This window comes from Peromyscus eremicus, chromosome 23, assembly GCF_949786415.1.
Source record: "Peromyscus eremicus chromosome 23, PerEre_H2_v1, whole genome shotgun sequence".
NCBI lineage: Eukaryota > Metazoa > Chordata > Mammalia > Rodentia > Cricetidae > Peromyscus > Peromyscus eremicus.
The window spans coordinates 28463098-28606448 of record NC_081438.1 but is presented as its reverse complement, the minus strand read 5'-3'; the positions used below and the strand labels follow the sequence as shown (position 1 = coordinate 28606448).

Here is a 143351-nt window from a genome sequence, read left to right as displayed (position 1 = left end):
CAGGGCCCCGGGAATTTCTGAAAACCCAAGATGACACAGACCTGGCCCTTGGGGAACCAACCGTGCCAGAAGCTGGACCAGTACCACTTCAAACTTCAGACCAGCCTCTGCCCACTGATGCACAGCCACCTCTAGAAGTGGCTGCAGATGTTCCAGATGCTGGGCGGCTCTTTCTAGTTTCTGTTGTGCAACTGGGTGCACCAGAGCCCTTTTTCCCTCTGCCTGATGTTGACATAGATTGAGATTGTTTATTACCTGCTGAGTTCCACCCAGGACCAGCTGTCCTTCCCGTCTTTAGAGAAAGTATCTCCTTTCGTTGTGTTTAAAACTTTTTATTGTTGTTTTCAAAGTTAATATTAATATTGCCTTTAATTATATTATTTTTCCTTGTTTTTTCAATATTAATATTTATTAATAAACATTAAGTATGCCTAGTTCTCTCATTGTTTTCATGTTAATATCACCTTTAATTTTGTTTATTTCTTTTTTATTAATGGTTTCATTGTTAATATTTCCTTTAATTTTCTTTAGTACTTTTTTCATTGTTTTCAATGTTAATATTGCCTTTCATTTTGTTTAATTCTTTTTATTATTCTTTTCACTGTCAATATCTCTTTAAATTTTGTCTAATTTTTTTTATTGTTGTTTTCATTTTTAGTATCTCCTTGAATTTTGTTTAACTTTTTTTAGGGCATGATCATTTATTTGTTACCCTTAAAGACTTATTTCTGACTGGACTCAGACTCACATGTAAAAGCTCTGAGAGGACAGCCTACGTCTCTTGGCGATCCTGTCCTGGCACTTTACTTGGGCGTCCTGTAACAGTAACGCCCACGTTACTGTCACCCATTCACCATGTCCGAGCGAGGGGCTGTGGATTAAAAAATAAGGGACAAGAGACAGCGGGTCATTTGCCTCAGCAGAATGCCAAATGCCAAATGCCGTTTATTGAAAGAGGGAGGAAACCTTAAATACAGGCTTACAGCACAATGGCGGATCCCTGGAGGGCAGAAGTTTGCTACTGAATGTTCTACATTCTTGCATCTAAGCTGTTAACGCCCAATATGCAGGATACACAAACAAGGAACTTCCCTAAAGCATTCAGGAGGGTGGATACCGGCAGGGAATTAGAATAGGGAGGACATCTGGTCAAGGTCAGCAAGCAGGCAACGGCTTTACTCAATATGGGAGAAGACCAGGGCCCTACAGGTCCCCCCTTTTTACTAAAAAATGAGCTTCTGACTTAGGTTGCGTGGGACGTCAGCAGGTCACCTTACCCGTCATGGAGACACCTGCCCAGGCCCCGCAAGTGCTCTGTCTTAGGTTGGTGAGCGCCCCCCAAGCATTACCCGTCTCTGAATACTCATTATCATACAGGCTCAACCACGTGAGCTGTAGAGTAAACTGTTGCCAAAGATCTCAAAGTGGCGCTGGGCTTGCAATCTGTGTGACCCAGAAAAGACCAACAGTAGTCCTAACCCACCCATAGCCAGGAGGCTAAAGGCGATTGAGCCATTCCCTTCTTAAACGAGCCTTACTGCAAATTGGAGTCCTTGTAAAGTGGTATCCCATAAACAAATGGAACTTGAGTTTAAATAATTTTTGCAACTTTCAAAGCCAATTTAAATGTATATAACTGTTGAATTAAATTTATCATGCCCAATAAAAGATTAACTAACTGTGGTAGCTACTTTTGCTGCCAGGATCTCCATTGTGCTAGCTGTAGAACCCAATTATGAAATAGCCATCCCAGAAATAGTAGCAGCAGTGGCCACCACCGCTATAACAGCAACAATGGCAACAGCGATGTCAGAGTCTTCTGGAGCATGTGAGCATCATCTGTGTCTAACTGTCACGGTCCACTGGCATGGACGCAGCTCCAGGAACACGAACCACCAAGGCCCATTTTTCTTCATCCCAGCACTACTTAGGCTGGCAGGTCTGCAAAAGAACAACTAAGAACCATAAAGAAAACAAAAACAAAAACAGCAAACAAGGAGCAGAACTAATGGTCTCATAAATGGCTACATTCAGGCTCACAAATTTTAAGGTGTCTACAAAAGAGGCTAGATGAATTTCAGGAGGCCAATAAATGTTGCACAGAGCCATTCCTGAAAAGTAGGTACTACACCAGCTTGAAGAGGGTTGCAAAATGTGAAAAGGCTTAGCTGGCATGCTACTGTTAACAAATGAAGGTCATTTACCTTCAGAGTTATTCTTAATCTCCAAGGTGTGACACATTCTCAACATTTTTTAAAAAAGTTACCATACATTACCTTCTGAAGAATCCAACCACGTGGCTACAGTTCCTAGGCTTACGTTAATGCTTGCCAAGGCTGGCCATATTGGGCTCTCAATCCCCATTGGCATCAGAAGGGGAGAGTTTTTTACGAAGGCCCAATAGGTCTCTGCCATGTCGGGATTTAGCAGCAGCCACAGGGCGCACACAGTGCTCAGGAACCCGAAGAGGAACTTCATTGTCCTGTGGAAAGACACAAACAGATCCCCGGGCCCACACCAACACCGGATCGGGTCCCCTCCAAGTGCCAGTAGAAAGGTCCTTCCATCGCACCAGAGGATGATTTGCAACAGGATCCCTCCAGTGCTTATCTGCAGCGGATACTCCAGCAGAATCCACCGATAAAAAATTTAAAATATATAAAACAAGGGAAAGAATAGAATGTGGAGAGGAGAGATGAGCCCCTAGCTCCCCCCTTTTTACTTTAGAAATATATGTTTTTAAGGTACGATGGCAGCGTTCTACTATAGCCTGTCCTTGAGGATTATAAGGAATACCAGTCTTATTAACAATAGAAAAGTCTTGGCAGAATTTTGAAAATCCCGTACTGCTGTAGGCGGGACCATTATCAGTCTTTATGCATTTTGGCACTCCCATGTAAGCAAAAGCATTAAGGCAATGATTCTTTACATCCTTAATCTTTTCCCCTGAATGAGCAGAAGCAAAAATTAGAGAAGAATATGTATCAATAGACACATGGACATATTGTAATTTTCCAAAGGAAGGTACATGTGTGACGTTCATCTGCCACACATGATTAGGTAAAAGTCCTCGGGGATTAACTCCCAAATGAGGAACAGGTAAAAATTCCACACAAATAGGACATGATTTAACTATCTGGAGGGCTTGTTCCCGGGTTATGCCTGTAGGATGACGAAGAGATCCAACATTAAGATGATAACGTTGATGCAACTGAGTAGCCTTATCAAAGGCAGAACAAACTAATGTGACAGCCACACGAGTAATGGCGTCAGCCCTCTGATTACCTTCACTTAGAGGTCCAGGCAATTGAGTGTGAGCTCTAATATGGCCCACATAAAAGTTATGTGAGCGGGACCATATAAGTCCTTGCACTTGCAATAAATATTCATGAATGGGAGAAATGGATGGTATGTAGGCTGTTGTCTCCAAAGGCATAATGGCATGTGTCACATATTGACTATCAGTATAAATATTTACACTCTCATCAGAAAACATCTGTAAAGCAAGCAACAGCGCCTGTACCTCTGCCATTTGGGCAGAAGTGCCCTGAACTTTCATTCTCTTCACTATGTTACCAGAAACTACCACAGCAAAACCATGTGAAGTGCCATCAGTAAATACCACACGGGCCTGAGGAATAGGAGTCATCTGTACTATCTTGGGAAATATAACAGGATGCAATTTAAAAAAAATGACACACATCATTGGAGGGGTAGTGAGTATCAAACCGACCCTGCATGGAGCATGTGAATATGGTCCAATCATTATCATTAGCTTGCAACCATGCTATTTGAGACTGGGTGTATGGGGTCACCACAATATCTGGCTCCTTACCGAAAGTTTGAACACTGATCTTGATTCCCTTAAATATAATCTGAGCAACAGCCTGTGGATAAGGAGTAATGGTTTTTGCTGGAGAAGCTGGGGAATGTACCCATAGAATAGGACCTGTTTGCCAAAACACTCCAGTAGGTGAATGAGTAAAACAAAATACCAAATACAATAAGGGAGAAGAAAGATCTATATACTGCACGTGAACCTGTTCCAGGGCCTCTTGCACTCGTTGTAGGGCTATACGTCCTTCAGCTGTTAATTTACGGGGAGATAAAGGGTCAGGGTTGCCCTTTAAGATGTCATACAAAGAGCGAAGCTGACCTGTTGGAATTTTTAAAGTGGACCGAAGCCATTGAATATCTCCCAGAAAGGTTTGGAAATCATTAAGCGTGCGTAGCTGATCCGTACGCAGAGTAATCTTTTGTGGACGTATGCCCATGCGTAGCAATTCATGACCTAAATAATGATAGGGATAAGATACCTGTACCTTTTCTGGGGCAATCTGTAAATTAGCCAGGCTAAGAACCTCTTGTAATTTAGAAAAGGCATCAAAAACAAGTTTTTTATCTTTAGCAGCCAATAAAATATCATCCATATGAGTCAATCACAATTAAATGCCAATGTTTAGGAATTGCCACAGGAACAGGCAAGCCAGGTTGTGTTGCTCCCATGAGAAGCATGGTTTTATTTACAGCTCTAAGATCCTGTAATAGCCGCCATTTTCCTGACTTCTTGTAGAGGCCAGTTGGGATCTCAGGATTCTTGTGAAATTATAGATATGCCCAGCACCAGAATCCAGTAATCTTTTAATCTCAATCCCATATAATTTTATTTTTAATTTAGGCTGTTTATCATTGATAACTGTTTGTCAAAACACCTTTTTCCTATACTTTCAAAGCCTCCAGTTCTACATATAGGTGCCATTTTGCAATTAAAATAGGAAAGCAATATTAATCGAGCAATTTTATCACCAGCTTCTATTTTCATGGTCCTTTTTACATATACCAATTATAAAAGCATTAAATACAGTCTCTACAGGATTAAGAGGTAACTTTAGGTAATACTTCTGAGTATTTTTATAAAATCTTAAAAAGAGGATCCTTTTTTATAGATTCCAAGTAACATTAATGTAAATTGCCAAATATTAACAATGTGGACCAAACAATTTACTTGTATTTTATTTACTGGAAAAATAATTTTGTAATCTCTTTATCAGTAAAAGATTATTATTTATGGGTTTATGTTAGCAACATTATTTAATAAGCGAACAACCCAATACATTTCAGGTGTTATATTTCTATAGAATTAAACCAAGAATTTCCAGAAAGCAACTTAAATTGCAGGGCCAAATTTTCAGTAATGATCAACAGACAAGAGCATACCTAATATATAGTTTAAAATTATGAATTCTGTTCCTTTAGTTTATCTACCATGAGAATCAAATATTCATCCAAACATTTATTAAGACAGTCAAAAGAACAGAACATCCTTTATTCAAACAGCATTGACTTAGCATTCTGTGTCCTGACCGAAACCATTTTTCACCAGAAGTTAGGCCCGTTTAAACTTTTAGGCGCTAGTCCCTCTCCCGGACTCTGCTGGCTTGGTCCATTCTGTTGGCCTTGTGGCTCCACCTCCTGCTTTGGCATACCTGCCCACCCACTGCTCCGGGCTATCTCACACACTGCTGCTGCAGCATGTGCCTTTGACCACAGCCATACTGGACATGCAACACACACACACACACACACACACACATTTCTGTTTAAACTTTTAGCGTTAGTCCCTTCCTGGGCCTCTGCTCACTTGGAGCGAGCTGAAGCTGTGGCTTAGCTTTGGCTCCGTCCAGTGCCCAGGCTCTAGTGCTGGTGCCCGCCCAGGCCGCGCTACATTGCAGCTCCACCTCCCACCGGCCTGTACCTGTCCGCCCGCCGCTCCGAGCTATCTTGAGCATGTCCACCACTGCCGCCGCTGGGCGCACGCCCCGCACACACAAACTCATGTTTAAACTTCCTACTCCCATGAAGGGACTACCTAATGAGTTATTCCCACCATAAGGGAAAAACAGAAAAACATTTCCCACGAAGGGATCCTAAATATTGAATTATTCCCACTCTGAGGGAGAAATAAAAAGCATTTGAACCAAAATAAGCAAACAGACAGCAGAACTTCTAACCTCTGGGCTCTCTTGCTATTCAGCCAGCAGCAATGAGGCCTACCTGCCGATTCTTAGTAATTCAGATGCTGCACTGCAGAAAGAGCTCAGAGTTTCAGCTATCCTGAAAATTCTACAATTGGAAAGAGCCTTTTCTTCCTCCATTACCACTGGGAAGGGGCTTTTCTCTTTTGTTCATCCTTCTTCTACAGGGCCCCAATCTTTAGGCCTAGTTTCAAAATTTTTCCCCTTTTTACCGGGAAAATCTTTTTTTCTTGATTAAGATTTTTTTTTTTTTCCCTTTTCTAACGGGAAATTTCCTTTCCTTCCCTTTTCTCTTTTGGGAAGATTTCCTTTTTTATTTAAAATCTTTAGCTGTCTTGCCCTTTCTTAACTTCGGTGCCTTCCTGCCTCAGCATTCCAATCAACTGACTGTGAGCTAGCTGCACCCATTTCAATTCACCCTCATCTTTTCTTTTTTCTTTAAATTGCTGGCCAGCCTTACCTTTCGGGTGTCCATCAGCTTGTTCCTTCTTTCTCGGATCTTGGTAACGTCTTGGTAGAATCTCGGTAGGGACCTCCATTTGTAATGGTAACGCCCGCGTTACTGTCACCCATTCACCATGTCCGAGCGAGGGGCTGTGGATTAAAAAATAAGGGACAAGAGACAGCGGGTCATTTGCCTCAGCAGAATGCCAAATGCCAAATGCCGTTTATTGAAAGAGGGAGGAAACCTTAAATACAGGCTTACAGCACAATGGCGGATCCCTGGAGGGCAGAAGTTTGCTACTGAATGTTCTACATTCTTGCATCTAAGCTGTTAACGCCCAATATGCAGGATACACAAACAAGGAACTTCCCTAAAGCATTCAGGAGGGTGGATACCGGCAGGGAATTAGAATAGGGAGGACATCTGGTCAAGGTCAGCAAGCAGGCAACGGCTTTACTCAATATGGGAGAAGACCAGGGCCCTACAGCATCCTTCATTCTCTTGCCAAAAGTTCATCACATTCTGCAGCCTTCTCCTTGTTTTCCTTTGTCTGTTGTTTCTTTAGAGCAGCAATATGACAGCCTTTGTGTTGCAGGACATGAGGAGTGACAGGATGCTGAATCTTGAGTGCTTTGGTCCTGGGCTTTTTCTTTGTTTAATGGCTTTCTGACCATGTATTTTTGGCGGACATCATCTTCCTTAAAGAGATTAAAAAGCTTTCAGATTCTGCTAGCTCTTTAAGGTCCCAAGTGACGAGGCACAGTAGTATCTGTCCATCCAGGAATATCCTCCTCTCCTTTTTTTTTTTTTTTTTTCTTCCAATAACCAAATTAGGAACACTGAAATTGGCTTCCATGATGCATCCTCAAACAGACTTGTGCTTCCTCTCTCCGTTCTCCTTGGTCTATAACAAGAATGGCCCTTACTCAACAGCAGGTGCACGCTGCCATGGGTCAAAATGCCTTGCTTCATGGGAAAACTTTTTCATTCCTGCCAATGATTCGGACCACATACCCCTTCCACTCTTCACCCAGAGCATCAGCAGCTACTTCTGTGGCCATGGGCTTCTCACAGAACATACGAAGCTTGTGTTCATCATCCACTTCAATGAGTTTCTGACAGCTGGTGGCAGGGAAGGAGACATTCAGCTTCATCTTGACACAGCCAACCGCCTAGGAGGTGCCACAAAAAAGAGCTGTTTAACTCCTTTTTATGGTGTTCTCAATGTGGGTTGTTATTTAGACTTTAATATTAATAAAAATTTGTTTACTCATGTTATGGTTCAAGGGCATCATGTCTATTCCCCATGTGCTACAATTTACTCATGTCTACCTGTGTATGGCAACTCTGAGACAAACATGTGGATCATGGAAGGAGAACCCTTGAAGGCCGTCTTAGAAGCAGGGAAAAGCAAGCAGCTCATGTGGCAGAAAAAGGGCAAATACCAACAATGGTGAGGAATATATGATTGTGAACTGGCAGTCTTCTGCTCAGCGGTCTCCCTAACACTTAGGGACATAGATTCTGAGTTCAGATAGAGTAGGGCTCAAGCTCAGAGGTCTTCACTTTCTCCATGGGCTTCTGCTCTGTCAAAATGGTCTGCAGGACCATGCAGAGAAAAATGATGTCAATTTAACTATAATGGTGCTCCCCATTCTCACCAACCCTGAGCCCAGAGCTGGCCGCATACTCAGAGATCTGCTTGCTTCTGCCTCTTAAAGGCCTGCGCCACCACTGCCCAGCCCCTTTTCTTTTCTTAATGTGAGTTTGGGTATTGAACTCATGCTTGCAAGGCAAACATTTCAGTAGCTGAGTTATCATGCCAGTCCATTTGCATTTTGTGTTATATTATTAATTCACATAGCTGCTTAATTAAAAACAAGATTTATACTCATTATCTCCCCCCCCCCCCCGTGTGTGTGTGTAGGTGTGGGTGTGTGTGTGGGTGTGTGTGTGTGTGAGAGAGAGAGAGAGAGAGAGAGAGAGAGAGAGAGAGAGAGAGAGAGCCTGTGGAATCCAAAAACCAGGAGTCAACATTTCACGAAGCTGGAGTTAGAGGCAGCTGTGAGCTACACTTTAATAAGTGCTGGGAACTGAACTTGGGTCCTCTGCAAGGGTTCTTAACTCTGACATTTGCACAGTTCAGTAGACTATTGTCCTTCCTTTCATAGACAAAGACACTGAGGCTTAGGCGGGAGACTGACTTGTTCTCAAATGCAAATGGCGTAAGCAATGGTTTTCTATTTCAAACCCCTGTGACTAAGAACTGAGAAGATGACAGGGTTGCAGCCATCTTTGAGAAGGGTCAGACTAGGAGCCAGCAGGCCCTGGGAACCCCACCAGGGATGTGCTGCCCCTCCACCCTTAGGCCCTGGGAACCCACCAGGGATGTCCTGCCCCGCCACCCTAAGCCCTGGGAACCCACCAGGGATGTCCTGCCACGCCACCCTAAGCCCTGGGAACCCACCAGGGATGTCCTGCCCCTCCACCCTAAGCCCTGGGAACCCCACCAGGGATGTGCTGCCCCTCCACCCTTAGGCCCTGGGAACCCACCAGGGATGTCTTGCTCCTAGACTCAGACAATTAAGAGCTACATAAAAAATGAGTTCCAGACATTTCCTGCCATCACCTAAAGGATATGATAGATTATATACCATAGCTGTTAGAGGGAGCAAGTTTCCTACAGATAAGAAATGGGATGTCTAATTGTCAGAGAAAATGGGTAAGAAAAAAGTAAGCACCAGTCCTGAGCTTGTAACTATACAGAGTTGGAATTCCCCCGATGCCCTCCCCTAACCATTTTAAAAACCCTGCCCCATTGCTACTCAGGGTCTCTCTGCTCAGCTGCTGCGTCAGATGGATGGAGAGACCCAGGTTTAAAATAAGAACTCTTTGCTTTTGCATTTGGATCGGTCTCTTGATGGTCTTTGGGGGACTCTGGGTACAACAGAAGGGCATTTCTTTCCTGGACCATTGAAAGCTGAGACTAGCCAGGGACTAGTCCATTGAAAATGATGTTATCTATCTATCTATCTATCTATCTATCTATCTATCTATCTATCTAATCTATCATGTACCTACCTATCATCTATTATCTATCTTTTCATCTTCTATCTATTATCAAGTATCTATCATCTATCTATCATAGATGATCTATCATCATCTATCAGTTTATAATCTAAATCTATCCTCTAGCTACATATTTATCAATTAAAGCTTTCTATCTTTGACATCTATCTATTATCTATCCTTCCCTCCTTTCTTCCGCCCACCACTCACCTATGGATCCATCTATTGTCTATTTCTCAATACTTTATTTCAGTATTAGGGGTTGAACCTAGAGCTTTACACATACTCAGTAAACACTCCATCATTGAGTGACATCCTCAGCCCGATTTTTACTTTAACTTTTTTTTTTTTTTGATAAATGGTCTCATTAATTTGTTCAGGCAAGCACTGAACTCACTCTGTAGCCCAGGCTAGACTTTAACTTGTGATTCTTCAGTTCAACCTCCTGAGGAGCCGGAATTATAAGCCTGCACTATGGAGTCTGGCTTTTTTTTTCTTTGTAAGGACTTCTCTCAAGGTGGTCAGACCCTCCACTTTTCCCGGTTATCTCCTCCCACAGGACCCATTTGTCACCTTGGAGAAGATTTTTGGAGAAAAAAAGACAACAGTTTCTACTCAGGGTGGAACTTGGCAGGGATCCTAGAATTGCTGTCACTAACTTTTCCAGGCAAGGCAACTCATAAACGTCTACATTTCTATGGCGCACAGTGGAGGCTACGTGGGGGAGGGAGGAAGAGCCAGTCTTTTTCCATTTACAGAGAAGAAGTAGTGCTGGGAGGTATGGCTGGAAGGAAAAACAAGGCCCAGAGGCCTTTGAGAAGAAACTTTTTTGCCTGGAGTCTCACTATGTAGCCCAGGTTGTCCTTGAACTCACAATCTGCGCTCCCATTATTCGGTGCCAAGGTTGCATAACTGTGCAGTGCTGGGGAAATGAACTCAGGTCCTCTTGCATGCACGGCAAGCATTTTGCCGCCTAAGCCATCTCCCCAGCCCAAGGCAGACGTTCTATAAACAGAGACAACTCTGATGGTCTCAGTGACTGAATATTTTCTGTAGGTAGAGTTTTAGCTCACATGAGTCTCGAGTATATATAAATTTATAAAATATATAAATATATAAAATATATAAATTTAAAAATCACATAGAAAGGTAATTTTGTGAGCGGGGGACCGTAACTTTTATATGCTCGAATGCCTGTGCAGCATACATGAAATCCTGCCTTCCACCCCCAGAACCACAGAAACCAGGTGTGGCATTGCATGGCTGTAATCCCAGAATTTGGGAGGTGGAGGGGGAAGGATCAGTAATTCAAGGTCATCCTTTGATACATAGTGAGTTTGAGGCCAGTTTGGGTTACACTGGATGCTGTATTTTAAAAAGGGGTAGAGGTGGGGTGTGGGTAGAAAGAAAGGAGAAGCCAGGTCAGGCAGGCTTGCAGAATCATGCTAGGGAGGAGAAGGAGGACGAGAAGGAAGGAGGGAAGAAGGGGAGGAGGAGGAGGAAGGAGGGGAGGAGGAGGGAGGGGAAGAACATGAGGAGAGAGAGAAGGAAGGAGGGGAGGAGGGGGAGGAGGAAGAGAAGAAAGGAGGAACTCATGCTTCCAGGAACTGTGACCAAATGAATTGTGCTAGAATTCAGAGACTACTGCCTCATACCTGTTGGGGTGGCTGAAGGGACTCTAGTCAGCCTGGTCCTGGCAAACATGGCCCTGGCCAGCCTTCTCCCCCATTCCCTCTGCCTTGCTAAAATCCCTTAGCTTGCATTCCTAAGGCTAGCCCCCAAGGTCCATTCCCTTATTTGGCCACTTCCTCCTCCTGAGGCTGACTATCAAGGTCTAGCTATCCAAGTATTGAAGTCCAGCAATCAGAAGCCCCCTTTGGTTCACTTCATTAACATGCCCAATTAAAAGTAAACACTTCATCCTAACATGGGATTTTCACCTTTACCTTTATTTATTTTAAGATTTATTTATTATGTATACAGTGTTCTGTCTGCACATATCCCTGCAGGCCAGAAGAGGGCACCAGATCTCATTACAGATGGTTGTGAGCCACCATGTGGTTGCTGGGAATTGAACTCAGGACCTTTGGAAGAACAAGCAGTGCTCTTAACGTCTGAGCCATCTCTCCAGCCCTCACCCTTACCTTTATAAACCGCCACTTTCCTATGGGCCACCTCTGTCTCCCCTCTATCCAGAGGCAGGCAGTCCTTTGTCCTCTGGGACAAATCCCCCTCCCCATTTCCCGTGTCCCCTTCCCCTTCTCCCTTGTCCTCCATCTCCTGTCTTTGTCTCTTATTCCCTGCCCTCTGTCCCTCTGGGGCAAATAAATCTCCTTTGTGCTGAGAACTTGGTATTGGCGGTCCCGAGTGGATACTTTTCCTTTCAGTGGCAACTATTGAAACTACCCCTACCTCAAAAAGGGGGTGTAGACAAGGATGTGGAGAAATTAGAATTCTTGTGTCTTGCTGGTGAAGACCCCTTGGAAAGCAATATGGTGCTAACCTTTAAACATTTAAAAACAGAATTGCCATATGAGACACAAATTCCATTTCTGGGCATAAATGCTAGAAAACTGAAAGCAAGGATGTGAAAAGATATTTGTACACCCCTGTTCACAGCAGCAGAATCATCATAGGCAAAAGATGGAACTGCCCCAGGGTACCGGTTGGTCTTTGTCAACATGTCACAAACCAGACTCACCAGGGACGAGGAACCTCAATGGAGGAATCATCTTCATCAGACTGGCCTGTGGGAGCATTCTCTTGATTGGTAATCGGTATGGAGGGGCCCAGTCCACTGTGGGCACTGCCATCCCTGGGCAAGTGGCCCTGGGTTGTGTAAGGAAGGTAGCTAAGTAACCTAGAGGAATCAAGACAGTAAGTAGCTCTCCTCCATGGTTCCTGTTTGAGTTCCTGCCCTGACTTCCCTCAAGGGTGGGCTGTCCTTGGGCTGTGTGAGCCAAAAACCCCCGTTTCTCCTCAAGTTGCCGGTCAGTGTTTTGGCACACCAACAAATTAGGACACCAAGTGAAGTGTCCACCACCTGACAGATGACTAAACAGAATGTGACACACGTGCACTCGGCCGTTAGAAAGGAAGGGCACGGGGCTGGGGAGATGGCCAGTGGTTAAAGCACTCACTGGTAGAAATCTGCGTTTGGTTCCTAGTATCATACTGGGTGGCTCACAACGGCCTTAAACTCCAGGTCCTGGGCATCTGACATTCTCTTCTGGACTCTTTGAATATCTGCATTCATATGCGCATGCGCATACATACATACATACATACACACACACACACACACACACACACACACACACACACTTAAAAATGAAATAAAAAAAATTTAAAGGAAGGACATTCTGATACATCACACAACGTAGTTCAAGTTTGAGGACAACTGTGCCAAATGAAATAAGCCACTCACAAGAGGACAAAGACTGTTTGATTCCATTTATCTATGTACATAGAGTAGAGCATGCAGGGAGAGAACATCGAGAGAGTGAAGAATGTAATGTTAACAGTTAATAGTTAATCGTCATAGTCAAGACAGTGGCCTTTTCTAGGAGGGAATTCATGCTAAGTAAAGACTCAGATGTGACTTCCGACCTGGCAACTCAGTCTTGATCATTGAAAAGCAATTAACAGTAGACAGTAGTGCTCATGATCTGTAGTTATTGAAATGCAGGACTCATTCTAGAGATCAAGATTTGGACATGAGGAAGCTATGCCCAGAGATTCTTTGTTTAAGATTCCTGTTCTTTCCAAAAGGGCAGCTGTCAGTCACATGTATATGCTGAGCCCTTAAAATGTGGAATCTGAATTGAGGTGTGTGTGTGCGCGTGTGTGCGTGTGTGCGTGTGTGCGTGTGTGTGTGTGTGTGTGTGTGTGTGTGTGTGTGTGTGTGTTTGAGGTATTGGGGATGGAACCCAGGAACTGGACCTCACATATGCTAGCAGGTACTCTACCACTGAGCCCACCCCAGCCCCTCACTGGGGGATTCTAGGCAGGTGATCTACCACTGAGCCACACCCCAGCCCCTCACTGGGGGATTCTAGGCAGGTGCTCTACCACTGAGACATGCCCTCCAGTCCCAGAACTGATTCCTACCAAAGAATATTAAAGAGGATTTTAAAATCTTATTATTTTGGCAAGTAGATACAGATCCTTGTCTGGCAGTAGTCAGACATTGTTCATTAATGGGGAAGAATCAATGAAAAGCTCCCATGAACTACAGCAACAACCCATATCAGTGTTATATAGGTTTGATCTTTTCTTTTCTTTCTTTTTTTGGTGGGAGGGTGGCTTTGAGACAGAGGAGTTTCACTATATAGCTCTGGCTGTCCTGGAACTCACTCTGGAGACCAGGCTGGTCTTGAACTCACAGAGATCCACCTGCCGCTGTCTCCTGAGTGCTGGGATTAAAAGCGTGTGTCACCACTGTCTGGCAGATTTGATCTTTTCTGTTGTTTTTTAAATAATTTTTAAATAAATTTTCACTATGTAGGCCAGGGTAGCTTGGAATTCAGTATGTAGCTTAAGCTGGTCATCAGTTTATAATCTTCCTCCTTCAGCCTCCTTAGGTCTAGAGTTACAGATGTGTACATCTGCATTAGTATTGCATTAAGAATAGAGAGACTTCCTCTTTGAGTCGTGTAGACTAAGAGCAAGCCCAAATTTGAATTCTCTACTTTTATCTCTGTGCCTTCCATCTGTCTGTGGCCTGTTTGTTGTGTGTGTCTGAAGTCTGTCCCTAACGAAGAGCTTTGCTACACAGCATGAGAAAGCATGAGGGATTCCTTTCTCTAGAAGTCTTTAACAACGTTCTACAAGGTAAGAAGTTACTGTATGGATCCCACCTGGCCCAGAATAGCAAGGAAACTACAAACAGTTGTTATCAGTCTTTATACCCACACGTTGCTTTGAACATTTATGGGGTATTTATTTTGTTTAAGGTTGCTTTCAGCAAACGATTACAACCTGCACCCCCATCATTCTGGGTCAGGGACATGGGAGAGTACGTAATTTAAGATTGAAGCTATGCCTTTAGCTTAGGTTGTAAATGCTGATTACGTGGGAATTGCAAGGCATGGTGAGGTCGGTTACATTGTTCTTTTAAAGGCAAGTTAAACAGGCTGAGTACATAGTAAGGCAGCAGGGTAGGTACATAGTTTTGAATGATTCCCAGGCACGTTATTAACTTGGTTGCAAGGTCCAGCAAAAGTTCAGTTTCTGAAGGCAAGAAGGATTTTCAGAAAAAGACATTTCCACATACTTCATGCCTGGTTAATACATTTGAGTTTAATCTCATTCCAACAGACAAGCAATGTGTCCCACACAGGCTCTCCCAAGTCTCATCTATTCATTATGAGTTGTTGAGCATGGGAAGACGTTGCTCCAAAAGTGTGAAGTGCTAGACATGATGGGTAAATGCTGAAGATCTGTTGTACAGCATTGTGAATGTAGTTCATAGTCATGTCTTGAGTACTTGTATTGATGACTGACCACCCATGGTCTCAGGAGGTGGGAGGAAGAGGTGGTAAGGATCTCAAGTTCAAGGTCTTCCTTGGTTATATTGTGGGTCAGAGGCCAGCCTGGGCTCTATGAGACCCTGTCTCAAAAACAATCCCCACCCCATCAAAAAAACCACCTAAAAACCAACAGTAAACAACCCCCAAAACAAGACCAGAAAAGTCACCTTCAACAAAAATCTGAAAAACAACAAAGCAAAACCGAACCCAAATCATACCAAAACAAGAACAAAAAGAAAAAAAGAAAGAAAAGAAAAAGGAGAAAATTGCTGAGGAAGCCTGCCTCCCTATCTCCTTTCTCCCTTTTGTCCTTTACTTTTTCTGACCTCCTAAAATCTAGGACCTAGGTCAGTGGTACTCTACCTTCCTAATGCTGAGACCTTTTAATACACAGTTCCTCATGTGATGCAGCTGTCTTTGAGTCATTTCTGTTCCAGTAAGTAACCTCTCACCCCATATTCTTTTTTTTTTGTTTTGTTTTGTTTTGTTTTGTTTTTCGAGACAGGGTTTCTCTGTGTAGCTTTGCGCCTTTCCTGGAACTCACTCTGTAGCCCAGGCTGGCCTCGAACTCACAGAGATCCGCCTGGCTCTGCCTCCCGAGTGCTGGGATTAAAGGCGTGCACCACCACCGCCCGGCCACCCCATATTGTTGTTAGCAACCCCAATACAACTCATCGGTTCACCAGGTTGGACTTTGGTAGTATCCGTACTTTGGTGTGTTGTGGGTTCCCTGTCCCTCCAGGAAAAGTTTTGTCACCCAAGACCACACTCATGCTCACCCAATCAACCCTAGTTAAATTTAGCGAGTCATAAATTAAAAGAAACACTTGCTGAAAGAAAGAACGAAAAAGAAAAGAAATCGTTGAGAGACATTTTAAACGTTTACTTCACAGGCTGCTAGAAACCTATTTTTAGGACCCCACAGCAGGATCCATATTGCCACCTAGTGGCAATAATCTGAAACTGCAACAGAATCTACCTCTAAGTCTTTCCTGAAGCAGGCTTGAAGAGGTGTCTGAGGAGGCTGCCTGGAGGTATCCGTTATTAGAGAGCATCCAGAGGTACAAGGACTGGTTTCCCAATGGAATGTACTAGTTACTTTCTCGTTGTTGTGAAAATGCCTGGCAAAAGAAACTTCAGGAAGAAGGGTTGGTTTTGGTTCAGTTTGTAAGGTGTAGTTTATCGTGGTGGGAAGGCATGGCAGCCGGAGCTTGAAGCAGCTGGTCATCTTGCATCCACAATCAAGAAGCAGAGGGTGGGGAAGGGGCAGGGAGAGGGGGAGAAGGAGAGGGAGAGGGGAAGGGGGGCGGTGCTCAGCTTACTTTGTCTGTTTTGTTCAGTCTGGTGTTGCCCACATTTAGGGTGATCCTTTCCACCTCAGCTAACCTAATGTGGATGATCTTTCACAGAGGAGTCCAGAGTCTCTTAAGGGACTTTTAGATCCTGTCAAGTTGACAATCGATATTAACCATCCCATCACGGGGAACATGGGGGAAAGGACAGTACAACTTTTCCTTGTTTCCTGGTTCCATTTCCTTGGAATCCCTTTTCCTATCCTGTCACTATAAGACAGTGTCTATACTTAGTAACTCAGTGTTCCATTTTCACTTCCTTGGAAGATTCTCTCCTCCTTCTGGTGCCTTTCTAGGTACCTAACCTCTGTGATTATTCAGATTGTAACACACATGACAAAAGCTTAAAATAGGGACATACTGATAGAATTTCTAGCCATGCCCCATGACCTCGCATGTGTTGGCAAGATGCTTAGTCACTTCCTGGGCCGTACCTATGTAATCTGTGTGCTGTGCGGTCATGTAATTTGTGTGCAGTGTGATCACGTAATCTATGCACATGCATGGTGTAGTGTAGGCCCATATGTGCATGCGTTGGAGGAGTCCATGAAAGGCGGATCCCATTACCCTCTCTTCCCTCTCCCACACATGTCTTTCAAACAGGCCTGTCCCTCCCTTCTCCTAATAAACTCTTATAGTGGGTTTTGTTGTGCCCCATGACTTTTTCTCACAGGGTAAACAGCACCGCATAAAACGAACACATACATTCATAGAATACAGTGTGTAGCAAGCCCACAGCCAACATCAATCTAAACTGAGAGAATCTCAAAGAATTTCCTCTAAAATCAGAAATAAAACCCAGTGTCTACTGAAAGATAAACAGTACTGTTTGGTGGCGCTGGTTACTGGTGGAAAAGTCAGGAGCCACGGCCATGATTACTAGAGTTACAGAGAGCTTTATTAGAAGGGAAAGGTGAGGGAGAGAGGGGAGCTAGGTCTGGGGCGGGGGGGGGGGGAGATGGCGGGAGCAGAGCAGAGAGCAGGGAGCAGAGAGGGAACACAGAGTAGAGAGCAGAGAGAGAAGGCACAGACTGCGTGACCATGGCAGGTTTAACTTGAGGCCCAGTCCATGAGAGGGAGTGGGTGCCCTATACTATCTGATGGCCAGGAACTGGAGACTGGATAGTCCAGAGACCTAGGGTGGAATCAAACACTACAGGCAAAAAACAAACCAACAAAACACAGTGAAATGATTCCTAATGATATTCTGCAATACTCACAGATCAGTGCTTTGTCCAGTTATCATCAGAGAGGCTTCCTCTGGCAGCAGATGGGAGCAAGTGCAGAGACCCACGGCCAGACGTTATGCAGAAAGAAAGTTTCAAGTGGAGGTAAACATCCAAATATTATTTTATCCACCTTATCCTCTCATATGAACTATGCCTTCTGCAGTTGTGAATACAAAAAAACTCTGACCTCCCAATTTAATATTTTTATACTACATTTCATTGTTTCATTTCTTCATATGAGCAGCTCCAGATTCAGGGTTTTTATCAAGGCCAGGTAAATTTACTCTATATTCTAGATAAGAAAATTTTGTGTTTGAAAGTTTATTTTCAATTCTGAGAAATAACATAAATGGACTCAAGGCAAAGATCACATGATGATCTTAAAAGATGTAGAAAAAGCCTTTGATAAAATCCAACATGCTTTTTTTGATAAAAGTCCTATGGTACCTCAATAGAATGGAGGTTTCTATGACAAACCCACGGGCAGCGTCAGGTTCAGTGGAGAAGAACTTGAATCAATCCCAATCAAATCTGAAAATAATCAGTGCTGTCCACTATGCCCAGTCCTTTTCATTACTGTATTTGATGCATTAGCTGGAACCATGAAGCCTTAAAAGGAAATTAAACACATACCAATAGGAAAAGAAAAAAATCAAAGTATCCCTACTTGTCAACGATATGATATTATACACAACATTTTCCAAATATCCTGCCAGAAAACTTACAGAGATGATCAACAGTCTCAGCAAAGTGGCAGGTCACAGAATCAACTTACAAACTCAATAGCTATTCTATACACCACCAACAAACAGGCAGAGAAAGATCATGGAGACACTGCCATGCAGAATATTCTAAAGAAGACAGAATACCTGTGCAGAAGCTTCTAAGTGTTATGTTGGCTTATGCATCAAATCTTGTTTATTTCCCAAGCGACTGCATTCTTGTTCAGAAGGTCCTTCTCTGTAGTTATAGTTTGAAATTCACTCCTTATGTTTTCATCTAGCAATCTCCAGAGTATTCAGATATTCTGCTGCTGATCTGTTTGTATTCAAAAGAGAAGGATTGAGTCATATGCTTGTATCTTTTTATTTACTATCAAAAAGATTTCATGCAAAAATATTTTTTATTGGATGAGATGTATTAGTTCTTCACCTTTTGTTACTCTCCCCTAAAGTTATTTGGTATTACTTTTAAACTTTTAAATATTTTATTGTTTATTATTTTATATATGTTATTATTGTATTCATTTTTTGAAATGAATACATTTACAGTTGACTAGGGAGGCATTACAATATGTGCTAATGATATCCAGAGAGTGATTTGGGAATACCTTGAAAGCATATATTACAAATGGAAAATCAAGAAAGACACCTGTGAGATTTCAAAATTAATTCAGGAGAGGAGGTGCCATAGACTCCCAAATATAAGGATATTGCTCTTTGCTACTATTCAGAACTTGATATAAGAACCTATTGCTGATGGTATTGGCGTAAAAACAGACAGGTGGATCAATGGAATCTAATCAAAGACCCAGACATAAATCCACACACCTATGAACACTTGATTATCGACGAAGAAGCCAAAACTATACAATGGAGAAAAGAAAGCATCTTCAACAAACGGTGCTGGCATGAATCCAACACTCAGTACAAAACCTTATCAAAGAAAAGGGGGCTAAGAGTAACAGCAGCTTCCACCCAGCTTCATTTTTCATACATTCAGGGTTTAGGAGCCTTCAGAGGCTGGGTTTAAATGCATGGAGAGATTTTTATGACAGAGCCACTCAAAGAAATATACATTTCCCTTGTGCAAAACAAACAGTGATTGAAGCTCAGACACACTGCCACCACAAGAGACTCTTTTTGTTTGTTTTGGTTTTTAACATTCTTTTCTAGTCACTTCTTGGGGCGAAGGATAGAACTCAAAAAGCCAGGGGAAACTTATCATACTTGGAAATAGAACTAGGACCTTCTGGAGTGTGTGTGTGTGGGAGCGGGTCCTTTAAAAAACACAGACTCGTGGTGGAGCCTCCTGCCTCAGCCTCCAGAGCCCGCGCCACCACAGGCCCTGCTTGCATTGCTTTTGTTTAGAGTTCGGGTTCCAGGGCCTGCTGTAGGCTCAGGGCCACCTCTACCAACTACTAAGTCCAGCACCAGGACTTTGGTTATTAATATCATTCATTCTAATAGCAGCACAAGCCACTCAGTAGCCTCCAGTCAGGGGACTCAGGCTCCACTTTACCCTGAAGCAACAGGACAAGGCTGGGGGAGGCGTGGCGTGGTGATAAAGCTGATGATGCATTTCCTTAGAGTTGGGGGCTTCCTTTCTTCTGTTTCCTGGGGGAGAGGTTTGCAATGAATGTTTCGGTGATCTTTCAAAAGAAGCTCTGTAACCACTCTTGAACATTCTGATTTTATTTCAAACTTCACTCCAGAAAAGGAGTTCCATTTACTTTTTGTTGTTGCTGTTCCATGATTCTGGGGGGTTGTGGTTGTTGTTACATGTTTCTGGGATTTTTGTTCTTGCCTGCTGTTCCTGCCCTTCTGATTGTATATTACTTTTAAAATAAAAAAAAAATCTAAGAAATTCAAAAGATACAAGAAACTAGATGTAATGCCAACACTCGGAAAGCTGAGGCAGGAGGATTGTGAGTTCCAGTCTGGCCTATGCTCCTTAACAAGGCTCTGTGGGGAAAAAAAAAAGCAGTTCAAAAACAGGAGTGTCCTGTCATATCAGTATAATCATGAAAATTTGGCCCTTGGGTCTGTCATGGCGGCTCATGTTCTGATCCACATTTAGGGGATGAGCACAATGAAGATCAATTCAGTGTTGCCTTTGACTCTGGATATAGTTCTGAGAGCTGCCTAGCCTACAGGAACCCCAGTGTAAAGAGAGAGAAAAAGCACCTGGGGGAGGACAAGTGGCTCACACCTTTAACCCCACCACTCAGGAGGCTGAGCCCTGAGAATCACTGAAAGCTGGAGGCCACTCCGGTCTACACAGGAAGCTCTAGGCTGTCAGGACTACTGAGCAAGGTCCTGTCTCCAAATAAATAAATAAAAGAAACAAATAAACTTGGGACTAGGAGATTGGAATAGAGCACTTTTCTGGCCTGGGGAAAGCTCTCTGGGTTCTATTCCCAGAGTTGGAAAAACAGACAGACAACCCAACAGTCAGCACATGGCCAGGATCCAGGTCCTTGCTCCTTTAAGGTTCCACCTTCCTGAGAAGGTGGCACCTGGCAGGCAAGCCGCAGCAGCAAAGGGTTGCTTTTCTCCTCTGGTCATTTTCTGAAGTTCCTGAAGCCACACTGAAATGTCTCCAGGGTTTTTTCAGCATTCTCCTCTGTAGGCACACAGACATCTTCCTGACCCCTGTGACACACTCAGAGCCTTTCAGGTCAGAACTAATTTCAGCCAGGTGGCAACCCAAGGATTCAGAGGGAAACTCCATCCAGTAAATATTAACACCCAATTAAAACCAGAAACTGAAAGAAAACTATGTGAGGCTTGAGATCTACTCTGCAGTATAAAACATGATACAAACATCATCTCCAGTCCCCTCTGCTATCACGACAGAGACCAGGATAGCCTGAAACTGTGGCAATCCTCCTGCCTCTGCCTCTTGAATGCTGAGATTACAGGTATGGAACACACACACACACACACCCCTTTAAAAGAGAGTTTACTTGCATGTATAGATATGCACTACATTCATGCAGTACTCATGTAGGCCAGAAGAAGGCTTTGGATCCCCTGGACTTGGAGTTACAGGTTATAGTTCTGATCACTGTGTGGGTGCTGGGATTTGAACCTGGGTCCTCTGCAAGAGCAGCAAGCTCTCTTAAAAGCCATCCCTTTAGAAGAGAAAGTAGGAAGTACTCTTGAACGCATTGGCACAGGAGATCACTTCCTAAATATAACACCAGTAGCACAGACACTGAGAACAACAATTAATAATAATAAATAAATAAATACTAAATTAATAAATGGGACCTCTTGAAAATGTATGAGAATTCAGTGGAGTTTCAACCCTAGTTCATCTGCACATCTTCAGGTTCCCATGTGTGCCTTTAATACCTATGGAGTGCCGGGCGGACGCCTTTAATCCCCGCACTTGGGAGGCAGAGCCAGGCGGATTTCTATGAGTTCGAGGCCAGCCTGGGCTACCAAGTGAGTTCCAGGAAATAGGCGTAAAGCTACACAGAGAAACCCTGTCTCGAAAAACCAAAAAAAAAAAAAAAAAATACCTATGGAGTACCCAGGGTTCCCGGGGGTTAGCTACATCTGGCATGGGATATGAGGGAAAAAAATCTACATACACTATGTTCTCATGTGTATTAACTTTATTCCTCTAAGACAAAATTCTATCAATTCAGCTATAGCTCCACCAGGCATTCAAGGCAGGAGGAATAAGTCTAGACATATCTATATCCATCTACTTTATTTCTCTGGGAATGAAATCCTGTCTCCATAACTGCAGTTCCATCCAGGTCCCTAGCTCATAGTCCTGCTAACGACTAATGTCAATTCTCTCAGCCTCATCATCGTCCTCTGTGTCCTCTTTCTCCATTTCTGCTACTCTCTACTCCTGGCACTCAGAAAACTCTACTCGAGATCTGCTTACCCTTTATGGAACCTCTGTCATCCTCTCTTCTCTCTCGCCATGCGGTTCTGTCCCTGTCTACAGAATATACCTGCCTTTTCTTTCCCTGGGCACCTCATTGCCTGCCTCCTCAGGAATGTTGTTTTATCTCCCACCTTGATATGTAAAAAGCTCTTTTGTTCTCAGTCAAAGTGCTCTGGAGAACCAGCAGGCCTCAAGGCCAGGGGATGGCCTGAGCTTCACTAGCACAGGAAACAAAGCTACATGTCTCTGCCAGCTTGTCAGCAGGGCAGTTAGTAACTTAGGTTCAGCAGGTCTGGGGAGCTGAACTGTTTACCAATAGGTCTGGGCACACAAGGATTTCATAGCATAAGACAGCTGAAATATTAAAGGCTGGGTAACACCAAATATTCATAATAAATGGCTTTGCCTTTTGACAGACCCTTGGCTGGTCAAAGTTCAGCTTTAATACACAGCTGAATCTCTATGATATATTCTTGCGGCCCGCAAGACTTTTCATAAAGAAATTAGACACCGTTGGAGAAGCTTCCTAACTCTGTCTATCCATTTTACCTCATGAGGCAATAACACATCTTCATCTTGGTGGCAGATGCCTGCTGCTTTGGAAGCAAGCCATTAGGGTCATGTCCAGTCTTGTGTGCTTTCCAGGTGTAATGCTGACAAGGGTCGGCTCCTTCCCTAGAGCTACTCAAGACCTTTCCTACAGGGTATTTAAGGTCTGGCCCATAAACTTGTCTGGTGGTTTCCCCTCTTCCCCTGAGACCACCGGAGAATGCTTTGCTCATTTTAAAACCTGGACTTAAATTCGGTTTGATTAGGCTTAGTGCATGGGTGGAGTTACCCACTACCTGGGGATATTTTGCTTAATACCTCTTTCTCAGGCTGTTTCCACCCTCTTTGTAAAGCTCTCTTTGGCAGACATCCCATAGTTCTGATACTTCTTTATCTTTCACTTCTCAGGCTGTTTCCACCCTCTTTATGAAGCTCTCTTTGGCAGATATCCCATAGCTCTGATACCTCCAATATCTTTCACTTCACACGATGGCCTCTTAGGAAGGACGTCCTGACATTTCAGGGCCATCATGTGGGGACTCCCCTGCCACATGCTGTCTGGCCTCCGTTCTCTGAAACCACAGAGCATGAATCTATGACCCCTTTACTCTTGCATCCTTCATGCTGAAGCCAGCGCCAAGGAGGTGGCACTGCCAAGTTCTGCAGCCAGCTTGGGTTGGACCCTCATCTCCCTGAACCACACTGGCAGCAGCTTTCGTTTGTAGTTGCTTTCTAGGAGCAGAAAATGCTTTCGGCCTTTTCCTTTTACAAATCAGAAGTGCTGTGTGGGGTCTTGGCCTGGGAGAACTCTTCCGTTTGTTCCGGTCAGATCATTAAAGTTACTAATCTTAACAATCACAGCCTCTGTTCCAGCACATACCTGGGATGGGATGCTAAGTTTGCAACATTTTTTTTTTCTTTTTAAATTTAGCCACAAGTAGGTTCTCAGGTCACGGGCAGAAGGCAGTCAGATTCTTTGCCAAAGTATCCCATGAACGGCCTCCAGTCTGTTTGCTGACATCATTCCCCTGTGAAACCCCTTGAGCTGTGTCTCCCTAGTCCACATGGCTCTCAGCACTACTGCCTTTAGGATCCTATTAGAATGACCCTTTAATCTCTACTTACAGTGTCCAACCACTTTTCTAGTCCAAAGTCCTAAAGTCTTCACATTCCTCTAAAACAAAAACAAAAACAACATGGCCAGGCTTTTCAACAGCAATACTTCATCCCTGATATTAACTTCTGTATTAGTTACTTTCCTATTCCCATGATGTTAAAACATTGTGACCAAGGCAGTTTATGAAAGGAGGATTTTCCTTGGGCTTATGTTTCCAGACAGATAAGAATGCATGCAACAGGAAGACATGGCAGCCAATACAGGAAGCAGAGAGCTCACAATCACAAGAGAGCAAGGAAGTGGTGTGAGGCACAGGGCTTGGGGATTAAACCAGTAGCTTCCAAAAAAGGTAATCTGACACCTGTGGAACATCTTGTAATGTCTGGAGACAGCTTCTGCAGTCAGAAGAGGGAAGGTGAGGTTGGCACCTAGCAGAGGGGAAACAGTCCCGGACTGGAAAGAAACCAAGTGTCTGTCACAGTTGGAAGAACAGACAATCTGTGGCATAGGGCTGTGCCCAGTGCTGCTGCTGGTCTACAATCCCAGCTCTTCAGGAAGCAGAGGTAAGGGAATCAATAGCTCAAGTCGCTCTCTCTGCTTTCAGCTTGTGCTGTGAGATGTGAACCCTCAGCTCCAGCTCTAGCCTCTTTGCCTGTCATCTGTCACTCAGCTCCATCATCATGGGTGTTTATTTCTCTAGAACCATAAACTTAAATCAACCCTTCATTCTATGTCTTTCCCTGGTCATGCTGTTTTATCACAGCCACAGAAAAGTGACCAAGACAACAACAGTGTGAATTCAAGGATAGCCTGGGAACTTAGTGAGACCTTGTCTTAAATACAAGATAAAAAGAGGGGTGAGCATACAGCTCAAGAGTACAATGCTTGCCGGGCGGTGGTGGCGCAAGCCTTTAATCCCAGCACTTGGGAGGTAGAGCCAGGCGAATCTGTGAGTTCGAGGCCAGCCTGGGCTACCAAGTGAGTCCCAGGAAAGGCGCAAAGCTACACAGAGAAACCCTGTCTCGAAAAACCAAAACCAAAAAAAAAAAAAAAAAAAAAGAGTACAATGCTTGTAGAACTTGCTCAAAGCCCTGGGTTCTACCTCTAGTACCATTTTTTTAAAATGTGGGCCAAGGAGCTGGTTTAGTGGGTAAAGTACTTGGCACACAAGCATGAGGACCTGAGTTCAGATCCCCAGAACCTGTGTAAAGCTGGATGTGGTAGCACTCTGTTGTCAGGATGGGAAACAGAGGCAGGGGAATCCCATGAAGCTAGCCTGTCATCTGCAGCTGTAAACAACAGGAGACTCTTGACAAGGCTGGGGAGAGGAAACCTCAACTGAAGAGTGGCCTCCATCTGATTGGCCTGTGGGCATGTCTGTAGGGCATTTGCTTGATTGCTAATTGATGGAGGAGGGCCTTGCCAACACTGTGGGTGGTACCACCCTTAGGCAGGTGGCATGGGCTGTATAAGAAAGGAAACTGAATGTGAGCCCAGCCTACTCTCCAAAACATACATCCAGAGGTGTGTGTCTCCTAGGTGATTTCAAATCCAGACAAATTTGGCATGAAGATTAACTATCTATTCTAGTTCCTTTTTCTGACCAAGAGCAACATAGGAAATAAAAGTTTTATTTTATCTTGCACTTCCAGGTCAGTCTATCATTGAGGGAAGTCAGGGTAAAACTTGTGCGGAACCTGGAGGCAGGAACTGAAGCAGAGACCATGGAGAAGTAATGCTTGCTCTCAAGCTCACATTCTAGATTTCATGTTAGGTAATGAAAACAAAAGAAAACAAAACAAAACACTGTAATATCAAACCTCGTACCTGTGCACCTTGCTTTACTCTCTGTAGTAGCATCATTTGCTTCTTGGCAAATGTGATGAGATCTTCTCCGGGCAACATCTCCAGCTGAAGCAGTTGTCATATGATCGACTTCTGTAACCCATGCATCCAGTGTGTCCCCCAAAAGAAACACAACATCTGCCTAAAACAAAAACACGCTCAACATTCAAGGCAACCATACTTCTAAAATTAACAAGTATAACTTCAACAACTTTAAGTAATCAGAAGAATCAAAAAGCAAACAAAAACCCCAGCATAAAACTCTTACAGAAACCATTAAGTTCTCTAAGTGTACGAGTGGGTGTTGGACCTAGAGATTTGTAGAGCTGTAAAACTCATTCTGTTGGAAGCTGAAAAGTCATCCATGTGCACATGAAAACAAACATAACTACAGTCGCACATGAATGGAGGAACATTCAGGCTTTATCTAAAATCTTAGGCTTTACTAACTCTGAAGACTACTTAATCCTTGTGCCTTCCGTTTCCTCACCTGTAGAATAAGATAATGAAGGAACTCAGCTCAGGAAGAAGCTTAAGTGACAGAATCGGGAGCTTAGGCAAATGCCTGGAACTCAGTAAGCAAATGAAACATTTTGGTAATAAACAACTACCTTTCAGAATCATTGAGCATTAAACATTTCACAGGGCTGTAAGAAGGACCTTATTCAACCCTCCTTTGACTATGGAGCTGAGTCAACACGATATAACTCCTTGACTCTTCCCTTTATCAGGTCCTCTTCATCGCGTCACTGTGTAAATGTCTGAAATACAGCAGGATCTCTCGGGATAGCGATAACAAGGAGCAGGAAGGAAACAAACTGCTTGTACATCAGGAAATTAAAAAAAAAAAAACACCAGGAAATCAATGGGTGATTATAAATTGAAATGGAAATCCCTGAGGAAAGGAAGAGTGCTTCTTTTAAAGAAGAAATCCTTCTCCCCATGCCCGAATTTTCCAATTGATTACCCTTCCGTGCTACAGGGAACCTGGCAGTGGAATGCTCTCCTCACCTTGGATTTTCTGGTCCCGGAGGGTGCCGCAGCCACCCCATCTTGAAGAGGTCCGTGCAAAACAAAATCGTCACAAGAATTCAGCCAAAAGAGCTTGTGACAAGGAAGAGCCCCTTCAGGATCAAGAACCAGGGACCGTCGCCCTGGCACGTGCCAGCACCGGGCTCTACGCTGAGCGCAGCGGCCGGCACTGAGCCGCGGAAGCCAGGACAGCATGATGGCCGTTCCCTCCCCCTCCTTGAGTGATGCAGACCAAAGGGGCAGAGCGACTCCACCGTTAGCTCCCTGCCCCTACCACCGTCACCGCTGCTATGCAGGAGTCTGGGTTGCTCCGCCTCTGAGGCTGCCAGAGCAGATTAAGGGTGGTGCTAAGGGAAAGCCTCCCCAGAATGCCTCCCCCGGTTTCCAAGGTTACATGGAAGAGGCACTTCCTCTTCTTCCTCAGCCTCCTGGAGGAAGTTAGTTCCCTGTGAGCTGGTCTCTGGCCTTTGCCTGCAGCACCAGGAGCCTCAGAGCTCTGCCCTGGGTGGAGTGAGGCGTTTGAACACAGGTGTTCGTTGATCACTTTGTTTCCTAATTTTTTAAGATGTTGTTTGTAAGTTTGAGTATCCCAACTAGTGGGCATATGTGGAACAAGTAGTTCCTAGGTGATGTAATTCTGTCAGATGTACAAAATTTGTTGCGTCGTGAATAGTAATTGGGAATGTATATCTGGATCCATTAGTTTATCAGAGTTGCAAAATGCTGACATGTTGACTCTGTCCTTCTAAAAATTAATTAATTGGCTGAGATAATTCTTGTGCTTCTTAAGATTGTTAATTTGAAAGGCTCTGGAATCATGTAGGAGACCAGCCTTTAGGCTTGTCCGTGAGATTTCTCTAGATTAAATTAATTGAGATGGGGAAACCCACGGTAAATGTGGGTGGCGTTATTCCGTGGATTAGAGGACATGTCTGCATGAAAAGGAGAAAGCAAATTGCACACCAGCATTCATCTGAAAGGATTCATCAAGGTCACAGTGTGGAAAGTCAAGAGTGACTGGTGTCTATAGGCTCCCTTCAGTGTGGTCCCTAAGGAGAGAGGGTGGGATACAGGGATCTAAGAGTTCTGCCAGAGTATAGCAGCCTTCCCTTTCCTAGTGGTTGCTCACAAGGGGATGGAAGGAAGAAAAAAGAGGAAAATCTCAGAGGACTCTCTGGAGAGGCAGGCAAAGAAGAGATGGAAGATATTCCAATATAGATGTTTGTTGTTGCCTCATAGAGTGGTAACAGATAACATCTAGACTGACCTAAGCCATTAAAAAAAAAAAAAAAAAAAAGGCCTGATATTTTTCAATAGTTAATCCTGGCCCAAACATAAACTGGAAGATGGAATAAGGAGTATCAATCATAGTGCTGCTTGTTTGTAGGTGAAAAGGCATTTATTTATTCCTCCAGTTTTTCAGGCTGTCTTCTCCCAGGTGTAGACACACACTAATTGCAGGTACAGGCCTTCAAGCAGTTTGGCCCTCACCCCAAGTATAGCCAGAGAGTATCTCAAGTTACCCAGGGGTAAAGGCAGATAGTTTTGTTGGCTTGATCCTCTTTGATCGTGGCTTCTGGAAGCTGTGTGGCATGATCTTACAAAATATGAAGATATCAGAGGTTTACAATTCAAAGTCAAGTTTTGTCCCTGATAATCCTCTGGTGGGGCAAAAATCCTTACCTCCTTTTTGTCCTCATTCTCAATACACAGCACAGCAAGCAACTGGATTCCTTCTCTCTCGCTTCTCTAGTTCTTCAGAAAAAGGTATTTTCTTCAGTTTTACAGTGGAATGAATACCTTTTGTTAGGAAATTGTCATGTGCTATGTAAACTCACTGAAGCTGGCTCCAGAGGTGAGATTTTCCCACAGACCCAAGCACGTATGTCTCACAGTGTCCTCCAAACTCCCTGTTTTCCATCCCTCTTTTCTCTACTTTGTAGCAGGAGAAAGGAGAACAGCAAAGCAGCACTGGGATGAAAAGCACTGTGCCCTTGGAAACAGCTAAAAAGGCACTGTTTCCAAAAGAGGATACTGTTGTTTAACCCAGGATATAAAATGGCTGTGGTACCCAGAGCAAGAACTGACCTGCATTTCTGTTCCCTTTGGATTAGACTTCCTGGTACCAGAAAGCACCATGCGAGATTCCAGAGATGGGAGACAACTCACAGTCCTTCCCAGCTCTGACACCTGTGAACCGCATCAACCAGCATGGCATGACAACCCGGGTGCAGTTGTGGCATGTGTGTGTACCTTGGACTAAATTGGACTCATTGGACTTAAGACCTGCTCAACAAGAGGGCAACCATGCTTGATACAGGAAACAAACCTAACTATTCAGTGCTAGTGAGGTCATGGTTATTGGTAGAGAATTTACAGCCACTAATTTGCTAAACCAGCATCATCCCTAACAACAATCTCTAAACATTTGTCCTTATGCCCACAGATAATTGTGGTCCTCACTGCTCATCAAGGCAACTTTTCTTTGCAATGTACGGAGACCACTACAGAAAAACACAATCAATCAATATGCAGAGTTGTAGAGGTCAGTCCCAATGGATGAGACTGAGAACATGGGCAGAGAACATGGGCAGAGAAGAGCCCATGAGGCTTCAACCCCACATAAAAAACTACAGGTAACTGAGGAAAGCTGGGAGCATGAGAGCACACCAGTCGCTTGTCCAGTACCAAATAATCAGCCCTGAAAACATCCATACAAGTAACAGGGACTGAAGAGGTTATATTTAGAAATATGCATGTATATATGTATGTACATATTTGCATACAATAATAGTTAACAAAAAAAGAAGCCATGAATATGGTGGAGAGCAGGGATTGTTATATTGGAAGGGTTCTGAGGGAGAAAAGGAAAGGAGAAATGTTATATTGTTTACCTTCCCTGGCCAGGGAGGCTAAATCTCTTCACAATAAAAGGTCTGTGAAAAGATCTATAAGGGATTACCAGTGGACTCCAGACTTAAGAGTGGTGTGAACAAAGCACTTCCCACTTTTATTCTTTTTTTTTTTTTTTTTTTTTTTTTTTTTTTTTTTTTTTTGGGTTTTTCGAGACAGGGTTTCTCTGTGTAGCTTTGCGCCTTTCCTGGGACTCACTTGGTAGCCCAGGCTGGCCTCGAACTCACAGAGATCCGCCTGGCTCTGCCTCCCGAGTGCTGGGATTAAAGGCGTGCGCCACCACCGCCCGGCTCCACTTTTATTCTTAAAACAAGAGAAATGTGAGGTGACTTTTACAGTTAACCTAAGCAAATAGAAGGACACTGAGGAAATTCAGCTGGTGGTATGTCTTATCATCTTTGGTCATATGAACAGAGCCAAGAGTATCCCACCCAGGCCTTTTCCTTTTCTGTAGAGGTAATGTGTACATGCCAAGCCGTTCCCTTTCATGTCCTTGCTTTCAAGTGCATTCACTTATGGTTTATACATTTTTTTTCTACAAAGCTACCTGGGGAAAAGAACATTCTGCACTCCAACCATATTTTACTGTTAAGGTTACAGCTTCTTTTTTTAACATAGGCTCCTGATTTTATAATCTCAGAATGGCTAGTAAACTCTTTTTTTTTTTTTTTTTTTTTTTTTTGAGATATGGTCTCTCTATGTACTTCTTGACTGTCCTGGCACTCACCACGTGCAGACCAGGCTTGGCCTGCAACTCACACATACCCACTTTCCCCTGGCTTCCATGTGCAGGGATTAAAGTTGTGCATCCCAATCAGCCAGTAAACAGTTTGAAAAGTATTCAATGTCCTTGGCTATGAAGGAAACACAGATGAAAACTACTTCAGGATTCCATCTCACTCCAGGCAGAATGGCTATGATCATGAATACAAGTGACAAGCAATAGTGATGTGGATGTACAGAAAGAAACACTCTTATGCGCTGTGGGTGGAGGCATAAACTAGTACAGACACTATGAAATCAGGCTGGTCTCACAAACGTCCCCCACAGGCTCCCATAGTTGAACACTTGGTCCCCATTTGGTGACACTGTTTAGGGAAACTGTAAAAGGTAGAACCTTGTTGGAGGATGTACCTAACAAAGGATGAACTTTGAGCACGAATGGTCTTGCTTCACTTCCAGCTCATCCTCTCTGCTTTATTTTTGCTTTTGAAGATAAAACTGTAAGTCAATATAAATTCTTTCATAAGCTGTTATTACTCAGAGTAGCTTCCCAGAGCTAGTGAGGTCATGGACCTTAGAAAAGAATCTACCAGCACAACTTTTCTAGACTAGCATAATTCCTTACTACACTTGAAATCTTATCCTTATATCCACAGATAAGTGAAGCTACTATCCCTCATTTAAGACTCTTCTCTTTACAAAACATGTGGAGACCATCACAGAAACCACAACTGGACACAATGCGGAAATAAACCAGTGGGTCAAGGGGAGACCAGTACCAACGGATACATCTACATCACAGCTGTGTCTCTGAACAGGTACCAATATGGAAGCGAGCTTGTGAAAGCTAAAATACCAGGAAGTTTGCTCTGCAACAGTTTCTCCTAAAAATGACTCTATAAACAAGACCAGGACAACAGCAGTATCAACGGACATGTTGATGTAGAACACCCCTAGACAAAGGACTACAGGCACCTAATGACTGCTGAGAGGAGAATTAGTTTCTCCCAGGGTTGAACCCCTTATTCAATGTCTAATGCAGAGTGGTCAGCCCTGAAACTGTATATACACACACAACAAAAAATGTATTCCACAAGTTGTGTATACATATATATTACATATTGTCTTAGAGTTTTTATTGCTGTGAAGAAACACCATGACCATGATGACTCTTATAAAGGAAAACATTTAATTGGGTGGCTTACAGTTTCAGAGTTAATCATCATGGGGAGATTGGTGGCATGTAGGCAGACATGGTGTTGGAGAGGTAGCTGATAGTTCAGCATCTTGTGCAGGCAACAGGAAGTGGTCTGTCTCACTTGCATGGATTGAGCATACGAGACCTCAAAGCCCAACTCCACAGTGACACACTTCCTCCAACAAGGTCATACTTATTCCACCAAAACTACACCTCCTAATAGTGCCACTCCCTAGGAGCTTATGGGGGCCAATTACATTCAAACTACGGAGGTCCACTCTCTGGCCCCCAAAAGCTTGTAAAAATATCATAATACAAAATGCATTTAGACCAACTTCAAAAGTTCCCATAGTCTATCACAATATCAACAATGTTTCCAAGTCCAAGATTCACCCTTCTGAGGTTCATGCAATCTCCTAACAGTAATCCCCTACAAAATCAACATCAAAGAATAGATTACATAATTAAAACATATAATGCCATAGGATATACATTAGCATTCCAAAATGTAGGGAAGGTGGTAGAGTGAGGAAACACCGGACAAAAGCAAGACCAAAAACCAGATGGGCAAACTTCCAAACTCTCTATCTCCGTGTCCCATGTCAAAATGCTCTTCAGATCTCTTAACTGCTTTTAGCTTTGTTGACTGCAACATACTTCTTTCTCTTGGGCTGGTTCCACTCCCTGTTTGCAGCTTTCCTCAGCAGGTATCCCATTGTTAGGTGTGACATCTTTTGTTCCACAGTGCTGTGAACAGTGCAGCAGTGTGGGCGCACTGAACGGGGGTGTGGACGTATGCATTGTGACAATGTGACTTAGATTCATTTTGTATAGACCCTGGAGTGGCTTCGCTGGACAGTATGACAGCTTTAGTGTTTTGTTATTGTTAACCTCCTGTGATGATTGATCTTCCTCTCCCTCTGGCTACATTTGTAATCACCTGGGAGCCACACCTCTGGGTGTGTATGTGAGGCTGTCTCCAGAGAGGGTAAACTGAGCAGGGGAGACCCACGCTGAGTCTGGGCAGCACCATCTCATGAGCTAGGGTTCCAGACTGCTTCAAAAGCGAAGTGAAGTGGATGCTGAGCAACAGGATTCATCTGCTTTCTGACCAAAGAGACAATGGGATCAGCCACTTCAGACACCTGCACCACTTCTTCCCCACCAGGATGGACTAAACCATTCAACAGGAGCCCAAATAAATATACCATCCTGCCTCAAATTCCTTTCTCAGATATTTTGTCAAAGAATTTGGGAAGTCACCAACAGCCCCCATATTGATTCCCATGGCAGCTGCACCAGTTCCCATTCTGACCAGCAGAGTATAAGAGCTCACTTCCACCTCCTCCCTGGAAGCTTTTGTTTCCTTAATATGACAGTTCTGACTATAATGAGATAGTATCACCACACAATTTTAATTTATATTTCCAGTGGATTGTGGTATTTGCCCCTTTTTTTCAAATGTTTATGGAGTTTTTGAAATTATAGTTGTATTTCTTCAATTTACTTGTCCATTTATTAATTGGAAGATTTTTTGATATTCAAGTTTTGAAATTCATTACAGAGCCTAGATATTAATCTGCGGACTGATCTTCTCCCATTTGCCAGGCTGTCTCTTTATGCTGGGGATTGCTTCCTTGCTAATGGAGCATGATTTTTAATTTTTGGAGGCCTATTTGTTGAGTTCTTGGAATATATTGTGTACTGGATTTCTTCTCAGAATGTTCTTGCATATGCCCATATATTGAGCTGTTTTCTGTAGCTTTTTCTCTAGTGGTTTCAGGTCTCACCTTAGGGTCTTTGTCTAATCTGAACTGCACTTTTGGTTGGAGGAGAGATGAGAATCTAATTTTATCCTCTATGTGTGAATATCCAAAACTACTTATTCAAAAAATATCATTTTCCTCAATGTATGTTTTTGGCATCTTTGTCCAAAGTATGTTGGGGCCTGGAAGGATGGCTCAATGGTTAGGAGAACTTTCTGCACTGACATAGGATACAGGTTTGCTTCCCAGTATCCAATCTGTCAACTCACAACCACCAGTAAGTAGCTCCAGCTCCAGGGGATCCAAAGTCCTCTTCTGTCCTCCAAGGGCACTCCCATTCACTGCCATACACCTGGACACAGACATATAAATAAAAAACAAAAATCTTGTTAAAGACCAGGGTGGTTCTAGCTGTGTGGCTTCATTTCTGTGTCCTCTGTCTATTCTACTGGTCTACTCTTCTGTTTTCTGATAGTACCATGCTGTTCCTGCCACTTAGAACCAAGTCTTGAGATCAAATGTTCTGATAACCTGCAGTGTTTTTTCCTGCTTTGGATTATTTTTTTCCTAGAGTCTTTTTAGCCATCATATGCATTGTAGATTTTTTCCTCTTGCTTTGTGAAGAATATCATTGGAATTTTCATAGGTATTACCAAGATCACTAGATAGATTTTGACAAAAGAGACAGTTTATTTTATTCATATCAATCCAAAAGCATGAGAAATTTTCTGTTTTCTAAAACCTTAATTTTTTCTTATATTTTTGGTTGTAGATATCATGTACCTTCAATGGTAGGTATTATTTAAAAAAAAAAACTTTTAAAAGTGGATGGGGTCCCCACCTCCTGATTTCGACAGTATCCAGAGTTTGATTACTGCGACCCGCGCAGCTGGAGCACGAAATCTGGCGAGGGACCCCGAGATTAGACAGCACTCTAGACACCCAGTTTCAGTTCATCAGGGAAGCAGCTCTCTTTATTCATACCAACATGGGCTTATATACCCCTCCAACAGCAGGGGTCAAGGAATGGTTACTCTGTATCCAGAGGCAAGCCGGACACTGTTTTCCAAACAGGAAAAACCACAGGGGAACTGATCCCCAGCACCCTCTGGAACCCAACTGCACATTTTTCACACAAACAACTTAACTGGGACAGGACAAAAAAAGGGCATTTAAAATGAAGGCAGCAAACTTACTGCTGCCGACATGTCCTCCCTTTTTATTTTCAAAAGGAACACATCAGCTAGAACAGCCTGTGGAAGATCAGATAGCCCCTGCCTTAGGTCACCTGTTGCAATCCCCAAACTTACCCGTCATAGGGGGCTGCCCTTATGCCCCCTGCCTTAGGTCGCATGAGGACCACAGGAGTTGCCCGTCTCTGGGTACTATCTGTAACCACACTTGTGCAGATTCAGAGGGTGACATGGCCAGAAGGGCTTGCTGTCGGTGTCGAGTGAACTGGCGTTGCCATTGGCATAGCAGAAATAACCCAATTCCCATACCACCTGCACAGATTAATAAGAGGGAAACAGACCCTGCCCACCTAGTAATCCACCCAACAGCATTAGACATTAATGACCACCAGGTCTGCTCATTTACAGGAACAACTCTAGTTTCATCAATCCTTACAATAGCATGTGCTAACTGAATTGTATAGTTCAAAAATGTTCCATTCCAAGGCCCTCGCAAATAAGCATTCAATTCTGCAACCTTGGCCAATGCATTAAAAGCTGCATGAGGGGTTATACAAACTTCTGACATTCCATAAGCATGTAACATATGTTGGCGTATCCACAACATATCTATTTGTTCTTGTAACAGTGCTGCTTGCTGATTAAGCATCAGAATTCCAAAGTGTAATTGTCCATTCAATGTTTGCTGAGTGTCCAAGGCACCAGCCACCCTCTCAGATAATGTGTTGATAACGGCAGCCTGTTGAACAGTCTGAGATAATGCAAGCCCAGCAGCTGTAGCAGCAACAGCAGATGCAGCCACAGCCGCAACAATTGGGGCAGGAATGCCAAAGTCTCTTCTTGTCCTCTTCAGTTGCAGCGGAAACTGATCAGAAGGACTCTCCAGAGGCATCACTGCAAATGCAGGTATTCTCACAATCACTGCATGGGACCAATTATTCAAGCTACAATTTAGAACTGAACAGTTCAGTAGTCCCTCCCCTCCCACATCACCATTCCAAACAACAAAAGGGAAAGGAGCACTTGGGAGACCCACAACACGAGACATGCTGGAATTACCTACAAAGTCTGCCAAAGAAGTATTACTCAGGACTAGGCAATCATGAAATCTGCCTTTCAGATTCAAGGAGATATCACTGGTATTATTCTTGCCAGCTGTCTTGGAGTTTTACATTGCTGGCAGCAGTACCAATTGTCCAATTAGAAGAAAATACAGCAGGAAAAAGCAGGGCTATCAATACTCACAGGCAGTAACACAGGCGGATTTCTTACTAAACTCCATAACGGCTCAGCTTCTCCCTGAGGCATCATCATGGGCATCATCATCAGCCACAGTATCCACAGATGCATTTTTATCAATCTCTTCTGCCAGGCATATACACCTTTCTGGGAGCCAAATGGGCTTTTCAGCACCTGAAGGATAAACACACACAGCTCCCCTCACTCTGGCCAACATAGGTGCAGGAGGCTGCCAGGTACGGGTGGCTAAATCCTTCCATCGCACCTTAGCATCAGAGACAGAGGGGCCACCAAAATGCCTCTGAGCTGCTGAAACTCCCTTGCTATCAACAAGCAAAAAATTTAAAGTAAAAAGTGTAATGGAAAGTAAAGCTTGAGGTCCTTGTATATCCCTATACATCTCACCCTCTTTTATTTTTTGCAAATCGGTTTTAAGATGTTGATGAGCCCTTTCCACTATGGCTTGCCCCTGGGGGTTATAAGGAATGCCAGTCTTATGAATAATATTCCAATGTTTACAAAATCCTGTGAAGCTGGCACTGGTATACACAGGACCATTATCTGTTTTTATATGCTAAGGAACCCCCACATAGGAAAAAGCTGAAATTAGATGTTTTTTAACATCTTGAGCACGTTCTCCTTTATGCAGAGAGGCAAATATTAAGTGAGAAAAGGTATCCATTGACACATGCACATAGGCCAATGGTCCAAAGCTAGAAATATGAGTAACATCAGTCTGCCAAATCTCATTTGAGATAAGTCCTCGAGGGTTGACACCCAGAGAAGGCACATGAATAAATGGTGCACATAAAGCCTCAAGTCTAGAACAACTAGTACGATGTTGCAAGGTCTGAGCATTAACATGAAATTTACGATGCAATTGTAGAGCATTATCATAGGCAGTAACAGCGGGGAAACAATTGAACATTCATGGCATGGCACCCAATTGTACCTCCCATCGAGTATAATGATCTGCCACTTTATTGCCTTCAGCTAGTGGACCAGGCAACTCTGTATGTCCTCTAAGATGCCCAACAAACACAGGATGCTTCCTTGCCCAGATTAATAGTTGAACTTGTTGAAGTTGGCTTTGCACAGCAGAGTGTCGGCCTATGTATGGGGCAGTTTCTATACCACAATGGCCTTAGCTACATAACAGCGATCAGTATAGATATTAAGGTCGTCTGTAGGAAACATTTCAAGAGCTAGCTGTAAGGCAAACAACTCTGCTTGCTGAGCAGACATATTGGAAGTAGATATTCGTCCAGTAATGTTCTCACTAACCATCACTGCATATCCATTCCCAGAGGCATCCATAAAGACAGTCCTTGCATTATTAAGAGGGCTTTGTTTTACTACCCTGGGAAAAATAAATGAACAAACCTTAAAACTTTCAATAAGTTTATGCTTAGGATAATGATTATCTGTCTGGCCACAAAAGGTACAGAGAAACAAACACCAAGATTCATGTTCCTTTTGCAAAGTGTCTAACATTTCCTGTACATAAGGCAATACAAGATTGTCAAACATCTTTCCAAAGGTAGTCAAACTGAGTTCCTTAGCTTTCCACAATAGTTGAATAACCAATTCATAATAAGGATTCAATACCTTAGTAGGTGAAGCAGACAGATGAACCCAATAAATAGGCCCAGTCTGCCAAAACACTCCAGTGGGAGAAAATTTGGAAGGCAAGACTAGTAATTGTAAAGGCCGGCCATAATCTATCTGCTGAACATGTAAATCTAATAAAGCCTGTTCTACTTGAGCCAATGCTGCTTTTGCTTCTGGGGTTAATTCCCATAATGATGTAGGTGAAGAATCTCCTTTAAGAATATCATAAAGAGGCTTTAGATCTCCAGTAGTTATCTGAAACATGTAGGTCTAAGCCATTGAATTTCTCCTAAAAATTGCTGCCATTGATGCAAGGTTTGTAATTCTGAAATTTTAAATTGTAACTTTTGAGGAGCAATACCTACTTGCTGAATAGTATAACCAAGATACTGATATGGCATTTTCTGTTGCACCTTTTCAGGTGCTATAACTAGTCCAGTACTGGCAAGTGCTTGTTGTAAATCTGCATAGGTTTGCAGCACTTGTTCTTGTGTGCGTGCAGCCAGTAAAATATCATCCACATAATGTATGATATATGTCTCTGGATATTTGTTCCTTATGGGAGATAAGGCTTCTGCAACATACATTTGACACATCCTAGGACTGTAAGCCAACTGCTTAATAACGGGCATAGCCTGATCAGAGTCCCCAACTATCTTTCCAGCTAGCTGTAACAAGCGTGAGACAAAGTCAGCATATGGCTCAGAAGGGCCCTGCAGCACTTTTGATATCTGTTCTCCTGCAGCTACATTAGGTAGTGATTTCCAGGCTTGCACTGCGGCAGCAGCTATTTGAGCATAGGTACCGAGATCATATAAAATCTGTTGTTGAAGGTTAGCATACTGTCTTGATCCCGTGAGTATGTCATAATTTCTCTGGGGTTGTCCAGCTCGAGCATTTATGTAAGCCAGTTCTAAGCATTTCTCATGATTTTCACTTTTCCATAGTAAATAATCATCCCCAGATAACACAGCTCGGCACAATCGCTGCCAATCACTTGGCATCAAATGATTAGCGGAAAATGATTCAGAGTCACAGTGAATGGAGCCTGTGGTCCATAACTGCTCACTGCCTCCTTCAACTGCTTCATCTCTTTGAAAGTTAAAAGAACATGCTCCCGGACCACCTGTCCAGCTTGATTCTGAGTTTCAGTTACTGGATATGTTTCATGCCACATCACCCCCTTTTTTTGCCTATATCTGTCCTCTGATTCTTTTTCCTCCCCTATCCAATGAGGATTTCTTGGCAGGGGCCGAGACAACAGAGGCATAGAAGGTGCTGACTGTGCTTTCATTTTTGCATGACACAACTTCTGTTGTAGTTCCTCTATCTCTTTTTCTAGCTGCTCTTCCTCCTCTACTAAATCTGAGACAGAGGCAAGATCATCGTCTTCTTCCTCATCCATTAAATCTTTCACAAATATCCTTATACACTCTTTACAGGGGACCTCGACCTCTTCCTTTTCCCCTTTCAAAGATTCATTCATCTCGGCCTCCTGAGCGTTAGCAAATGCTTGCTCACACTCTGAAAGTTGCTCTTTCACTTTCACTTTATCAGTCAGAAGAGCATCTTTCACAACTCTCCATAGAGAGCTGTAGGAAATTTATCTGTCAAACCTCCTCCCGTCAGAAACCAAGGACTTGCTTCAGCTATGGTGTCCGCAAATGTGAGTGCGGTGCTAGACTTAATTCCTGTTCCTTGCTTACTTGACTTAATTCCTGTTCCTCAGTGGCCAACTGAGCTTTTGCAGTAGAATTACCCATGGTACGTACCAATGTTCCAGACCTCTACCCCTCCTTTTAGGGTGAGCTTCGTTCGCTTACCCCTTTCCAGATCTCAGTGGGACCTCCACTTGCCACGACACGCGCAGCTGGAGCACGAAATCTGATGAAGGACACTGAGGTTAAACAGCACTCTAGACACCCAGTTTCAGTTCATCAGGGAAGCAGCTCTCTTTATTCATACCAACATGGGCTTATATGGACCTCTAACAGCAGGGGTCAAGGAATGGTTACTCTGTATCCAGAGGCAAGCCGGACACTGTTTTCCAAACAGGAAAAACCACAGGGGAACTGATCCCCAGCACCCTCTGGAACCCAACTGCACATTTTTCACACAAACAACTTAACTGGGACAGGACAAAAAAAGGGCATTTAAAATGAAGGCAGCAAATTTACTGCTGCTGACATTTGATTTCCAAATAGAATCAGGAAGGATTCAAATTTCAGGTAATTGAAGTAAGTTGTGAAAATTTAGGAGAAAGGAATCTAGACATGGTAGCTTTTAAGGCCAAAACTCAGGAGGTAGAGACAGGCAGATCTCTGAGTTGAGGCCATGCTGGACAGCAGAGAAGCCCTGTCTCAAAAGCAAACAATCATTCAGTATAATGCCGGGCGGTGGTGCCGGCGCACGCCTGTAATCCCAGTACTCGGGAGGCAGAGCCAGGCGGATCTCTGTGAGTTCGAGGCCAGCCTGGGCTACCAAGTGAGTTCCAGGAAAGGCACAAAGCTACACAGAGAAACCCTGTCTCGAAAAAAACAAACAAACAAACAAACAAAAAACCAAAAAAAAAAAAAAAAAAAAAAAAGCAAACAATCAAAAAGTTAGGAGAGAGGCTGAGAGATGGCTCAGCAGTTCAGAGCACTGCCTGCCCTCCTGGAGGACCTGGATTCCACTCCCAGCACCTACATGATGAGTCATAACTACCTATAATTGAAAAGCACGATTAAACATGAACGCATACAGTTTGCTACTGTCTGTTACCCTAACACTAACCTCAACCTAAATATCCCTAAGGCCATCTAAGCATGGCCTTTTCTATACTGACATGTACCTAGGCACTTTGTAAGTGGGTCCTCTGTGTGCCCTTGTGTGGGTATGAGGACATGGGCACAGTGCCTTTTTGTTCCTTCACCTCTGGTGACAGTGGTATGGGGTTTCTCAGGTATAGGGAATCTGTGATCATATACAAAAGATGACACACTAGGAAATCAACACCAGAATGATCTACAGGGAGGAGGTTTTGAACAGTGGGAAGACCCTAAGAGAAAATTACTTTTTTCCTGGAATGCATGTGGTATAGAGGTAATGGTTGGGAAACCTCTTCTGCCTTCTTGAAGTTGAGGGTCTGGCTGGAGCCAGGCTTCCCAGGTCAGTGTGTGGCATGGGCATATGGACACCACTGTGTCCCATTGTACACATGGAAAGGCAGGAGAGAAGATGGCAGCCCTGGTCAGCCCTAGAGAAAGCCTATGTGGAGGAAGTGCTGACTGGAGGGCCCCAGGAAGTGACCTCACTTCCTTAGTATTATTACAGATGAAACTCAGGCTCCTGGTTACCAGGTAACCAGCCATCAACAGCAGCCTCAACTCACTCACTTCTCTGGAGGCACTAGAAGAGCAAGGATGTTCTCTTGCTTCGGGTGTTTTGGTTGCTCACGCCGCCAAAAACCAAAGCTTCCTGGCCGGTTCCGACGTGTGCTGGGAAGTATTTGTGCACACCTCTGTCTATTTTCCTGTAGGAAAAATGAGGTAACACAGGCCAGCCTGCAGCCAGGAGACTTTTCGGTCCCCCTGATCCACTGCAGTTCCTGAATGGGTCTGTGTTCCTGTGAGAACACTGAGAAACGTCTTTTATGCTCGCTTTTCACTTCAGTGTGTGGTAATGGGTTGTTATTGTCTCTGAGATTTCACATTTAAACCCTCCTTCCTTCCTTGGTCTTTCCTCAGGATGACAGGATTCAGGAAGACGGCCCCATATTTGATCCACGGAGCCCAACCTATATGAAAGACGTTATCAATCATATACCAAAAGCCTATAAGGATGGGAATTACCTATTTATAGGTATAATATTGACTATCTACCATAGGTTTGTGACCACCTGGGAGATGCTGGACTTAATTATGGACACGTGAGTGGCTACACACAAGTCAGGCTCTCAAGCCTCCTGTTTGGTTTTAGAATGTCTCTACCCTTCTCTGGGACTGTATGCTCTCACAGAACAAGTATTATTGTATCATTGGTCCTGGGCCTGGACCTTCAAGATGACATGGCCAGAGATAGGGGTAGGGGAGACAACACTAGATTGTCATTCACTTTTCCCAAGAAGTGTCAAACACTATCCTTTCTTATCCTTTGAACAGAGCCTTTTTCCCATTTGTATAAAAGCTTCTAGACACTATCTAGGTTTGATGGGACTAACAGAAGCAGATAAGGGTCCCTGGGGCCACCCAAGAAATCCTGTAACAACAACAACAACAACAAAAAAAAAACCAAGAAGGAGAAGCTTAGGTTACCCATTGTGTGACAATCCTTGAGAGCTGTGACCAGAGGCTCTTTCCCAGACCCTAACCATGGAAGTCAGAACATTGCAAGGAGCCCTGAGGACCCTCATCCCCTTCCTGGCTTCTATTTCTCTACCTGATTCATGTAGCTCCTTCTAGATCCCTTGGTGGGTTGGGGACACATGGCCTTAGTGGTGACACCCTCATGAAATGCCACAGGTATGGACCTTTGCAGCCAGACTGTATGGAGGATCAGGAAAAAAGGAAGTGAGTTGGCTTGGGTGACGAGGGAGGTAAGAGCCCCTCTACACAGTGGGATGTCTGGGGTGGCTAGGGTTGAGGACTGAGCTGTTACCAGTCACCCTGCTCTTGGGATTCCCACTAGAGGGATGGTACCAGAGACTTCACGTGCAGGTGGAGAAAAACAGAAATAAATCTCCATTGATCTCCTTGGTCCTGAGGAGCACAGGGATTGACGGAAGCTAAAGGGCTAGGGGAAACCATCCCCACTACAGCCCAGCCCAGTCTGCCCAGTCCCTCCTCCAAGGGACAGAAAGTGTCTCGAGCCCTGTCCATACAGCTCTACACTCCTGACCACCATGCCCAGCAGCACATGGGCTGGGCAGCCTTTTCCTCATCTAAGGGACACTGCTGTGCTGGTGAAGTGAGGCCAGGCTTCTGACTCTACTTCCCTCCAACCTGGTCCTCCCTGCAGTGCCTTGTTATCCTTCCTATCAATATGGACGTCAAAACAACCCCAGGACTTCAGGTCTCCAAACCTTGCCGTGGCCAAGAGGCTCGTGAAATATCTATGGCCCGATGAGCCTGCAAAAGACTTCACTCTCCAAGGGGAGGCGCTGGAGGAGCAGGACTGTAAAATGGGTGAGGAGGCCTGGGGTAGGTTCCTAGGAAGGCTGAGGTAATTTCGATGATGGGTTATACCAGGGAATTGTCCAGATATCCCGCCTGGAACCAGAGCTGGACACCTGTCGGGTGAGATGTCCTGTTGTGGGGAGAGGGGACTGGGGATTTTCTGACATGAACAGACCTTGTGTAACCAGCAAGGCCATCTCTGGGAAGCTCACCCCATCATGGAAACTTCTAGGGCACTTCCACTAATGGTTCATCTCTTTCTGCCTTAGATGATGGACTCCTCAGGGAAGTTAATACAGAGGCACCCATGCAGGATGCATTAGGGATGGTGGAGACTCTACATGTGGGACCAACTTCTGTGGCAGAGCCCCGGGAATTTCTGAAAACCCAAGATGACACAGACCTGGCCCTTGGGGAACCAACCATGCCAGAAGCTGGACCAGTACCACTTCAAACTTCAGACCAGCCTCTGCCCACTGATGCACAGCCACCTCTAGAAGTGGCTGCAGATGTTCCAGATGCTGGGCGGCTCTTTCTAGTTTCTGTTGTGCAACTGGGTGCACCAGAGCCCTTTTTCCCTCTGCCTGATGTTGACATAGATTGAGATTGTTTATTACCTGCCGAGTTCCACCCAGGACCAGCTGTCCTTCCCGTCTTTAGAGAAAGTATCTCCTTTCGTTGTGTTTAAAACTTTTTATTGTTGTTTTCAAAGTTAATATTAATATTGCCTTTAATTATATTTCATTATTTTTCCTTGTTTTTTCAATATTAATATTTATTAATAAACATTAAGTATGCCTAGTTCTCTCATTGTTTTCATGTTAATATCACCTTTAATTTTGTTTATTTCTTTTTTTATTAATGGTTTCATTGTTAATATTTCCTTTAATTTTCTTTAGTACTTTTTTCAATGTTAATATTGCCTTTAATTATGCTTAATTCTTTTTATTGTTGTGTTCATTGTTAATATTGCCTTTCATTTTGTTTAATTCTTTTTATTATTCTTTTCACTGTCAATATCTCTTTAAATTTTGTCTAATTTTTTTTTATTGTTGTTTTCATTTTTAGTATCTCCTTGAATTTTGTTTAAATTTTTTAGGGCATGATCATTTATTTGTTACCCTTAAAGACTTATTTCTGACTGGACTCAGACTCACAAGTAAAAGCTCTGAGAGGACAGCCTACGTCTCTTGGCGATCTGGTCCTGGCGCTTTACTTGGGCGTCCTTCATTCTCTTGCCAAAAGTTCATCACATTCTGCAGCCTTCTCCTTGTTTTCCTTTGTCTGTTGTTTCTTTAGAGCAGCAATATGACGGCCTTTGTGTTGCAGGACATGAGGAGTGACAGGATGCTGAATCTTGAGTGCTTTGGTCCTGGGCTTTTTCTTTGTTTAATGGCTTTCTGACCATGTATTTTTGGCGGACATCATCTTCCTTAAAGAGATTAAAAAGCTTTCAGATTCTGCTAGCTCTTTAAGGTCCCAAGTGACGAGGCACAGTAGTATCTGTCCATCCAGGAATATCCTCCTCTCCTTTTTTTTTTTTTTCTTCCAATAACCAAATTAGGAACACTGAAATTGGCTTCCATGATGCATCCTCAAACAGACTTGTGCTTCCTCTCTCCGTTCTCCTTGGTCTATAACAAGAATGGCCCTTACTCAACAGCAGGTGCACGCTGCCATGGGTCAAAATGCCTTGCTTCATGGGAAAACTTTTTCATTCCTGCCAATGATTCGGACCACATACCCCTTCCACTCTTCACCCAGAGCATCAGCAGCTACTTCTGTGGCCATGGGCTTCTTCTCACAGAACATACGAAGCTTGTGTTCATCATCCACTTCAATGAGTTTCTGACAGCTGGTGGCAGGGAAGGAGACATTCAGCTTCATCTTGACACAGCCAACCGCCTAGGAGGTGCCACAAAAAAGAGCTGTTTAACTCCTTTTTATGGTGTTCTCAATGTGGGTTGTTATTTAGACTTTAATATTAATAAAAATTTGTTTACTCATGTTATGGTTCAAGGGCATCATGTCTATTCCCCATGTGCTACAATTTACTCATGTCTACCTGTGTATGGCAACTCTGAGACAAACATGTGGATCATGGAAGGAGAACCCTTGAAGGCCGTCTTAGAAGCAGGGAAAAGCAAGCAGCTCATGTGGCAGAAAAAGGGCAAATACCAACAATGGTGAGGAATATATGATTGTGAACTGGCAGTCTTCTGCTCAGCGGTCTCCCTAACACTTAGGGACATAGATTCTGAGTTCAGATAGAGTAGGGCTCAAGCTCAGAGGTCTTCACTTTCTCCATGGGCTTCTGCTCTGTCAAAATGGTCTGCAGGACCATGCAGAGAAAAATGATGTCAACTTAACTATAATGGTGCTCCCCATTCTCACCAACCCTGAGCCCAGAGCTGGCCGCATACTCAGAGATCTGCTTGCTTCTGCCTCTTAAAGGCCTGCGTCACCACTGCCCAGCCCCTTTTCTTTTCTTAATGTGAGTTTGGGTATTGAACTCATGCTTGCAAGGCAAACATTTCAGTAGCTGAGTTATCATGCCAGTCCATTTGCATTTTGTGTTATATTATTAATTCACATAGCTGCTTAATTAAAAACAAGATTTATACTCATTATCTCCCCCCCCCCCCGTGTGTGTGTGTGTGTGTGTGTGTGGGTGTGTGGGTGTGTGGGTGTGTGGGTGTGTGTGTGAGAGAGAGAGAGAGAGAGAGAGAGAGAGAGAGAGAGAGAGAGTGAGCCTGTGGAATCCAAAAACCAGGAGTCAACATTTCACGAAGCTGGAGTTAGAGGCAGCTGTGAGCCACACTTTAATAAGTGCTGGGAACTGAACTTGGGTCCTCTGCAAGGGTTCTTAACTCTGACATTTGCACAGTTCAGTAGACTATTGTCCTTCCTTTCATAGACAGGACACTGAGGCTTAGGCGGGAGACTGACTTGTTCTCAAATGCAAATGGCGTAAGCAATGGTTTTCTATTTCAAACCCCTGTGACTAAGAACTGAGAAGATGACAGGGTTGCAGCCATCTTTGAGAAGGGTCAGACTAGGGGCCAGCAGGCCCTGGGAACCCCACCAGGGATGTGCTGCCCCTCCACCCTTAGGCCCTGGGAACCCACCAGGGATGTCCTGCCCCGCCACCCTAAGCCCTGGGAACCCACCAGGGATGTCCTGCCCCTCCACCCTAAGCCCTGGGAACCCACCAGGGATGTCCTGCCCCTCCACCCTAAGCCCTGGGAACCCACCAGGGATGTCCTGCCCCTCCACCCTTAGGCCCTGGGAACCCACCAGGGATGTCTTGCTCCTAGACTCAGACAATTAAGAGCTACATAAAAAATGAGTTCCAGACATTTCCTGCCATCACCTAAAGGATATGATAGATTATATACCATAGCTGTTAGAGGGAGCAAGTTTCCTACAGATAAGAAATGGGATGTCTAATTGTCAGAGAAAATGGGTAAGAAAAAAATAAGCACCAGTCCTGAGCTTGTAACTATACAGAGTTGGAATTCCCCCGATCCCCTCCCCTAACCATTTTAAAAACCCTGCCCCATTGCTACTCAGGGTCTCTCTGCTCAGCTGCTGCGTCAGATGGACGGAGAGACCCAGGTTTAAAATAAGAACTCTTTGCTTTTGCATTTGGATCGGTCTCTTGATGGTCTTTGGGGGACTCTGGGTACAACAGAAGGGCATTTCTTTCCTGGACCATTGAAAGCTGAGACTAGCCAGGGACTAGTCCATTGAAAATGATGTTATCTATCTATCTATCTATCTATCTATCTATCTATCTATCTATGTATCATTTACCTACCTATCATCTATTATCTATCTTTTCATCTTCTATCTATTATCAAGTATCTATCATCTATCTATCATAGATGATCTATCATCATCTATCAGTTTATAATCTAAATCTATCCTCTATCTACATATTTATCAATTAAAGCTTTCTATCTTTGACATCTATCTATTATCTATCCTTCCCTCCTTTCTTCCGCCCACCACTCACCTATGGATCCATCTATTGTCTATTTCTCAATACTTTATTTCAGTATTAGGGGTTGAACCTAGAGCTTTACACATACTCAGTAAACACTCCATCATTGAGTGACATCCTCAGCCCGATTTTTACTTTAACTTTTTTTTTTTTTGATAAATGGTCTCATTAATTTGTTCAGGCAAGCACTGAACTCACTCTGTAGCCCAGGCTAGACTTTAACTTGTGATTCTTCAGTTCAACCTCCTGAGGAGCCGGAATTATAAGCCTGCACTATGGAGTCTGGCTTTTTTTTTCTTTGTAAGGACTTCTCTCAAGGTGGTCAGACCCTCCACTTTTCCCGGTTATCTCCTCCTACAGGACCCATTTGTCACCTTGGAGAAGATTTTTGGAGAAAAAAAGACAACAGTTTCTACTCAGGGTGGAACTTGGCAGGGATCCTAGAATTGCTGTCACTAACTTTTCCAGGCAAGGCAACTCATAAACGTCTACATTTCTATGGCGCACAGTGGAGGCTACGTGGGGGAGGGAGGAAGAGCCAGTCTTTTTCCATTTACAGAGAAGAAGTAGTGCTGGGAGGTATGGCTGGAAGGAAAAACAAGGCCCAGAGGCCTTTGAGAAGAAACTTTTTTGCCTGGAGTCTCACTATGTAGCCCAGGTTGTCCTTGAACTCACAATCTGCGCTCCCATTATTCGGTGCCAAGGTTGCATAACTGTGCAGTGCTGGGGAAATGAACTCAGGTCCTCTTGCATGCACGGCAAGCATTTTGCCGCCTAAGCCATCTCCCCAGCCCAAGGCAGACGTTCTATAAACAGAGACAACTCTGATGGTCTCAGTGACTGAATATTTTCTGTAGGTAGAGTTTTAGCTCACATGAGTCTCGAGTATATATAAATTTATAAAATATATAAATATATAAAATATATAAATTTAAAAATCACGTAGAAAGGTCATTAAACGTAATTTTGTGAGCGGGGGACCGTAACTTTTATATGCTCGAATGCCTGTGCAGCATACATGAAATCCTGCCTTCCACCCCCAGAACCACAGAAACCAGGTGTGGCATTGCATGGCTGTAATCCCAGAACTTGGGAGGTGGAGGGGGAAGGATCAGTAATTCAAGGTCATCCTTTGATACATAGTGAGTTTGAGGCCAGTTTGGGTTACACTGGATGCTGTATTTTAAAAAGGGGTAGGGGTGGGGTGTGGGTAGAAAGAAAGGAGAAGCCAGGTCAGGCAGGCTTGCAGAATCATGCTAGGGAGGAGAAGGAGGACGAGAAGGAAGGAGGGAAGAAGGGGAGGAGGAGGAGGAAGGAGGGGAGGAGGAGGGAGGGGAAGAACATGAGGAGAGAGAGAAGGAAGGAGGGGAGGAGGGGGAGGAGGAAGAGAAGAAAGGAGGAACTCATGCTTCCAGGAACTGTGACCAAATGAATTGTGCTAGAATTCAGAGACTACTGCCTCATACCTGTTGGGGTGGCTGAAGGGACTCTAGTCAGCCTGGTCCTGGCAAACATGGCCCTGGCCAGCCTTCTCCCCCATTCCCTCTGCCTTGCTAAAATCCGTTAGCTTGCATTCCTAAGGCTAGCCTCCAAGGTCCATTCCCTTATTTGGCCACTTCCTCCTCCTGAGGCTGACTATGAAGGTCTAGCTATCCAAGTATTGAAGTCCAGCAATCAGAAGCCCCCTTTGGTTCACTTCATTAACATGCCCAATTAAAAGTAAACACTTCATCCTAACATGGGATTTTCACCTTTACCTTTATTTATTTTAAGATTTATTTATTACGTATATAGTGTTCTGTCTGCACATATCCCTGCAGGCCAGAAGAGGGCACCAGATCTCATTACAGATGGTTGTGAGCCACCATGTGGTTGCTGGGAATTGAACTCAGGACCTTTGGAAGAACAAGCAGTGCTCTTAACCTCTGAGCCATCTCTCCAGCCTCACCCTTACCTTTATAAACCGCTATTTTCCTATGGGCCACCTCTGTCTCCCCTCTATCCAGAGGCAGGCAGTCCTTTGTCCTCTGGGACAAATCCCCCTCCCCATTTCCCGTGTCCCCTTCCCCTTCTCCCTTGTCCTCCATCTCCTGTCTTTGTCTCTTATTCCCTGCCCTCTGTCCCTCTGGGGCAAATAAATCTCCTTTGTGCTGAGAACTTGGTATTGGCGGTCCCGAGTGGATACTTTTCCTTTCAGTGGCAACTATTGAAACTACCCCTACCTCAAAAAGGGGGTGTAGACAAGGATGTGGAGAAATTAGAATTCTTGTGTCTTGCTGGTGAAGACCCCTTGGAAAGCAATATGGTGCTAACCTTTAAACATTTAAAAACAGAATTGCCATATGAGACACAAATTCCATTTCTGGGCATAAATGCTAGAAAACTGAAAGCAAGGATGTGAAAAGATATTTGTACACCCCTGTTCACAGCAGCAGAATCATCATAGGCAAAAGATGGAACTGCCCCAGGGTACCGGTTGGTCTTTGTCAACATGTCACAAACCAGACTCACCAGGGACGAGGAACCTCAATGGAGGAATCATCTTCATCAGACTGGCCTGTGGGAGCATTCTCTTGATTGGTAATCGGTATGGAGGGGCCCAGTCCACTGTGGGCACTGCCATCCCTGGGCAAGTGGCCCTGGGTTGTGTAAGGAAGGTAGCTAAGTAACCTAGAGGAATCAAGACAGTAAGTAGCTCTCCTCCATGGTTCCTGTTTGAGTTCCTGCCCTGACTTCCCTCAAGGGTGGGCTGTCCTTGGGCTGTGTGAGCCAAAAACCCCCGTTTCTCCTCAAGTTGCCGGTCAGTGTTTTGGCACACCAACAAATTAGGACACCAAGTGAAGTGTCCACCACCTGACAGATGACTAAACAGAATGTGACACACGTGCACTCGGCCGTTAGAAAGGAAGGGCACGGGGCTGGGGAGATGGCCAGTGGTTAAAGCACTCACTGGTAGAAATCTGCGTTTGGTTCCTAGTATCATACTGGGTGGCTCACAACGGCCTTAAACTCCAGGTCCTGGGCATCTGACATTCTCTTCTGGACTCTTTGAATATCTGCATTCATATGCGCATGCGCATACATACATACATACATACACACACACACACACACACACACACACACACACACACACACTTAAAAATGAAATAAAAAAAATTTAAAGGAAGGACATTCTGATACATCACACAACGTAGTTCAAGTTTGAGGACAACTGTGCCAAATGAAATAAGCCACTCACAAGAGGACAAAGACTGTTTGATTCCATTTATCTATGTACATAGAGTAGAGCATGCAGGGAGAGAACATCGAGAGAGTGAAGAATGTAATGTTAACAGTTAATAGTTAATCGTCATAGTCAAGACAGTGGCCTTTTCTAGGAGGGAATTCATGCTAAGTAAAGACTCAGATGTGACTTCCGACCTGGCAACTCAGTCTTGATCATTGAAAAGCAATTAACAGTAGACAGTAGTGCTCATGATCTGTAGTTATTGAAATGCAGGACTCATTCTAGAGATCAAGATTTGGACATGAGGAAGCTATGCCCAGAGATTCTTTGTTTAAGATTCCTGTTCTTTCCAAAAGGGCAGCTGTCAGTCACATGTATATGCTGAGCCCTTAAAATGTGGAATCTGAATTGAGGTGTGTGTGTGCGCGTGTGTGCGTGTGTGCGTGTGTGCGTGTGTGTGTGTGTGTGTGTGTGTGTGTGTGTGTGTGTTTGAGGTATTGGGGATGGAACCCAGGAACTGGACCTCACATATGCTAGCAGGTACTCTACCACTGAGCCCACCCCAGCCCCTCACTGGGGGATTCTAGGCAGGTGATCTACCACTGAGCCACACCCCAGCCCCTCACTGGGGGATTCTAGGCAGGTGCTCTACCACTGAGACATGCCCTCCAGTCCCAGAACTGATTCCTACCAAAGAATATTAAAGAGGATTTTAAAATCTTATTATTTTGGCAAGTAGATACAGATCCTTGTCTGGCAGTAGTCAGACATTGTTCATTAATGGGGAAGAATCAATGAAAAGCTCCCATGAACTACAGCAACAACCCATATCAGTGTTATATAGGTTTGATCTTTTCTTTTCTTTCTTTTTTTGGTGGGAGGGTGGCTTTGAGACAGAGGAGTTTCACTATATAGCTCTGGCTGTCCTGGAACTCACTCTGGAGACCAGGCTGGTCTTGAACTCACAGAGATCCACCTGCCGCTGTCTCCTGAGTGCTGGGATTAAAAGCGTGTGTCACCACTGTCTGGCAGATTTGATCTTTTCTGTTGTTTTTTAAATAATTTTTAAATAAATTTTCACTATGTAGGCCAGGGTAGCTTGGAATTCAGTATGTAGCTTAAGCTGGTCATCAGTTTATAATCTTCCTCCTTCAGCCTCCTTAGGTCTAGAGTTACAGATGTGTACATCTGCATTAGTATTGCATTAAGAATAGAGAGACTTCCTCTTTGAGTCGTGTAGACTAAGAGCAAGCCCAAATTTGAATTCTCTACTTTTATCTCTGTGCCTTCCATCTGTCTGTGGCCTGTTTGTTGTGTGTGTCTGAAGTCTGTCCCTAACGAAGAGCTTTGCTACACAGCATGAGAAAGCATGAGGGATTCCTTTCTCTAGAAGTCTTTAACAACGTTCTACAAGGTAAGAAGTTACTGTATGGATCCCACCTGGCCCAGAATAGCAAGGAAACTACAAACAGTTGTTATCAGTCTTTATACCCACACGTTGCTTTGAACATTTATGGGGTATTTATTTTGTTTAAGGTTGCTTTCAGCAAACGATTACAACCTGCACCCCCATCATTCTGGGTCAGGGACATGGGAGAGTACGTAATTTAAGATTGAAGCTATGCCTTTAGCTTAGGTTGTAAATGCTGATTACGTGGGAATTGCAAGGCATGGTGAGGTCGGTTACATTGTTCTTTTAAAGGCAAGTTAAACAGGCTGAGTACATAGTAAGGCAGCAGGGTAGGTACATAGTTTTGAATGATTCCCAGGCACGTTATTAACTTGGTTGCAAGGTCCAGCAAAAGTTCAGTTTCTGAAGGCAAGAAGGATTTTCAGAAAAAGACATTTCCACATACTTCATGCCTGGTTAATACATTTGAGTTTAATCTCATTCCAACAGACAAGCAATGTGTCCCACACAGGCTCTCCCAAGTCTCATCTATTCATTATGAGTTGTTGAGCATGGGAAGACGTTGCTCCAAAAGTGTGAAGTGCTAGACATGATGGGTAAATGCTGAAGATCTGTTGTACAGCATTGTGAATGTAGTTCATAGTCATGTCTTGAGTACTTGTATTGATGACTGACCACCCATGGTCTCAGGAGGTGGGAGGAAGAGGTGGTAAGGATCTCAAGTTCAAGGTCTTCCTTGGTTATATTGTGGGTCAGAGGCCAGCCTGGGCTCTATGAGACCCTGTCTCAAAAACAATCCCCACCCCATCAAAAAAACCACCTAAAAACCAACAGTAAACAACCCCCAAAACAAGACCAGAAAAGTCACCTTCAACAAAAATCTGAAAAACAACAAAGCAAAACCGAACCCAAATCATACCAAAACAAGAACAAAAAGAAAAAAAGAAAGAAAAGAAAAAGGAGAAAATTGCTGAGGAAGCCTGCCTCCCTATCTCCTTTCTCCCTTTTGTCCTTTACTTTTTCTGACCTCCTAAAATCTAGGACCTAGGTCAGTGGTACTCTACCTTCCTAATGCTGAGACCTTTTAATACACAGTTCCTCATGTGATGCAGCTGTCTTTGAGTCATTTCTGTTCCAGTAAGTAACCTCTCACCCCATATTCTTTTTTTTTTGTTTTGTTTTGTTTTGTTTTGTTTTTCGAGACAGGGTTTCTCTGTGTAGCTTTGCGCCTTTCCTGGAACTCACTCTGTAGCCCAGGCTGGCCTCGAACTCACAGAGATCCGCCTGGCTCTGCCTCCCGAGTGCTGGGATTAAAGGCGTGCACCACCACCGCCCGGCCACCCCATATTGTTGTTAGCAACCCCAATACAACTCATCGGTTCACCAGGTTGGACTTTGGTAGTATCCGTACTTTGGTGTGTTGTGGGTTCCCTGTCCCTCCAGGAAAAGTTTTGTCACCCAAGACCACACTCATGCTCACCCAATCAACCCTAGTTAAATTTAGCGAGTCATAAATTAAAAGAAACACTTGCTGAAAGAAAGAACGAAAAAGAAAAGAAATCGTTGAGAGACATTTTAAACGTTTACTTCACAGGCTGCTAGAAACCTATTTTTAGGACCCCACAGCAGGATCCATATTGCCACCTAGTGGCAATAATCTGAAACTGCAACAGAATCTACCTCTAAGTCTTTCCTGAAGCAGGCTTGAAGAGGTGTCTGAGGAGGCTGCCTGGAGGTATCCGTTATTAGAGAGCATCCAGAGGTACAAGGACTGGTTTCCCAATGGAATGTACTAGTTACTTTCTCGTTGTTGTGAAAATGCCTGGCAAAAGAAACTTCAGGAAGAAGGGTTGGTTTTGGTTCAGTTTGTAAGGTGTAGTTTATCGTGGTGGGAAGGCATGGCAGCCGGAGCTTGAAGCAGCTGGTCATCTTGCATCCACAATCAAGAAGCAGAGGGTGGGGAAGGGGCAGGGAGAGGGGGAGAAGGAGAGGGAGAGGGGAAGGGGGGCGGTGCTCAGCTTACTTTGTCTGTTTTGTTCAGTCTGGTGTTGCCCACATTTAGGGTGATCCTTTCCACCTCAGCTAACCTAATGTGGATGATCTTTCACAGAGGAGTCCAGAGTCTCTTAAGGGACTTTTAGATCCTGTCAAGTTGACAATCGATATTAACCATCCCATCACGGGGAATATAGGGGAAAGGACAGTACAACTTTTCCTTGTTTCCTGGTTCCATTTCCTTGGAATCCCTTTTCCTATCCTGTCACTATAAGACAGTGTCTATACTTAGTAACTCAGTGTTCCATTTTCACTTCCTTGGAAGATTCTCTCCTCCTTCTGGTGCCTTTCTAGGTACCTAACCTCTGTGATTATTCAGATTGTAACACACATGACAAAAGCTTAAAATAGGGACATACTGATAGAATTTCTAGCCATGCCCCATGACCTCGCATGTGTTGGCAAGATGCTTAGTCATTTCCTGGGCCGTACCTATGTAATCTGTGTGCTGTGTGGTCATGTAATTTGTGTGCAGTGTGATCACGTAATCTATGCACATGCGTGGTGTAGTGTAGGCCCATATGTGCATGCGTTGGGGGAGTCCATGAAAGGCGGATCCCATTACCCTCTCTTCCCTCTCCCACACATGTCTTTCAAACAGGCCTGTCCCTCCCTTCTCCTAATAAACTCTTATAGTGGGTTTTGTTGGGCCCCATGACTTTTTCTCAAAGGGTAAACAGCACCGCATAAAACTAACACATACATTCATAGAATACAGTGTGTAGCAAGCCCACAGCCAACATCAATCTAAACTGAGAGAATCTCAAAGAATTTCCTCTAAAATCAGAAATAAAACCCAGTGTCTACTGAAAGATAAACAGTATTGTTTGGTGGCGCTGGTTACTGGTGGAAAAGTCAGGAGCCATGGCCATGATTACTAGAGTTACAGAGAGCTTTATTAGAAGGGAAAGGTGAGGGAGAGAGGGGAGCTAGGTCTGGGGGGGGGGGGAGATGGCGGGAGCAGAGCAGAGAGCAGGGAGCAGGGAGCAGAGAGGGAACACAGAGTAGAGAGCAGAGAGAGAAGGCACAGACTGCATGACCATGGCAGGTTTAACTTGAGGCCCAGTCCATGAGAGGGAGTGGGTGCCCTATACTATCTGATGGCCAGGAACTGGAGACTGGATAGTCCAGAGACCTAGGGTGGAATCAAACACTACAGGCAAAAAACAAACCAACAAAACACAGTGAAATGATTCCTAATGATATTCTGCAATACTCACAGATCAGTGCTTTGTCCAGTTATCATCAGAGAGGCTTCCTCTGGCAGCAGATGGGAGCAAGTGCAGAGACCCACAGCCAGACGTTATGCAGACAGAAAGTTTCAAGTGGAGGTAAACATCCAAATATTATTTTATCCACCTTATCCTGTCATATGAACTATACCTTCTGCAGTTGTGAATACAAAACAACTCTGACCTCCCAATTTGATATTTTTATACTACATTTCATTGTTTCATTTCTTCATATGAGCAGCTCCAGATTCAGGGTTTTTATCAAGGCCAGGTAAATTTACTCTATATTCTAGATAAGAAAATTTTGTGTTTGAAAGATTATTTTCAATTCTGAGAAATAACATAAATGGACTCAAGGCAAAGATCACATGATGATCTTAAAAGATGTAGAAAAAGCCTTTGATAAAACCCAACATGCTTTTTTTGATAAAAGTCCTATGGTACCTCAATAGAATGGAGGTTTCTATGACAAATCCACAGGCAGCGTCAGGTTCAGTGGAGAAGAACTTGAATCAATCCCAATCAAATCTGAAAATAATCAGTGCTGTCCACTATGCTGTGGGAGCCCGTTCTCGGGTTCCTCGTGGCTTTACCCAGCAGGTCCGCATAGAGGATGATTAGACCACGGGCCTGAGTGCAGGTGTCTGAGATGGTCTGCACTTGGCTGTGCTGGGGGAGGAGGTCTTTTGCTCCACCCCTTGGCGTCTCTATAAAAACCCTGGGGCAGAGGCAGTCGGGGGCCCATTGGAATAGGTTCCAGGCCCTCTCGAGGCTATCCTTTATTTTCTATCTGTTTATCTCCGCGGTATTCTCCGCAATAAATTCTTCTATCTAATATTTCCTGCTGCTCGCACTCAAGAAAACTCTGGGGAACTGTGGGGGTGGTTTGGTAAACGCCCCACAGAATGGCGCCATGAACAGGGACTAAAGAAAAAAGAAAAAAGGGACAAAAAAAGGGGGGACTAAAGACAAATGAACAGGGACTAAAGACAAAGTAATAAGGACTAAAGATAAAGGAAAATAATAGTTTTATTACAGAGTTTTTGGTGAAAGTGCTGAGTTCAGCCCTGCCAGTGGATAAGGCATGCTGATGTTATGGAAAATATATATATTTTTATATATATTTTTGAGAGGCAGGGTTTTTATCCTCGAGAGAAAAGGAAAGCGGACTGGAAGGATGTCCGATGCTGCAGCAAAATTCTCTTCTGTCAAAATTTTCTGTCTTCTATCCCTTTCTCAATTTCTATCTGTGAAAAATAAGGCATAGGGTAGTAATATAGTGTAGGAAAAACTTAGAAGTGTAAGATTGTGTAGGAAAAAATAAGTAAGGCAACTAGACAGAAAAACTCTACAATTTTCTAACTTTGGGGGCTCTGAATGCAAACTGGGGGAAAAAAATCTTTGGGCTTTACGGGTAGTAAAAAAGCTCTTTGAGCTTATGGGGAAGAAAAGTTTCCTATGGAAGCTTTTGACCTGGGGACAGCTGAAATGCTAAGTCCAAGCGGCAGGAGAAAGTGATTTCTCCCTGAGGCAAAAATGGGGGTGTAAAAAGCCAAAAAGTTTAAAGTTGGGAAGTTTTGGGAAAAGTTGGTCTTTCTCCTGGGGGAAAAAAAATCTTTCTCTTAAACTATAAAGCTTTTCTTGGAAAACTTGGGGGAAAAAAATCTCTTTAAAAAAGCCTTAATCTTTCTCAAAAGCTCTCTTAAACTTAAAAACTAAAGACTTTAACTTTCTCAAAAGGGCAAAAATTAGAATCACCTGAAGATATTAGTATGGGGACCACTTGTGATTAGCTCAAAGGGAAAACAAACCTCTTAAGACAGCAAAACCTAAGTTCTTTCAAGCTTTAAAAATCCTCCCTGCAATGCAGGAGGCAGGGACAAGTTCCTAAAAACCTCTTCTAAGCTCTGTCTCTTCAAACTAGTAAAAGACAGTGGGTCAGAGTACCCTGAGGGAAACGCTTGGGAGAGTGTGGGTAAAGAGCTACAGAGAGCACAAAAGGGCAGGAAACTTTACTTGAGAAAAGCCAAAAAGCTAAGCTTTTCAGTTATGCCCAGCTGAGGCATCAAGGGTTTTGTTTTTGAGTGAGCGTTTCAGAATGAAAAGGTGCTCCTAATCGTCCTAATGCAAAGATCCCCTCAAGTAATGCAAACTGTTAGCATTGTATCCTCACTTCTGACCAAAAACCCAGAGGCGACTGGCCAGCGTCTCTGAGTTGGGGTGCATTTCGGGGATACTAGGGTTCCTGCAGTGGTAAACTTCCTGGAGCACAGAGCTGAGGCAGGAAGGTGCAGGACCCAGGGGAAGATTGCTAATGAACAAACAAAGCTAAAGCCAGTGGAAACGGCATAGTTGTCTGCTTTCCTACAAGTCCCAGGTTGATAGGTCCACAGCTGAAAAGAAATCTGAGAAAAAAGCTTTCCTATCAGAAAAAGGACCTTTCTGGGAAAACAGTAAAGCTGAACTGTGTCTGAAGCAGTTGTGCTGCTGAGTCAGAACGCTGTCTGGGGAAAGAGCCCAGCCAGGGCAGAACAGAACTATCCAGGAATAAAGCTTTCTTTTCTGTCAGAGAAAGCACCTCTTTGAGAAAAGCTTTGTTTCAACTGACTCCCTGAGATGAGGGAGTGTAGCCCTGAGGGGTGATTGCCTCTGGTATAAGCTCTGTCCTTGAGCAGCACCCAGATAAGCAAACACAACCCACTGGGGACTGGGGGGCCAGGTGAAGGCCTAATGAAACAAAACACCTGTCTTAATAGGAGTTTGGAGATGGCAAAAACCTCCCTTGTTAGATTTTCAGTCTGTACGCAAACCACACAGACCCTGAAAACAGAAATGGACAAAAAGCCCCTACCTTCAGTAGCAGGGAAAGCCGCCACTGTAGTGTCGGAAACTGTTTCTGGGGTAGAGGGGATAAACTGAGACCAAACTGGGAACTGTCTGGGAAAAAGACTCCAAAGAAACAGAAGGGACATAATCCTCCCCAGAAAATATATGACCTGAAAAAGCTGCTAGAATTTGAGGCAGATTTGCGGGGGAGAAAAAGCCCCTACCTCCAAAGGCAGCTAGCAGAGGAACAGAGCCGCAGATACCTGAAGCTCTGCATTAGGGAAGGGAGGAACAAGCAAAATGAGATAGATCAGTGGGAGAAAATCTCTGAAAGAGCTATGGAAAAGCTGTTGTACATGATCTTGTTTTTCACTGACTGGCTAAGGCAAACACAAGCCCCGAGGAAAGTTGCTATCAGAAATTGTCCACCTCAATGCGCGCTAATGAGGCAGGTGCAGTTCTGATTTGGGGGCCAGTGTCAAATGAAGGAGAGACACATGTTAAAGCCAGCTGAGGAGAGAATAGGAATCTCCCAATGTGCCATAGCTGAAAATGTAAAATGCTTGTTCAAATCTCCCGTTGCAAAAGCAAAAAACTTTGTTCAGGCCTCCCAGGCAAGAATTTGTAAGCAAGTCTGGTAAAAGAGAACCAGTTGACTCTCGGACCCGAAAAGAACTATGGGAAATGACTGATGGGAAATGATATAAGGGACTGATATAAGGGAATGATATAAAAGACTGATATAAGGGACTGATATTATTATGGACTGATATAAGGGAAATGCATTCTGGGAAAGGTAGTTTTTCCGCTAAAGATGGCGACATTGCCCTGAAATAGTTTTGTCAGCTCGAAAATACGTTCATGGTAAACTTAAAATACAGCTTTTAAAAGAATAAGGAGGAAAATCATCTAAGAGTTTAAGTGTCAGTTCCAATGAAAAATTGAAAGGATACGGAACTAGGTGCTTCGCGGTTTGGGGCTCCTTGGTAAAATGCCTTATTTACACTAATAGCTGTGCTAAGTTTTTACGGTAGTTGGATGACAAAAGGCTACCTTTAAGAGCAAACAAGCCACTTTAAAAATCCTTAAGACAGCAAGAGAGAGCAGTTTATACACTGAACGTTGTCTTAGATATGAAGAAACTTATGTGAAATTAAAAGTTATTTACCTTTTGAACAAACTGCCTGCAATGAGTAATTCCTTTGCAAATCTAATTAAGGGGATAAGAAACAGGCATTCAAAAAAATGACTGCTTTATAGATGGGAAACAAACTTCAGAAAAGCTGTCTTACAAAAGAGTTGCTTCACCTGAAAGTTCCTTATAAGAAATCAATGCTAAATATTACAGCTGCTAATAACATCAGGAGTTAAAGCTAATGAAGTGAAAATACTTAATACAGTTCGGAGCTGTGCCACTTGTGGCTTTACTAGCTCCTTTAGAAAAATACTTTATATCACCTAATAGCTGTGCAGTATTTGGCAAAGACCTTACAGCAGCTAAATATGGTAATTTCACCCTCAGTGTAAAGTGAAGTTTTTCTGTAGAACAAACCAAAAGTACTGCTGTAATAGAAACGTTTGTCTGAATTGAAGCACTTAGGGGAACTACTATGAATTTGGGTGAAGGGACAGCCTCTAGTTGAAAACTGTCTACCGCTGACAGTGCATCTCTGCCGGTCTGGAACGGCTGAGAGAACTGGCAACTTTGGAGTGTGGCATCATCCTGGGAAGGTTATAGTCCCCTAGCAACAACTATCACAATTCTATAACAACACTCACTAAATCCCAGTGCTTTATAACAAAGCTGACTATAAACTCTAAAATTTAGAAATGATGTACGTACTTCCTGTCTAGTTAAGAAAATCTGTCTAATAGAGTACTAATAATAATTAAGAGTAAGAAATAGAAAAAGATGAAAATAAGATATGTGAGTTTGTAAAAATTCTCGTTAGATCTGTGTTAAGAAATCTTTAGGTGTTTGCTAAGTTAAATATATGCTAATGGTAGCCCTATATAAGTTTGTAAAATAGATCTATAGAGTTCCTTTAAGAATATATATAAGCTTGCAAGAAGTATCTAAGGTAGTCTTAAGACATGTAGTAATAAACTTGTAAGAAGCAAAGATGCTAGTTGTAAATGTAAGTTTAAATAAGTACATAAGAAGTAATAAGAAATATATTTGCTAAAGTAGTTTTATAGTTTCCTTAAGGAGTTTAAATAAGTAGATGTTAATGTTATATGAGTTTGTAAAAACGTGTAAATGTTGAATATGAATCTAAATGCTTTGCAAGGCAAAAGGTTATATGTGAGTTTGTGAAAAAGTGTAAATGTTAAGTGTGAGTCTATTAATGTATATGCTGAAAAAACCTGAGATACAGAACTTAGTGTCCTAGCAGACTGCAAAACAGGCAGTCTGAGCGGTTTTCAAAAGCTCCAGAAGCCGCTAAGAAGCTAAGAATGGCGGACGCGAGAACCAGCACAAGGCATCCGCAGCTGAGATTCATGGAAAATCAACGCAACACAGAAAAACCTAAGCTAACATCAAAAACGGTGCGGTTTAGAATACTACTGTACCTAAAAAGGTCTCTGGCTTGAGAATAAGTTCAGAGACACTTGTTTGAACAAAAATTGTTAACTGCAAAAAGTTTTGGTTGAAAACGTCTCTTCATATTTTGAAGTGTGAAAGCCTGATACCAGAATTTATTTGAACTTTTTGAACTTAAAATGAGATAAAACTACAAAAAGATTTTGGTTATGGATTTCTTCATATTTGGAAGGCTCATACCAGAATTTATCATTTGAATTTTGAGACTTAAGAAATGAAATGAATAGTAGAGATTTCATTACAATGGGACAATTTTGAGTTTACTTATAGTAATGACCTAGGAACTGTTTTCTGGAATTGGGTTAAAAATGGAACTGTTTAAATGAAGAAATTTATTATTTCTACCTAGAGTCAAGATGTGTATGCATATATGCTTTATTAATTGGTGATTCATGTATTCTGTGTTAAAAATGCAATTGTTTTGTGGAACTGTTTATGTAAAAATGAAATTACTTACAGAACTGGTTTTGTGTTACAAATGGAACTGTTTAAATGGAAAAGTTTGGGTTTTATAATTAGGCTTGAGATTTTGCTTAAATTATAAAGAAAAGGGGGAGAGTTAATATTCCTTAGTCTAATTTCAAAAGTTGTTTGAGTGAATTAATGTCATGTTTTTGTTAGTAAGAAATGCAAATGGGGTATATTAAGAGACTACTTCTAAAGTGTAAAGAGTTTTATTAAGAAACTGCTTTTGGATGTTTTGCTAAAAGTTTTCAAAGTGTTCATGGTTAGACTGAGAAGATTGCTTTTCAATATGGGTTTATAGGAATTGTATAAGTTTGGGTTCCTCTAACTAGGTTTGAGATTTTGTTTAAAAAATTATAAAGAGAAGGAGGAGTTATGAGATTGAATTATGTTTGCAGAAACCTATTGATATTAATGCACCTGGTTTTGTGGAGTTAAGGAAATATTTAAGTTTGATGTGAATACATCGAAGTTTTTCCTATGTTCTGTTAACAAGAAAATTCAAATGATTGAGTTAAAGTTGTAAGACGGAGAAAATTGTTAACTATATATAGCACCATATATGCTAATTCAAATGGTTCTGTTAAGAGTTTGCTTTGAGTTGTAAGATTGAGAGAATTGTGACTATGTATAGCAATATTTATGTTAACCTGTTAATGGTAATAATGAAGCTAAGGGATTCTTTAAGTTTGTAGTCGCCTTAAGAGTTTTTGGCTTAGAAAGGGCTTGAGGCAGCTAAGACTGCTGTAGTCACCTTGGACCTAATTCAAAAGAGAAATGCCATCTATATCATCCTCTACTCCCATACTGGGAGGTGTAACAGCTATGGAGATTGCTGTAAGCCATTATAGTTATTTTTTTATATATTAAGAAAGGGGGACCTGTGGGAGCCCGTTCTCGGGTTCCTCGTGGCTTTACCCAGCAGGTCCGCATAGAGGATGATTAGACCACGGGCCTGAGTGCAGGTGTCTGAGATGGTCTGCACTTGGCTGTGCTGGGGGAGGAGGTCTTTTGCTCCACCCCTTGGCGTCTCTATAAAAACCCTGGGGCAGAGGCAGTCGGGGGCCCATTGGAATAGGTTCCAGGCCCTCTCGAGGCTATCCTTTATTTTCTATCTGTTTATCTCCGCGGTATTCTCCGCAATAAATTCTTCTATCTAATATTTCCTGCTGCTTGCACTCAAGAAAACTCTGGGGAACTGTGGGGGTGGTTGGGTAAACGCCCCACACTATGCCCAGTCCTTTTCATTATTGTATTTGATGCATTAGCTGGAACCATGAAGCCTTAAAAGGAAATTAAACACATACCAATAGGAAAAGAAAAAAATCAAAGTATCCCTACTTGTCAACGATATGATATTATACACAACATTTTCCAAATATCCTGCCAGAAAACTTACAGAGATGATCAACAGTCTCAGCAAAGTGGCAGGTCACAGAATCAACTTACAAACTCAATAGCTATTCTATACACCACCAACAAACAGGCAGAGAAAGATCATGGAGACACTGCCATGCAGAATATTCTAAAGAAGACAGAATACCTGTGCAGAAGCTTCTAAGTGTTATGTTGGCTTATGCATCAAATCTTGTTTATTTCCCAAGCGACTGCATTCTTGTTCAGAAGGTCCTTCTCTGTAATTATAGTTTGAAATTCACTCCTTATGTTTTCATCTAGCAATCTCCAGAGTATTCAGATATTCTGCTGCTGATCTGTTTGTATTCAAAAGAGAAGGATTGAGTCATATGCTTGTATCTTTTTATTTACTATCAAAGATTTCATGCAAAAATATTTTTTATTGGATGAGATGTATTAGTTCTTCACCTTTTGTTACTCTCCCCTAAAGTTATTTGGTATTACTTTTAAACTTTTAAATATTTTATTGTTTATTATTTTATATATGTTATTATTGTATTCATTTTTTGAAATGAATACATTTACAGTTGACTAGGGAGGCATTACAATATGTGCTAATGATATCCAGAGAGTGATTTGGGAATACCTTGAAAGCATATATTACAAATGGAAAATCAAGAAAGACACCTGTGAGATTTCAAAATTAATTCAGGAGAGGAGGTGCCATAGACTCCCAAATATAAGGATATTGCTCTTTGCTACTATTCAGAACTTGATATAAGAACCTATTGCTGATGGTATTGGCATAAAAACAGACAGGTGGATCAATGGAATCTAATCAAAGACCCAGACATAAATCCACACACCTATGAACACTTGATTATCGACGAAGAAGCCAAAACTATACAATGGAGAAAAGAAAGCATCTTCAACAAACGGTGCTGGCATGAATCCAACACTCAGTACAAAACCTTATCAAAGAAAAGGGGGCTAAGAGTAACAGCAGCTTCCACCCAGCTTCATTTTTGATACATTCAGGGTTTAGGAGCCTTCAGAGGCTGGGTTTAAATGCATGGAGAGATTTTTATGACAGAGCCACTCAAAGAAATATAAATTTCCCTTGTGCAAAACAAACAGTGATTGAAGCTCAGACACACTGCCACCACAAGAGACTCTTTTTGTTTGTTTTTGGTTTTTAACATTCTTTTCTAGTCACTTCTTGGGGCGAAGGATAGAACTCAAAAAGCCAGGGGAAACTTATCATACTTGGAAATAGAACTAGGACCTTCTGGAGTGTGTGTGTGTGGGAGCGGGTCCTTTAAAAAACACAGACTCGTGGTGGAGCCTCCTGCCTCAGCCTCCAGAGCCCGCGCCACCACAGGCCCTGCTTGCATTGCTTTTGTTTAGAGTTCGGGTTCCAGGGCCTGCTGTATGCTCAGGCCACCTCTACTAACTACTAAGTCCAGCACCAGGACTTTGGTTATTAATATCATTCATTCTAATAGCAGCACAAGCCACTCAGTAGCCTCCAGTCAGGGGACTCAGGCTCCACTTTACCCTGAAGCAACAGGACAAGGCTGGGGGAGGCGTGGCGTGGTGATAAAGCTGATGATGCATTTCCTTAGAGTTGAGGGCTTCCTTTCTTCTGTTTCCTGGGGGAGAGGTTTGCAATTAATGTTTCGGTGATCTTTCAAAAGAAACTCTGGCTGGGCGGTGGTGGCGCACGCCTTTAATCCCAGCACTCGCCAGGCAGGGCCAGGCGGATCTCTGTGAGTTCGAGGCTAGCCTGGACTACCAAGTGAGTTCCAGGAAAGGCGCAAAGCTACACAGAGAAACCCTGTCTCAAAAAAAAAAAAAAAAAAAAAAAAAAAAAAAAAAAAAAAAGAAAAGAAACTCTGTAACCACTCTTGAACATTCTGATTTTATTTCAAACTTCACTCCAGAAAAGGAGTTCCGTTTACTTTTTGTTGTTGCTGTTCCATGATTCTGGGGGGTTGTGGTTGTTGTTACATGTTTCTGGGATTTTTGTTCTTGCCTGCTGTTCCTGCCCTTCTGATTGTATATTACTTTTAAAATTAAAAAAAAAATCTAAGAAATTCAAAAGATACAAGAAACTAGATGTAATGCCAACACTCGGAAAGCTGAGGCAGGAGGATTGTGAGTTCCAGTCTGGCCTATGCTCCTTAACAAGGCTCTGTGGGGAAAAAAAAAAGCAGTTCAAAAACAGGAGTGTCCTGTCATATCAGTATAATCATGAAAATTTGGCCCTTGGGTCTGTCATGGCGGCTCATGTTCTGATCCACATTTAGGGGATGAGCACAATGAAGATCAATTCAGTGTCGCCTTTGACTCTGGATATAGTTCTGAGAGCTGCCTAGCCTACAGGAACCCCAGTGTAAAGAGAGAGAAAAAGCACCTGGGGGAGGACAAGTGGCTCACACCTTTAACCCCACCACTCAGGAGGCTGAGCCCTGAGAATCACTGAAAGCTGGAGGCCACTCCGGTCTACACAGGAAGCTCTAGGCTGTCAGGACTACTGAGCAAGATCCTGTCTCCAAATAAATAAATAAAAGAAACAAATAAACTTGGGACTAGGAGATTGGAATAGAGCACTTTTCTGGCCTGGGGAAAGCTCTCTGGGTTCTATTCCCAGAGTTGGAAAAACAGACAGACAACCCAACAGTCAGCACATGGCCAGGATCCAGGTCCTTGCTCCTTTAAGGTTCCACCTTCCTGAGAAGGTGGCACCTGGCAGGCAAGCCGCAGCAGCAAAGGGCTGCTTTTCTCCTCTGGTCATTTTCTGAAGTTCCTGAAGCCACACTGAAATGTCTCCAGGGTTTTTTCAGCATTCTCCTCTGTAGGCACACAGACATCTTCCTGACCCCTGTGACACACTCAGAGCCTTTCAGGTCAGAACTAATTTCAGCCGGGCTAAATGTCACCGTGGCAACCCAAGGATCCAGAGGGAAACTCCATCCAGTAAATATCAACACCCAATTAAAACCAGAAACTGAAAGAAAACTATGTCAGGCTTGAGATCTACTCTGTAGTATAAAACATGAAACAAACATCATCTCCAGTCCCCTCTGCTATCACTACAGAGACCAGGATAGCCTGAAACTGTGGCAATCCTCCTGCCTCTGCCTCTTGAATGCTGAGATTACAGGTATGGAACACACACACACACACACACACACACACACACACACACACACACCCCTTTAAAAGAGAGTTTACTTGCATGTATAGATATGCACTACATTCATGCAGTACTCATGTAGGCCAGAAGAAGGCTTTGGATCCCCTGGACTTGGAGTTACAGGTTATAGTTCTGATCACTGTGTGGGTGCTGGGATTTGAACCTGGGTCCTCTGCAAGAGCAGCAAGCTCTCTTAAAAGCCATCCCTTTAGAAGAGAAAGTAGGAAGTACTTTTGAACACATTGGCACAGGAGATCACTTCCTAAATATAACACCAGTAGCACAGACACTGAGAACAACAATTAATAATAATAATAAATAAATAAATACTAAATTAATAAATGGGACCTCTTGAAAATGTATGAGAATTCAGTGGAGTTTCAACCCTAGTTCATCTGCACATCTTCAGGTTCCCATGTGTGCCTTTAATACCTATGGAGTGCCGGGCGGTGGTGGCGCATACCTTTAATCCCAGCACTCGGGAGGCAGAGGCAGGTGGATCTCTGTGTGTTCGAGGCCAGCCTGGTCTACAGAGCGAGATCCAGGAAAGGCTCCAAAGCTACACAGAGAAACCCTGTCTCGAAAAACCAAAAAAACAAAACAAAACAAAACAAAAACACAAAGAGCTTAGTGTATCTATAGTTATTCTTGTCCTGAATGCCTGGTGGAGCTATAGCTGTATTGATAGAATTTTGTCTTAGAGGAATAAAGTTAACAGACATAAGAGCATAGTGTACGTAGATTTTTTTTCCCTCAGATATCCCACGCCAGATGTAGCGCAATCCCCAGACCCTGGGAATTCAGTAGAGAGCAGGGAAATGAGGATGTGTCTGCGCTGGAAGAGTGCTCATTTGACAAGCACGGAGCCCTGGGTTGCCTCCCCAGCACTGGGTGTGGCACTGCACCCTGACAAGCCCAGCCCTGGGAGGTAGAGGCAGGAGGATTGGGAGTTCAAGGATATGCTTGGCTATGTGAGACTAGCCTTGACTACACGAGAGCCTATCTCAAAAGAAGAAAAGGAAAAGCTGGGTGTGGTGGTGCATTCCTTTAATCCCAGAAGGTGGATCTCTGTGAGTTCGAAGCCAGCCTGGTTTACATAGCAATGGCTATTACACAGAGAAACCCTGTCTCGAAAAGAGGTGGGGGGGCGAGGGCAGGGAGAAAGAAAGTAGGAAGGGAGGGAGGGAGAGAAAGAGAAGAAAAAAGAAAGGAAAAGAAAAGAGAAAAGAAAGGAAAGAAAAAGAAAAGGAAGGGAGTGAGGAGAAAAATGGGGAGGGAGAGCAGCACAGACCTGGGCAGGCAGGAAAGGCAGGGCCAAGGGTTCCCTGCAAGCTCCTGTCCTCATCACACTGTGTTGCTGCCCAAGGGCCCAGCCTCAGCTAAGGCAGCTTTGGACAGTGAGACCCAGGTCTGCTTGTGGTTGCCAACACTGCTCCTCTTTCTGTCACCCAGGGCTCCCCTCTTGTGTTTCCCCATGAGAGAGCCACCCAACCCTGCTCACACTTCCATTCTAGCTCTGGCCTGAGATTGATTCAACCCACCCCCACACCCCAGTGTTCCAAACCCTCCAAGGAAGCTCTCCCAGCTGTGCACAGCTGGGAGACACACTGCTGCTGTCTCCGTGGCTCTTTGGGTCATGACAATAGTGAAGTGCTGGCATCTTAGGTCCCAGCATGCTCTCTGCCCCCACACTCCTCCCATGGGAATCTCTTTTCCCGCTCTGCTGCTCGGGTGATATGTGGTGACATCTGGAATCAGGGCTGGAGTGGAATGGGATCCTGGGAGACCCTCTTTCCTGAATGATGCTAGTATGTCTTGAATTGGAGCAAGGGAAGGAAGAGTAGCCAAGGCCTTTCAGGATGCTCCCAAGTGTTACCCATAGTTGAAATTTCACCATAACTAATTAGGACACAGGCTGATGCTGCATTTTAAATTACTATGTGTATGTGTGTGTGTGTGTTGCATGAATTCTAAATGGTCTTATAATAAAAACCTGGAGCCAGATATTGGGGTAAATGCTGAAAGATCAGAGAGACAAAGGAGCAAGCCACAGCCACTTCTCACCTCACCAACTCCATGAATCCTCAGACTGAATGCTCCTGAGTCCTCAGCTGAAAGGCTCTCTAGTTCCTGTCTCCTCACGCCTTATATGTCTTCTCCACTCAGCCATTTCACTTCCTATCTCAACGTTCCTAGTGCCGGGATTAATGGTGTGTGTGCTTCCCAAATACTGGGGTTAAAGGTGTGTACTGGTAGAGCACGCCTTTAATCCCAGCACTCGGGAGGCAGAGCCAGGCAGATCTCTGTGAATTCGAAGCCAGTATGGTCTACAGAGCAAGATCCAGGACAGGCACCACAGCTACACAGAGAAACCTTGTCTCGAAAAACAAACAAAACAAAACAAAACAAAACAAAACAAAAAAAGGTGTGTACTACCACTGCCTGGCCTCTATGTTTAACTTTGTGGCTGGCTCTGTCCTCTGATCTTCAGGCAAGCTTTATTTCTTAGATTACAAATATCACCGTGTGTGTGTGTGTGTGTGTGTGTGTGTGTGTGTGTGTGTGTGTGTGTAAGACAGAAGACAGCTTACAGAAGTCCAGTCTCTCCTACTATGGGCCCCAGGAACTGAACTCAGGTCAGCAGGCTTAGCAGCAAGCACTTGCACTTCTGAGCCATCTCAGCAGCCCCACTGGATATTTATTACCCTATTCCTTTCTTCATGTAGTCATATTTATTTATTTATTTATTTATTTATTTATTTATTTATTTATCTTTATATGTGTGGGTATTTTGCCTACATGTATGTCTGTGCATCACATGCATGCCTAGTACCTGCAGAGGCCAGAAGAGGCATCAGATCCCCTGAAACGGGAATTAGAGATGGTTGTGAGCTGCCATGTGGGTGCTGGGAACTGAACCCAGGTCCTCTGGAGGAAGTGCTCTTAACTGCTGAGCCATCTCTCCAGCCCCCTATAAAGCACTGTCTCATTTACTTTGTTTTATAGTTGGCAGCACCTGCCACAGAGAGCAGGAGATTGACGTAAACCTTTGCAGATGGGGAAGGCCGAATTTGATGACTCCTAGCAAGACAGCTCTGCCCTCCAGGAGCAGCTTAAGTACCTGAGTGTCAGACAGGGCTCTGAGCTGTGGTACAAATAAGCACGAGGAATGAGGTGGTGCAGAAGATAGCCCCAGAGTCACACAAAATCTACAAGCTCCTCAATGTGTATTTGAGCTTTGAAGGATGAGTAGGAGTTGGGTAGGAGAGAGACAACATGTGGGGTAGCCATCTAGGGCCAACTCAAGTCAAATGCTCAGCCCAGGGGCACAGGAGGTGGAGCTGTTCACTTCATGAGCTCCTCAGGGGCCATGTGGTCACTTTGAAGTGCCAAGTCAGTGTCCTGGCATCCATCACTGTTCCTGGGAACCTCCTTGGTCCCCATTAGCATCCTAGTGACAAAAGATTCTCTTGGTCTGACCAGTGATCACATCCGGGCGAGTTCCCACACAGCATTCCAGATGCCCCACCCCTTCCCCCAATAGCCTCAGACACAAGGGGAGGCCAGTTATGAAGGTCCCGGTCTGCAGTCAGCTGTCTCCATTGTGGTCTTCTTCTCTGAACCCTGACCCCTAGTTGGAGGAAACATGGGGGAGATCCATGGGACAGCATTACCCAAGATGGTTTCCAGGGGCTGGAGGTCCTGTTCACACACACACACACACACACACACTCTCTCTCTCTCTCTCTTTCTCTCTCTCTCTCTCTCTTTCTCTCTCTCTCTCTCTCACGTGTTCATACATGCACACAGCACTCATATGCACAGGCAGGCTAGACAAAACCAATCCTAAAGCTCACCGGCTCCAAAACCATCTTTCTGAGGAATGCATAAACTTGATTTAATACTGGCTTTGACATATGGGATTCCAGGTGCTGAAGCCCTGAAATACCTTGGAATGTGCTAGAACAAAGTATAAGGCACCTTGTCTAGGCCCACCCTCTCCCACACCCATCTGGCTGGAAGTTGTTGAGTAAGACCTTGGATTTCCAGGAGCCTCTTCCAGAGATTCTGAGTCGTCAGTTCAGGTCAGGAGCATGGCCCGCAGCTCCAATACTCAGCCAATGTCCAGGTGGCATCTTATGATAAGGCTAGCCCAGGAGTAGAGGTGACTGAGGATAGGCCCCTGACAGCCATGTTCTTAGCTGACATGTCACCTCAGAGGTTGGGGATGCAGACATTCCATAATTCTGATGGCTGAAGACCCTGCTCCTGGGCCCATCAGAGGGACCTCTGGAAGCCATCTCAGAAAACCAAGGGGGAAAAAAAAACCTGCTGAACGCAGCTTCATCATTTCTCTGGATTCTGTGAGATGAGAAGAAATAGCTAAGTAGCAGCATCCTCATCCCAGCTCTCAGCTCCTCCAGTACCAAGGACCAGCCATGGTGGACCGGAGTGTTAGCAGCTGCTTGGAATGTATGCCTTGGTTTCCCTGCAATGCCTCCAAATTTCCCATACCAATGTTTCCTTGAAGGTGGACAGGAGGGAATAGAAGGTAGTTGTGTCCAGAGATAAGCATACTCCTCCATACAGTGGTTTCTAATGGCTCTGCTGTGATCCTGTCTCTTAACACACCAGGCCAGCCAAGAAGTTCCATCATGAGCACAGAATCAATTAGTAATGTCTGCATGGGGCACTATGTTGAATTCTACCTACCACTATGCAAATTCTGCAACTGATTGGTGATGTCCGAAATGGTCAGGGATATTCCCCATCTGTCATCTATAATGCTAGGTGATTTTCCCCTGCAGCAGAAAGGGAGGTTCTCAGGACCTTAAAAATTACTTCTCAAATGGTCATTCCCAATTTTGCCCTTTTCTGAAGATGTTAATATTGGTTATAGTAAAAAAAAAAAAAAAGTCATTTGTCTAAAGTAGAAATACAGTACTGAATTAATTTCTTCTCCATGGAGACGACTAAATGTTTTCTTCCTTGCTGGAGACTCAAAAGGTGGTCTGGCTGTCAGTGAAAGGGACCTTAGACCCTTAAAGAATTCCATCCAGGAAAAGGCAGGCAGACCTTGGCACTATGCTCTGGGTTAGAGTTCTCAGTTCACTTCCCAAGATGCTTTGATCCCAAAGTCTAAATGACCCATGGAGTCTGGGTCATCTCATTTGGACACCTTGGTCTGCAGTGTGCTGGGCAGGTAGAGGTACCTCCAGATGGCATAGTAGTGGGTACCAGCACCAAATGCCACAAAGAGGTGCCAGATGGCATGGGCAAAAGGAATCCTTCCGTCACTCTTGAAGAACACCATACCCAAGCAGTAGAAGACCCCTCCTGTCATCAGCTCCCAGATGCCCTCAGTGTTGGGCTGTTGGAAGAAAAGGATTGGACACAAGTCAGAGGAAGAGCTAGTCATTTCCTGCCACCCAAACAAAAAGACATGCAAGTTGTGAACAAGTCCAGAGTCCCCTAGGAAATCTCAACACTGTGATATCAAATTTTCCCATATTACTTTTCCAAATCTGCAATTGGTTGATGATAGTGAACTCGAACCTCAGAGGCCCAGCACTTGGGAAAAGGCAAATGCAGCAGGATTAGAAATCCAAGGTTATGCCAGGTTACACGAGGCTCTGCCTTAACAAAACAAAGCCAAAATCTAAAAAACCCTGCTTTTACAGGGTCACATAGCAGGTTCAAGAATGTTAGCTAAATACTGAGACCCTAAAAAGGTGGGGGGGGGGCCTTGAGATTTGGCTGAATAGTAGAGCACTTTCCTAGAATGTGCAACACCCTGGGTTCAATCCCCGTCATTGCACACACGTACTCACAGTCAGTTGATATACTCATATCATGGAATGTTATTTGTTACTTGGCCTTAAAAAAAAAAAAAAAAAAGACTTCTGACCAAGCCACGGTGTGGAGGAGCTCCAAGGACACAACGCTAAGTGAAGTAAGCCAGGCATGAAAGGACAGCTACCATAAAATGTGACTGTCCCAAAGGAGCCAAGTCCACAGAGACAGTAGAAGGGGCATGCCATGGCCTGGATGGAAGGATGTTCTGCAAAGCTATCCTCCCAGCCAAACTGCTGTCATCTTCAGGAGGTTTAGCCTGCTCACCAAGGATCATCACAGCTGGGCTTGTTGAGTGCTGACATTCCCTCCTGGAAAAAGGGGGCCAGGGAGGGTCATGGTAGCCTCCATTGAGTATCCAGCCATCCCTCCCAATTTGTTCCCAATTGCAAATGGCCTTGGGGTCTCTGAGAAGGGCTAGAGGCTATAGGTGGGCAATATGGGAGGGAACTCCATCTGCATAGCCATGAGGAGTCATCAGGCATGATGGATGCAATCTTCCAGTGTGGCTGCTAGAAAGTCACCCATGCTCCTGCCCATAATCCCTCACACAAAGCCCTGCAGGTAAACCTAAGGTGGATTTTGGTGGACTCAAGGAGGGGTAGATGTTTATATCTTCTCAGGGGAAGGAATTTTAGCCATAGAGAAGAAGGATTCTCTCTCTCTCTCTCTCTCTCTCTCTCTCTCTCTCTCTCTCTCTCTCTCTCTCAGTGTGTGTGTGTGTGTATGTATGTGTGTATGTGTGGTATGTGGTACGTGTGCACGCATGTGGAGGTCAGAAGTCCACCTCAAGCTCTGCTCCTCAGGACACCATCCACTTTCGGTTTTGTTTTGTTTTGTTTTCAAGACAGGGTTTCTCTCTATAGCCTTAGCTGTCCTGGAACTTGCTCTGTAGACCAGGCTGGCCTCAAACTCGGAGATATGGAGATCCACCTGCCTCTACCTCTCAAGTGCTGGGATTATAAGCCCCCAGCACCTGACCACTCACCTCGTTTTTTATGAGACTGGGTCTCTCACTAGCCTGGAGCTCATCGGTAAGGCTATACTGGCTGGCCAGCAAGTTCAGAAATCCTTCCCAGTGCTGGGATTACAAGGGCACACATCATGCCAGCTTTTTAAGAAGTTATTTATTTATTTATTTATTTGTTTGTTTGTTTGTGTGTATGTGTGTGTACACCATATGTGTGTGGGTGCCCAAGGAGGCAGGAAGAGGGCACTAGACCCCCTAAGCTGGAGTTACAGGTGTTTGTGAGTCGCCTAACCTGGGTGCCACACTGGAAGGTGTTTGTGAGTCACCTAACCTGGGTTCCAGAAACCACACTCGTGCCGGTCATCTGTACTGACACACAGGACCTAACCATCTTTAGGTCAGTCGGGTTCCACTGTCCTTGTCTTTCTACAACTTGAACAGCCACAAAACAAAGTCTCTTGTAGACTGGGCAAGTGGCACCTGCCTGCAACCCGAGGACTGAGCAGGCAGAGGAAGAAGGGATTCAAGGCCAGCCTGGGCTACAGAGCAGGACTCTGTCTCATGCAAACAACACAAATTAAAACAGAAAAAAAAGAAGAAGAAAGAACTGGACACGAGGAATGTTATTCAGCCTTGAAAAAGCAACACCATTTTACATAATGAATTTGAGGCTAGCCTGGGCTACAGGAGCCCCTCTCAAAAAATAAAAAACGTCTCTTAGAAATCTTAAAGATCCCGTGTGGTGCTTAATTTTAACCTCCAACTTGATACAATCTAGAATTACCAGAGAAGAGAGTCACAAGGAAATGTCTAGATCATGTTGCTTTGTGGGTCTGTCTGTAGGAGATTGTCTTGATTATTATAACTGATGTCTGAAGACGAAGCCTAAAAATGGGCAGCACCAGTCTCTGGATTTGAGTCTTGGACTGTATGACAGTAGAAATGGTAAGCGGAGTAATAAGCACACACTCATTTCTCTCTGCTCTTGATTGTGGATGTCACTAGTGCCTGGGCTTCCTCGCAATGATGGACTGTAACCTGCAATTGTGATCCAAATAAACCCTTTCTTTTCTAAACCACTTTTAAAAAATTATTTCATTTTTAGTTATGTGTATGTATATGGGAAGGAGGGTATATGCCCCGTTTCTGTGCAGTACCTATGGAGGCCAGAAGAGGGCATCAGATTGCCTGGAGTGAAAAGTGTGTTTGTAAGCCACCTGACATAAGTGCAGGGAACCAAACTCAGGTTGGCTTGCAACAGCAACAAGTGCTCTTAACCACTGAGCCATCTCTCCAGTCCAGCCCTCTAAGTTGCTATTTGTCATGCAACAAAAAATGAATCTAAAACATTTTGGGTGGTATTGTGAATAGCTCTAAGGTATCTCACATCACACACCACACACACACACACACACACACATAGTAACATATTCCCTAGTCCTCAAGAGAGGTTAACTGAATGTTAACCACACAGTAGTCAAAACACTAGTGTTTCTCAGCAGGTACTATGTGCCAGGCACCATGATCAGTGTCTTACCCGAGCTGTCTAGTCACCTTCATAGGATATGGAGACCTAACCTCAGACTTAGGCACAAGGGATGCTGCAGTTCCCATGCGAGCTCTCCCTGTTCTCTGTCCCCTTAGGCAAGCACACAGACCCACTCAGCCTCTGTTTCCCCTGCTGCCAGAGGAGAGGGCTTGATTGATAGTCTCAAGAGGCAGGTCCAGCTCACACATGTGTTCCTTCCAGAAGATGGGTGTCCTCACCCTGGACAAGTGGGACTTACCATGGAGAGGATGACCAAGGCAGGGAAAAATCCCATCACCACATAGCAGAGCAGCTCCACAAGCTTGTACCTGGGAAGACAAATCATGTGGTCTCAGGACAAGCTTCCAAAGAGGGACAGAGCACACAACTTCCTGTCGCTGAAGACCAGCACAGTGAGGAGATGTTCTCTGTGTGGAACTCCTCTTCTCATTTTCTGCCCAGCCACATCAACGGGCAATGGGAGTCGTGTGACCTTGGGCAAAACATATGACAAGCCCCTTGGCTTCTCTGAGCCTGTTTCTGAGCTTCTAAAGTTTACACTGTAGGTAGAACATGGGTTGCAAGTTTAAGCACAGCAAGTACATGGATATCGCCAATGTGTGGCCTATGGCAGACATTACTAATCTCAGCATCTTCTCCCACAGGACCCAAGCAGCCATTCTCGGTTGTGCTGAATTGCTAGGTGAACCGAGCCCTATGCCATTCTGGATTGTTTGTCTCCTGGAGGCCCTGTGGGCTCGTGGTTGTAGGACTTGGTTATTTTCTGTTGCTTCCTCGGATTCTCTCTCCTCCACATTTAATGACTGTCATTCCAGTCCCATAGCAGAAAAAAAAAAAAAAAGGTTTCAGGGTGACCTCTTAAAGCCGTTCCCCAATATCTGATAACACAGTTTAGGGAAGGCAGGTGACATGTGACCTAGTTCACTTAGTGGGTCAAGTATCCTATGATGTCATAAAAAATGATCTAGAGAGGATAGTGTGCTGGATCGATGGCTCAGCAATTAAGAGCATGTGTAGTTCGAATCCCAGCACCCACAACAGGTAGCTCATAACCACCTACAACTCCAACTCTAGGGGATCTGACACCCTCTTCTGGCCTCCTTGGGTACCTACACACATATGTACATATACATGCACACAGACACACATACACGAAGTAAAATTTTTTGATGTGTGTGTGTGTGTGTGTTCATGGGTATGCAGATGCACATATGTATGAGGTGTGAGCACATATGTGTGAAAGCCTCAAGTGTCATTTCACAGGTGCTGTCCACCTTGAGAAGGGGTCTCTTACTGATAGGGATCTTGCCAAGTAAGGTAAGGTGGCTGACCAGCAAGTCCCAGGGATCCTCCTGTTTCTGCCTCCTCAGCAGAGAGACAATGGGTACACCACTATGCCCAGCTGTTAAAGTGTGTCCCGGGGATCAAATTCAGTACTTCATGCTTGAACAACAGGAACTTCACCAACAGAGCCATCTCCCCAACACCCACTATGATTTTTTTTAAAACATTCAGGGCCCAGGGAGATGGCTTCACTAGTAAAGGGCTTTCTGTATGAGCATGAAGACCTGAGTTCAGATCCCCACACCCACATAAAAGCCAGGCATGATCATACACATCTGCAACCTCATTTTCGGATGGGAGACAGGAGGATCTCTAGAGCTCACTGGCCAGCATTAAACTCTGGCCCCTACACACACACACACACACACACACACACACACACACACACACACTGCTTTAGATATGTCCCTCTGGGCCATGGGACCTGGTGTACAGCCATGGTCCTCAAGGGTAGGATGTAGGCATTTTGGGGGTCATCTTGGGGGCTCACCTGCTTGAGGCTGCTGAGCAGGTGGTATTGAAGAATTAAGGGACAACTCATCAATGTGAGTCCCCGCCCTGACTTACCGTTCATGGAAGAAAAAGACATAGATAGTACCAGTGGAGGCCATGATCCAGACCAGCCAGCGCATGTGGGAGGCCCAGGGGCCCAGCTCCCGGAGGTTCAGCCTGGGAGAGAGAAAGCCAAGGGCAGAGCCTGAGGGAGCCACCAAGGACAACCACTATGTGGCCAGTCTATCAAAGGAAGCTGACCCTAGAGCAGCCCGGTCCCCAATGGCTGCCCAGGTAGGACAAGGCCTCTCACCACGGAGGGGCAGAATGCTGCACAAACTGAACTGGCAGAGCTGGAATGGTGGTACATACCTGTCGTCCCAGCACTCAGGAGGCTGAGGCAGGAGAGTCACCAGTTTCAGGCCACTATGAGCGACACACCTGACAAAAGACCCAGACAAAGCTAGCCTCATGGCTGGGAAGACTTGTCAGTAAAATGCCAGTCACTCAAGCATGAGGACATGAGTTCAGATCCCCAGAACCCACATAATCCCAGGTGATGGGGAGGCCAAGACAGGAGGATTCCTGTGGTTCAGTCAGCCATCAGCCTCGCTGAATAGTGAGTGACAGGTTCAGTAAGAGACCCTGTCTCAAAAAATAAGGTGGAGATCAAACAAGAGAGATATCTGACCTTCACATGACCTTTGTCCTTCACATGAGTGTATATACACATGTTCATGTGCACACACGTTCACAAGAACATGTATATACATATACATCACACACACACACCTTTTTACAATATATATACCTTCTATTGGTTCTGTTTCTCTAGAGAACCCTAATACACCGCCATGCCCAGCTCTTGTAATTTTATACAATATTTTGAGTACAGCTGGGCGGTGATGGCGCACGCCTTTAATCCCAGCACTTGGGAGGCAGAGCCAGGTGGATCTCTGTGAGTTCGAGGCCAGCCTGGTCTACAGAGGGAGATCCAGGACAGACACCAAAACTGCACAGAAAAACCCTGTTTCAAAAAACAAAAACAAAAACAAAAACAACAATGTTTTGAGTACATCTGTAGGTTTTTAATTTTTTAAACATTTATTTTGTTTGTGTGTGTGTGTGTGTGTGTGTGTGTGTCCGTCCATATGCCATGGCACATGTGTGGAGAGCAGAGGACAACTTTGGGGGGTTGATTCTCTTCTTCTACTGTGTGGTTTCTGGGGCAAAACTCAGGTTTGTCTATAGAAGGCAGGCATCGTTTTAAAAATCTGCTAAGTCAACTTTTTTTGTTTTTTGTCTTTGTTTGTTTGTTTTTTTTGTTTGAGACAGGGTCTTTCTATGTAGCTCTGGCTGTCCTGGAACTCACTCAGTAGACCAGGCTAGCCTCGAACTCGGAGATCTACCTACTTCTGCCTCCTGAGTCCTGGGATTAAAGACATGAGCTCCTGGCTAAGTCATCTTTTTTCTTTCTTTCCGTTTTATTTATTTAAATTTCTTTCATTTTACTTACCAACCACAGTTCCCTAAGTCATCTGAAAGGCCCTATTTGTGGTCATTTTAAAAATAGGACAGACTGAACCAGTGTGGTAAAATCCCCAGAAGCTATTAGTAGATGCTGGAGTGGGGAGAGCAGACGAGAACAGTAAGCTTGAGTTTGGAGAGTTACGAGTATGTATTCCCTGTGCCAGCCGTGCTGGTACACACCTTTAGTCCCAACACTGGGGAGGCAGACACAGATGGGATCCAGCCTGGTCTACGTAGTGAGTTCCAGGGCTACATAGTGCGACCCGTCGTCAGAGGGGAGGGGAGGAGAGACAGAAACAGAGAGATTTGTTGCTCTTGCAGAGAACCTGGGTTCAAGTCCAAGCACCCACATTAGCCACCTGTCACTCTAGTTCGAAGGAACCTGACACTTTCTTCTGGCCTCCACAGGTTCCTGCATATATATGGTACACATACACACAATGTCTCACACGACACACAGTTAAAAATAAATAAATACCCATACGATCATATATGTCTGTCTGTAAACAAATATATGTGTGGGTACAGCACAACATGTTGAAAAGAAAACAAAGCTGCAGATTAGGATGAGAAAGAACTGATTGCAGGTATCAAGTTATAAAAGAGGAGCTAAATCTGATAGTTTTCCTGCTTCTAACTCTGTCATGGATTTTTGTTTTGGGTGATGAATATATGCATAAAAACATATTTGATAATAAAAATGTAAACTCCAAGCTTCCATTCCATGGCTACTCTAACTCTACAGAAGTTCATTGAAATGGACAGACTTGGGATATGGCTAATTTTTGATTTTATTTTTGCAAGTTATCATAAGACCGTTTATAAAATTTAAAATAAAAAATAAATCTTAAAAAAAAAAGAATAGCAGAGCCAGAGAGCTCATCAGTTAAGAACACTGTCTACTCTTCCAGAGGACCTGGGTTCAGTTCCCAGCACCCACATGGTGGCTCAGTTCCAGGAGATCCGGCACACAACAGACATGTGAGGTGTATCATGCAGGCAAAACACCAATGCACATAAAATAAAAATAAACAAATTTGAAGAAAGAAGAGCAAATGTGGTGGCTGGTACTAACTGTCACCTCGATGAGACCTAGAATCTCCCAGAAGAAGGTCCTCTAGGACATCTGTGAGTGGTGACTGCTGTAGGGCCACCCAGTACGGATGGCACCAGTTTTCCTCAAGTTCCTGCCGTGAAGAGCTGTACTCCTGAGCCTCCAGCTGGAATTAATGCTTTCTCCCTTACGCTGCTTTCATCGTGGTATCCCATCACAGTCTGAGGTGGGGGCAAGACAGCAAGATTATATTCTTTGCACACAAGATGAATTATGTGTAGATGCAGGGAAAGATCTGAGCCCTTTCCCTAGCAGTTTGGTTTAGAAAAAGACAACTAATAAGGTGCCGAAGATGAAGATCCTTTAACTCTTCTCTGGAACGAAGTCCTTGGATGAGAAAGGCTTTAATTTGTTTTTAAATTTATATGGGGGGTGCACGTGAGTGCAGGTGCCAGAGGAGACCAGAAGAGTATGGTGATATTTTATCTGTGTACCCCAATAAAGCTTATCTGGAGATCAGAGGAAAAAGCTAACCACTACATTAAACATAGAATTCAGGCAATGGTAGCACACGCCTTTAATCCCAGCACTTGGGAGGCAGAGGCAGGAGGATCTCAGTGGAAGAGAGCAGAACTGGACTTAGAGGTGGTTGTGAGCTGTCTGACATTGGTGCTAGGAACTGAACTCCAGTCCTCTGCAAGGGCAGCAGGTGCTCTCAACGACTGAAAGAAAAGAGGGGAAATGAAGAAAGAGCAGGAGGATGAGCGGGCATGCGCGGGGGGGGGGGGGTTCACTCTACTCAGTATCTAGTTATCACAGGAGGCAGAGCAGGTGGATCTCTGTGAGTTCAAGGCCAGCCTGGTCTACAGCGTGAGTTCCAGGACAACCAGGGCTATTACACCAAGAAACCCTGTCTTCAAAAAGAAAGGAATGAGCTGGGAGGTGGTGGTGGCGCACGCCTTTAATTCCAGCACTTGGGAAGCAGAGGCAGGCGGATCTCTGTGAGTTCGAGACCAGCCTGGGCTACAGAGTGAGTTCCAGGAAAGGTGCAAAGCTACACAGAGAAACCCTGTCTCGAAAAATCAAAAAAAGAAAAGAAAGGAATGAAGGAAGGAAGGAAGGGAGGGAGGGAGGGAGAGAGAGAGAGAGAGAGGTTAAGAGCATGGTGGTACACACTGTAGTCCCAGCTGCCCAAGGAAGACTGAAGTCAGATGATCTGTTCACAGAAGTTCCTAACCAGCCAAGGCAACATAGCAAGATGCCATCTCAGAAAAGTGTGGGAGGAAAAATGTTTACCTAGCACTTGTGAAAGAAAGTCTAAGCTCTACCTATATCACAGTGGTTTTTAAAAAATGTAGTTTTCTGTGTGGAAGAAATGTGGTCATCCAAATTCCTGAAGAATGATGGAGGGTGATTCCAGACATCAACACACATAAAACACGCACACATATGTACAACACACACACACATACACACACACACACACACACACACACACACACACACACACACGAAAAGGAAAACAGGCATGAGGTAAAAGTATAAATAGATACTTGGCATTTTTGTTTCCCAGACAGGGGCTCACTACATAGCCAGGGTTGGCTTCAAGCTTTGCCTCAGCCTCCCAAAGCCTGGGGTTGCAAGTACATGCCACACATGTGTCTAAATACATGCTTTACAATGTACAGTATATGTATGAAACGTAGAGGGGAAGTATGGCTCAGTGATAGAGAACTGATTTGATTCTCAGCACGACAAGGGAAAAAAAGATAAAAATATCTTTAAAGTGAATATAGGGATTTAGCTCAGTGGTAGAGCAAGAGCCTAGCAAGCACAAGGCCCCAGGTTCGGTCCTCAGCTCCAAAAAAAAAAAAAAAAAAAAAGAATATATTTTTTTGAAACAGGGTCTCACTATGTAGCCCTGCTGACCTCAAACTCACAGAGATCTACCCTCCTCTGCCTCCCAAGTACTGGGACTAAAGGTGTGCGCCACCACCTCCAACACAAAGTAATGCTTTTAAAACACATATATAAGCCAGGCACCGTGGTACATGCTTGTAATCGCAGCACTGGAAAAGCAGAGGCAGAAGGATCAGGAATCCAAGGCCAGCCTAAGATACATAGCGAGTTCAAGGCTGGCCTGGGTAACTTGAGACACCCCGCCCCCCCCTCTCTCCTCTCTCTCACACACACACACACACACACACACACACACACACACACAAACATTCTCTCTCTCTCTCTCTCTCTCTCTCTCTCTCTCTCTCACACACACACACACACACACACACACACACACACAAATAATGGTAAAAAACAAAAACAAAACCACATGCATATCTGCATATATGTACAAATGTATCTATACATCCATACAGCCATTGACATTTATATCTGTAAATATATGTTAATACATGTTAATATATACATAAGTATTTGCATACACACAGACACACACATTTGCTCTTTTTCGCCTACAACAACCCTTGAAGGACACTGGTAATAAGTAGGTATTTCTTGGCACAAGAGAGAGGATGAGCATGTCTTTTCAGCTACTCCCCTGTCTGTGTGGTCACCAATCACCCACCCAAATGTAAACAGAAATTCAAACAGGAGAAAGGACGGCAGCCAGTAGCAGGGAGGGTTGCTGGCACTCACCAAGGAGCATAGGAGGCCGCGATGAAGAAGTAAATGACCATCCGGTCGATCATGTGCAGGCAGTGTTCTACCATCCTAGGGTGGGTAGAGAGGTGGCAGGTCATAACCCCTGTGTCCCAGGGAGGTACAGGGGGGCCCACAGCACTGCCCAGGGACAGCCTTGTCTTCCCCAGTGGAAGAGAGACTGAGAGACAGAGTTGTGAGAGGTGCCCACCCCACCCTGGAGACACCCCCTCCAGCCTGAGTCTCTCCACCTGTAAGGGACCAGAGCAACAGTTTTCCAGGCTGCCTGCCATGCTGGGGGTTGATGAAAGTGCCTCAGGACCCCGTTACGGTGAATGCTGGCATGCTTCCGACTATGTGTGTACAGAGTGTTTGCCCATGTGCCCTTCCCGTGGGTTGGGTGGAGGGTACCTGAGGTGGCTCTTCTTCCAGGAGACTGTGTGGAAAATGGTGGATACTACAAAGAGGCCACAGAGGCCAAGGCCGTAGATCCAGGCAGATATGGTCTCCCAGTCATCGTCCGACAGGAAGTAGAGGTTGGAGCTGCCAAGGATGCTGGGAATGATCCAGAACTAGAGTGAGAGAAGACAGAACAGGGCCAGCCTTTTTAAAAATAGATACATTTTCTGAAGATACGTTTTATTTTTAATTTTGTGTATGTATGTGGGGTGGGGCTGGGAGTTACATTATGAATGCAGGAGTCCATAGAGACCAGAAGAGGAAACTGCATCCCTAGGAGCTGACTTTCTGATGGTTTTAAGATAGCTGGCTGTCTTAAACATGGTCTTAAATATCACCCATAACGTGAGTGCTAGGAAACAAATTCAGATCCTCTACAAGAGCAGTGCATGTTCTCAGTTGCTGAAGCATCTCTCCACCTGCAAGGACCAGCCCTTTTGTGGGTTGCATGGGGGGAGTATGTGATGTGGAGCACAGCAGGCTTTTTATGTGACTTTTATGGCACTGGGTTACACTTTCCTGCACGTGCATGTGAAAGCCAAAGATCAACCTCAGGCATCATTCCTCAGGCACTGTTCACCCCGCTTGTTTGTCTGTTGGAAACATTTTTGTTAATTGAGTGTGTATGTGTGTGTGTGTGTGTGTGTGTGTGTGTGTGTGTGTGTGTGTGTGTACTATTGGAGATGAGAGATAGGCAGTTCTCTTCTACCATGCAGGCGGCGTTGGGAATAACTCAGGTCCTCATGCTTGTGTAGAAAGCATTTTACTGAGCCATCCTCACTGGCCAGGCTCAGGGGAGTACAGAGCCCCAAGATCTCTGCACTGACTCACTCCCTTTCTCTAGATCGTGCTCCCATTACCTAGACAACATGGTGCCCACCGAGCACATGAAGGCTAACAGTGCCACTAAAGAAGTGAGACATTTCATTTCAGAGGAATGAGGTCCATTTTTATCTTTCAAAAACTTGAATTGACACATAAGACATAAAAAACTGTACCTATTGGGAGCTGAAGAGACAGCTCAGTGGTTAAGAGCACTGACTGACCCAGGTTCAATTCTCAGCACCCACACAGTGGCTTACAACTACCTTTAACTCCAGCTCTAGGGAATCTGATCCCATCTTCTGGCCTCTGTGGACACTAGGCATGCACACAGTGAACAGACAAACATCCAGGCCAAATACTCATCGACATAAAATTACAATTACAAATGAAAGCTTGTACATAATGGACTGGGTAGATGGCTCAAATGGGTGGGGCACTTGCCATGCAAGTGTGAGGACCCAAGTTCAGATCCTGAGAACCCAAATAAAGACAGGCGTGGTTGTTGGGAGCCAGGCAATCCAAGGCTTTCCTGAGGCCCTGATGTATGGAGAAGGAACATAGTTCCCTGTCTAAAACCATGAACATGCTTGGCACAGCCAGTAATGGCCTGAGGGCTGAATCTTGGGGAAGCTGCAGTTTCAGATCCTGGGAATCTAACTCTTCCCTACTAAAGGGCTGTTCTTATCAGTCCAAGGCCACTGTGTGCTCAGTCTGCGAAACACTTGAGATATCTGGTGTCCCTTTTGTGCAACATTGCTTGATTAGCTCCCTGCTGACTTTGTCCCACTGTGGGATAGGTTTCTGTTGACTCTGTCCCATTTCCCCCTGCAAATAGTATATAAAACGCGGTGGTGGTGCACGCCTTTAATCCCAGATCTTGAGAGGCAGAGGCAGGTGGATCTCTGAGTTCGAGGCCAGCCTGGTCTATTGAATGAGTTCCAGGACAGCCAGAACTGTTGTACAGAGAAACCGTGTCAAAGGAAGGAAGGGAGGGAGGGAGGGAGGGAGGAAGAAAGGGAGGGAGGAAGGGAGGAAGGGAGGAAGGGAGGAAGGGAGGAAGGGAGGAAGGGAGGAAGGAAGGGAGGAAGGGAGGGAGGGAAGAAGGGAGGGAGGAAGGGAGGGAGGGAGGAAGGGAGGGAGGGAGGGAGGGAGGGAGGAAGGGAGGAAGGGAGGAAGGGAGGAAGGGAGGGAGGAAGGAAGGGAGGAAGGGAGGGAGGAAGGAAGGGAGGGAAGGAGGAAGGAAGGGAGGGAGGAAGGGAGGAAGGGAGGAAGGGAGGAAGGAAGGAAGGAAGGAAGGGAGGGAGGGAGGAAGGAAGGGAGGAAGGAAGGGAGGGAGGGAGGGAGGAAGGGAGGGAGGGAGGAAGGGAGGGAGGGAGGAAGGGAGGGAGGGAGGAAGGAAGGGAGGAAGGAAGGGAGGGAGGGAGGGAGGAAGGAAGGGAGGGAGGAAGGGAGGGAGGGAGGAAGGGAGGGAGGAAGGGAGGAAGGGAGGAAGGGAGGGAGGGAGGAAGGGAGGAAGGGAGGGAGGGAGGAAGGGAGGAAGGGAGGAAGGGAGGAAGGAAGGGAGGAAGGGAGGAAGGAAGGGAGGAAGGAAGGAAGGAAGGAAGGGAGGGAGGAAGGAAGGGAGGAAGGGAGGGAGGGAGGGAGGGAGGAAGGGAGGGAGGGAGGAAGGGAGGAAGGGAGGGAGGAAGGGAGGAAGGGAGGAAGGAAGGGAGGAAGGAAGGAAGGAAGGAAGGGAGGAAGGGAGGGAGGAAGGGAGGGAGGGAGGGAGGGAGGAAGGAAGGGAGGAAGGGAGGAAGGGAGGAAGGAAGGGAGGGAGGAAGGGAGGGAGGAAGGGAGGGAGGGAGGGAGGAAGGGAGGAAGGGAGGAAGGGAGGAAGGGAGGAAGGGAGGAAGGGAGGAAGGGAGGAAGGAAGGGAGGAAGGAAGGAAGGGAGGGAGGGAGGAAGGGAGGGAGGAAGGGAGGGAGGAAGGGAGGGAGGGAGGGAGGAAGGGAGGAAGGAAGGGAGGAAGGGAGGAAGGGAGGGAGGAAGGGAGGGAGGGAGGGAGGGAGGGAGGGAGGAAAGAAAGAGACCCCATGCAGTCCTCCTGATTGCAGCCTTCTGTCTTTATTTCCTCGTTCCTGGTCCTCCTCCTCAACACCATGCTGCTTTGAACCCTTATTCCTGTGGTTTGGGTCACATGGTAGCACATGTGACTTTTTATTAAACCAATCAGAATGCCACATCTTCACCGTGTACAAAAAGATTATTCCACAACATTTACCATGCTAGAATGGCACTTTTAAACAATCCCAGCATTTCTACAGTGAGATGGAAGAATTCACAAAAACTTATGGGCGAGCTAGCCTGGCCTACACCTGTCCAACAGAGACCATCTCAAACAAGGTGGGAGGTGAGAAATGACACCTTGCCCTCTGCCCTCCACACCTGCATCATGGCACACGTGTGCTCACACTCTCACATACAAATAGGCACACACACCTCACACACACACACACGCACACACACACAGATTTTAAAAAGTTGTACATGTTCATGTGGTTCCATGAAAATTCTGTTTGAGACAGGATTTCATGGCAGGCTAGCCTCAAACTCATTAACTATCACCTATCTCAGCCTCCCAAAGGCTAGAGTCACAGACCTGTGCCACCACACCTGGCTCCATGCAGAGTTTTATCATCATCATCATCATCATCATCATCATCATTATTTAAGAATTCATTTTAATTATGTTTGTGGAGGGATGCATTGAGTGCAGGTGCCAGTGGAGGACAGAAGAAGGCATTAGAATCCCCGAAGATGGAGTTACAGGCTGTTGTGAGCTGTCTGCCATGGGTACAGGGACCTGAACTCAGATCAAAGACAGCTATCTCCTCACATTTTTATCCTTGCTTTAGGATAAAAACCCCCAAATCCTTGTAGGTTTGTTTGTTTCTTGTTTGCAGTGCTGGGGGTAGGTACCTTGGGCCTCCCTCATACTGTACAAGGACTCTACCAACTGAGCTACATCCCCAACCCTCTTTCAAGCTTTTTGAAATGTACAGTTCCATAGTTGCATTGGAAGAAGACTTGTGTATCATTCCCAAAGCCCTGAGTTCCTTCCCCATCACCACATAAAGCAGGCATGGTAGTGAACACCTGAAATCCCAGCGTTCAGGAGGTGGAGACTGAGGGAAGAACCTTCAGAATTGAAGTTTATCCTTAGCTACATACTGAGTTTAAGACTAGCCTGAGCTACATGAGACCCCATTTCAAGAGGAGACAGAGCAGGGGGAGAGGTAGGCCAGTCCAAAGCTATAGAAAATGAACCCCTGAATCCTTTACCTTTACAAATCTGTGACCTGCCTCCCCTAAACCTTCCATCTTTTCCTCATGAGAGTACCGGAAATTGTTCAACAACTGAGTGATGGACAGGTCATTCTAGCATGGTAAATGTTGTGGAATAATCTTTTTGTACACGGTGAAGATGTGTCATTCTGATTGGTTTAATAAAAAGCTGAATGGCCATTAGCTAGGCAGGAGGTATAGATGAGACAGCCAGACACAGAAGATGATGGGAAGGAGGGCGGAGTCGTCAGGAGACACAGAGGGAGCAAGACATGCTAGAGGACAGGTAAAGGCATGAGCCATGTGGCAACACATAGATTGATAGAAATGGCTTAATTTAAATTGTTAAGAGCTAGTTAGAAACAAGCCTAAGCTATCAGCCAAGCTTTTATAATTAATAATAAGTCTCTGTGTTGTGATTTGGGAGCTGGCTGATGGGACAGAAAAATCCGCCTACACTTCTATAGTCCATTGTGCTTCCTTTAGGCCCACACTACTGGGGCCCCTGGGAAATTAAAGAAACAGATCACATGGGGTGGCTTGAGAAGGACTGAGGAGATGGCCCCATCAGCAAATTGCTGGCTGTGCAATCATGAGGACCTGAGTTCTGATCCCTAGAACCCATGTCAAAAGCTGAATCCCATGCTTGGAATCCCAGTATTGGGAAGCAGAAATTGGCAGGCCCCTGGCATCATCAAGTCAGTCAGCCAAGGCTACTTGACTCTCCAGGTCCCAGTGAGAGACAGCATCCATAAAACAAGATGGAGTCAGCAAGATGATTTCATGTAAGCCTGATACCTAAGTTTGATCCCTGAGCCCCACAGTGCAATTCTGAAAGTTGTCCTCTGACCTCCACATTTGCACACCCATACTCACACACAAATAAAAAATAAATAATTTTAAAGAAACAAGAGATGACTCATCAGTTAAAAGTGATCTGTGCTCTTTTTTTCAGGATCTCTCTATGTAGCTCTGGCTGTCCTGGAGCTTGCTATGTTCAGGCTGGCCTCAAACTCACAGAGATCCTCCTGCCTCCTCTGCCTCTGCCTCCAGAATGCTGAGACTAAAGGTGTGCACCATTACATCCAGCTTTCAGTCTTCTAAAAGAGCTCTTTTAGAGGACCTGGGTTCAATCCCAGCACCCACACTGAGCAGTTCACAACTGCCTGAAACTTCAGCTCCAGGAAATCTGACGCCCTCTTCGGGCCTCTATGAGCACCTGCACTCACCTGCATATACAGACAGATAATATACATACAATAGATTGAGGAGAGTGCCTTCCTTACCCCCCACCCTCAAGGGTCCCCATGTCAGTACCCCATTAAGTCAACTCACAGCATGGGTAGCACAGTTGGCTGCATGTTCATACTCTGTGGGCTGGTACCTCTTGTGTGCCGGGACTCGGTCATTCATAAACCTGCAATGAGAGGCAGAAAGAGTTTCAGAAAGACTGGATGAGGAAGCCAGAATCCAGATTCTCAACCACACAGCTTCCCCCTCCCCCCCCCTCTTTCTCTCTCTCTCGGTTTTTTTGAGACAGGGTTTCTCTCTGTGTAGTTTTGGTGCCTGTCCTGGATCTCGCTCTGTAGACCAGGTTGACCTAGAACTCACAGAGATCTGCCTAGCTCTGCCACCCGAGTGCTGGGATTAAAGGCGTGCACCACCACGGCCCGGCTCGTCTCGATTTCTGAGTACTGCAGTTTTCAATTGTGTGTATGTGCTTGTGTGGTGCATACGTATGTGCTTGCTTTTGTATTCACACGCATAGGCCAGTAGCCGACATCGAGTGTCTGCCTCGATTGCATACCTCCCTTTTTTTTCAGACAGGTTACTTACTGAACCCAGAGCATGCCATTTCAACTAGGCTGGCTGGCCAGTGAGCCTCAGAGACCCGCCTGTCTCCAGCCCTGCCCCACTTCCCACTGCAAGCTCTACCATCACATGCACCTGCTTTTTACATGGGTTCTGGGATTTGAACTCAGGCCCTCATGCTTATCCAGCAGGTGCTTTACCTGGCGAGCCATCTCCTCAGCCCTAAGAAATAAACATCTTTTCCCACTAAGTGTTCCATGTCTAATCCTCAATATGATGTTTATTTACTGGGGATGGGGAGACAACTCAGCAGGCTGAGTGCTTTCCTAGTGTGTGAAAAGCTCTGAGTACCACCCCAGCACCTCTTAAACACATGTAATCACCGCACACGTGTAACCCCTGCACTTACAGGGCAGAGGCAGGAGGATCCTGAGTGCTGGGATTACAAATACACATCACCACACCTGGCTCTTGCAGCACTGGATGGACCCCAGGGCTTCATGCAAACTATGCAAGCACATTACCATCAACTGAGCCACAGTTCTAGACTTAAATTTCTCTTAAAAACAAGAATTCCAGGGCTGGGGATTTAGCTCAGTGGTAGAGCGCTTGCCTAGCAAGCACAAGGCCCTGGGTTCGGTCCTCAGCTCCAAAAAGGAAAAAAAAATAAGAATTCCTGGAGCTAGAGATGGCTCAGGGGTTAAGAGCTCTTACTGCTCTTGTAAAGGACCCAGTTCAGATCCCAACACCCACATCATGCAGCCCACAACCCCTAGAACTCCAGTTCCAGGAGATCTGAGGCCATCTTAGCCTCTTTGTACACCTACATATATGTGTATACACACACACACACACACACACACACACACACACACACATACACACACACTAATAAACATTTGTGGTGCACGCCTTTAATCCCAGCTCTTAAGAGGCAGAAGCAGGTAAATCTATGTGATTTCAGGGCCAGCCTGGTCTACTCAGAGAGTCCCAGGTCAGCCAGGGCTACATATTGAGACCCTGTCTCATAAATAAATACTTTAAAATAGCAAGCATTTCTTGTGTGTTGGTGTATGGAACCCTCAAAATGTCTTTGTCTCCATACAGCACAGTTTGGAGCAGAGAAGTGACATCACCAGGTGGTACAAGACTTGGTCCCAGCCCAGCTGGCTTCTGAGCCTGGCTCTATCATGACATGAGTGTGAAGGGCATTTCAGTGAGCCTGGTTGACACTTGAAAGTCAGTGGGGCCAGGAAGAGGTGTCCAGATCTTCTGATGGAAACACCTGTACACATCTGGCTCTCAGCCCAAAAGACAGAACCAGCAAGCTGTGCAGTGTTCTCTGCAGACTCTCGTTTCCCCTGGAGCTTCACCCAGCATCCTCCACCAGAGGGAGTCAGATGTCACCCAAAGACATCGAGCTCAGTCCCTCATGACTCTAGTTATACAGGCTGAAGAAATAAATGCTCAGTGGGTAAAAGTGCTTGCTGCACAACACAAGGACCTGAGTTTGAATCCTGAAGCACTCAAGTGAAAAATTAGGTGTGGCTGTACACTCCTATAATGCCAGCACTGGCGGCAGAGGAAAGAGGACACACACAGACAGATCCTGACATCTCACTGGCCACTATACCTGAGCTTCTGATCTGATTCAGACACAGACCCTGTCTTAAGGTAACAAAACAGAGACTGATAGAGAAAAATACTCAAGATCTTCCTTTGGTGTTCACATGCGTGTTCGCACACATGTGAACACAATTATTACTGTGCGTTCCCCCAAAACGTATGGCTCAGAACAAAGACCTCTGTGCATCATGATTTTTTGAGGTTTTATTGAGTACCTGCTGGATCAATGCAAAGTCCCTGGAACATACATTTAGCACCCTCTGTTTGCCAGTACTCTCTTGATACAGTAGATGGAGCATTTGTGGAGCACCTTCTATATGCTGTCTGCAAGTCCGGGACAGCTCAGGGACCATTTATTGAACACCTTTTGTATACTGGAGTCGTGCTGGTAAATATGCTGGAGCTTTTGATGGGGGACTTTCTGTGAGCCTGCTCTCTGCTACTATAGTCCACAGAGCATTTATTGGATGCCTTCTGTAGGCTAGCTTCTGGAATGCCGGTGTGGCAAGACAGGGACAAAGGCTGGAGGGAGGTTGTTCTGTGCTGGTTACATGGCTTGTTCTGATGCTCCTGTGTCTGATATATGATGACACCTCCACGACTCCAGAGACCATGTCAGCTCCCCTGACCCACTGCTCTGACCACTGCTCTTCCACAGCATTCACCCCGGACTGCACAGTCCTGGTCACGTAATTCCACTGTCACATGGACAGGGGAACGCTGAGCTCATCAGACAGGTGAGAAAACTAAGGTACCAGGCTGAGAGTCCCAGAGCTTCTGGATCCTAACAACCAACTCCCAGTGTTTTCCATCCCAGGATCTGGGTGCCTTTGCAAGGGCAGATTGCAAACCAGACATGTGGGGGCTGGAGAGTTAGCTCAGCGGTTAAGAGCACTGGCTGTTCTTCCAAAAGACCCGGGTTCAATTCCCAGCACCCATATGACAGCTCACAGCTGTCTGTAAGTCTATCTCCAGGGGATATGAAACATATAATGCAGGCAAAACACCCATACACATAAAAAATAATAATAATATTTTTAAAAAAGAAAGAAAACCAGGCACACATCTAGGGCAGATTATCCAAGCTGTTTGGGAAGCTGAGACAGGAGAGTCACAAGTTTGAGAGCTGCTGGAGATATAAACTGAGGCTGAGACTAACCCTGGGCAACTTAGTGGGGTCCTGACTCAAAGCACAAAGAGGTTTGGAGATGTGGCTCAGTGGTATAGCACTGCCTAGAATCCTCCAGTGAAGGCCTAGGGTGTGGCTCAGTGGTAGAGCACCTTCCTAGAATCCCCCAGTGAGGGGCTGGGGTGTGGCTCAGTGGTAGAGCCCCTGCCTAGAATCCCCCAGTGAGGGGCTGGGTGTGGCTCAGTGGTAGAGCACCTGCCTAGAATCCCCCAGTGAGGGGCTGGGGTGTGGCTCAGTGGTAGAGCACCTGCCTAGAATCCCCCGTTGAGGGGCTGGGGTGTGGCTCAGTGGTAGAGAACTTGCCTGGAATCCCTCAATGAGGGACCAGGGCATGGCTCAGCATATGCAAGACCCTAGGTTCAAGCTCCAGTACCACAAATAAAATTTTGCAGCAGAACAATATAGAGAAGGATGACATACAAGACAGTTGCGGGGAGAAGATGGCCTTATATCACAGAGGCAAAGATGGGAGCAACATTTCTCCAAGCCACCAAAGATCCCAGAACCTAGAAGAGGAGACCTCAGAACTAGAAAGAACAAGCCCTGCCCACTCCTCGATCCTGGAAGTCAGCCCTCCAAGAACTGTGAAAGAATAACTCTGTGTGCCCAAGCACTGCGTGTAGGCTACTCCATTCCTGCGGGCAGATGACACTGGCCCATGTCACAGCAGGCGTGTTAATTAGCTCCATCAAAGCCCCCAAGAAGCAATGACAGTTGATGCGGCCACCAGCTGGTCTGAAGGTAGGTAGACAACTGAGAGACCCACAGGTGGGCAAGCTCATCACCCTCTGCAGGGAGGAGGTCCTGCACCTGTCACCAGGAGCCACCTTATCCTCTCCTGTGCCTTTAACTCCAGGCAAGCCACCCATGGTGCCAGCAATGCGGGTCCAGGGTGATGTCACGGTTGCCGTGGCGACCTGGGGCAGGCCGTTATTTATTTATTTCTGTCTTCCACAAAACTCCCCTTGTCTCTCCTTTAGGCTGTAGCTATTGAATAGAGGGTGATGGAGGAGGAAAAAAAGAAGGTGGGGGGAGCTTGCCTTGGCAAAAGCCCAAGAAACCATTCCCACCACCCCAAAGACCCATGGACTTTTCTTTTAACTCTTTGTGACCCAGTGTTTTTCTTCAAAAAGCCCTAGACAGGCATTTTAAAGAGCAATGAATTTACCTTTTGTGTTTTAATTTGTATACAATAAAAAGGTCTCCCTATTTTATAACATGGTTTGGGAGTTTTAATGGATTTTTTTGATCATGAACTCGTCATCACCCTTAAATAGTGTAGCTGGCTATAATGATGCATGCCTGTAACCCCAGGTCAGGATCAGGACATTAAGGGCAGCCTGAGCTACACAGTGAATTTGAGGCTAACCTGAACTACATGAGACCCTGTTTCAGAAAATCAATAGATGAATCAAGACAAAGCACATTCTTAGGTGGAAGGGAGCTGTGCTTTGAATAGCAAACAATTTATGCAAATGAGTCAAAGAGGAACTTGTGTATGCGAAAGAAAAATGGACCACACTAAAGGAAACTTTAGGGCTGAGATTACAGCTCAGTGGTACTGCACTTGTCTAGATAACCCCAGTGAGGGGTGCAGGTGGGGCCAGTGATAGAGCACCTGCCTAGAAACAACTCCCCCCCCCCCCCCGACCCAGTGAGGTTCTGGAGGTGTGGTTTGGCAGTAGACCACATGCCTAGTATGTATGTACCAGGCCCTGGTTTCTATCCCCAACACTGAAAAAAAATTCTTGTTAAAGATCATTTTAGTCATTTCTCAACTCTTTTGTCTCCTTTTCCCCATTACACAGCCTTTAAGTCAGGTTTTAACATTTAGTATAATGAATTTTACCTGTGTTGTTATATGCTCTTTCCTAATTTTTTAGAGAGTTTGAGTCAGGGTATCCACATGAAGGTTAGCAAACAATGTGAGAGTTGGTTCTCTTCTTCTACCTTGTGGGTTCCAGGACTCAAACTCACATGGCTATGCAAGGCAGCAAGAGCTTCTCACTGACGAGTTACTTCATTGGCTCAGTGTGTTGCTGTTTTATGAAGTTTTTTATTTATTTACTTTGTGTGTGTGCTTGCACGTGTATGTAGAGGTTGATATCACACCAAGTCTGCACGTGGATGCTGAGGACTGCACTCCGGTCCGCAGTTGGCACTGGATATGCCAACTGAGCCATCTCCACGGCCCCTCTTCCTTTTATTTTCTTTGTGATTCATTTTATTTTGCAGTACTGGAGAAGGAGCCCAAGGCCTTGTGTGTGCTAGGCGTGATGGTTAGTGTCAACTGACGAGTTGACAGAATCTAGAATCACCTGAGAGTCGGGCCTCCAGTCATTCTTGTGGGGATTATCTTGATTTTATTAATTGAGGTGGGAAGACTCGCCCACTGTGGGTGGTACCCATTCCCTGGGTGGGATCCTAGAATGTATAGATGGAGAAGGAGGCCACGTCTTTAATCCTAATCCTCCTGGAGGCAGAGGCAGGCACTTCTCTGGGAGTTAGAGGCCAGCCTGGGCTACATAGAGAGTTTCAGGTCAGCCAGGTATACATAGTGAGAACCTGTCTCAAAAGTACGGTGGAGCTGAGTGAGCAGCAGCATACAATCTTCTCTTCATTCTCCTGATCGTGGGTACAGTGTGATCAACTGCCTCAAGCCCCTGCTGCCTTGACTTGCCTGCCTGATGGATAGGATCCTTGAACTTCAGCTGAAATAAATCCTTTCTCCCTTATGTGGTCCTTGTCAGGATATTTCATCACAGCAACAGCAAAGGAAATCAAGACACCAGGCAAGTGCTCCTCCACAAGCTGCTCCCCCAGCCCCCCTTCTTCTTCAGTGCTGAGAAGTATTCCAATGTATGAATGTATCAGTCCCCTGTAGAAGATCAGGGCACTGTGTGTGTGTGTGTGTGTGTGTGTGTGTGTGTGTGTGTCTGCCTGTCTGCCTGCCTGTCTGTCTGTCTATCTGTGTGTGTGTCTATTTGTCTGTCTGTCTGTCAGAGAGAGAAAGATGTATGTTCATGTGAGTACCCACGTGTGCATGGGTGCCTGTGGAGGCCAGAGGTTGACACTGGGTGTTTTCCTCAGCCACTCTCCACCTTCCTTTCTGAGATCTCAGGGTCTCTCTCTGAGCCTGAAGCTAACCGATTTGGCTCGGTTGGATGCCAATGGGCTCTAGGGACGCACCAGTCTCTGCCTCCCCAGGGCTGGGGTTACAGATGTACACTGCCACGCCCAACTTTCTACATGGGTGTTGGGGGTCCTTGTGTTTGTGTAGTAGACACTTGACCTCCCAAGTCACTACCCCCAGCCCCAGAGCTCTGATGTTAACAGACAAAATATATCAAGTGTAGCTGCTTCAGAAGCAAACTGCCAATCAAAGAAGAAACCCCAAGACTGTGGGAAACTGAGTGTGCTAATCCCAACACTGGGGAGGCAGAGGCAGCAGACTTAGGTGTTCAAGGCCAACCTGGGCTACACAACAAAAACCATGTTTGAAACTAACAAACCAAAAAACGATAGCTAGAAATTTCCAGTGAGACAGCCAACACTCTTAGCAGGCCTGTGATAGGCAAAGTAAAGGCGGAGGCTAAGCCCTTCTCCCCCATCTTTTGAGAACAGACTTTCCATTCTGTGGCCAGCCTTGAAGCCCCGATGGCCATGTGGCTGCAGCCCCTTGGCAGGCTCCCAAACTGAGCCAGAATCCAAGGCCAGACCCTGGCAGCTGAGAACAGAATGCTGAGTCCCCTTCCCGGCCAGTCAGTCTAGCTGACTCGCTGAGCTCCCGGTTCAGTGAGAGACAACCAGAAAAGTCAGATGGAGGGCAACCGAGGAAGCCACCTGGAGTCAGTCTCTATCAGCACATGTGCACACATGCAGTTGAGCTGCACACACATAGGCGAGTGTATACACACGATGTTAAAAGAGAGTGGGGCCAGCGAGATGGCTCAGCGACTAAGCTGTAAGGATTTTAAAAAAAAAAGGCACAGTGGGTACCTCTCAGCGGGCCTTGCCAAGATATGCCACTAAGCAAACACGTCACGTGCAACAGAATTAGTGCAAGAGGTCTATTGGGGAGGGGAGGGAGGGAGAGTGAAAGAGCGAAAGGCCACGACTGAGTGGGGACATGGGAGAGGCAGGCAGGCAGGCAGACAGACAGACAGAAACAGAACAGGGAAGAACAAGAGGAAAGGGGAGGTAAGAAAGCGAGCTGTGACTGGCCAGCACTTGCACGGGGTGCACATGTTCGCACAGCTGGTGGTGGGAAGACACCTGGCGACAGTTGATGATGTAACTGCTTCGGCGGCAGAGGCAGGCTGCTGCCTCGGTAGAAACTAACCCCTGCTACCAAACCTGACCACTTGAGTTCGATTCCTGGTCCCACATGGTGGAGGAGAGAACCAGCTCCCATAAGCTGTCCTCTAACTTCCACTCAGGTTCCATGGCATGTGTGTACCCCCACATACAAACAAATACAACAAATAAAAAGAGAGAGAACTATGGGCTGTTATAGTCTACAGCTCAGGGGAACCTCAAACACTATGCTAGGGACAGAAGGTGCAGCCCACTGAGTGCTGGCCTAGCACGCTCGAGGTCCTGAGTTCAATCCCCAGCTCTCCCCTCAAAAGAAAAAGCTACGCTAAATGAAAGGAACCAACTCAAAAGGCCACATAGGAAATAAAATACACATTCATATCACAGCAGCCAGATCCGCAATGACAGCTTGATCTTAAGAACTATTTGAAGGGAAGGGCAACATGATGAGTGACCGGATATCAGGTCCTAGTATTGAACAATGGGGCATGTTTGGTTTCAGGAGTGAAGGGGGTGTTCTGGGCATGTGGGAGAAGGTAGGTTGATACGTTTAAAGATGAAGTGCTGAGATGTGAGCAAAGTCAGAGCAATATACTAGAGCAGGGCAAGGCTTGTTGCAAGATAGTACACCTGAGAAACCTACAGGAATGGCCCCTAATGACTGTGGACATTTTGTAACTCTTCTATGCACATGAGACTTCCCAGACTGTCTGGAGCTCCAGCTCTCCATCACCAAGCAGATCTTGGTGACAGAGCAAACAGTGCAGACCAACTGCGTCTTTAAAACAAAATTTATTACATTCATCGTGTGTGTGTGTGTGTGTGTGTGTGTGTGTGTGTGTGTGTGTGTGTAGACAGCCTCCATCGTTGGTCCTCGCCTTCCACCTTGCTTGAGGCAGGCTCTCTTCATTGTTTGAGATGGTGTTGGCCATGATAACTGGCCTGGAAGCTTCCAGGGATTCTCTGGGCCTCCCATATTGCCATAGAAGCACCAAGATTACAGATACACACTACTGTGTCCAGCTTTACATGAATTTAGTTCTCACACCACCACATCAAGCACTTTACCCTCTGGCCATAACCCTGGCTCCACTTTATTTATGAGATGGGGTCTCTCATTATCTTGAAACTCCCCAAGCAGTCTAGGCTGGCTGACTAGTGAGCCCCAAGAATTCTCTGCCTCCCCAATACTGGGATTACAACACATACACTACCGAGCCTGGCTTATTTTTTACTGTGGTTTCTGGTGCTAGGACTCAGGCCCTCAGGCTTGTACAGCAAGCACATTACCAGATGACAAACTCCCCAGTCCCAACTGTGGATGATGATGTCTTTACAGACACATCTGAGAAGTTCATTCATCAAGGTGGGGACAAGTGAAACCGCAATCTATATGTTTTGTTTTTAAATAGGATGTCACTATGTAGCCTAGGGTAGCCATGGATGCTCAGTCCTCCTGCTTCCACTCCCTGGTGCTAGGATGACAGATGTATGCCACCACACCTGGCTAGTCACACAATTTTTAAGTGGTGAGGCTACTTTGCGGACCTGAAAAAGTAGGAAATATGAGGGAAAGCCAGCCCGACCTCACTGTCAGATACACTGGGAAATGACCAGATGCAAAGAGAATGAAAGATATATTAGTTTTTAGAGCTAGGCCAGGCTGGCCTTGAAATCACAGCAATCCTCTGGGGTCTGCTGCCCAAGTTGAGATGATGGGCATATGCCACCACATCTAGTTAATGCAGAACTGAACATTCTAGGCAAGCACTCTACCAGCTGAGCCTCATCCCAGCCTTATTGATTGATTGATAGTGATTGATTGATTGTGGTACTTTGGGTAGAACGTCATGCTAACTACCACAGAGCCAAACCCACAGCACTTTAATGAGAGTTTAAAAAATAAATTCTAGCTGGGCAGTGGTGGCACATGCCCAGCACTAGGAAGGCAGAGGCAGGAGAATCTCTATGAGTTCGAGGCCAGCCTGGTCTACAGAGCAAGTTCCAGGACAGCCAGAGCTGTTACGCAGAGAAACCCTGTCTCGAAAAGGAAAGAGAGAGAGAGAGAGAGAGAGAGAGAGAGAGAGAGAGAGAGAGAGAATCTAATAACCCAGACACATTTTAATTACTAAAATTCAGGTTTTAATCAGTACTCAAAACCAGACAGAGAAAAAACATACATGTAGGGAGGGGGTAGGATTGGCTAAAAGTAAAAAAGGTAAAGGTGCTTTCAGCCAAGCCTGACGACCTGAGTTCAAGCCCCGAGATCCACATGGTAAAAGGAGAGGACTGACTCCCAGAAGTTGTTTTCTGACCTCCATTTGTTAGCTGTCTGTGCTCCATCACTCTGAAACAAAATGTGTTTTACACACACACACACACACACACATACACACACACACACACACACAAAGGGGATATAAACGACTTAAAAAACAAAGGACCAGTTTGTTTTTTTCTGCTGGGGGGTGGGGGGCTCAGTGCTGCCTAAAATCGTTGTCAGAGATCCCCTGGATGCCCATCTATGGGAGAAGGGGAATGAAAGATGAGAAGTCCACACCAGGACCTGCCAGTCCACATCTGGAAGGAATAAGGGCTGAACATAGAAATATGGTGAGCAGTGCGCAAGGCTGAATGGCCTGCACACAGTCCCAGTGTGTTCCCATCGACTTCAACAGCGGGAGACCGGAATCTGCAGACAAAGGTGAGCAACTGGCTGTGCTGAACAGGGTCAGAACGAATGGAGAGAGAGGATGCTGAGGGGCACTGGGAGGCCCCGCCTCGGCCTCTGTAGGTGCTCTCTCTCTCTCTCTCCCTCTGGCCTGTCACTAGGGTGTGGAGGTCTGTATTCCCAGAGAGAAGGAGAAAGTTGCTACAGCCGTTGCCCCTCCCCCGCTGGGCTGGTGCCTGCCAGTGGCGACCCTGAGTCCCTTGGACAAGAGACTAAAGAGGTTTGCCCAGACTCCTGGACAAAGGGAGTTCTGTCTGTCGGTCCCATAGAGGCCAAGGACAGCCAGGAACAAGCGGGCCCCCGGGAGGCAGTTCTCCCTCTCTTTAGAGCCCCAGGCAGTTTCTTTGTGTCCATTCATAGATTCAGGGCTCCTCCCACAAGGCTCACAGTGACCTGGCTCAGTCTCTGGGAAAGAGACCTTGGCTTTGTGCCACCTGAGACTCCTCCTCAGGGCAACAAAATTGCCAAGCAAGCCAGACCTAAAGGTGCAGGCCTGAGAGCCCAACTACTTGGGAGGCTGAGGCAGGAGGATAGCAAGTTCCAGGCCTGCCCGAACTACAGAGTGAATTCAAGATCAGCTTGGAGAACTTAATGAGACCCTATCTCAAAATAAAAACTAAAAAAGGCTGGGGTGTGACTCAGTGGAGACCACCTACTTAGCTAGAATCCCCCAGTGAGGGGCTGGGGTGTGGCTCAGTGGTAGAGCACCTGCCTAGAATCCCCCAGTGAGGGGCTGGGGTGTGGCTCAGTGGTAGAGCACCTGCCTAGAATCCCCAGTGAGGGGCTGGGGGCATGAATTGGCAGTAGGTCCTTACTTAGCTTGCAGGAGGCCCTGAGTTCAAGCTCCAGTACTGGGGGTAGGAATCCCACTGCTGAGCTCCCCCAAGGAACACGTCACAGGCAGTCCCTTCCCCTGCTTCACCTGGCACTGGGAGGATAATATGGTGCTACCATTCTACAGACAGAAACACAGAGGTGCACACAGGACAGCAAGTTCACTCTAACCCTCCCCCCTCCACCCCCGCCTTGCCAGCAATTAGCAAACATTGTGCCCTACCACCAACATAGCTCTGTTGATTTAACGGGACACCTTGGGGAGTTTTGTTTAGGGGAAGGCTTAGGTCCCAAGCTAGTTCTCCTCTCTAGCCCACACATACCAGCAGCCTCACCCACAGCTCCAATGAGAGGGTCCGTCTCAGTTGGCCTTTGTGCTCTGCTCTGAAGACCCCAAGTCCAGCGCCCTGCAGAGTTCAGTCCAGCAAAGGAAAACCATGCCACAGTACAGGTTCTCAAACCACAGCTCCAAAATACCGTGTCAGCACAGCCTGAGAGGCTCATGAGATGTGGATGAGAGACGGACACAAAGGGCCAAGGCTGTGGCTGAGTGGGTAGAGTGCTTGCCAAACGTGCTTGAGGGCCACAGATGGAGCCCACCACAACTGCCTAAAACTAGGCATGGTAGTGTATGCTTGTAATGCTAGCACTAGGGAGATATAGGCAGGGGGATCAGGAGTTCAAGACCATCCTCAGATACATAGCCAGCTTGAGACTCGTTGGGATACATGAGACCTTCTCTAGAAGGAGGGAGAAAAGGAGAGAGAGAGTACAGTAGCTAACAACACGCAGCAACACATGCCTGCGATCACAGCACTCAGGAGGCTGATGCAGGAAGATCACTAGCTTGAGGCTAGCCTGAGCTACATAGTGAGACCCTGTATCAAATAACAAAAACCCAGAAGCCGGTGAGATGGCTCAGTGGATAAGGGAACTTGCCTCCAAGCCTAACCTACCTGAGCTCAATCCTGGACCCACATAGTGGAAGGTGAGAATTAACTTCAGAGAGTTGTCCTTTGACCTCTACACGAATGTGCTGCATCCTTACACACACACACACATACACACACACACAAATAAATAATAAAGATTTTAAAATTCCAAAGTGGAAGAGTTTTCTGATACATGGTACAGATTGTTTTCAGTCCAATTCCATCCCCCCCGCCCCAAGAATCTAGGCATTGGCTCTCAAATAAGGTAGCCACAGATTCCCCAGGAGACTCACATTCTAGAGCAAACTGCTCTCTCTCTCTCTCTCTCTCTCTCTCTCTCTCTCTCTCTCTCTCTCTCTCTCTCTCTCTCTCTCTCTTTCTCTCTCTCTCTCCTTCCTCCCTCCCTCCCAGGGGTTCACAGAGCTGTAGCACCCCCACGTCTAAGGATATCCACGCTCCAAATGCACTCAAATCGATTTGTTTTCCTCTGAGACCTTTCTTTGAAATACATTCTTGGTTTTATCTTGGCTCCAATCACTTTGAAATACTCAATGAAAGGACTTTAGGTAAGGGTAGTAGCAGCTGGGGAAGCAGGCAGGGCCCTCTTTATTAAGAGAAAATATTGGAAAGGTTAATCAGGAAACTGCAGCACCCTAATGACTGAAAGAATTGATTCTGATCTTGATAACTAATGGCCAGAGGGACCAGTGGATGTGAGGTTGCCGGGCAACAGGATACTCAAAAAGAGCTGACCATTATCTCCAACGATCAATGTAGCATAGTTGGAAGCATAGATGTCTTGTTTCCTGTTGAGCTGTGCATGAAATGCATCATGCACTCTGCTTTTCTTTTCAAAAATGTCAATTGTGAATATCATTAAGCCCCGGGTAGTACATCTGTGCTGCTATGGAGCCACCAGCCACGTAGCTAATTAAATATGAATTCATTAAAAGTAAAAAGTTGGGTATCATGATGTCTGCCTATAATCTCAATACTCTGGAGCCCAAGGCGGAAGAATCAGCAGCCATTCTCAGCTAAACAGAGTATTTGAGACCAGCCTGGACTACATAATAAACAATAAACCCAGACATGCTGGTAGCTGTAATGGAAGTTCGAGGGATGGATTGATGGATGGATGGATGGATGATAGATAGATAGATAGATAGATAGATAGATAGATAGATAGATATAGTAGCATATACCTATAATCCCAGCACTCAGAAAATGAAGGCAACAGGATCAAGTTCAAATTCAGCCTGAACTACATTGCTACCAGCCTGGGCCTTATGAGCCTCTGTCTGAAAAAGATGGACTAGAAAGATAGTTCAGATTGTAAGTGCTTGTCACACAAGCATGAATATGAGTTTAAATCCCCTAGCACACATGGAAAAGCTGAGTGTGGCAGGGTGTATCCATAACTCTAGCTCAGTTGGGGGGAAGGGGCATAGAGACAGGGGGATCCCTGAAGCTTGCTGGCCAGCCAGTCCAGCCAAATCAGTGAGCTCCAAGTTCAGTGAGAGACCCTGCCTCAAAAATAAGGTGGAGAGCAACTGAAGAAGACACAGAACATTGACGTCAGGCTGGTGCACACTCATGCACACATGAATACACACACACACAGAGAGAGAGAGAGAGAGAGAGAGAGAGAGAGAGAGAGAGAGAGAGAGAGAGAGAGAGAGAGAGAGAGGAACAAATTGAATATATTGAATTACTGACAAGTAATTTGCCAGGCATGGTGTAACTCATGCCTGTATCCAAGCACTTGGAAAGCTGAAACAGAAAGAATGTTATGAGTTTGAGGCTAGCCTGTGCCAGGCTACAGAGTAAGACTCTGTTTCAATGAATGAATGAATTAGGCTCTTCTTGATGATAAGTGCCAAGAAAACCAGACAGACCAAAATGATCATCATCAATTACAAAGGAAACTAAAGTTCAGACAAGAGAAAAATCCACATTGATGTCTTTGTTACTGTTTTATTGCTGTGGAACGAAACCATGACTGAGGAAGCACGTAACTGGGGGCTTGCCTACACTGTCAGAGCTTTGTTGGAATCCAGAGAAACTACCCCATGATTCTAAATGAGGAGACCTCTTACAAAGCAACGGGCCTGAGTGCTCCCTGAATACCCTGCAGGGCTGCAGAGAGCGGGTATTGAGGAGGAGTTCTGAGCATAGACAAGATCCTGGGTCCAAGCCACACTCCTGGGAGAGACAGCTGATGGGATGGCCTTTGGGTCAAATGGTAAAATTAGGTGAGCCCCAGCATCATGGACTGAATGCTCATGCCTTCCTTTGCCAAATTCATATGGTACAAGCTGATATGATGGCATCAGGAGGAAGAGTTCTGAGACAATGAGGTCAGGAGGGTGAACCTCATCAATGGAATTCATGCCCTCCTCAGAGGATACCAGAGTTCTCTCCAGCCCTTTTGGTACTATGTGAGGGTACAAGAAATATTTGGACATTGGAAATCTGGAAAACACAGACCATGCTGGGAGTTTGATCTCAAATTCAAAGTTCCTGGCATTTCAAAGGAATTTCTGATTGATTCTGATTGTTACTGAGTTTCACTTCAGCGTTTGAGACAAGGTCCTACAGAGCCCAAATTAGTTTTGAACCTATATAGCCAAGGGTAGCCTTCAACTCCTGATCCTCCTCGTGATACAAACTCCTGTGTTCACATCCTGAGTGCTGATGTTACAAGTATGCGACACCACCTATGACCTGAATTTCTGTTGTAAAACTTGGTCCTCAAGCAACAGCCACTGCCTTCCTCAGATGAGCTGGGCCTGATTGCACCAGTACATCATGATTGGGCCCATGGATTGACATGCCCTCACCGAGGGTCACTGGACCCTCACCTGAGCTTCCAGTTGCCCCTCACAGCCATTTATATGCCATTCTTTCCTAATTACAAGTGGCTTCTATGTCCTAGAGGTGCTAGGGCACACAGGCTGGGAGGCTAACTGAAGGGACTCCATTTATGCAACCAGGGAAAAGTCCCATCCATGCTGGCAAAGACTGTCCAGTGTGGGTACTTGGGGTACCCTACATTCCTATAAGCAACCTCAACCTTTGTACTGTAAGCAAGCCCAATAAACTCACTGATTTCTCTAGGGAAAACTCATGAAATCATGCTTTGGCTTGTCACTGGGACCTTATGAGGAGGGGGTGGGCACTGCTCACATTTCCCCAGGGAAGAAATTCTAGAAACAGATGTTCGTTAGTTGTTCAGTCTTTGGCATTTTGGAATAGCTGCCCAAACAGCCTGAGACAATTTAAAGATGATATTGCATTATACAAACTCCATTATGAATTGAGTATGATTCGTCCCCACAGGCTTGTGTGTTGAATGTGTTGTCTCCAGATGGCCTGCTATTCTGAGAGATGATGGACAGTTTTGGAGGTGGGATCTAGCTGGGAAAAAGTAGGTCACTGGGAGTGGGTCCTTCAGAGTATATTATTCCTGGTCACTTCCTGTCTCCCTCTCTCTACTTCCTTTGAATAGCTCTCCTCCACATGCTCCAACCACCATGATATTCTGTCCAAACACATGAAGCCAAATGACCTGTCTCAAAACAAAAAAAGCCAAGACCAGCCTGGCTTAAAAGTGAGTTTTAGGCAGCCTGGGCTACAGTGTAAGATAATGTCCCTAAAAATAAAAAAATTAAAAAAAAATAGCCTGAGGCCAGCAGTGGTGGTGCACACATTTAATCCCAGTACTTGGGAGACAGAGGTAGGTGGATCTCTGTGAGTTCGAGGCCAGCCTGGTCTACAAATCAAGTTCCAGGACAGCCAGAGCTGTTGCACAGAGAAATCCTGTCTTGAAAACCAATATAAAAAATGAAAATGGGGCTGGGTTTCTCAGTAGTTAAGGGTGTGTTTGGGTCCCAACACCCATATCAGGCAATTCACAACCATCTATAACTCCAGCTCCAGGAGATCTGATACCTCTGGACTTCATAGGCACCAGCACTCACATATACTACCCACACATGGACATACACACACATACATAACCTAAAATAAAAATACTTTTAAAAGGAGGGTTGGGCAGATAGCCTGGTGAAATGCAAACACAGGGGCCTGAGTTCAATTCTCTGGACCTATGTAAAGAAAAGCCAGGGGTGGTAGTGCAGACCTGTGACCACAGCACCAAGGAGGTGGGAACAGGCAGATCCTTGGGCCTTACTGGCCAGCCAGCCTCGTCTATGTGGCAAGTTCTGGGCCAGTGAGAGATTCTGTCACAAAATAAAGGTGAGGAATGACACCAGAAGTTCACCTCTGCCCTCTACGTACATGTAGACACCCATATGCTGTGGGATGTCTTTCTGTATGCTGTGTTGCTCTGATTGGTTGATACATAAAGCTGCATTGGACTATGGCAGAGCAAGATGGAGCCAGGCAAGAAAATCCAATGGAGATAGTGAAAGGAGAAAGGAGAGTAAGGGGAGATGCCATCCTGCCGCTCAGGGAGCAGCATGTAATGGCACACAGGTAAAGCCACAGAACATGTGGCAACATATAGATTAATAGAAATGAGCTGAGTTTAGTTATTAGAGCTAGCTAGCAAGAAGCCTGAGCCATAGGCCATGGCCATACAGTTCATAATTAAAATAAGCCTTTGTGTATTTATTTAGGTCTGAGCGGCTGCAGGACTGGGTGGGACACAGGAAAACTTCTGGCTACATACACACACATACACACCAAAGGAAAAGGGAGAAAGACTAGGCATGGTAGTACAGGCCTGTCATCACAACCTCTCAGAAGCTGAAGAAAGAGGATCATGCAGTTGAGGTCTGCCTGGGCTACACAGTGAGTTGAAAGCCAGCTTGAGCTATAAGGTGACTTCAAGCTACATAATGAGACCTTATCTTGGAAACAGAGAGGACAGGAAGGAGGGAGATGTGAGTACACTATGACCAGTGCTGAAATTACAGCTCCACTAACATGGCCAGTTACCCTCTAAACCAGTCTGCCACTAGTCAGCACCTACTGTATACCACTTCTACTTTTCCTCACATCTCTCTGTAGCTCAGGAAGGCATCACAGTCTGTGCTCTGCCACCCCCACACCTTCCTGTACTCACCTGACCACACTTCTCTGCTCTGTTAGCCACACATAAATGCTAATGTGAACTGCAGGGGAACAGAGAATTGTCTTGGTTGGCCCTGCATCCCAGCACCTAGGACAGACAGGCATGGGCAGGCAATTGTTTTGTTCTGTGTTGGGTTGGTTTGGTTGATGCAGGTTTGGGTTCTTGCTATATAGCCCAGACTGGTGTGACATGCACTACCTTACTGCCTCCACTTCTTGCACTCTGAGATTACTACCATGCCGGGCACACTCAGCAACTGCTGATGTCATGAGTACATGAGATACAGAGGTGGCTCATGCCTGAAGTGCCAGCCTTCAGGAGGATTGCTGTGAGTTGAAGGAGAGCCTGGGATATACAGTGAGTTCTAGGCAAGCATGGGCTACAATGTAAAACCCCATCTCAACAATTAAAAAAAGGGACTGGGTAGATTGCTCAGTGGTTAAGAGCACTTATTACTCTTTCAGAGAACCCGATTTCCATTCCCAACACCAACAGTGAACAGCTTATTATTGCCTGTAACTCCAGCTCCAGGGGATCCAACAGCCTTCTCGCTTCTGCAGATATTCCACTCATGTGGACGGACACACACATAATTAAAAATAATAAATCTTAACTGGGCTTGGTGGTGCCCATCTTTAATCTTAGCACTCAGGAGGCAGAGGCAGGTGGATATCTGTGAGTTTGAGGTCAACCTTGTCTACATGATATGTTCCAGAACAGTCAGAGCTACATAGTGAGACCCTGTCTCAAAAATTAATTAATTAATTAATTAATTAATTGGGGGTTTTCAAGACAGGGTTTCTCTATGTAGCTTTGCGCCTTTCCCGGAACTCACTCTGTAGCCCAGGTTGGCCTCGAACTCACAGAGATCTACTTGATTCTGCCTCCCGAGTGCTGGGATTAAAGGCGTGCGCCACCACCACCCGGCAATATTTTTAAATTTAGATTTATAATTGGTAAACCTAACTGTTCAGAAAGAAAATGGTAACTGCTGTGTGTGTGTGTGTGTGTGTGTGTGTGTGTGTGTGTGTGTAAGTTCATGCGCATGGGTGCACTTGAGTGTGTATATACATGTGTGTATACATGTGTGTATGCCAGATGTAAACCTCTGGTCTTGCTCCTCAGGAGCTGTCCATCTTGCTTTTTGAGACAGGGCCTCCCACTAACTGGGGCTCACCTGAGTAGGCTAGCCTAGCTGGCCAGGGAACTCCAGGGATCCACCTGCCTCCACCTCGGCAACACGGGGGTTATAAACACAAGCCACCATGTCCAGATTTGTATGTGGGTGGTAGGGATAAAACTGAGTTCCTCAAGCTTCTGTGGCAAGCACATCACCAACTGTATGGCTTAGTTTTTTGTCCACTTGACAGAAGCTAGAGACACCTGGGAAAACAGGATGAGGAACTACCTCTATCAGATTGGCATGTGGTGTGTCTGTGGGGCATTTTCTTAACTGTTAGTGGATGGGAGAGGATAAGCTCCCTGTGGGCAGTGCCACCCCTGGGCAGAGAGGAGAATGGACTGCATAAGGAAGGAAGCTGACCATGAGCCTGGCAGCAAGCCAGTAAGCAGTGTCCCTGCATTGTCTCTACGTCTGAGTTCTTGCCTTGAGCTCCTGTGTTGGCATCCTTCAGTGGTGGACTGTAACCTGTCCAGATGTGTGGCGTGTGCATGAGTCCATGTTTAGATGTAGGTGCTCACTCATGTGCACTGTAGAGCTTAGAGGCCGGCATCACAAGTCTCCCTCCATCACTCTCCACCTTATTTTTTGACGCAGGGTCTCTCACTGAACCTGCAGCTCTCTGTTTCAGCTAGACTGGCTGGCCAGCAAGCTCTCAGAAACCTCCTGTCTCTGCCTCAGCCCCTACCCCAGTGTGGGAGTTACAGATATGTGTCACACCTGACTTTTACATGGTTGCTGGGGATCTGAACTCAGATTGTCATGCCCAGTGAGCACTTTACCAATGAACCATTTCCCAGTCCCATGAATGTGCTTCTTTATTTATATTAATTTATTTTTGGTTTTTCAAGACAGGGTCTCACTGTGTAGCCCTGGCTGTCCTGGAACTCACTCTGTGGACCAGGCTAGCCTTGAACTCAGAGATCCTCCTACCTCTGTCTAGGATTAAAGGCATGAGCCACCATGCCTGGCTCTAAAATTTTTATCACATCTATTTACTTATTTATCTATGTAAGGGCTGCATATGTGCCTTGGCATGTGTATGGGGGGGTCAGAGGACAGCCTGCAGGAGTTGGCTATCTCCTTCCACCGTGTGGCTCCCAGGGATTGAAACTGGATCATCAGGCTTGGCAGTAAGAGCCTTCATCTGACGAGGCATCTCATTAGCCCCATGAACGTCATCACCATCATCATCATCATCATCATCATCATTAAATTATATGTATATTCGGGAGCAAATGGGCAAATGGACATGAGTGTGGGTGTTCCCAGAATCCAGAAGAGGGCATCAGATCCCCCGGAGCTGGAGTTATGGGCTGCCTTCTGTGGGTGCTGGGAACTGAGCTCAGGTTCTCTGCAAGGGCAGCATGCACTCTTAACCACTGAGCCATCTTTCCAGTCTCCTATGAACATCTTCTTAATGCTGCCCCTCTGGGGTCAGATAACTCACAATAAGACACAACCTCTCTCTCAGACCTCTCTTTCACCAACACTAGCTACAGATGTCAACCAAAGAATAAATTTTATTGGTAATTATTAACATCCAGACTACAAAATCTCCATGGCCCCTGACCTCCCCACTTGCCCTCCTGCCCCATGGGGCCTAGCGGAATCTGTCCTCATGACAGAGTCCCAGGGCTACGGAGGTCAGACCCTCAGCCTGGGAACACGGGCAGTTTGGGCTTAGGATGGATCTGAGATACGGTAGACAGAAAAAACTACCTTGTCTCCACGGGTACAGTGGCCCCTGAACCTGGGAACCCATCCCAGCTGTTCATCTGTACACTGTTAAAATAAACAATAAAATATGAATGAGGGCCAGCAAGATGGTTCAGTGGATAAAGGTGCTTGCTGCCAAGCCTGACAACCCAAGTTGGATCCCTGGATCCCATAGGTGGAAGAACTGATTTGTGAAAGTTGACCTTTAACCTCCACATGAAGGCCATGGCACTTACGTATACATACACACACACATTAAATATACGCATAATAAATATTAGTAAAGTGGTTCCCTATTCTGGGAGCCCCAAATCTGTAGCCACATGTGCCTGTATGGGTAATTTAGGGACCAGCTACTTGAGATCAACAACCTAAATGGGTGCAGTCTACGGGACCCAGTCTTTAACCTTTGTGGTCTGTGCTAAGGTTTGGGGGTTCTGTTACAAACAAATCAAGGGGGGCTGGGGAGGCGGCTCAGTGGGGAAAGCACCTGCTGTGCAAGCATGAGGACTGAGTTCGGATCCTGAGCACTCACATAGACTGACTCAAAGCTGGACACAGTGATGTACACATCTGCAACCCCAGTGTTCCTATGGTGAAATGAGAGGTGGAGACAGGGGAGTCCCTGGAAGCTCTCGGATAGGACAGTCTAGTGTTCACAGCAGAGAACAAGAGATCCAGCCTCAAACAACGCGGAAGGTGAGGACCAATATCTGAAGTCATCCTCTGAAGTCACACTCATGCCACCCCCAACATGCACATGAAAACATATATATTACACGCAACACACAAGCACCCACACACGCATGCATGCACATGCAGACACACACACATCAATCAAGGTAGAGAGCTATAGAGGAAGAAAAAAATGAAATGAATTAAAATGAGGACCCATGATGTGTGGGGAACTCACATATTTGGGGTCTGCAATGTTTCAGGTCTAACTTGGCCCGGTAACGCATGTCTGTCAAGTCAGCCACTTGGAAAGTTGAGGCAGGAAGATCACAACTTAAGGCCTATGTGGCTACAGAATAAGTTCAAGGCTAGCTTGGGATACAGAGTGAGTTCAAGACCAGCCTAAACAGCTTAGGAAAAACTTGTCTTGCCAGGCGGTGGTGGCGCACCCCTTTAATCCCAGCACTCGGGAGACAGAGGCAGGCAGATCTCTGTGAGTTCGAGGCCAGCCTGGTCTACAGAGCGAGTTCCAGGACATGTTCCAAGGCTACACAGAGAAACCCTGTCTCGGAAAGAAAACAAAACGAAACAAAAACTTGTCTTAAAAAAAAATGAGTGGGGGCTGGAGATATGGCTCAGAGTTTAAGAGCACTGGCTGCTCCTCCAGAGGTCCTGAGTTCAATTCCCAGCACCCACATGGTGCCTCACAATCATCTATAATGACATCTGATGCCCTCTTCTAGCATGCAGGCAGAACACTGTATACAAAAAAATTAGTAAATCTTTTTAAGAAAGGTGTGGCTGGTGAGATAGCTCAATAGACAAAAACACTTGCCGTACAAGCCTGAAGACCACATAGAAAGCCACATGTAAGCCAGGCAGTGGTGATGCATGCCTTTAATCCCAGCACTGGGTGGGCAGAGGCAGGCAGATCTCTTAGTTCCAGGCCAGCCTGGGCTACAGAGTGACTTCCAGGACAGCCTGGCCCTAGGAAGAGACTAAGCAGAGATTGGAGGATTGCCTAGAAACAGGCAGGCCAGCTAGCCTAGAGTATGAAGCATGGCAGAAACAAGAGAGACCCTCCCAAAAGATGCCCTCGCCCACACCTCTTGCACACATACACACGCATGCACACACGCACACACAGAGATTTTTTTTAAGTGATTTAAGTGCAAAGAGAAGTAGCTTGCCCAGTATGTGGGAAATACTGGTTTCCACACCCACTTTAAAAAAAGATTCTCAGAACTCACAGGGAGGAAGTTTATAAGGCAGGCAGATCAGATCAAGATCGTCCTCAGCTAATGATGAATTTGAGGCTAGCCTGGGATACATGAGACCCTGGAGGAGAAGGAAGAAGATGAGGTGGAGAAGGAAAAGGAGGAGCAGGGACAATGGGAGGTGACAGAGGTCATACTGCAAGCAGAGATGTAGCTTTCTTGAACACCCAAGCCACCAGTCCATGGAGGGCATTGCAGGTTGGGACATAGGGGGCCCACTGTCCCTGGTGCAGATAAAGCTGCTCAAGGGTCCTTAAGTACTGAGAGTCACTGGGGATGTGACATCCATCACTAGCACAGCCTTCCATAGTCAATGGACACTAGGCAGGCCCAGGAAGAGCTTCTCCACATCTCCAGGCCCATCCATGTACCTACTGTTCCAAACAAAAGATGGCTGCATATATAGATCCACGGTGGAGTATCACTCCACTTTAAAAAGGCAGGGAACCCTGGTCAGAACGACGACGACATGTACTCAGGTCAGTTACAAATACTGTGGGATTCCATGGCTCTGAGGTCCCAGGGTAGCTAAATCACAGGGAGATAAAGTAGGCTGCGTGTGGCAGAGCATACTTGTGGTCCCAGCACTACAGAGACAGAGGCTAAAGAGTTAACAGACCCGCCTTGTCTGCAGAAAAGATGGGGGTGGGGTGGGGTGGACAAGATGGAAAAGAGAATGATGGGAGCTCGAGGCTGAGGTGAGGAATGGAGATTTAGCATTTAATGACTACAGAGTTTCATGTCTGGAAGACAGAAAGTTCTGGAAGCAGGTGTTAGCATGATGTGAATGTGCTTAATGCCGCTGAGTTGTGCAGTTAAAAATGATTAAGACAGAGCTGGTATGATGGTCCCAAGAGTAAAAGTGTTTGCTGTGTGAGCCTGACCACCTGAGTTTGATACCTGGAACCTGCCTTTAAAAAAACAAACAAGCAAACAAAAACATATGTGGTGGTTCAAATATGTAATCCCAGCACTCCTGCAGTGGAGCGGGAGGTAGAGACAGAACTGTCGAGTAGTCTGTGGGGGCAGATAACCTGCACACTCAGAACAGTGACAGAAAAAAACAGGGTAGAAACCATGTGCTCTCCTACGATCTCTCTCTCCCTCTCCCTCTCCCTCTCTCTCTGTCTCTCTCTCTGTTTCTCTCTCTCTCTCTCTCTCTCACACACACACACACACACATACACACACACACACACACACACACACACACACATATCACTTTTTTAAATTGTTAAGATGGCCCATTTGGGGGAGGGGAGGGGCGTGATGGCTCAGAGGGTAAGCCATTGGTTGTGCAAGCATGAGAGGACCTGAGTTCACATCCCCAGCAATCACATAAAACGCTGTCCGAAGTCACACGTGCCTGTAATTCCGGTGCTGGGGGAGGAAGAAACAGCCAGATCCTGGGGCTCACTGGTCAGTCAGTGGAGTGAAATTAGTGAGCACTGAAAAGACAGACTAACTTCTGTCTGGGTGCCGTGAGTGTCACGGGCCCCTGCCTGAGAAGGTGTCGTGTTCCAGGAGTCCTGAGGATGGAAACCCTGCTCTCGCCCTCTCAGCCCATCACTTCCAAAAGGAGTGCACATGGACGGAGTCTGTTGATACTGTAGTAGTCATAGATCACTTCTGATCTAACACGGGGATCAGAGACCACTCCCCCTCTTCACACCAGCAACTAAAAGACACAGAATTCTGGGTAGAGTTGTTTCATTTCCTAAGATCCAATCATATTATCACAGAAAAATAAATCATCTTTATTTAAATACTGTCAATACTGGCTTGGAATTAGAGCTCATTGGTAGAGCATTTGTCTCATATGCATGAGGCCCATCCCTTGCCTTTTCCAGACAAAGTCTCACTCTACAGCCCAAGCTGACCTCCAATGGGCAATCCTCCTGCCTCAGGCTCCCGGGTGCAAATTACCAACAACGATCGTCACATTGTACATTTTAATGCTGTAGGTCCTTGCTCTCCAAGAGAAGTCTCTGTAAAGACTGGAATGTTCCAGATCTCAGCTATGCAGAATAGAATCCACCAGCCACAAGCATCCTGCACCCTGAAAATGTGGTCATGGTAGCTGAGATGTAGCCTTTCTCATTTTAGTTAATTAAATAATTTCTATTTAAAATAAAGTAACTACAGGTGGCTCATGTTACTTTATCTGACAGCAGAGCTTCAGGGTGGGGCTGTTAACTCAAATTTAAAAGAAAATTGTGTATATAAATAGCAGAATATGCAAAAGATAAAAAAATAAAATAAAATAAAATTTAAAAAAATGAAATAAAAATAGCAGAATAATTTTGGTGCAGTGACATCAAGAAAAAAATTAATTAGCAGGGCATGGTAGCACAGAGCTGTCATCCCAGCTTCTCGGGAGGCTGAAGCAAGTAGATGGAGATATCTGAGTCAGCCTGGACTACAGAGCAAGATGCTGTTTTAAAAAAAAATAAAGCAAAATGCCAGAGCATAAGATATGTGGCTCCCCATCTGCATACTTGCTGCACCCTACAAATGTCTGGGCAGTAAAAGAGTGAATGAATAAAGGAGGTGACCTGGAGATGCCAGGCAGTGTGACTGAATTAAGGAGGTGACCTGCGGGCTGCATGTTCTGAGAGCCTCACTAATTCCCACTGGGTAGCAAGGGCAGCTCCAAACCTGATTCTGAACCCCTGTGTCTCGTGGGGAATGGGGTTGGGAGGCGAACATGCTCTGCTCTGGAGTCTGTTCTCCCTGTGGTTGGCACTGCCATTGTCATTGGTTGCCGTGGGTGTGATGTGCGGGGGAAGCAGAAAATCGAAGCAGCAGCCTAGGCAAACCAAATGGGGATTTCAAAAATATACCAAGGCTGGGGAGATTGCTCAGCGGGTAAAACGCCTGCCTTGCAGACATAAGGACCTGAGTTCAGATCCCTCGAGCCCACCTAAAGCTGGGTGCAGCAGCACATGTCTGTAATACCAGCCATCTTATGGCAAGACGGGAAGCCAAGACAGGAGACTCTGCAGAAGCCTGGGAGCGACTAGAGTTCTCAGTGGCAAACAAGAGACCCTATCTCAAAAGAGGTGGAAGGCAATGATCTAAGGCCTCCACATGTATGCTGTGGTACTTGTATGTCCACACGTACACACAAGCAAGTATACACACACACACACACACACACACACACACACACACACACATACACACACACACACACACACAAAGAGGAAAACAGTGTGCCTGCAGCAGGCTGACTAGCAAGATTAGATGGGGTGAGGTTGACAAGTGATGGATAGAGTGCCTCTCATCCAGATCCCAAGAAACCCTGTGCAGGGCCATCTGCCACAGCACAGGAAAACAAGCAAATGACCTCCACTGCCCGTTACCCACTCTCCATACACACAGAAACCAGCTGAAGCCCCACAGGCCTATCGAGAAGAAAGAATTTCTCAGACAGCCCCACTGACCTTGACAGAGTAACTTTCTACAAACTATATCAAACTCCCGCTGAAAATAGGCCAATGGTAAACAACAATGGCACAAACAGCCAACACTTCAGCAGAGCCCAGGGACTCAGGTCTGTCCCTCCAGCCGCTCTAGAGGCTGAGGCTGGAGGGTTGAGTGTTTAAACCTTAAGGCCTACCTGAGCTACAGGATCAGTTCCAGGTCAGCCTGGGTCACTTAGGTAGACCCTGTCTCAAAATTGAAGTCAAAAAGAGCTGGAGGGATGGCTCAGCTGGTAAAGTGCTTTCCTCACAAGTGTGAAGGACTTAAGTTCAGATCCTCAGAATCCACATAAAAAGTCAGGAGCAGGGACAAGGAGATGGGATCCACAGATAACTGGATCCCTGGAGGTTCAAGGACTGGGCTAGCCTGGCCTACATGGCAAAGCTTCAGACCCATAGACACTCTGTCTCAAATGAAGAGTAGAGGGCACCTGAGGACCAACACCAGAGGTTATCCTCTGCACTTGGGATGTGCACACATGAACCTGGGCCACCGCTCCTGACCCCAGGAATGCACAAACCAGAAAGCTGAGTATGTGGTTGTGGGGTAGAGCACTCCTGGCCATAAACAGGGCTGTGGTCTGTCCCCAGCACCACAAAATGAAATGAAATGAAAGAGGCTGAAGATACAGAGAATGCTTGCCTAGCAGGTGCAAGGGCCCTAGATTCAAGGACGGGCTCTATAGAAACACACCAAAAGGATAATAAACACCTGGCTACAGCTATCTTCATATCAGACACCACAGAAGATGTCTCACCCACTTATCTTTTGGCCAAAAGCTATTTCTAGAACTTACAGCCTTCCACAATGCCACAATTCTGGCTGGAATATGAGTCTTTCCAGTTTGGTTTGTTGGCTTGTTTGTTTGTTTGTTTGCTGAGATAGAGTCTCCTGTAACCCATGCAGGCCTCAAACTCAATATACATTAGCCAACAATGACTTCTGAACTTCCGATTCACCTGTCTCCACCTCCCAAGTGCTGGGACTGCAGGCATGAGCCACAAAATTCAGTTTATGTAGCGCTGTGGACAAAACCCAAGGCTTCATGCATGCTAGGCAAGTACTCCACCAAGTGAACCACATGCCCCCACTGCCCATATCTTAATGTCTTTGAGGACACCAAGGAGGCCTAAACAAGGCCACAAAGAGGCTACCAACCTCATCCAGCAGCCCCACTGACAGGCAGGACAACCCGGCAAGGACACAGTTAAAGACCAGCTCCAAGCCTTCCCACAGACCCCTCTGTGGGACGGGCTGGAACCCTATCTTTGTCTCTGTGTGGCCTTAGGAGGAATTCCAAGTCCTGCGCAAGAACTCCACTGTGGGGCCATTTGACCCGGTCACTGCACACTGGGCAGCAAGCGGATATGACCTGGAACTTGGGAACCACATGACCTGCCTGCTCATGGCCAGAGCCAACAATGGGTAATACAGGCCATAGAAGAACAATCCCCTTAATACCGTTGCACAGATGTGCCCATCTGCAACTTCAGGAGTGGAATTTTCCAAATACCCTAAAGTGGGAGATAATGAAATGAATCATCATGCAGTCATGATATGGACTTTCAGACATATGTTAAACCGGGGTTGAAAATAAGTTGGATTTTTTGTTTTGTTTTTGTTGCTTTATTTTGACACAGGGGCTCACGACTGAGCCCAGGCTAGCCTTAAACTCACAATTCTCCTCCCTCGGCCTCCTGAATCTGCAAGTAATTATTACATACAAGGAAAATAGCAGGTCAAATTGACTTGTTGGTTATTTGGGTTCTTTTTATTACATTTATTTGTGTGGGGTAGGGGTGGGGTGGGGGTAAGGGGTGCACGTGCATCACTATGCCTGTGAGGAGGTCAAAGAGGGACTTGGAGGAATCAATTTTCTTCTTCCATCAGGTGGGTCCTAAGGATCAGACTCAGGAGAAAGGGGGCTGATTGCTCAAGCTCCTGCCTCAGTGCCCGCCGTGCCGTGATAGAGCATCCCTGCAAGCTATGGCTGTAGGTGGATTCCCAGAGGCTAGACGCGAAGCCTTTCCTTTGCTTAATAACAAGCACACGTGCATGCACATGTGTGTCTGTGACCCACTAAACTTGGAGCTTAAAGGAGAAGAGATCAAATCAGTTCAAAATGTGAACAAGATGCCACACTCCATGGCTGGCTGGAGTCAACTACCTATCACCAGGCTGAACGGAGACCTGCAGCCTCCCACGGCTGTGACTGAACTGAGACAACATGAAGCTCCGTTGCTGTAGAAGGAGCATTAGTCATGTGACCACATGATATAGACATCTATAAACATTTCCAAAGCAGCCCCTGTCCCAGGTGTGAGATGAGTCAAAGCTGAGTCGGTCTTGGGGAGAAGATCTTCTTGGTCACAGTGAGAACAAATATGCTGACCTCAGGGCACGGTGGTGCAAGACCCTCATCCCAGCACTAGGGAGACAGAAGCAGGCAGATCTCTGAAAGTCCAAGGTCAGCCCAGTCGGCATAGAAAGACCTTGTCTCAAAAACAAAACAAAACAAACAAAAAAAGCCCCAAGAACTAAGTTTCAGGATACTTCCCGCTATGTAACAAATTAAAAATTGTGATTCAAACGAAAGACAGGTTTTATCATCTGCACAGACCATAAAACTGAAAAAATAGCCAAAGAAATGAAGCTTTGTCTGTCTTCACTATTAGACACTTGGGACTCCAAAGCAGGGGCCGTCAAGATGGCCCAGTGGGTAAAGGTGCTGTTGCCGAGCCTGATGCCCTGAGTTCAATCCCTGTAACCCACATATGTGGTGGAAGGAGAGAACAGACATCCTCAAGTTATCCTATGACCCCCATGTGAATGCCATGGCACACACCCCCCCACATAAATGTAATAAAAAAATTATAACAGAAAGAATCCAAAACTTCTTTTCTAGCATCTCCAGATATCCAATACAGAAAGAGAGAAAGAGAAAGAGAGAGAGAGAGAGAGAGAGAGAGAGAGAGAGAGAGAGAGAGAGAGAGAGAGAAAGAGAAAATAATGTTGGTATAACTAAGAAACACTCAATGTGCCTTCCCCAACCCAACCTTATCTAAGTCTGTCCATTATCTTTGTGTGTGTGGGTGTGTACATATGTTCGTGGAGGGTAGTATACACACACACACACACACACACACACACACACACACACACACACACGTGTGTGTGTGTGTGTGTGTGAGTCCCTCAGAAGGCACTCACCTTGTTTTTGAGACGGGGTCTCTCACTGGGACCTAGGGCCTACCTGATTAGACTGGATAGCCAGCAAGCTCCAGGGATCCACTTGTCTCCACCTCCCTGGCTTCAAAGGCGTCACCACATCTGGCTTTCTATCTTGAGTGTTGGGGTTCAAACTCAGGCCCTCAATCTTGAGTGGCAAGCACTGCACCAGCTGAGCTCTCTTCCCAGCCCCTAGGTCTGCTTTCTGTTGCTGTAACAGAATACCTGATACAGGCTAGCTAAAAGAATCAGAGGTTCTTGGGCTAGGGAACTAGCTCAGTATGCTTGTTTACCGTACACAAGACACTGGTTTTCATCCCCAGCATTGCATAAACTGGGTGTGCTGGTGTACACCTAACCCAGCACTCAAAAGGATCGGGAATTTGAGGCCTTCCTCAGCTGTCAGAGGCCAGCTTAGGACACAGAACACAGAGGCTCTGAAACTTCCAAGTCCATTTGCTGGCTTCAGTTCAAAGGTGGTAAATCTGCAGGTGTGTGCAGAAGGGGCAAGACCAGCCTCCCTTTGCAACAAGCAGCTCTAGGGAGAGTTAATCCAGTCTCTGAGAGCGAGCACTCACTCAAGTGAGACAGTTTTATCTCTTAAGATCTGATCCCTTAGCCGAGTGTGTGCACGCCTTTAGTCCCAGCATTCGGGAGACAGAGCCAGGCGGATGTCTGTGAGTTCGAGGCCAGCCTGGTCTACAAAGCGATTTTCAGGACAGGCTACACAGATAAACCCTGTCTTGAAAAACAAAACAAAACAAAACAAAACAAACAAACAAACAAACAAAAAAGGCCCACCTCTCCAGCCACCACAGAGGCCATCAAGTTTCCACGTGTGGCCAGGCATGCTGGCACACACTTGTAATCCCAGCCTTCAGGAGGCTGAGACAGAAGGATTGCCACCTGTGCAAGGCTGACCCTAGCCACATAGTGAGTTTCAGGGAAGCCTGAGCTATATAGAGACACTTTCTAAAAAAAAAAAAAAAAAAAAAAAAAGGCATGGCAAGATGGCTCAGCAGTTCAAGGAACTTGCCAAAGAAGCCTGGAGACCTGAGTTCAATCAATCCCTGGAACTCACATAAAATTGGAAGGAGAGAACCAATTCCACAATGTTATCTGACCCCCCCCCCATCATGTGTGCTGAGGCACACAATAAAAATAATAGATATAATAATAATCTTTCAAGGCAATCAAATCAAATCAAAATGCACACAGATATTAAAGACTTCAGATTTTTTTTTTAAAAAAAGTGCAAAATACCTCACAAATAATGTGTTCAGATGAACTACATCCTGAAATCATGTATATGAAGTATTAATGAAAATATACTCTTGTGAGGTGTGGGGACACCTAGCCCTAATTTCAGCACTCAGGAAGCTGAGATTGGAGAATTAAGCCTGGGCTATACAATTAGATCAAGGCCAGCCTGGGGTACATAGCAAGATTGTCTCAAAAAACGATAAAGAATGACCAGCGCTCCAGAGCCAGACAGATCTCTGTAAGGTCAAAGGACAGCCCGGTCTACAAAGAGGATTCCAGGCCAGCCAGGAATTCCATAGAAAGACCTGTCTCAAACAAAACAAAGCCGAAAATGAAAAAAGAAACCAGGGCTCAGCGAGGACCCCAGAGACTCAGATACATAGTCAGCTCCTCCTGAGTTCTGGGCCTCAGTTTCTCCACCTAAAAAGAGGAACTATCTATTCCTCTGCTTTGCCTTTAGAGTGGACAGCAGGTGTGTGCAAAACCCTTTTTAAATGTTACCACGGAGCCCCACAAGGATGGAGCAGTTCCCCCCGCCCTGCTGGCGTCGCAGAATGCTTTCTAAGGATCATCTCATTTAATCCTCCCGTGGTCCCTAACTCGCAAATGGGGAAACTGTGCTCTGGACCGATGAAGCGCCTCGCCCAAGGGAGAAAGGAAACGCGGAGAATCCGCTGCATCGCGCGCAAAAGCGGGATGACAATTTCCACTCCATTACCAAGACGGTGCTGCCTGGTTCCTGGGTTGTTCTAGCCCCGGGCAATGGGGTCTGTGCATTGAGCCCAGTTCTCCATGCAGTAGGAACAGAAAAGAGGGGCCTCAGCGCCCTGACCCTTGTCTGCCACCCCCAGCTCCGCTCCTCACCTTGCGTATTTGGTTTTCTGGAAATCCAGCAGCCTGGCCAGAGTGAACATCGCCGCGGTTCCATCAGCGCCCAGCCCCGGGCTGGGACGCGGGAACCCAGGGAGTCGCTGCAGGAGACGCAGCAGGTTGGAAGGGCGTCGGATCCTACCGCAGCTCCAGGGCCCTGAACAGACCCGATCGGCTGCCCCTGGAGCCCGAGCCTGGAGTCTCGGGATAGCAAATCCCGAGCAGATGGTGGCGGGGGCGGGGCGGGGGCGGGATATGGGGCGGGGGGGGGGGCGACTCTGCCAATCGTGCGACTGGGAGGTCCCCTCCCTCCTGTTAGCGTCTCCCCGTGTCCCCTCCACCCTATCGCTTTTCCAGCAAGCATAAGACAGCTTGAACTAGACTGAACCGGCCCTGTCACCGCTTGTCATCCAGGCAGCGCTTCAAGCCACAGGGGACGCTTGGGGACCGGACCAGGTGGCACCCTCAGTCTACTTGTTGCTGGCTCTTACCCCCGTGCACCTCTGAAAAGCCTGTCAATCCTGAATCCTTCCTACTACCCAGGACTCTGTGACTCTAGGAATTGTCTGTCCCCACACACACCCCGCCCGAAAACAAGGACACTCCAGCAGGTCCAGGATCTTCACCCCCAAGCCCATCTTCACATCTTCAAACTCCAGCTTTCCTTTTATTGTTACTTTAATCCATTTTAATATTTTAAAACATTTCATTTTTATTCTATGTGTGTATGCGTGCATGTCCATGTAAGGGTATGTGCAGTGCATGTGCCTGGAAGTCCGAGGTGTAGGATCCCCTAGACTGCAGTTACTGGCGGTTGCAAGCCAAATGAAGTGGGTGCTGGGACTCGAACTCCAGTTCTCGGGACCAGCAGCAAGCACTCTTAACTGCTGAGCCATCTCTCCAGCCTCCTACATTTATATTATATTATATTATTATATTAATCATGCACGTGGAAGTCAGGGGACAACTTGCAGGAGTTGGTTTTGTCCTAACACCATGTATAACCTGGGGCCAAAATTCAGGTCTTCAGGTTTGGTGGCAAGCACCTTGACCTGTTGAACCAGCTCACCAGCCCCCAAATTCAGCTTTCTGCTTTAGGGGACCTTGTTTGGAGGACACAGGAATCTAATCTGCCTGTGGAAATTTTGAACACCCCTGAGGGAGCTGCTGGAGGAAAGATGGTCTTTTGATTTTCAACTTGATGGGATCCGGAATCACCAAAGATACAACATCTGGGCATGTTTGTGAGGAGTTATATTGGTTAGGTTGAGGTGGGAAGGACTACCCTAATGTGAACTGTACCTTTCCCTGGGCTGGGGGATAGCCTTGAATAAAAGAGAGAATTCGAACTCAATGCCAGCATTCCTGTCTCTCAGCTTCTTTTTGTTGTTGTTTTTCAAGATAGTGTTTCTCTGTGTAGCCCTGGCTGTCCTGGAACTCTCTCTGTAGACCAGGCTGGCCTCAGACTCAGAGATCCACCTGCCTCTGCCTCCCAAGTGCTGAGATTAAAGATATGCGCCTCCACCGCCTGGCATCTCTTTCTGCTTGACAGACAGTAGTTGCAATGAGACCAGATGGGTCCTCAAGTGGATGGGAAGTCCTCTTCTCCTCAATCCCAACAGCTTCCCCAGCTTGAGTCCACAGTTTCCTGATCCTTTTAGTTAATTTATTTTTTCCCAGTGCTAGAGAGCGAATCCCAGCCTCAGCACATGCTAGATGGACACTCTATAGCTAAGCTACAACTCCAGTCAGTCCCTTTTTTATTTTTTATTTTGAGACAGTCTGGCTAAATTGCTCAAGCTGGCCTTGAGCTCACTCTGTAGCCCAGGCTGACCTTGAACTTGCAATCCTTGTACGACTTCAGCCTCCTGAGCGGCTGGCATGTGTCTGCACTGCCAGGCCTCCTTCTTAGAACAATGTTTGTTTGGTGTCCTGTCGATTACTGAGAAAATGCCACCCACACCCTCTGCATCCAGGGAGCCAGAACAAGAAACAAATTGACAAAAGACTGCCTGAATCACCTCTGCTTTCCACATGCTGGCCCAGAGGGGGCACACATGGCCCTGTCTGGGCAGGACCAGAGGGTTAGCGGTAAACGGTGGGAGGAGATCGCGGCAGGAGTGGCAGGAAGTTGGAAAGGGGGTAGGGGAGAATGAGAACGCTGAAGGAAGAGGCAGAAGGCAAGACCCTGGGGGACATAGGAAATAAGGCCGGCCAGCCTCAGAGGTTAGCTTAGAAGTTCAAGAAGATGTCTGACATAGTCATCCCAGCACTTGGGATACAAAGGCAGGAGAGGCTTAAGTTCAAGGCCAGCCTGGACAATTTAGTAAGATCTTATCTCAAAGAAGAAGAAATCAAAAGAAAGCAGGACATATTACTCCAGTAGAACACCTGCCTAGAATCTCCCAATGAAGGGCTGGGAGCATGGCTTATCAGTAGAGGGTCTACCTAGCATGTGTGAGACCCTGAATTCAGTTTTTTTGGAGAGAGAGAGAGAGAGAGAGAGAGAGAGAGAGAGAGAGAGAGAGAGAGAGAGAATGAATTAACAAAAATGCCATAATGAAGCTCACTACTCTTTATGCTAACTTCAAAAACAAATTTTAAAAATGAGGCAGAAGGAATGGCTAGAAGGCCTTTGTACAGGTGAAGAGAAGGCATCTTCGGCTATATATTTATGTATCCTAGTTGGGATGAAGCTGCGTGTTCATTTGCAACTCATGGTAAAATTGAGTAACAAGGCTAGATATGGTAGTTAACGCCTGTAATTTCAGCATTCAGAAGGCTGAAGCAAGAAGGTCTTGCATTCGAGACTAGCCTGAACCTCATAGTAAGACAAGGACAACCACGAAGGAACAAAAACCCAGAGTGAGGGACTGGAAAGACAACTTAGTGGGTAAAGTTCTTGCCATGCAATCATGAGGACCTGAGTTTGAATCCCTAGTACCCATATATAATCTGGGTGCAAATATATCATCTATAATGCCAGTTCTGGGGATACAGAGACAGTGGGATCCTGGGAGCTTTCTGGCCAGCCAGCCTAGCCCAGGTGGTAAGCACCAGATCTGATGAAAAACCTCGTCTCAAAGAACAAGGTAGAGCCTTTAGTCCCAGCACTCGGGAGGCAGAGCCAGGCGGATCTCTGTGAGTTCAAGGCCAGCCTGGTCTACAGAGCGAGAGCCAGGACAGGCACCAAAACTACACAGAAAAACCCTGTCTAAAAAAAAGAAAGAAGAAAGAAAGAAAGAAAGAAAGAAAGAAAGAAAGAAAGAAAGAAAGAAAGAAAGAAAGAAAGAAGAGAATAAGGTGGAGGGGCTAGAGATGGCTCAGTAGTTTGAGCACTTGCTGTTCTTGCAGAGGGCCGGGGTTGGTTCTCAGCACCCACATGGTAGTTTACAGCCACTCTTAACTCCAGTTCTAGGAAATCCAGCACCCCCTTCTGGGCTCTGCAGACACCAGACATACATGCAGTGTACATAGGTACATGCAGTCAACACACTCATATGCATAAAATAAAAATAATAAATTTTAAAAAGAAGATGTGAAGTAATAGAGCAGTGGTTTTCAACCTGTGGGTCATGACTCATTTGGGGGTTTAACAACCCTTTCACATGGATCACCTAAGGCCATCTGTATATCAGATTTTACATTACAATTCCTAACAGTGGCAAAATGAAGTAGCAAGTATGAAGTAGGAAACAGCAAGAAAATAATTTTATGATTGGGGGTCACCACAACATGAGAAACTGTATTAAGGGGTTGAAACATTAAGAAAATTAAGAACCACTGCTCTAGAGGAGGACACTCAATGTTGACTTGTGACCTCCGTGTGGAAACACACACACACACACACACACACACACACACACACACACACACACAGTGAGCCAGGGTTATGTGGCCAGAGTAGTATGGTATGAATGGAGGATACTGGGATCCAGGGGAACCAAGACATTCCTAAGGGACACAGCTCATGGAGACAGGCTATATGCATTTGAATCTCATTTTCTATACCAAGTTCACTGTCAAACACAACTCCCAGGAACACTAGTAACTTCTACAGACCTCCAGGAGACAAAACCCAGCAGACACAGGGAAAGGTAAGCCCCATATTGCACAATCCTGGGCTGATCCGCTGACCCACATCTCTCCACGTCGCATTAACACCTGTCTGTCTCCCAGCAATATCTCTGCCCAGCCCTCAACCTCGACTCACAAGATTCCTGCTGAACATGGCCTGCTCCTCCCTGATCACCTTTCTCCCCAGAGAGTCCAGGCCGGATCCCAAGTGGCCACTGGTAGCCACAGCTCCCAGGAGGCTTGAATCAAACCTCTCCAAGGCTGTGTCCTCTTTGCCCTGGGCTGTTTGTCCACACGCGCTGCTGTCCATCTTCAAACAGGTCTTGGCAGTGGGCTCTGTGGAGACCGGTAGGAGACCCCTGGAATAAACCGCAAGTCTACAAATGGATTTCCCCCCCCTTCATCAGCTAAAGAAGTTGAATAAAAAATAAGTTACTATTTTTACTGCTGGGATGTGGTTGTTATGGCAACAGAGGGCCTGACTCTTGCTCCAGAGTGGGGGTTGGGCTATGTTTGAGGGAGAAGAGGGAGGAGGTGGCTGGTAGGGTGGTCAGCAGCAGGGAGAGGAGCCTGGGGACCACAGGCTTGTCCTCTACACATCACAGGGACTCTCGGCCACAAATCTACATCTTCAGAGTTCCTCACCACTCTACTTCCTTCCTTCCTTTCTCCCTTCCTGTCTTCTTTCCCTCCTCCCTTCCTTTTCTTCTTCATATTTTTGCAGTGTTGCAGATTTAATCCAGGACTTACATGTGCTACCCAAGCACTTACTGACACAGGGAGGCTGGAGTACTGGAAGAGGAATTCTGGCTCAGTGGTAGAGCACCTGCCTAGAATCCCCCAGTGAGGGGCTGGGGTGTGGCTCAGTGGTAGAGCACCTGCCTAGAATCCCCCAGTGAGGGGCTGGGGTGTGGCTCAGTGGTAGAGCACCTGCCTTGAATCCCCCAGTGAGGGGCTGGGGCGTGGCTCAGTGGTATACATCATATTTTAAGCCCTAGTTTTCATCTCCAGCACTGCAATAAATAAATAAATGAATAGATAGAAAGATGACAGATAGATGGATAGGATGGATAGATGGATGGATAGATAGATACTTTTAAGAATAATAGAAAAGAGCCACATAAGTGACTGGACTTACATTTATTTGTTGAACCAAGGAACAGCCAGTTTTTAATTGCTCCAGTTATAGCATATATTGTTAAGCAAAGCTTGTTGTCAGGCTGGGGTACAACTGTGTGGCACAGCCTTCACCGAGCACACAGGACACCCTGGGTTCCATGCCCAAACTTTCCAAGAAAACCTTCCTTGTAAGGTGTTGCAGTGACACTGGAGTCCCCTATTTTGACAGGTCTCTTTGACCCTAAAGCCATCTGCCCTGTTCAATCAACATCAATTCCCCACTGACTGTTCTGGCTTAGGGAAGTAAAGGAGAGACGTAGGGAGTCCCCACCACCCTGGCTTTCTAGCTTTTCTCTGGAGGCCCTGCCAAGTCCTTAGCATATTCTAAGAAGGCCAGACTCTGCCAACCTGGAACTTCATGACACCTTCTGACCTGCTGCTTCTCTTCTTTATGGTGGCTTTAATCCACAATCCACGGGTTTTAAATGGGCTAGGGCAGCCAGGAAGAGGCACAGGGATGGTCATCTATAACCTAGATGTAGGATGAAAGAAAGAACGGGGACCAGGCATAATGTCGTGTGCTGCCAAATCCTGGCACTCAGTAGGCTGAAGTGGCGATTCAACTTGAGGTCAGCCCAGGCTACATAGAGAGACCCTGACTCAAAAAGCAAAATATAAGGGCCATAGGGCAATTGCAAAGAGTTTGTTCATTGGTTCAGTTAGTAAGCTTCAGTGTCTGTCTCTTACCTGGCTGTTCATGTTTGTTTGGCAGTTTTGAGGGTGGAGTCCAGGGTCTGATGCACTATTGGCAAGCACTCTACCACTGAGCCACACCCCAGCCCCTCACTGGGGGATTCTAGGCAGGTGCTCTAACCACTGAGACACACCACCAGCCCCTCACTGAGAGATTCTAGGCAGGTGCTCTACCACTGAGCCACACCCCAGCCCCTCACTGGGGGATTCTAGGCAGGTGCTCTACCACTGAACCACACCCCATCCCCTCACTGGAGGATTCTAGGCAGGTGCTCTAAGAACCCTTCAAGTACTTGTCTACCTGTCTACAGACATTAGTTCATGTATCATTTCAGCAAACAATGATATCATTCGATCAAAAGGCAAACATAGCAGCTGATAACAGTAATGGGGAGCCATGTCTCACCCCAGCTGACCTCCCACAGGCTCCAGACTCTTCTTCCAGTGCCTCGGTCTTTCTGTGTGAGCAAGGTCTCCATCTGGGCACTGTTCCTTTCCTGTGGGACTCACGGGTGGTTCAGAGAGTCAGAGCTGGTGGGAGCCACCACCTAGGGTCACACACAGGTCTGAGGAGGGGGAGGGACTATCAAAGATAAACAAAACTGATGTGGTCAGGACAGATTTTAATCAGTAGCAACTACTGCACAGGGCGAAGTCCAGCAAGGACTGAACGCAATTTGGATTTGGACAGAAGTACCTAGGAAGCTGTGGGTTTGCTTTTGTTTTTGGCATGTGGTGTGTGTGTTCATTCAAGTATACGTGCATGTGTGTGCACACTTGTGGAGGCCATAGATCAGAATCAATGCTTAGAATCCAAATACCATAGTTTGTTTTTCTTACATTTATTTACGTATTCTGGGGAGAGGCTAGCATGCCAGAGCCCAGGTGTGGAGGTCAGAGAACAACTTCTGGGAGCTGATTCCCTCTTTCCATAGAGCAGGTTCCAGGATTCAAACTCAGATCATTAACCTTGACGGTAAGCACCTTCACCCACGGAGCTATCTTGCCCTATCTTGGTTTTTGAGTCAGGATTTCCCATTATCATGGAGTCTGGCAGTTCAGCTAGTCTGGCTGACCAAGGAGTCCCAGGCATTCTCCTGTCTCTGCCTCCCTGGAGCTGGTGTTAGGAGTGTTGGCTCCCACACCTTTCTCTGTTGACATGGGTCTCGGGGGCTGGAACTCAGCCTTCATGCTTGTGCAGCAAGCACTCTGTGGACTGAACCATCTCCCCAGCCCCTTACCTTCTTCTTTAATTGATTTTCACAGAGCTGAGAGTGAAGCCAGAACTTTAAACAACCAAAATACGCGTCCCACCACCAACCTGCTCCTCTCGCCCTTGTTTTTCAAGACCCAGTCCTGCTATGTAGCCCAGGCTGCCCTGGTACTTAAAGTCTTTCTGCCTTGACATCCCGAGTACTGGGGTCACAAGGGTGGGCCACCATGACCAGCTAGCTCTGGACATTGTAAAGGTGAGGAATAAGGTACTCCTGAGATCCCAGAACTTGGGAAATGGAGGCAGGAGGATGAAAAGTTCAAGGCCAACCTCGATGCTACAGTAAGTTTAAGGCGAATTTGTGAACTACATAAAATCTAGTCTCAAAAAGAAAAAAAAGAGTTGTTTCTCAAGAAATGGAAAGACAAAATAGTGAACATCAGGGAAAGAGCTGGGAGGAGGATCCATGGGATTGGGGTGGTGGGGCCCCAGAACTGAGGCTGGAAGGGCTTTGGCCCCATGAAACCCTATTGGTCTGCTAAAGGCTTATCGTATTGGTAGCTGCTGTTCCTGTGGGATGGAACAAACTACATTCTTTCACAGCCTTGACCTCTCTCTGGCAGGCCCTTTCAGAGTACCTGGGTTGTCCCAGGATGTGGCCAATGAGCTGGGTGTCCCTGTGAGACCCAAACAGAGGCCAAAATGGGGAGGGGACTCACAGGAACCTGGCTGGGGTTCCCTCAAGGACTTTTTTGTGTCAGGGGCTGGCCTGGGTGGCGAGAGATGAGAGGGAGGGAGGGAGGGAGCAGGACAAAGAGGGGAAGAGGGAGAGAAGGAGAAAGGAAGGAAGGAAGGAAGGAAGGAAGGAAGGAAGGAAGGAAGGAAGGAAGGGAGGGAGGAAGGAAGGAAGGAAGGAAGGAAGGAAGGGAGGGAGGGGAGAAAGGGAGGAAGGAAGGAAGAGAGGGAGGAAGGAAGGACAAAGGGAAGAGAGAGAGAGAGAAGAAGGGAGGAAGGAAGGAAGAGAGGGAGGAAGGAAGGAAGTGAGGAAGGAAGGAAGAGAGGGAGGAAGGAAGGACAGAGGGAGGAGAGAGGGAGAGAAGAAGGAAGGAAGGAAGGAAGGAAGGAAGGAAGGAAGGAAGGAAGGAAGGGAGGGAGGGAGGGAGGGAAGAAGAAAGGACAGAGGAAGGAGGGAGGGAGAGAAGAAGGAAGGAAGGAAGTGAGGAAGAAAGGAAGGGAGGGAGGGAGGCAGGCAAGCTGGCTGGTTTCTCTGCCTAGTTTTGTAAGGAAGCTAGCCAGATCAGGAAAAGGCAGCAAGGTGAAGAAACAGAAGGAAATGGGGTAGAAGTGGGTGCGCTGAGTGGGCAGAGGGGAAAGACAGCCTGGGAGAGCATTCACGTGAGGAGGAGATATAGAGATGGCAGAGTCAGCCAGAGGAGATGGGAGGAAGTGGGGAGACAACTAATCAATGACAGGAAAATAGACTCACTTCCCCTCTCTAGGGGGAAGCAGATAGTTTGGGGGGGGAGAAGTAGAGGGTTGATGTTTTATTATGAGCCTGACAAACATTCTGACTTTTTGTATATTTGCTGTGGGAGCCAAAGAAGCTATGAGTGAATGTATGAGGAGTGGATGGAGTCCTGAGTGAATGTGTGAGGAGTGGATGGAGTCCTGAGTGAATGTGTAAGGAGTGGAGGAGTCCTGAGTGAATGTGTGAGGAGTGGATGAGTCCTGAGTGAATTGTGAGGAGTGGAGGAGTCCTGAGTGAATGTGTGAGGAGTGGATGGAGTCCTGAGTGAATGTGTGAGGAGTGGATGGAGTCCTGAGTGAATGTGTGAGGAGTGGATGAGTCCTGAGTGAATTGTGAGGAGTGGATGAGTCCTGAGTGAATGTGTGAGGAGTGGATGAGTCCTGAGTGAATGTGTGAGGAGTGGATGGAGTCCTGAGTGAATGTGTGAGGAGTGGAGGAGTCCTGAGTGAATTGTGAGGAGTGGAGAAGTCCTGAGTGAATGTGTGAGGAGTGGATGAGTCCTGAGTGAATGTGTGAGGAGTGGATGGAGTCCTGAGTGAATGTGTGAGGAGAGGATGGAGTCCTGAGTGAATGTGTGAGGAGTGGAGGAGTCCTGAGTGAATGTGTGAGGAGTGGATGAGTCCTGAGTGAATGTGTGAGGAGTGGAGGAGTCCTGAGTGAATGTGTGAGGAGAGGATGGAGTCCTGAGTGAATGTGTGAGGAGTGGAGGAGTCCTGAGTGAATGTGTGAGGAGTGGATGAGTCCTGAGTGAATGTGTGAGGAGTGGAGGAGTCCTGAGTGAATGTGTGAGGAGAGGATGGAGTCCTGAGTGAATGTGTGAGGAGTGGATGGAGTCCTGAGTGAATTGTGAGGAGTGGATGGAGTCCTGAGTGAATGTGTGAGGAGTGGATGGAGTCCTGAGTGAATGTGTGAGGAGTGGAGGAGTCCTGAGTGGATGAGTATTATTGACAAGAACAGATGCCTCAGACGCATGGGAATGCCAAAGCCCCGCTCTGGTCAGAGTCCTGATGTTGATAGTGAATGCAAATACTAGCAGCTACAACTTTCTTCTCCAGGATGCCGGCAACCTGAGGCTCTCCTGCAGAGACCTCCTCTCCAGACGAGCTCACCCTTCCCCCGGGCTGGACATGATACACATTAGGAGGTTCCAGGTTGTTCCAGTGTGGGTAGTGCTCCACCAGAACACGTACAGCCTACCTGATCCCAGCCTTTCTGAGTGTGTGTGTGTGTGTGTGTGTGTGTGTGTGTGTGTGTGTGTTCTTTCTGTATTCTCTCACTGCCCCAGTCAGGTTTCCAGGACCAAGCCATGCTGGACCTACAACTTGCCTGTTTGAAAGTGTCTCACAGAGTGAAGGCTGATGTAAAACTTACTACACATCTCCTCAAGTCACCCTCAGAGTAACAACAGCCATCCTCCTGCCTCAGCATCTCAGGGGCTGGGTTACAGGCACCAGCCACCACACCCAGCTCTAGTTTTGTCTCTTGTAGGACTTCAGAGGAGTGGAATCATGCCTGTATTGGAGGGGTTTTGTTTTTGTTTCATTTTGTTTCATTTTCTTTTACATTTCTTTGTTTGTTGTGTGGGTATAATACATTTGCATGTGTGTGCCATGGAATCAATGTGGAGACCAGAAGACAATGTTTAAAAGCCTGCTCTCGGGGCTGGAGAGATGGCTCAGTGGTTAAGAGCACCGACTGCTCTTCCAGAGGTCCTGAGTTAAATTCCCAGCAACCACATGGTGGCTCACAACCACTTGTAAAGGGATCTGGTGTCCTCTTCTGGCCTGCAGGGACACGTGCAGGCAGAATACTGTATACATAATAAATAAAAATAAATCTTTAAAAAGCCAGCTCTCTCTCCCCACCAGGTGGATTCCAGAGATCAAACTCAGGTCGTCGTGGGGCTTGGCAGCCAGCACCTTTACCCTGCTGAGTCTTCCCACTGGCCCCTTGTTTTCTTTTGAGGACATGATCTCACTATGCAGCCCAAGCTGGCCTTGAACACACTATATAACTCAGGCTGCCCTCACATTTCAGTAATCTGTTGTGGAAGAGGCAAAGATGTGTTATATTTGTTAATGCTACATTTGTTTAACAAAGTGAGGATGTGTGCTTAATTATGTAAAGGTGAACTGTATCAGTTTTATTTGTCTACCTAAGGCACTTGATTGGTCTAATAAAAAGCTGATCGGAGAGAAGAAAGGGGGGGTCTCGGAGGCCGGAGGACTTGGGTGAAGATGGCGGCAGCCGAGGCCGCGAACTGCATCATGGAGGTTTCCTGTGGCCAAGCAAAAAGCAGTGAGAAGCCCAATGCTGAGGACATGACATCCAAAGACTACTACTTTGACTCCTATGCCCACTTTGGCATCCATGAGGAGATGCTGAAGGATGAAGTGCGTACCCTTACATACTGCAACTCCATGTTTCACAATCGACACCTCTTCAAAGACAAGGTGGTGCTGGACATGGGCTCGGGCACTGGCATCCTCTGCATGTTTGCAACCAAGGCAGGGGCCCGAAAGGTCATCGGGATTGAGTGCTCCAGTATCTCTGATTATGCTGTGAAGATTGTCAAAGCCAACAAGTTAGACCACGTGGTAATCATCATCAAGGGCAAGGTGGAGGAAGTGGAGCTGCCTGTGGAGAAAGTGGACATCATCATCAGCGAGTGGATGGGCTACTGTCTGTTCTATGAGTCCATGCTCAACACGGTGCTGCATGCCCGGGACAAGTGGCTGGCACCTGATGGCCTCATCTTCCCAGACCAGGCCACCCTTTATGTCACAGCCATTGAGGACTGACAGTATAAAGACTACAAGATCCACTGGTGGGAGAATGTATATGGTTTTGATATGTCCTGCATCAAAGACATGGCCATCAAGGAGCCCTTGGTGGACGTGGTGGACCCAAAGCAGCTGGTCACTAATGCCTGCCTCATAAAGGAGGTGGACATTTATACAGTCAAGGTAGAGGACCTGACCTTCACCTCCCCCTTCTGCCTCCAAGTGAAGAGGAATGACTACGTGCATGCATTGGTGGCTTACTTCAACATCGAGTTCACCCGATGCCACAAGAGGACCGGCTTTTCTACCAGTCCTGAGTCCCCATACACACACTGGAAGCAGACCGTGTTCTACATGGAGGACTACCTAACAGTGAAGACTGGCGAGGAGATCTTTGGCACCATTGACATGAGGCCCAACGCCAAAAACAATTGCGACCTGGACTTTACCATCGACCTGGACTTCAAGGGACAGCTATGTGAGCTCTCTTGCTCCACCGACTACCGGATGCGTTGAGGAGGCGCCAGGCTGGCCCTTCTGCAGAAGAGGGCTGGGGCTGGGCTTGGGGGATGGGAGGGTACATCGTGACTGTGTTTTTCATAACTTATGTTTTTATATGGTTGCGTTTATGCCAATAAATCCTCAGCTGACGGTTCAAAAAAAAAAAAAAAGCTGATCGGCCAATAGCTAGGCAGGAGAAAGGATAGGCAGGGCTGGCAGGTAGAGAGAATAAATAGGAGGAGAAATCTAAGCTCAAGAAGAATAAGAGTGCCAAGTTGGTGGGGCACCGCTTTAATCCCAGCACTCGGAAGACAGAGGCAGGCAGAGCTCTGTGAGTTCGAGGCCAGTCTGGTCTACAGAGTGAGTTCCAGGACAGGCTCTAAAGCTATACAGAGAAACCCTGTCTCAAGAAAAAAAAAAAAAAGAGGAAGAAGAAGAGGAGGAGGAAGAGTGAGAGTAACGGGAGAAGGAGAAGGAGAGAAGGAAGGAGATACCTGAGACCAGAAGCCAGGCAGCCGCCAGCCAGCTAGACCCGAGAAGCTGAAAGTAAGATATACAGAAGTAAGAAAGAAAGCCGGGCAGTGGTGGCCCACGCCTTTAATCCCAGCACTTGGGAGGCAGAAGCAGGTGGGTTTCTGTGAGTTTGAGGCCAGCTTGGGCTACAGAGTGAGTTTCAGGAAAAGGCACAAAGCTACACAGAGAAAAAAAGAAAAAAAAGGAAATAAGCTCAAGGGCAAAAGGTAGAAAGAGAAACAGGTTAATTTAAGTTAAAAGAGCTAGCCAATAGAGCTAAGCTAGGCCAAGCATTCAAAACTAATGAGAAATCTCCATGTCATGATTTGGCAGCTGGTTGGTGGCCCAAAAGAAAAAGCCTGGTACAGTGATTCTCCTGCCTCAACCTCCCAAGTGCTGGAATCACTAGGAGTAGCCACTACCCTGGGTTAGAATCACATACTCTCTACAGTGTGGTGTCTTTGGGACCCAGTAGGCAGTAGGTAGAAGTTAGTCCTTCCCTCTCCATCACAGCACTCCAGAACATGGTGTGCCATGCTGCTCTGGAAGAGAGGGTGGTATTCCCAGACAGCTGCAAAGCTTCTTCTGAACATTTATTTCTTTGGGGTTCTGCAAAAAGTCAGAGGGTGCTGGAGACAGGAGAATGAAAGGAAATTCCTCCAGAAGCTTCCTTAGAGTGTCGTGTCAACTTTCCTGGAGATGCAAGAATAAACATCTACTTGCCCCACCCAGGAAGCCGATGACAGACCCAAAGTCATGATCCTGCTGAAAAGGAGCCTGCGAGCTTCTCTTGGGGTCGCCATTTTGCCACTTTGTCAGATGGTTTGACCCCAGCATGCTGGAATTTTTATTCTCAAGAAATTAAATGCTCTTGTTAACGGCATACGTGTCTGGTGGTCTTTTGGGGGACTTCTCATGGACCCTAAGAGATGCCACCACTCCTTTCTGTGCCTCCTTCAAGGCAGCACTGGGCCTCACACGCCACATCACCCCCCTCCCCGGCATCAAAGGCCAACAACACTCACCTGTACCTGGAATCAGCCTACGGGATCTTGAAGTCTGGGGGCTCTGGAACGAGATGAGAAAGGTACTTTCCAGATTTGGACTGGGGTGGCCTCGTTTGTAGCAGGGGTTTTAATTTTAGGTAGATGCTGCCAGGAAACAGGTGGGATTTTTTGTTCTGTGTTAACTTTTTTTTTTTTTTTTTTTTTGGTTTTTCGAGACAGGGTTTCTCTGTGTAGCTTTGCGCCTTTTCCTGGAACTCACTTGGTAGCCCAGGCTGGCCTTGAACTCACAGAGATCCGCCTGGCTCTGCCTCCCAAGTGCTGGGATTAAAGGCGTGCGCCACCACCGCCCGGCCCTGTGTTAACTTTTTATTGCATTTAGTTATTTGTCAGGGGTTGGGGTTGGAAGACAGCTTGTAGACACCTGTTACCTTCTTCCACGGTGTGGGCATTAGAGACAGAGCTTGTCATCAAGCTTGATGGCAAGCAACTTCATCTCAGCCAGTCCTGGTTTTCTTTTCCTTTTTATGAAATAGGGTTTGGTGCAGCCCAGGATGGCCTCTGATTCCCTATGTGGCCGAGGATGACCTTGAACTCCTGATGTTCCTGTATTGGAATTGCAGGTGCACATCACTATCACCCAGTTTTGCCTGTTTTTGTGAATGCTAGGCAATCACTCTACTAACCAAGCTGCAGGCCCAGCCCAGCTTTCTTTTTCTGAAACAAGGTGTTGCTACATAACCCAGGCTGGCCTTGAACTGGAAATCCTCCTGCCTCAGCTGCCCAAATGCTGGGATTACAACCTTAAACCATCATGCCAGGCAAACATGTAATTCCCCTCCCCTCCCCTTTCTTCTCTTATTTTAAAAAAGGAGGAGGGGTAATTATTTGATTTCTGAGTCAGGGTCTCACTGTGTTGCTCAGACTGGCCTTGAACTCACTTTGCAGCCCCAGGAGGTTGGGAACTTGGAATCCTGCCTCCACCTTCTGCCTTTCCTGTGATCCTGGGCTTATACCACTAGTCCTAGTTACGCTGGGCGGTGGTGGCGCACGCCTTTAACCCTAGCACTTGGGAGGCAGAGGCAGGCGGATCTCTCTGTGAGTTCGAGGTAAGCCTGGGCTAAAGAGTGAGTTCCAGGAAAGGCTCCAAAGCTGCACAAGATTGAGAAACTCTGTCTCAAAAGAAAACAAAACAAAAAAACTACCAGTCTTAGCTCCTGCTGTGTTCGGTGCTGGAGCCGTGGCTCCGTGCTTAAGAGACTGGCTGCTCTTCCAGAGGACCTGGGTTTGTTTCCTAGCACCCACATGTCAGCTCTCAAATACCCAAAACTCCAGTTCCAGGACCCTCTTCTGACTTCCAAGAGCATCAGGCACATACATAGTACACAGATATACATGTAGGCACGTATATAAATAAATGTAAATATTTTTTTTTAATGTTCAGTCCTTAAAATTCTGGGAACTGACTGTGAGACCTGACATCCACCCCTCCTTGGAGCTCCTACCTGGGTGGTCTGGGTGGTTTGAGCTACTACTGCCTAAAACAAACCCTTGCCTAGGAGGGAAGTCACAGTTCAACAATATCCTGGGCCATGGTGCCCCCTGGTGGCCAGTAGTAAAATCACACTACGTCGATTACAGATAAGAATAAGACCCATAGTTTATTTAGAGCAGTGTTTCTCAACCTGTGGTTCCCAAGACCCTTTCACAGGGGTCACATATCAGGTACTTACATTACACATCTCAGGTACTTACATTACAAGTCATAACAGTAGCAAAATTACAGGTATGAAGTAGCAATGAGAATAATTTTATGATCACCACAACGTGAGGAACTGTGTTAATGGATCGTAGTGTTAGGGAACATCCACAGGACTGTCACCTTTAGGAACTATCCACCAAAATGCATCATATTAATCAATTTAATTATCATATCATGCAATAGTTATGTTTTCCTTTATTAAGATGTTCTCAGATAGCCCCAGCTGGCCTTGAACCCCCTATTCATGACTCTTACCTCCCCCTCCCAAGTGCTGGAATTATAGCCCTACACGGCCAGCGCCAGTTTATATGATGATGGGGATGGATGCCAGGGCTTTGTGCGTGCTAGGCAAGTGGTCTGCCAACTGAGCGCTATTTCTATTTTAAAGATTAATGCTACAAATCAAACCCAGGGCTTCACACAGCTAGACAAGCACTCTGTCACTGAGATAAATTCTCAGCTCCCCCCTTTTTTTTTTCAGTTGGGAGGAGTCTAACTATGTAGCCTAGGCTAGCCTAGAAATCATTATGTACTCAGACTAGCCTGGAACTCATGAGCACTGGGAGTGCAGGTGGGGATCACAAAGCCCACTTTAGGATGCCCTGCTTCTAGAAAGCCATGCCCAGCTACCCTGTGCCAACAGCCTCCAATCAGCACTCACCTGAGCCTCTCCTTCCCAAACGCTTTTCTGTTCCACTGCATTTCCACGTGTGTGTGTGTGTGTGTGTGTGTGTGTGTGTGTGTGTGTGCGCGTGTGTCAGGAGTTCAAAGCCAGCCTCGGCCATATAGTGGAAAGGAGAGGGAAAGGGGAGGGGAAGAGGCTGCGCTAGGATGGCAAAGGCTTGGGGGCATTGTCAAGGAACCCAAACACCTACTCTTGGGTTTTTAAGGTGGAGATGCTGTGGGGTTTTTATTTACTTTTAAATTCTTTTTTTCATAAATAATATGACATTTACTTATGTATGTATGTATGCCTTGTGTGTATGCCACAGTGCACGTGTGGAGGTCGGAGGACAACCTGCTGGATGGACTCTGTTCTTTCCCTCCACCATGTGAATACCGGGAAGTGAACTTCTAAGCAAGTGCCTTTACCTGAACCATCTTGCTGACCTGACTCTGTGCTTAGGGGGGAAGGGGGAAGGACAGAAGGAGGGGAGATGGCGGGGGTGCATTGCCACAGCATACCTACAAAGATCAGAGATTTTGCGGAAGCAGTTCTCTCCTTCCACCTTTACGTGGGTTCAAGGGACCAAACTCAGACCTCCAGGCTCCTGTGGCAAGCTCCTACACCAGGCAAGGGAGGTCAGATTTGGGTTTTTCAATTTGGGAGGGCTCCAGGTAGAACTATGGTCAGGTGAACAGTTGGCTGGAACATTCTGCAGCTTGAAGGATCCAAATGGATAGAAGGAAGATCCAAGTGGGAACAAAAACATAATGGTGACCCCTGAGTACTCATGTGACCTTCTGTGAAGAACAACATTTAATATGTGTGTATTTCTGTGTTTGTGTGGGAGTGCATGGGTGGGTATGTGCACATGAGTGCAGGTACTCAAGGAGATCAGAAGAGGGCGTCTGACCCTATGGAGCTGAAGTTAGAGATGTTTGCGAGCTGCCAGACCTGGGGGCTAGGAATGGAACTTGGAACAGAGCAGCTTGGTTCTTAATCCCGGAGTAGGAGCCATGTCCCCAGTGTTCCTGGCTGTGAATCTTGACTGAAAGAATCTTCCTCTCTGACCCATGCTACTGCTTCAATAAAGAACCAAGACGGTATTCAAAGACACAGGATCAAACTAGCTCCCTAGGGAATCCATGGAGAGGAAGTGTGACACCTGAACTGTGGGAAAATGGCCATCACAGAAGCTTATCCACTGGGAAATGCTATTTTAAACACAGGAGCACATCTGTATAGTGGACTAGCAGGCAAGAGGTAAAAAGAACACGTTCAGCTGGGCGGTGGTGGCGCACGCCTTTAATCCCAGCACTTGGGAGGCAGAGCCAGGCGGATCTCTGTGAGTTCGAGGCCAGCCTGGGCTACAGAGTGAGTCCCAGGAAAGGCACAAAGCTACACAGAGAAACCCTGTCTCGAAAAACCAAAAAAAAAAAAAAAAAGAATACGTTCAATAGGAGTGGCCAGGAAGGGGGAGGGCTGTAGCTCACTGGTAGAGGCTTGTCGGGTATACAGGAGGCCCTGAGTTCCCTCCCCAGAGTGGAATAAACCAGGCAGAGAGCCATGCACCTGTACGTCCAGCATTGAGGAGGTGGAGGCAAGAAGGTCAGAAGCTCAAGGCCAAGCTCATCATGGTGGCACTCATCTTTAATTTCAGAGGCTGAGGCAGGAGGATAGTGACTTCAAGGTCAGTCGACTGGGGATAGCAAGTTCAAGGTGAAGCAAACAAGTGCAACCCCAGCACTTTAGAGGTACAGATACAATCAGGAGTTCAAGGTGAGAATTGGCTTAGGGTTCAGAGCTCTTGTTGCTCTGGCAGAGGACTGGAAGGTTCCTTCCCAACACCCACATGGCCACTCATACCATTTGTAACTTCAGGGGATCTAATGCCCCCTTCTGACCTCCACAGGTACTGCACACATGGTGCATATACATATATGTAGGCAAAACACTCATACACATAAAATAATACTTTTTAAAAGGAGTTTGTCAATGTTGTATTTACATATCTATATCTGTATAAAACAATGATTATAAATGTTTGTTGAAAAAGGAGAAGTGCAAATGTGAATTTAACCAGAAGTTGTAGATTTTTCAACACTGTACACAAACTCCTTTGTTACAAATAAATATTTTGCTTCTAAAAAATAAAAAATAGGCCAGGCGGTAGTGGCGCATGCCTTTAATCCCAGCACTCGGGAGGGAGAGCCAGGCGGATCTCTGTGAGTTTGAGGCCAGCCTGGACTACAGAGTGGGTTCCAGGAAAGGCGCAAAGCTACATAGAGAAACCCTGTCTCAAAAAAAAACCCTAAATAGGGCTGGAGAGATAGCTCAGAGGTTAAAGGCCCTGACTGCCCTTCCAGAGGTCATGAGTTCAATTCCTAGCAACCACATGGTGGCTCACAACCATCTGTAATGAGATCTGGCACCCTCTTCTGTATACATAATAAATAAATAAATTAAAAAAAACTAAATAAATAAATAAATAAATGAAAAATAAAAGGAGTTTGATATCATCATCAGCTACAGGGGGAGTTCGGAGCCAGCTAGAGCTACATGAGACCCTATCTCAAAAAGAGAAAGAAAGGGAGGGTGCTGTTTACCTTTATCAGACTGGCTGTGCTTTAGACTACTGGCACCCCGCTGCTAAGGCCGTATGGCTCTGTTGTTGCCGCTAAAAGTAGCTTTAACTAAATTTCTATTGTTCTAATGAAACTCAAGATTCAAAGGCTAGAGTGGAAACCTGTGAGCTCAGAGAGTTAGAGTAGCAACTAGCTAAGTCCCTCTCTTAGCTGGCATCCCAGAAGCCTCTCTCCTTCCACACCACGGCAACAAAAAAACCTACTGTGCTTCTTTCCACTACTTCCTGTCTACCAGTTTCTAACCCCACCTCTCGGAGCCCAGGGCAATTTTATTTAATTAATAAAAATGCAACGCATCTTTATATACTTAAACAAATATTCCACAACAGGAGGGCCGGAGATACAGCTCAGTAGGTAAAAGTGCTTGCCCTACAAGTCTGGTGATCTGAGCTTGACATCCCATAACCAACAGTGGAAGGAGAGAACTGGCTCCCCAACATTGTCCTCTGACCTCCACAGATATCATAAATCAATCAGTAAAATATAGATTCATTCAAAACAAAAACAAACAAATCCAAAAAGAGCAGTGGCCACCAGCCCTACCCAGCCCCACCCAAAGCTCCTTTGTAGAGCAAGCAAGAAAAGCCAGTCCCCCAGCCCCAGCCAGGCTGCGTGTCCCTCAGTTCTCCCCTGGGCCAAGGCCAGCTTTAAGGACAGGGGCTCCATGGTTTTGCCCCACGGGACTGACGTTAACTTCAGTGGAAAGCACTGGAGCATGGAGAACAGTAAGCCAAGGAAAGTTCTTCTTTGACAACACAGAAGACAAGAGAGCTATGCACTTGCAGTGGGCTGCCCCTACTCCGGGAGCAGAAATAACCCATGCGTGGACCTGGCAACGCTCCCATGCTTCCCCAGACCCAGCATCACTAGATCTTAGGAGCAGATAAATCCTCATTAAAAACTTTGACTAGGGCTGGTGAGATGGCTCAGTGGTTAAGAGCACTGACTGCTCTTCCAGAGGTCCTGAGTTCAATTCCCAGCAACCACATGGTGGCTCACAACCACCTGTAATTAGATCTGGTGCCCTCTTCTGGCCTGCAAAGACACATGCAGGCAGAACACTGTATACATAATAAATAAAATAAAATCTTTAAAAAAAAAAAAAAAAAAAAACTTTGACTAAGCCAGCGGTGGTGGCTCACACCTTTAACCCCAGTGTTCAGGAGACAGAGGCAGACAGAGTTCTGAGTTAGCCAGCCTGGTCTACATAGCGAGTTCCAGGACAGCCAGGGTTACACAGAGGAACCTTAAAACCTTAAAAAAACAAAAACACAAAGGCTTTTGCCGCTAAGCCTGAATACCTGAGTTCAGTCCCTGGAACTCACTAGGTGGAACAACAGAATCGATTCTCACAAGCTGTTTTCTGACCTCCGCAGGAGCTCCATGGCACAGTAATGTCTGTGTACAGACAAATAAATCAAGTAAAATTGGGAAGGAGAAAAAAAAGGATATTAAGACAACATGCACTCCAGTTATTTTAAGAGCACTGGGTAAAATTGGGCAGAGTTGTACACCTGTAACCCCAACACACAGGAAGTAGACAAAAGGATTTCAAGTTCAAGAATAGCCTGAGATACACAGAAAAACACTGCTTGTTTTGTAATTTTGTAATGCAATTTTTGTAACCCCCTTTCTTTAATGTTCTTCATGTAAGCTTCTTTACAAAGAATGTCCTAACCTCTAGACTACAGTGTTTTGTGTTTAGAAAGAGCATGACTCCAACAGCACAGATTTTATTCTCATACAAAGAATTTTCCCCACAGTTGAATAGAGGGCCTTGCATCTATCAGGTAAAGGTTCTACCACTAACCTAGATGCTAGTTCTGTTTTGCATTCACAGATGTTGTGGTCTCAAACTGTTAGGCTCAAGTGATCCTTCTACCTCAGTCTTCAGTATTGCTAGGATTACAGATGTGTACCACTGTGCATGGCCATTTGGTTTCACATTAAAAAGAGAAGATTGGCCCTCTGTGGTGGCTCTATCTGGAAGGAATTATAGAAGAAATATTGGAAATTGGCCTGGTCACTTCCCCATGCCCGCTCAAACATCTGCTGGGCTGGATTAGGGATGTTTATGCCTTAGATTTGTGAGATGTGTATAAATGTTTTTTTCAGCCGGGCGGTGGTGGCACACGCCTTTAATCCCAGCACTCAGGAGGCAAAGCCAGGCGGATCTCTGTGAGTTCGAGGCCAGCCTGGACTACCAAGTGAGTCCCAGGAAAGGCGCAAAGCTACACAGAGAAACCCTGTCTCGAAAAACCAAAAAAAAAAAAAAAAAAAAAAATGTTTTTTTCATAACTACGCTAAGACAGTTATCACCCTGAAATTTTTGAGACTTACAACATTATGAGTCAGGTGTTATGGTTCCCATCTGTAATCTTAGTACTTGGGAGGCGAAGGCAGAAAGACTACTCTGAGTTCAAGTCCAGACTGGGCTACACAGTAAGTTTCAAGCCAGCTGTGGTGACAAAGTAAAGCCCTGTCTCAACCAAACCAAATCAAACTAGATCAAATCAACATTATCAAACTAGGAAGAACACCAAAAGCAAAAACTGAGAAGCAGGTGTGGTGGTGCACACCTACAATCCCAGCACTTAGGAGGTGGAAACTGGAGCAGCAGGAATCTTGGCTAGCTTGGGCTATGAAACCCTGTCTGAAAATGAACAATCCAACCAATATGGCCTTAGCGTTCTTAGACTATATATCTATATCTATATCTATATCTATATCTATATCTATATCTATATCTATATCTATATCTATATATATTATATATCTATAATGGATTTCAAAGAATAATCCATTTTTTAAATGTATGCATTAAATTCTATGAATTTTTAAAATCATACAATTACTGTGGTTACATATGTGGTAATGTTATTACAAAATAATACAGAAATGTCAGAGAGGAACCAAGGACAGGAAGAAATAATGGCAAGTTAGAGAGAAGGACTAAAAGATAAGCATGTTTGGCAAATAAGTCATCATGTGGAAGAACTAACTTTTTCGTATGAAGAAAAGCAATGAATAACTAGAAATAATCTGGAAAACCTGAATTACAATTTGAGTGTCCTTGTGAACTTACAATGTCTCTCAATGTATACGGTCTAGCTATTTATGGAAATAAGTATGTATAATTATTTATTTATAAACAAACAACAACAAAATCTCATCAGTTTTATTCTCAGGCTAGGGAAACAAGCCTCAAGTTATGCACATATCCTGAGAACTTAGTTTCCAGTTACAATAAGAAAATTACTTATTATTATTATTATTAAAACACACACACACACACAACAGACAAACAAACAAAAATTTTAATGAAATCCAAAAGAGCACTAAGGCTCAGAAAGGTATGCTAGGAAGCCAGACTATTTTTATTAAATTTTCCACTTTTTTGTTTTGTTTTAAGACAGGATCTCAAGTACCTCAGGCTGACCTTGAATCTCTAATCCTCCTTTCTAAATTTGTTTGGTTTGTTTCAAGCCAGGGTCTCCCATTGGTCTGTTGAGACAGAATCTCATGTAGCCCAAACTAGCTCATCCTCCTGCCTCAGCCCTATGACTGTTTGGATTCTAGACCTGGGCCACCACATCCAGCTGACAGCTAGGCTTAAAAACAGTGACACCTATATGGCGCACACCTTTAATCCCAGTACTGGGGAGGCAGAGGCAGGTGGATCTCTGTGAGCTCAAGGCCAGCCTGGTCTAAAGAGAGAGATCCAGGACAGCCAGGGCTACACAGAGAAACTCTATCTGGAGAAACAAACAAAGCAAAAAACAGGGCGTGTTGCAGGGCGTGAGGGGTGGTCTCAGTGGGTGGAGCTCTTGCCTAACGTGTATGAAGCCTGGCTTTCATTCCTACAACCTCATTAACCAGGTGTGGTGGTGCATGTCTGTAATTCCAGAACTCGGGAGCCTGAAGCACAAGAATCAGGAATTCAAGGCCAGCCTGGGATATATAGCAAGACCCCTGCCTTAAAAAAGGAAGAAAGCGGGGGTGGGGGTGGGGGATTGGGATGGAGAAGGAAGGATGAAAGAAAGAAAGAAAAGAGAGAAAGAAAAAGAAAAAAGAGGGGTAAACCCACTTTGAACATAAGACTTAAAAAAAACCAGTTTACTTTTCAACTGCATCATCAAGGAAAACCCTGGAGGCCTGGAGAGGCACCTCAGCTGGAGCACCTGTTCTTCCTAGCTTGCTCATAGCCCTGGGTTTGATTCCCAGCACCACATAAACTCATAAAACTGGGTGTAGTGGTCACATCTACATTCCCAGTCCAGTGGAGGCAAGACAAAGAGGAGTTCAAGGTCATCTTTATCTACATAATGCTTTGGAGGCAATCAGGCAGTAACTGAAATCTCAAAATAGACAACAGCCCTGTGTGGTGGCACAGGCCTTGAATCCCAGCACTCCAGCTACAGAAACAGACAGACCTGTGTGAGTTTAAGGCCAGCCTTGTTTACACAGTGAGTTCCAGGCCAGTCTGGGCAATATAGTAAGACCCTGTCTCACAACAAATAAGTAAATGGATTGTTTAATTGAAACAAAATATGGCTGAGCAAGTGGTGCAGGCCTACAATCCCAGCACCACTTGAGACAGATGGGAGGAGGGGGTGTTCAAGGCTCATCTGTGTAACAGATATGCTGAGCTTCCTGGGCGATGCAACTCCTCCAATAGAGAATCCAGGCCACCAAGTCCAGCTTTTTTGTGCCCATGTGTTTGTCATTTCTTCATCCCCTTGCCACAGTAGTTAGGTCAATCCCTGCACAGTAGTTAAGCATGCTTCAAATAATTTCCAGGTGCTGAGTGAGGGAGAGGAATTTATTCCTTTTACTGAAAAGGCCATCTTGGTTATTTCCGTGGCGTTCATGCCACCGTTGCACCAGTGAGCACACCGTCCGTGCCTGGCCTCTCATGGTTATAGCTCGTAGGGTTCACAGCTGGTAAGACTGATGATTGCTTACCTACCCAGGTAGTGCGCATAGGACCTTCCAACTCTGTGCAAGCTAGCCAGTAGGAATGAAACTTCCGGGTCAGTACCACAGCTGGATTTCTCCATGCTCTATGACTTGAACGCATAGTATCTTCAGTGAAAGAGGTATTACCTTCCAGCTCTGGAGGGTAACCATTGGCAGTAGCCTATCATGTTTGGGGGCCTTTTGACTTCACTGTCCAACAACTCTGAAAGAGGTGACTCATTCCCAGCACTGGGCTTTTTATTTTGAAGCCTGTGGTATCAAGTAGGACTTTGTTGCCCTGTTACAGGTTAACTCCATTTAATTCTTTTTATATGTGTATATCCGTATAATGCGGGAAGCTTCTACAGTAGTGAGTTTCCATACAGCTTTTTCTAAAATTTCTAGTATTAGTTAGCCCTCCCCTTATTCCTCCCTCTACCTTGAGCTCCCATCCCCCATGCCATTTAACCCCTCCTGCTCTATTATTCCCTTTTACCTACTACATTTCATCTCCTCTCCCATGAAAGCCTCACTCACAACCCCTTACTAATTTCCTGATTCCTGTTGGTATTCCAAATGAAACACACATGTCTAAAGATTTGAAGATAACATCCACAAATGAAAGAAAACATGTGATGTTTGTCTTTGGGGTCTGGGTGACTTAGGATGATTATTTCCAGCTGGGTGGTGGTGATGCACTCCTTTAATCCCAGCACTCAGGGAGGCAGAGGCAGGCGGATCTCAGTGAGTTCCAGGCCAGCCCAGTCTATAGAGCGAGTTCCAGGATAGCCAGAACTATACCGAGAAACCCTGTCTCAAAAAACAAACAAACTAAATAAATAAATAAATAAATAAATAAATAAATGTGAAAACAGAATTATTTCTAGCTCCATTCATTTTACCTGTGAACTTCATCGTTTTTATTTTTCTTAACAGTTGACTAATATCCACTGTGTAAATGTACCACATTTTCATTATCCATTCATTAGTTGATGGGCATCTAGGCAGTTTTCATTTCCCATCTATTAGGAATAGAGCAGTAATGAACATAGATGGGCAAATAGCTCTGTAGTAAGATAAGAGTCCTTTGGGGGTATGCCCAAGAGTGATAGAGTTGAGTCACATAGTTGATCTATTTCTAGCTTTTTGAGGAACCTCCACACTGATTTCCATAGTTGTTGTGGAATATTATTTTAAGATGCATTACATTTGTTTATGCTGTGGAACATTTGTTTAATGATGCAAAGATGTGTTGCATTCTTTTATGTTGCATTTGTTTAACTCTATGAAGCTGTGTTACTGTGCCTGTCTAAAATACCTGATTGGTCTAATAAAGAGCTGAACTGCCAATAGTGAAGCAGGAGAAAGGATAGGTGGGGCTGGCAGGCAGAGAGAATAAATAGGAGGAGAAATCTGGGAGGAAAAGAAGAAAGAGCAAGAGAACAAGGAGGCGAGGATGCTAGGGGCCAGCCACCCAGCCATCCAGCCACCCAGCCACCCAGCCACCCAACCACCTAGCCACCCAGCCAGCCATGGAGTAAGACTGAAAGTAAGATATACAGAAGTAAGAAAAGGAAAAAGCCCAGAGGCAAAAGGTAGATGGGATAATTTCAAGTTAAGAAAAGCTGGCTAGAAATAAACCAAGCTGAGGCTGGGCATTTGTAATTAAGAATAAGCCTCCATGTGTGATTTACTTGGGAACTGGGCGGTGGGCTCCCAAAAGAACAAAACCCAACAATACATAGTGGTTGTACCAGATGAACTCCCACCAGCATCGAATAAGAATTTCCCTTTCCCCACAGCCATGTGAGCATATTGTTATTGTTTTGTGTATTAATCTTAGCCATTCTGACTGGGGGTAAGATGAAATCTCAGATTTTTAATTTGCATTTCCCTGATGGATGTTGAACTTTTAAAAAATATATCTCAGCTGGTTTTGTTTTATCCTTTAGGAATGAAACCCTTCATCTTCGTTTTGAGACAGGGTTTCTCTGTGTAGCCATGGCTGTCCTGGAACTCACTCTGTAGACCAGGCTGGCCTCCAATTCAAGAGATCTGCCTGCCTCTGCCTCTTGAGTTCTAGGATTAAATGCGTGCACCACCAAGCCCGACTCAACTCCATGCCCTCCCCCCCCCCCTTTTTTTTTAAGGATTTATTTATTTATTATGTATACAGTGTTCTGTCTGCATATACACCTGCAGGTCAGAAGAGGGCACCAGATCTCATTATGGATGGTTGTAAGCCACCATGTGGTTGCTGGGAATTGAACTCAGGATCTCTGGAAGAGCAGCCAGTGCTCTTAACCTCTGAGCCATCTCTCCAGCCCCCCATTCCCCCTTTTTTAATTAGGTTATTCTCTTGATGTCTTTTTTTTTTCCAGTTCTTTGCATGTTCTAGATAGTAACTCTCTGTCAGATGTATAGCTTCTAAAAATGTTTTTCTCTATTCTGTAGTCTTTTTTCTTCAAACAATGAATGATGTCCTTTTGCAGTAAAGAAGTTTGTTAGTCTCCTGA

The 143351-nt window shown here is 45.6% G+C and overlaps 3 protein-coding genes, 2 long non-coding RNA genes and 3 pseudogenes across 10 annotated transcripts in view; 3 read left to right on the top strand and 5 right to left on the bottom strand.

The window, feature by feature from the left end:
* Positions 1 to 437, top strand: part of LOC131898348 (uncharacterized) — a 2601-nt gene extending 2164 nt beyond the window's left edge. For both annotated transcript variants that reach the window (XM_059249479.1, XM_059249480.1), the window contains exon 5: positions 1 to 437. This exon is cut by the window's left edge and continues 93 nt beyond it. In XM_059249479.1, coding sequence (XP_059105462.1) covers positions 1 to 242 — 242 coding nt within the window. In that variant the 3' untranslated portion in view covers positions 243 to 437.
* A 6539-nt stretch (positions 438 to 6976) lies between these two features.
* LOC131898199 (small ribosomal subunit protein eS6-like) lies at positions 6977 to 16145 on the bottom strand (annotated as a pseudogene).
* Positions 16146 to 18228: 2083 nt separating this feature from the next.
* LOC131898200 (uncharacterized) lies at positions 18229 to 28123 on the bottom strand. The gene is made up of 3 exons (XR_009375871.1): positions 25784 to 28123; positions 18531 to 18699; positions 18229 to 18270 (listed from the first exon to the last, which is right to left on the bottom strand). It is a non-coding gene; the product is annotated as an uncharacterized LOC131898200 (long non-coding RNA).
* On the top strand, positions 27279 to 43433 carry LOC131898197 (uncharacterized). Of its 3 annotated transcripts, XM_059249304.1 has the most exons (7): positions 27279 to 27362; positions 28948 to 29469; positions 31126 to 31287; positions 41205 to 41386; positions 41979 to 42026; positions 42475 to 42656; positions 42902 to 43433. In XM_059249304.1, the coding sequence occupies exons 4-7, from the start codon at positions 41259 to 41261 to the stop codon at positions 43234 to 43236; spliced, it is 693 nt and encodes a 230-aa protein (XP_059105287.1). In that variant the 5' UTR covers positions 27279 to 27362; positions 28948 to 29469; positions 31126 to 31287; positions 41205 to 41258; the 3' UTR covers positions 43237 to 43433. The 3 variants fall into 3 exon arrangements, with proteins under 3 accessions (XP_059105287.1, XP_059105286.1, XP_059105288.1); XM_059249303.1 differs by lacking the exon at positions 27279 to 27362 and having other exon boundaries at positions 28185 to 29469; XM_059249305.1 differs by lacking the exons at positions 27279 to 27362; positions 28948 to 29469; positions 31126 to 31287 and having other exon boundaries at positions 41049 to 41386; positions 42475 to 42641.
* LOC131898201 (uncharacterized) lies at positions 28211 to 29835 on the bottom strand. The gene is made up of 2 exons (XR_009375872.1): positions 28517 to 29835; positions 28211 to 28430 (listed from the first exon to the last, which is right to left on the bottom strand). It is a non-coding gene; the product is annotated as an uncharacterized LOC131898201 (long non-coding RNA).
* Positions 32825 to 53044, bottom strand: LOC131898196 (small ribosomal subunit protein eS6-like; annotated as a pseudogene).
* A 15845-nt stretch (positions 53045 to 68889) lies between these two features.
* Positions 68890 to 117544, bottom strand: Mmd2 (monocyte to macrophage differentiation associated 2). Of its 3 annotated transcripts, none has more exons than XM_059249203.1 (8): positions 117309 to 117544; positions 86413 to 86494; positions 80881 to 81041; positions 80467 to 80541; positions 75300 to 75401; positions 73627 to 73696; positions 71137 to 71180; positions 70247 to 70387 (listed from the first exon to the last, which is right to left on the bottom strand). In XM_059249203.1, exons 1-8 carry the CDS (start codon positions 117356 to 117358, stop codon positions 70360 to 70362), a joined length of 612 nt encoding a protein of 203 aa, XP_059105186.1. In that variant the 5' UTR covers positions 117359 to 117544; the 3' UTR covers positions 70247 to 70359. The 3 variants fall into 3 exon arrangements, 2 of the variants coding, with proteins under 2 accessions (XP_059105185.1, XP_059105186.1); XR_009375847.1 differs by having other exon boundaries at positions 70276 to 70387; positions 70997 to 71180; XM_059249202.1 differs by lacking the exon at positions 71137 to 71180 and having other exon boundaries at positions 68890 to 70387.
* A 10668-nt stretch (positions 117545 to 128212) lies between these two features.
* Positions 128213 to 129332, top strand: LOC131898287 (protein arginine N-methyltransferase 1-like; annotated as a pseudogene).
* Positions 129333 to 143351: the final 14019 nt, after the last annotated feature.

Bases quoted from the DNA above. Each gene is read 5' to 3' on its own strand.
- LOC131898197 (XM_059249304.1), top strand. From the start codon at position 41,259: ATGAAAGACGTTATCAATCATATACCAAAAGCCTATAAGGATGGGAAT. The intron at 41,387-41,978 runs GTGAGTGGCTAC...GAAATGCCACAG, and splicing joins CTGGACTTAATTATGGACAC to GTATGGACCTTTGCAGCCAG. The intron at 42,027-42,474 runs GTGAGTTGGCTT...TCCTCCCTGCAG, and splicing joins GAGGATCAGGAAAAAAGGAA to TGCCTTGTTATCCTTCCTAT.
- Mmd2 (XM_059249202.1), bottom strand. From the start codon at position 117,358: ATGTTCACTCTGGCCAGGCTGCTGGATTTCCAGAAAACCAAATACGCA. The intron at 80,542-80,880 runs GTACCCTCCACC...TACCCACCCTAG, and splicing joins TGGAAGAAGAGCCACCTCAG to GATGGTAGAACACTGCCTGC. The intron at 75,402-80,466 runs GTGAGTGCCAGC...TCTCTCTCCCAG, and splicing joins GCGGCCTCCTATGCTCCTTG to GCTGAACCTCCGGGAGCTGG.